This window comes from Apostichopus japonicus, chromosome 9 (assembly GCF_037975245.1).
Source record: "Apostichopus japonicus isolate 1M-3 chromosome 9, ASM3797524v1, whole genome shotgun sequence".
In the NCBI taxonomy this organism is placed as follows: Eukaryota; Metazoa; Echinodermata; class Holothuroidea; order Aspidochirotida; family Stichopodidae; genus Apostichopus; species Apostichopus japonicus.
This window is the reverse complement of record NC_092569.1, coordinates 13,722,501-13,841,171: the sequence shown is the minus strand read 5'-3', so window position 1 is coordinate 13,841,171 and position 118,671 is coordinate 13,722,501. Positions and strand designations below refer to the sequence as shown.

The window sequence follows — 118,671 nt, the reverse complement described above, 5'->3', positions numbered from 1 at the left end:
AACAAATAATTATTTATAATTACGTTGGGAGTTGTAATTTATTACGCTTTGTTTGGTACCTGTTGAATAAATGGTTTAATGAGTCTCACATGGGGTCCCAATGTACATCAATAAAATTGTTTGAGTGCAAGTGTGTTAGTAAGACGAAAAAGTGTACTCACGGTTTTTCTTCCTCATCTGTTCCCTTCCTTGCCCTCGGTCCCCTTACTGTCCCTATGTACTTACCACGGACCGGCGAAGTCAGACAGGCATCAGTCGACGATCACCACGATGGGAGAAATAGAATCCGACGATCACCACGATGGAAAAATAGAATCCGACACAACTTAAGATTGGAAATATAGAAATCCCTTGAAAGTATCCTGGGCAAGGGAATTCAAAATGGCGCCGTTTGATTGTTTGTGTTCCATACGGCGTATAGGCAGAGAGCCGCCTTATCCGGGGCAGAGGCTTGCCAAAAGCAGTTCATTGATATACGCATGTTCCTTTTTTATTCCAATCACTCCGAGAACGCAAGAAAATCCCGTATTAAGTTCCAAAATTCCTGAGGTTAGTTCCGAAAATCCTGGATTTAGTTCCGATGGTCCTGTATTTAGTTTCCTGAATTAAGTTCCAAAAATCCTGAATTTTGTTCCGAAAATCCTGTTTTTAGTTCCGAAATTCCTGAATTTAGTTCCGAAAATGTTGAACTTAGTTCCCAAATCTTTTTAATGTTAATACGAGTTGGAGTTGTTTGACTTGTACCATACTCAACTCTCCAGCAGCTAATTGTTCATGCGGAATAAACGCGAGTTTTTCCGGTTATATTATCTGTCAATGATAAGATAAATTACATTGCAATTCTTGAAACCGCGATAAGGAACATTTGTCCGTAAATATTATTGATACTTACATAAAGATAATTCAGTACCAAAACTGTCGAGAAGATCATCTCTTCCGAAGTGTGCAATTGAAGTTTCTAATTAAGAAAAGTCACCGAAAAATCGCGCCTGTCCCATTGAAGGTATAGCGGTTAAGTAACGTCTGCTTATAAAGGATGTATACTGAAAGCCCGCGTACAGTGTACAAAGACAGGCCTGCACATGTAGGCCAATACAGTGCATCGATAGATCGGATAAACCAGTCTCAATTTAAATAACAATATAGCATGTAAATTCCTGCATACTTGATGAATAGCTGATGAACGCACAAGCTGGTACGACATTCGTGATTATCTGAATCAAGGTATACTTACCCTGCCTGATCGAACCTTGATGCGCTTTACCCGACCACTGAATAACAAAAACAAAAAGAGAAAAGCTTTTCATAACAGTTTGGATGAAAGCATCATGCAACAGACTGATCGAAGACAAAAGTTCCGCCGCCAAGAAAAAGAAGACAAATAAGAAAGAAAGATGATTTAACTTAATATTGGCTATATTTTATTTACACTAATTAATTGTGAACGGTAAACATACTAACATTCTCGTACCATTATAAATATCCCGGCACACTTTATTAATCTCGTATCTAGGGACGTAGCTGAGGCCTGATGATTATAAGAGGGGGGGGGGGGGAGGTGTAGTGGCTGAAATTCCAACTGAATGGGTTTTGAAGCCAGAAAATTCCGACTTCTGCCTTTTACCCACCCCACCTGTCCGCTGGTACTCGTCAACGCGGATACGGAGGGGGAGGGGTGTCCCCCTCCCCTTTGAGAAATATTTGAACAATTGAAGGTTCTTAGATGCGATCTGGTGCAATGTTTTGCCAGTTTCATCATTATCATATGATATATTATCAGCGATTTTGTTCCCGGTTTGAATTATTCTCTTACATGTTCTTTTACATATTATCAGAAAGACAAACATAGTGCTCTTGTACAATGTTTCCAGTAGGATGATTCTTTTTTATTGTCCAATGTCTGGACTTTAATTCATTTGACGAACTTAACTGATGGACAATTTTAACTTTCATATTTAGCAGTGTAATAATTATTTATAGGAAGCGCGTATATCACGTACGATTTCTAGCTTAGCTTCATAACATGCTGTTCGTGCAACAACTAATGACGAATCATAAAGGATGAGAACGCACGTTGTCGTCGTCGTTGTGCATACGGTTCGTGACTCTCCATCGAGTGCAGTTAGGTAGGCTATATGTATTTTATTATGCAGTAGCCAACTGTATTCTGGTAATAGGCTATAGGCTAAATTTAGCTAATTGCATCTGCCAAACCAAGTAGCTGAATCAGTAGGCCTGAATGTTACTACGATTATAATCGAGTTAACGGAGCTGACGAGTATCAAGATCAAAAGAGCACTGACAAAATACCATGCAAAAAAACCAACAGTTTTTAAAAAAATTTCGACACTGAAAGGGAGGAGGAGCAGTTGCTCCCACTGCCCCCCCCCCCCTGACTGCGTCCCTAATATGTACTTACTTGAAGCTAACGAACAGGGTCAACCCACCCAATAGCAAAATTAGTACATATATAAACCGAATTGAAGCTGGCGAACGTTTTACGGTAGTTCTATTAAGCCTTTTTCTGTTAGAGTATTCAAAATCATACGAAGTTTTGTATGGTGGAGTATAAGGATCGCAAGATACAATTTCTCAACGTGGCAAGGTAAACGTGATAAATATGACTGATTAAAGGTCAGTTTTGACCGAAATTTTTCAATTTTTCCAGAAACTCCCCTGGACAATTCCCAACCGGTCGACTCCCCACCGGACAATTACCCCCGGACAAGTACCCTCCAGGACAATACCCCCTGGAACCCCCCACTCCCCAGGATTTTTTACCCCCGGACAATTGGCCCACAGATAATTGTCAATTCGGGAGCACCCAATTGGGACGATTTTATAACACTAGTTACCAATAAGAGTGTGTGTGCGTACTATATTATTTTATTTTAGCGTAATCAACAGCTCCCAACTCACCTGAGAAAAAAAAATCGCGAAGTTAAATATACGGACAACGAGTATCTTTGTGCGCGATTCTCGTGCATTACTGATGTATTTATTTATAACCGTTTTCTGTGTGTAAACCATGTCTGCCCTGTAGAGAGTGACTTTCGCTTAATTTTAAAGTTGTGAGATATTGGTTTACTTTGGTATACTTACAAAGATATCTGAATTACCACTTTCGTCCTTTCACTCTACCAATGTTATCATTTTGCAATGTAGTAAAACATACGAACACCGCTGAAACGAAAAGCAAAAAAGACTGTATTTTAGGAGACAAAGTGCCAAAACACTTTTTTGTTTCGCGTGCATTGTGTATACTATTAGCTACACTGACACAATGATAATATTTTGGGCGTCAATTTAGTAAATTTGTGACAAAATAGATTTGGCGCGCTTCGCGCGTCCTAGCTTAATTGATGCTGTGAGAATTATTTACTCCTTCCACATGCATGTTAGCTAGATTACCTTAACATTTTCTGCGCGCTTCGCACGCACTATAGCTGCATTTGTTTCCGGGTAGACTTTTTTTTTACTTTTTTTTTTATTCCTTGCCAGAGGCAATAGGACTCTATGCAGTCACGCATGTGAGTGTGTGTGTGTGTCTGTGTGTCTGTGACGCCGGCTTGTAATCACGATAACTGAATGATAAAGATCCGATCGGTCTCATACTTGGTGGGTAGGTTACCCATAGTGCGTAGATGGTCCTTACAGTTTTTGGTGCCAATCTCATTAACATTCATAAGTGGACGGACTCCGTATCTCGGTAACCGAATGACCGATTTTGTTCTTACTTGTTACGTGGCATTGCTAGGAGGTGGGTACATGCGTCGGTTAATACCTTATCGTATCTCATTAATATTCATGAGGGGCGGGCCAAATGTAATTTCGTTGAAAAGTCAATGACGCAAGGTTTCATTATTCCCATACTTAGGTGGTGGATTACCCATAGTGAGTATATGTTCCTTATTGTTTGTGGTGCAAATCTCATTAATATTCATGAGTGGGTGGGGCTTCGAACAATTCCTTTAAATGCTTCAGTGAGGACACAACAACAATATGAAAAAAATAAAATCTCCTCTTGCAGTTAGTTTTAGGTTCACCCCCATTCTTACTGGACTAATAGTTTAAACCCGCCTATACATCGGCTGTCAATCAATCGTTTCCGAGGAGGGGGATTGTCCAGGGAAAATTGTCTGGGAGGCAATAGTCCGGAGTGGGAATTCTCCGGGGGGGGGGGCAATTGTCAGGGTTGGCAATTGTCCGGGTGGGAATTGTCTGGGGAGCAATTGTCAGGATTGGGAATTGTTCGGGTGGGAATTGTCCCGAGGGGTAATCGTTCGGGGGGATGGGAAAATCGTCCAGCGAAATTCGCCCGGGGGGGGGGGGGATGTCCGGGTAACCTAAACGGACAGAGGGGAATTTAGACTTGATGAACTTCTTGGACACAACGCGACATCAAATTTGTCATGTAATGTATGTGCATAGCATATATATTTGCAATTAATTCGTACGAATCATCCAATAGCGTGAGGCAACGATTTCAGTTCTTGTATACTACCTCCACAAACCGGTGCCTTTGATCAACAGTTAGAATTAGGAAATGTACACATATAAACTGAAAGAATGCGTGTTCGAACCTATGTATAACACATCCATGATTCAAAGCAATGTGATAATTAGGAGAACCATTATTGTTGAGAGTTAAATCGGTGACTAATTACATTAATGAACAATGTATTGAGCAATGCCGTTTCTTTGCTCTTCCGTGTTGTTTCAGTATGTTAGAGGAATGACGAATTTTCTGATAAGAATGCGGAGAGGGGGAAAGAGACTGAGTAGGCGTTAACGCCCTTAGTTATGCTATCGTTAGGCTAGAAAAATGGGCCCAGTAAAGGAAGATGGTTCTATCCGCCTGGAGACCGGCGTGTCGTGGTTGCGAGGCGCAGAATATGTTATAGGTTTAGGTTGCCGAAAGCGCCAATATCCTCATTTTGAGAAAGGCCATAGTTTTTGTCCAGTGCGCCAAAAGGGCCTCTTGTTTCAAGAGGTGCCCAGTGCTGACGGTTGGCTTACCGGTAGCAATTTATGCCTTATCTCACCCTTATTAAGTGCCATATGCCATAAACCACTGTATTTATATCTATACGTTTACAGTAAACATTTCGTTTTAGCGAGGTTGATATGATGTGGGACCAAGTGGAGTTATGAGGTAGTGATAATCTTTATATACGGGTACATCTAAATGCAATCGCTTCTGTGCTCTGGTTATGCACTCTTGTGGATCAACGTGGATGAAAAGAGTCATGCACAGTATGAGTTTGTAAATTAAAATATATTATATTCATAATAAATTAATCAATTGATAGCTAACATAACAAGCAGATCATTTTTCGCAATTTCATAATTCCATTTAATTCTAACAGAAAATAAGAATAAAAGTTCATATTGAGTATCGTAAACGACCTTTACATCGAGAAGTCTTTAAAACTGGAACCGGGGGTAGCATTTTATCAACCATCAGCTCCGTGAAGGACCGATACAGGAAACTTCAAACGCGAAATGTCGAGTATTTCTCAAACGTACTAGGCTACTCCCTGCATAAGTATTACCCATGCTGCATATTTCTTTTTCTTTTCCAACATTGTTTTCCGTTTTGCTATGAACTCATATTTTTAATTGCATGAAAACGCATAAACATGTTTTTTTTTTGTCAGGTTTATATTTTAACTTATAATGACAAACTGTGGATTATGTATGAACAAGTACATTTTACAAACCATTTGTAAATGACAAAGCACTAAATAAAAGTAACAGCATCAACATTGATTTCTGTTTTATAAGTAAACATTTTCTATCCGAATGATTTTGTGTATTTCATGATTTAAAGTATGAATAAACTATTTTCCTTTTGACTTAAAATAAGATGATGAATTTTGCCACTTTAGAGGGAGATTATAACTTTTGGTGAAATTTGTTGATGTATTCACATGCAAATAGAAAACAATTAAAAGGTATTTATACAGTCAGAATGTGCTGACATTAAAAGACTCAAAAATAATTACATAAGCAAGTTATTGAACCACTTAATGCGATACAGATAATTATAATTGTGTGCCGTAAATTTAATAAAAAATATTTTCTTTGTTTTCGAACTTTCAAATCTCTGCAATACATTGACTCTGTTTGATTGCATTAGTTTTGTTAAACAGCGACATCTATTTTGAGATAATTATAATACGTTATTACTTCTTCGTTATACTGAGGGCTTATTCAAATTGTAGCATTATTTGAAGTCTCACGGGAGCCAATGCAACGAGCATGTTAGTGGTATGGTAGCAGGAGCGACGTATATAACAGTATTTCATCGTATTGTTCTCCAAAACAATGATACAATGACTACATTGTTATCAGAACTTGGAATGATCGAGAATGGCAAACGTATTTGCTTGCTACGTGATAGTTAGCTTTGTACCATAGTAGAAACGATTATAGTCAATGACGTCAATAAAGGAAATATTTCTTTATTTGCGGTTGACTCAAGTAATGTTTTAACCCTAAGAAATAGTTGCTCATCAACGGGAAATGGGTAAATATCTGTACTCGATACCATTTTTTGTGATTTGGAATTATAATAATATAAGCCTATGTATATTATAAATAGAAAATATAATTTGCTCCATTTAAAAGCAAAACAGCTTTAGTTTTTTTTTTTTCTCGCAAAACGCCTCATGTCACAAAACATTAAATCATGGCTAAATAATACGTTCCTAAATATAGAAATATACACCTAAACTACATTTAGGAAACATTAACCAAATAATCTGGATTATGATTAAAATTGCCCTCTGTGTTTAGAAAGTTATTTAGAGAAATCACACTGACAAACCAACTATCATTATCATTCTATGTCAGGGTTGCCCTAACTTGATCCCACCACGAAACCCTGTGGATGTCAGAGTTGTCCACGAACCCCCAACTTTTCGAGACACGATCTGAGTCATTATTATACTATAATTTTCAAGCATTAATTTATTAACTTTTCATTGTGTCGGGCAACATGGAGGTCATCTGGAATTTCCAAAATAATAATAATAATTACTTTGGCAAACCTTTCAGTTACTTTCTCAGCTCTTTATCTTCACGACGTACTGACGTACACCAACTTCACCAAAGTCATGCGGCCTGTGTCTGTTTCATAAATCAGTTATTTATCACATGGACGGCACGGTACTATTATGTCAACATATGCGTATGAAACGCGAAAACAGTTTGTCGATAGGTAAGACTTTTGTACATTACTAAATTATATGAGATATCAGATTTTAGTTCAACAAAACGTACTCTAGTTTTGACTTTCAGAAACGTCTCACGAACCCCCTGGGATGGACTCATGCACCACCTGGGGGTTCATGCACCCCAGTTAAGGAACGCCTGTTTTATGTGATTGAGATAATAAACTTGCATGAACAATTACCACCAGCAGCTAAGAAAACTCATATTCCATCTGGGTGGTATCACAGATTTAATGTTCTTTCACATACAAGGTCGGAGACTTGATCAAGTCTTACATGATTGTTCTTCGATTTATGTTTTCTTTATTTATTAATTTTGAGATGGGTTTTTGCAAACACTGAATATCAAATACTAAAGTTCATAACATGACCTATTGTGATCGCATTGCAATCTACCATGAAAATATGAGGAGCCTCAGAGCAAAGAGAGAGTGGAGGGGGGGGGGGAGTTTAGATCCTATACTTTACTATACAACCTATACTACAAAATATGGGATTTTAACTGACAGTGTGGCATTTTGTTATTATCCACTGACATTGACTGCCAACAGAATATCCCTTTAACAAGAAATATATCCTGCGACACCTTTTGTATGACCTTTGCATTTAAAGGTCAGATCAAACGGGCAATTTAATTGCTACCCGTAAGCATGTCTTCTTAGAGATAACAGAGCTGGAGATGAAAGTGCTCGAATTGTTGAAAATGTCACTGTTTGTGATGAGGGGGCATACCAAAGGGGACACTGTTTGTGATGAGGGGGCATACCAAAGGGGACAAAGGATTGTTGTGTCCCTTTTTGGAAATTATCGTAGGATTAGGATTACTCCTATATATTTGCATATTCCGCAGGTGGTAGTTTTACAAACAAAACGTCTCCCTTCTGTCGAATTTTATTTGAAATGCATTTGTTAGGTCTCTTGCATTAATTAACGTCAGTTGCAAGAGGTTTAAAACTGCGAGTAAGTCGGATATTTTGACAAAATAAATATCGCCGATTACACAACGTTTACCCTTGTATAGGCTTTGTTAGGATTCCTACCTATAGTCTAACCTATTCTTTAATATTGAAATGGTGATAGGATAATTACGGTACTATATGAAACTCTTTAGGTCTTCTGCACGAGAATTATCGAGGTTTTAGGATTACTTATTCCGGGGGCACACGTGACTTTTACAAGAAAGGCAACCATATTCCACAATGTCATATAGGTGAACATGATATCAATACCGTGATATTAATACCGTGATATCAATACCGTGATATCAATACCGTGATATTAATACCGTGATATCAATACCGTGATATCAATACCGTGATATCAATACCGTGATATCAATACCGTGATATCAATACCGTGATATCAATACCGTGATATCAATACCGTGATATCAATACCGTGATATCAATACCGTGATATCAATACCGTGATATCAATACCGTGATATCAATACCGTGATATCAATATCGTGATATCAATACCGTGATATCAATACCGTGATATCAATACCGTGATATCAATACCGTGATATCAATACCGTGATATCAATACCGTGATATCAATACCGTGATATCAATACCGTGATATCAATACCGTGATATCAATACCGTGATATCAATACCGTGATATCAATATCGTGATATCAATACCGTGATATCAATACCGTGATATCAATACCGTGTTCCTAGCTCTTAAACATTCTCTACCATATCCATGTGTACTCTGAAATCAAATCTTCATCAAAATTTATTTTCCAGGAAGTGTGCCTCCTTCTGTGTTATTATTTAGAAGTTCAGTATGGACATTTCCGGAGTAGATGCCCCGTGTTGTCGCAAAAATTATTGAAAAAAACTCAATGTAAAATGTTCTTTTATTTGCTTGAAAATTAATGTAATGATGTAAGACTGAGCGGGAGCGGGAGCGGAACCGTGGAGAGGGGAAGGGGAGGGGGGAGGTGGGAGGGGTCATAATTCAACTTCACATCTTCTGTTCCCTAAATATTCCAGTCTTCTTGAATAACGTTCACAAGATCATATAAGGCCTTGATCAATATTCGGCTCAGTCATTTCAATCGAATCTTAATATTTTTAACCCAAAAGTCAAGCCAGAAAGAGAAAAAGTTAAAATAATAAATTACCAATAAGCAATCTTCCTAGTTTAACCTAAAGAAAGAAAGAAAGTTGTGTAAAGAATAATGGATTTGTTATTAAGTAAAATAATGGGAGGCATAACAGAGATTACATATGACAGTGTGAAGGATTATGAACATTGAACTAAGATAACAAATGGGGGTCGGAATATAGAAAAGGCAATCATAGGAGAAGCAACCCCCCCCCCCTCCGCCACCCCATTGCGTCAAGAGCCTATGGCATCTTTAACAGGACTGAGCTTCAATGGCGTGCACGGAATTTCGAAGGTGTCGGGGTAGAATTAGAAATTCTCTACCATTTATTTATGTGGGAGCCTGGACGTTCATAGAAAGGTGGATCAAGGATTTTACGACGGAGGAGATTAGGCACTGGGATTTTTGAAGACGCCTCTCATATAGGGGAGATCTGATGTGCCCCCCCCCTCCCTCTACTCCCACACACAAAATGAGAGTATAAACGTGTAATGGTTCATTCTATAAGGCACAATAACGGTATAAAGTAGGTAAATTTTAGGGACTAAATGCTAATAAATACTGTTTAAATTTTGTGTGAGGTCGCAAAAGGGTGTGAACCGCCCCGACAGTTCCTGAATTCGCTCCTAGTTGCAGCCTGGGCTCGGAGAAGTGGTCTCATACTTCCCCAAATGAATGGCAAACATCCTCCGACTGGACGTATCCGCGAAAGACAATGGAGATTTTGGTCCTCCCCGCCACCTCCCCCCCCCCCCACATACACAAACACACACTTGCGTACGCCACTGCTACTACACATGCGGTTTCCATTGTTCGCGTCCAAAGGAAGTTTCCTTTGGTTTAGAAGTTTAATACGGCCGTTTGTTAGACAACTTTATAAACAAAGTTCCGGTAATTTATTGGTTTTATGCAAGCGGCGGAGTAGATACCGGAATAAGTCCTGGTTATCATGTAAACTAATTAGATTTGATGTGAAAAGAATAGCGGTCAACATGTATATATGTCTTTATAAGGACACTCTTGAGCAGTGGCGTAGCCAGCATTCTATTGTTATAGGGGGCAAGATTTTCTTAAGGGGGAAACCCCGTGATGGTTGATGGTAGGAATTACCAAGAAATATATGCATTAATGGGCACTTCGTTTCGCAATACGCTATAGGGGCCTATGGTTTAACAAATAACAGTAATGTAGCGTGTGTAAATGAATAAATAATTCCGCACATTATGAAAAGGATACAATGAACAAATTAGCTATATTCACTACATGCCCAGATTTCCACACAACCAAGTTTAACTAGGCCTATAGGACATATACGTGCAGTGAAAATTCTCCACGAGTGTCATCATTGCTCGCTGAAAATGCACATGGGTTGCTAGCGCTATAGTTTGTAATGGTTATACAACCGGCCAAATTATTTGCGATTATTCTGTAGGACGATATTGATGAATGGTCTCCGTATGTGGGTATGACGAAGGCCCAAAATGTGTAATATCTCGATCTGATAACCAAGTTCTGACCTTATATGAAGTATGAACATGAGCCCTGAGGTATGAATAATAGTGATTAGAACTCGAAAAAAAATGTAAAGAGATGTATTTTGAATACATCACTGGATTTCATTTGGGAGGGGTGGGGGCAAGACTGTTCCACAAAGCAAATTTGGGGGAGGGCATTGCCCCACTGGCCCCCTCTGACTACGCCACAACTCTGGAGGCTTAAGCTGAATTCTCATCAAAATTGATTCATATCCTTTATCATTCTTATCACGCAGATAATATTTCTCCTTTTCTTTTACATGTTGTGATATTTTGTAAATACATTTCACAACAACAGAAAATGAACTGACATTAATATTTCTATTATTTATTCACGTAGGAAACTACTCTATTTTTACAAAAGAGCTGTATTTTGATGAAATCATAACCACAGATAACATTCAGAAGATAAGCAGGGATTTCAAACAACATTTCAGGTTTCAAGAACATATCAGCTAGAAGGATTATCATAGTCAATAAGTATATAAGTAATGAAGATTATATATATATTAAATCAACTGTATATAATATTAGGGACAAATTATTGCAGGAGGGATTTCAACTAACAGTGTAATATAGCTTTCTCCTTAATATAAGTTTTACATTATCCAGAATATTCCTTTAAAAAATGAATAAGAACAGTTAATTAAAACACAAAAAAAAAAAATTAAATTCATTTTGATATGTTGTGAACCGTCAGGATTTAAACATTGCTATACCAGTTCAGGGGCGTATTATGTAATGCTTTTAATTTCTTTGCAAAGTGATTTTAATTATCTGAGGCTCCTCAATTAAAATGGCTGAAGTATTTAGTCTAATCACTGGCCGTTAGGTCAGTTCTTCGGGAAATTCAATATGAAAAGATGGGACGTTTCTGAGCCTCAAATGACATATTTACGATTTATTTCAAATTTATTATAATGACAAAAAATGTTGAATATCATCATATAGCGTTTACTTGTTGCTATATGAATTTAAAATACCATCATTCGGTGGATTTATTAGAACATATAATAATATAGATCAACATTAAAATTTAGGCCCGACTTAAAGGAGCCGATATCATCGTCAACTTAGTTTTAAAGGAGCGTTCCTGATACTAAGCAATGTTTGAGGCTGAATATCTTGAAAACCGGAATAGCAATTAAATTTAAATTATCAGCATGCAAATGTCTTTTGTTTTCTTGGATTATGACATACCATGACCATTGTTAGTGACTGAAGCCACCAATTCACCGAGGGACGGTTCCTCATAAAAACAAACTTGTGTAAAAGTTTACACATTCTCCTACACAGGCTCTCTAGTGGATAAGCAGTTTGCTAACAGTTTTATTTAATTTTAAATACAAACTTGTACAAACATTTTACCCAGTATACTAGATACGACTGTGTCCAACCAACTTTTTATACCATTTTGCTCAAATACAAGTGAAATTACAACAATTGAACCAACTTAAATGCCAAAAAAGGGATTAATTGGTCATTGTTTTCTGCTTTTCACTTAAGTTGTTTTGGTCCACAATTTGTAACCGACTTGTTGCATGCTTGGATGCATACCTATACCCAATGTTGGTGGAAAGGATTTTCCCAACGTTTTTATTTTCTGTTCTGTTAGTGATTGGCAAACCACCTATAGATAACTGCTATAATTATGATAATTTCTCATATAACAATAATATCCGCTCATACAGATCTTCATGTAATTTCTACTCAAATATAATGATCGTCCTAGACCTCTAAGAACACTAAACCGGAACCGGAACTCGTCTAACAACGTCCTTCGAGAACAATTTGGGCATTTAAAATACAAACATAAAACCTTTCCTCGGCGATGAGAGAACATCACTTAACTAACTTTACCGGCATTTTCATTTTTCAATAAGATTTTTATCAGTATTTATTTATACTGTCCTAAGTGTTCCTATATCCGTATTGTGGAGGAACGATGATATCTTAACGGTTCTTTGCAGAAGGTAACGTAAACTTTCCAAGGGTCTATGTCGATATAATTGGCTGGTTTCGACAATACAACATCGGCCCTTTAAAGCGATATTTTGCGTTTTGGGTTAGCTACTGTTATCAAACCTAGTACAAGGGAATAAGTCAAAATAAGATTCAACATGAGAGTCGACATTGACATTGTCTCCTGTAGTAAGAAATACATTTCTTTTTAATTGTAAACAATTATCGGTAAGGCACTTCTTTCGTATAGTTATAATATTAACTATACATGCAATAAGGCAGAAACATCTTATAATTCGGAAAAATGATCGGTAAGGAAATTATTTCGTTAAGTATTACTACAAACTATAAATGCGATAAGGCAGAAAGAAATTTTAATTCTAAAAAAAAGATCGGTAAGGCAATTCTTTCGTAGTAATACTATGAACCATACATGCAATAAGGCAGAAGAAATAATAATATTCTAAAAATGATCGGTAAGACACTTCTTTCGAGTAGTAATAATATAAACTATACATGCAATAGGACTAGGAAAAATATAAAATAGGAAAAATAATTCTAAAAAATGATCGTAACGTAATTCTTTCGTATTCTTTCATATTATTAACTATACATGCAATAGGGCACAACAATTTTTTTTATTAAAAAAACCTTTCGTCTTTTGTTATCACTTGACTAAAGTCACACAGGTGTACACTGTTTTTGTTTTTGCCTCTTTTTTTAGTGACAAATAGCATTCGAAAAATGTTTCATAAGTGACCAACGAGAGTAGCTTTAAGGTAATTGGGTGTTGCTAATAAATAACCGTTGTGCACTCTCCACGAGACGCTTCTTCTTGAACGTGTTAACGAGTATGGTAACTTAGTTCATTGTTCCGTATAGGAAAATACGTTAAACAGTGAGAATGAGCATAAACATTGCATGGTCATAACCGTGGACGGGTACCTCAGAACTTTCATTTTCTGAGGTAAAGCCGTTTGTTTGTTATGGAGTTTTCACACGAAGGCTTGTGTCAAATGTTGATACTGTTTGCATTAATGATTTGTATATTTCAGCAACAACTATTTCATTGACGGTGCAAATAAAAATTTCTATTGCATTTCTGCTATCAGCAAAGTTTTCCGTACTTTTGAAGATATGTTAAATTTAAGATGGTATAGATCACAGGAAAATTCTGTTAACGTTCAAAGCATATTTCAGCAAAAATATACATATACAATATATATATATATATATATATACTCATGATATGTACCTTAGGTCGACAGTTTATGGTAAAAAAGTGTACCTTAGGTCAACAGTGTACCTTAGGTCGACAATTCAGTGTCGACCTAATGTTTTCACTACCATTTTAAGACACTTTTTTATTGTCGCAAATAGCTTTATAATGTTCTCCGTCCTCTAAAACGTTCATTTAAAAGTTTTGGTTAGGGTCGGTTCAGGGTTAGGGTTAGAAAAAAGGGTTAGGGTTAGATTAAATTTAGTGTGTAAGTCAATGTAACTGTCGACCTAAGGTATGATCCATAGTTAAATATATATATATATATATATATATATTCTAGATGAATGAACTTCTAATAAAGCAAAGTTTCCGTACATATAACTATAACTTTAATATGTGAAGGTAAAGCTACACAAGTCTTAAAATGTGTTTACATTTAAATGTTCTTTATCTAACTGACTCTGATTAAATTAACGAAACAATTTCAAGATTAATAAATGAATCCCGACATCAGGAAACGTTCCGTATATTTAAAAGTTAAATATTTATGTGAAGGCATAGATAATATGGAGAAAAAACATACATTCAAATCATCTTCTTTTTTTTTCAATTTGAAGCTGCAAATTAACACTACCGTTTCGAGTTTATTGAATTTTCTGTTGTCAGTAATAATTTCCGTAACATTAAAATATCAGTTAATGTATGTGATGAGTCTGTGATAGATAGAGAGGAAGTGTCCGCGACACTGTCGGGTCGTTGAACATTGTAATTTGCACCACAATCCAAGACATAACAAGAATTATCAGTAACAGCTCTGTGTGTATGTATTTGTGCGTATGTGTGCCTGTTCGTTCATTTGTTTGGTTGGATGAGAAACCTGCTTTCAATGCATCCCCTTTCTGCACTGTCAGTCAAATGTCCTAGTTTGTCTACATATAATGACTATACTGTGGGATGTATAGAAACGCTACTTTTGTTTGCTGTTAGTCGTGTAATCAACAGATAATTAGCTTCTTCATATGATGTTAGTAAAAAAGTTATACACTAATCACTGTTTGAGGAAGTGACTTATATAAGCAACCTTCCATGACAGCTTCCTGTACCATATATATTGACACTTCTCTGCAATGTTTATATGCTAGTTGTATTGGGGAATATATCCAAGAACATGGTTAAGAAAATTACGAAAAATTAATAGTAACGTGTCCGGATCTATATTAAATTTGAAAGAGAATAAAACTATCATGTTTGTTGCATACATGACACACTTACAACTGAAACTAATGTTTAGCACTGCTTCCGCTTTCTAGTTTGTTATGAAACTTGCAATTTGTATATGTATATAAACATCATTCGAGTTTTATTTGATAACTCGTCGGACAACCTCGGACTGTTCTCCACTTCTGACAGAGAACCGCAACAGATTCAGATGATGGTTATAGGAGGCAACCCAAGCTTCAGTATATAGTTGTGAAACTTACGGCCTGTTGCGTACAAACCTTGCTAAGAAAATTATAAGGGTGAGTATGGTCCCCGGTGCCTCAGTGTCAGGGTCCTAACTTCACCGCCACCCCCCCCCCCTTATGTAGGTCAACTTCTATTTGCTACTGTTATCCAACATACATAGCTTTAAGAGCAGGGAAGGATCGTTTGTACGATTAACAGTGACCTTTCATCAATTAGAATGTCATAGTCACACAGAAATTACCACAAGCAACGAAAATTTCCACTTTTATGGTTATTTTAAATTATTGCGGTACAAGTGTCATATTTTTCTTATCATAGCAGTCACTGGTTGACTTACGATTAGCGTTATGATTCTGCCAAAATATTAGTTTAATACAAACATTATAAGATCTCAAGAGGGTGGTAAATCTTTGTTGAGTTAGATAATCAGAAGAATAGAGAAATAGAGAAATAAAATAAAGTGGATTAAATAAATCACTCCATTATGGAATTGGTTGGGGAAATGGTAATTGGAACTTGAGTATGATGATTGATGGAGACACGAGATTACCAAAAGAAGGGAGAGCACCTTGAGTGGGAGGGTTTGGAGGTCACATTATATTATATTACAGTAGAATAATAGAAATATTATATTGTATTATAGATTTATAGATTTATATAGATTTATATATATTGAAAGATATATGCTATGACTATGACATTATTAGATCAAATTACCACTTTGTAACTATTACTGCAATACTTGTACAAGGGAAACGAATCAAAGTAAAGAAGTAAAACGAATAAAGGAAAAAAGTATATGAAACTATGAAGAAGAATTGGTCCTCTGATGTCATTTTAGACCTGCTCAAGTCTCCATGTCGTATAAAGGAAAAGCAGTAAACCCCCTTTGGGGTTGATTATTAGCACTGTGACCATTATTCGACTTTATAGCACATGTATTTCATTATATGTTATCACTTATGAAAACAGAAAAATGTAAGCACTAGCAATGTCTCTATATATATTACATATTATATTATTATGTTACGGTTTTCAAGATATTTATACCTTGCAATATATGCCAGTGATATAAGTCTCTGTTATGTTCCTTTAATGACGGCGTTGTTTTGTCAGCGCAACCCTCACTTTAATGATACTCCATAATCTCTCATGCGCTCTTAGATTCATATGCATTACATGATTAACCTGGTATCACTTTCAATATCATGCGTTCTTAGCAAAATCTGTAATGGGTCATAAACATGTTCTATTTTCTTTCCTATTTTTGAGGCAATATAGCCGTATGATATTCTAACTGATGAGTTTTGTGCCGCATCTGCACGAGGAACTGATCTCGTAGTCAAATGTTTTAGACTCATTAGTCCAGCCACTTTAAATGACGAGCCTCGAATATTGATGAGTGGGCGGGGCTTATTGTAAACTTCTGAAATGTCAATATCTCTTCAACCGTACTTCGATTTACTTTAAACTAGGTATGGTGATGTAACTACATAGTACGCATATGTTATTTGTAACATCAATTTTACTTCATTAATGTTCATGAGTGGATGGGGCTTAATGGGGAAGTAATGAAAAACAACTTGTAAACACGATATCGCAACAAAGACAAGTTGAATCACTATCATACTTGGGTATATTAGTTGGTCATTGTCAGTAGATGATCCCTACTGTTTTGGTAGGGCTTCATGCATATTAATGAGTAGGCGGGGCTAAGTGTAAAATTTTGAAATGTTAATATCTCTTCATCAGTATGTCCAATTAAGTTCATACTGGGCATGGTGATTCAACTACATAGTAAGTAAATGTTCTTTGCAACAACAATTTTACCTCATTAATATTCATGAGGTGATGGGGCTTAAAGGGAAATTGTCAAAATAAACTTGTAAAAATGGTATCTCAACAACCACAAGTTGAATCAATATCATACTTAGTAGGTAGATGCCCCGCGGCGAGTAGATTGGTTTTGGTACCCATCCTCGCCTATTAATGAATGGGCAGGGCTAAACGTAAAATTTGGTCCACGCTGGTATGGTGATGTTGGTACAAAATAAACACATTGCCATCTTTATGTCAATAATTTTCATCAAATTGCAAGAACCAAATGTTATATGATTTTCATCCTTGACATAATATGTTTGTCACACTGCACGCATACAATCAACCATGTTGTTTTTTAGTGTGCATTAATGCATGAATATTAATCGGTGAGCATAAAATTCTTAATTAGATATCTCCGAAATAGTATGTCTAATTAGCCTTATATTATGTACTTGGATAACACAATTTAAGTACAGTATATATATATATATATATATATATATATATATATATATATATATATAGGCTGTATATATATAGGCTATATATATATAGGCTATATATATATAGGCTATATACATATAGGCTATATATATATATATATATATATATATATATATGCAGTATACATGCTTATATGAGATCATAAAATTTGACCTCATTAATATTCATGCATATATCTGTTTTTATACGATGTCACTAAATAGACTTTGTCAACACGCTAACTGATTCCTAAGGTACTTCTTTATCATGTTGCTGCATTAGTCAATAATTAACCCCTCTTCATTTTGGTGTGCACTTGTTCATGAATATTAACATGTATGGCTTACCACGCTATCAATATGTTTTGGCATCGGAACCACTAAACGTTTACGTTTTCTTGTTAACTTAGCAACGTTCATTTTGTGTGCTTTGTTGTTGTTATGTTGAACAATAAAAGGACACCAATACCCTGGGACACGATCCTCGATAAGGGGAACTGAGTAAGTTAAGTGAGTTCAATATACTGATGACATTTTAAACCCTATAGTATTATAGCGCTCCGAAGAAATAGTCTCCAAACACATTTAAATTATGATGTGTAGAAGGAACGTAGGAGTTTTTTTTGGTGGCTACAAAAGACAGGAGTTCTCGTCGGTCAATTCATTAGAATGAATTTAAGAACGTACCAGATTCTGATGGCTTTATCAGCTAAAACTGGTAAATGTGAGTACCTGTTAATCAGTTAGAATTGATGTGTGTTAAAGTTTCCTACCCTGTGATTCATTTATGACAAGCTGCTACTGAGAAGGACTTTCAAACAGGAATACTAAACACAAAATCCTATGCATAATGATTGAATGGACTAACCAGACTACTCTAAAGGTTTCGCCAATATTTTTGGTCCACATTTTAACAGAAAGTGGTTGACACTTTGCTGCAAAACGCTTAAAATCTGCAATTTGAACCATCTTTACAAGGTATACTTACTAACCGTAGGGACAGTTGTTTAGACTCCTAATCAGTCATTGAATTAGTTGAAACAGCCTTTGAGTAAGTAACTCGTCTGTTAGTAAGTTTTCCACAGTAGCATCGCTGACAGGTCTAAGATGGGTTACGATGTTGTAACACTCTTCAGTTTATACTCTTATTTACAGTACAAACTGATCAAGCAATGTACATTGGGTAAAGAACATGTAAAGTTTCCTAATAGTGCAACTATTCCTTAACGTGAATCATTAAATTCCCATAGTTGGCATCCTAACATTGCCAAGTGCAAGTTGTGGCTAAGTAGTGTTTCATTGCGATGTCAGCTTCCCATCATCAGAAGTCAATAATAATATGAGAGTGTGCGATATCAGCTTCTCATCATCAGAAGTCAATACCTGTGACACGATCCTCGATAAGGGGAACTGAGTAAGTTCAGTGAGTTCAACATAGCCTACTGATTACATTTTAATCCCTATAGTATTATAGTGCTCCGTAGAAAAAGATTCACGAAGAACTTCTTCTCGTGCGAAAAAAAAGGTGCATCCCGCCCCGATTCTCCAAAGCAAAGTAGGCAAGGCCGATGTACATTGAGTACTATGAAAGTCTCTAAGTGTCACTTCTCTTTTTGCGTTTCTTTCCTCAAAATAGCGGAATTAGTTCTTATCTTTTGAAACACCTGTCATGAAACTGATACATCACAATCTATAAAATACTGTTGTTTACACGGAGACTTTTACGCAGCATAAACGAACAGCTGTTTTTTGGTACAAGGACCGGATTGAATTACGTATTTGTCTTGTTACGCATGCACATCTGCTGTGACGAGATCCATTTCATTTAAAAACTTGCAAAGTGTAAAACATGTTCTTTCATGTTGCAGAACGTGACAGATTGCCCTTAAACATTTCTTAAAGCCATATGGTACACATTGAGTGTTAGGGCCACTTGAGCGATATACACAGCGGTGAGGTGTTCATAATATTGGTATATACGCCAAACATTAATTTCAAACTGGACCACGACATTTTTCTTATATAGTTGCTTTTGTTACATTCTTAACATTCTCGGCCTTTTGGCTAAGATCATGTGTAGTATCTGTTCCCTTTCGAGGGGAATGGTGATGCACACCCGACGATGATCACGCAGTCACAGTCCCGATACAAGGGGACTGGGGTTGAGAGCGGATCAGTAGTTCGGTAGTTTGGTTTTGGGGTACAGGTTCTTTCCTGGGCGACTTTAGCTTAAAATGTATGAACATGATTATGTAAGACAATGTCACTGAAGGTAGCCTAAACTCAAAGGAAACATCTCCTACTTTCTACTAGTTGCTTAGATTTCAGTGTGTAGCTTTAAGGGGATAGATATTTCAAATATTGAGATGGTCTATCTTTCTAGCCGGCTGCCAAATTCTTTACGGATAACTGACCAATAGCATTCGAGTCTGTGTGAATGCACAAACTGTTCACTTCGCGCAGAAGTTCACTTATTTCTACGAGCTGAACTGTTTGTTGTACCTGCAGCCGGTGAGCCACATACCGGTGCGTAATTTCCTCCTGTGTGGACATACCACCTGAACGAGTTCCATTTGAAAATCGATTTAAAAGATTGTTATGTCTGGGCAATAACTTCGTCAGTGTGATAACAAAACCCCAGGAATCTTTGTATTTGTGATTACAAAATGAAATCTGTATTGAGTAGAGTTGGAATACATTGTTTTCTATTTGGTTGTTTGTCATGTTTTGGCTTTGGTAACGAGGACTCACTAGAAAATGATGCCATGGAATTGTTACGTCGGTACACAGCAGAGGGTGAGGTGATATACGCCGACTTCATAGAGAGCCACTGGAACCTCTTTACGAATTTGACGCAGGAAAATCAAAAGAATGTTGTAAGTAAAAAGCCAAACATTTTCAAAAGTGGTAGATAAATACACATTCCGAGGGGGAAACAGGCATTTTTCTGTCGGGTCTTTAACATCATAATTATTCTGACCATGGCTATGCGCTGGGAACCCGAAAGTTAGGAGGAGTGAGGGGGGAGGGGTGGGCAAAGAGTCAAGACTAATGTTCTGTAGTATCGAAATCGCTGAATTTACGTGGAAATCATTATTGTAAAACATTTTTAAGCTGTTCGCTGACCCACTCACCTCCCTCTTCGCCATGTGTCCACTTATAATTGTATAACCCCCACCCATTCCATTACATCTACCTCAGAGGTCCGCTGGTTGTACAAATTTAGCTGGTTCTAATTAGCGAGTTGTATATATCCTCTTAGTCGAATTCAGAAGTGTTTAATGAGGGGTTAATGTTTTCTTTTACAAATCTTAAATAAGAAAGAAGTAGCATTGAGAAGAGGGATCGTGTTACCATGGGGACAATTGTGTAAGCTGTCTCACTCTGTTGCATTATTACAAGAATAGTCTCGTATCTGGAGTTGGTTCTAAAGTTAGCAATTTTTGCTGAAATTTTTCTGAATCTTTTGGCGAAAACCACATCCATAAAATCTGCCAATTAATATATCCACAAACGAAAAGATAATATCTGTCCATTTTTTTTTTTTTTTAAATTGATGAAATTCTAACTACAGACTACTTAAACAACTATGTTAACATTGCAATAATATCAGGTTTCAGAGGTAAATCAACAGAAAAGTCCGCTAAGTATTGCATTTGAAGGTAAATTACCACAGATGACACCACAGACCCCGATACTGTGATCCAACTTCCTGGAGTGTAGTTGAGGTTTAGCCAGTCAAAATAGATTGTATTCAATCAACCATATCTCGAAGTAGGGGTAAGATATTGAAATGGGGTTTTCAAAACTATAGCAGTGTGAAATACTATTGTCATCCATATTAGTTTCACATTGTTTGTAACCGGTAAAACCTTTTAAGTATATTGTAAAGATGAGAGTCCGTGTCTCTTTCATAACTTAAAGGCCACTTTAGGGCCCCCTTTGTATATTAACCCCTAATTGATCCCAGGCTTTATGCCCCTTATGCCCCTAGGGTCCCTTAGGCCCTAGGCCCCTCTCGTTCCAGGAACTATATTGTCTTGTTTTAAGTGAACTTTATACCGCCATGACTTTGTTACAACAATCCAACAAAACAAATGCGCTGCTTTAACGGATGACATTATATATATAGGCAGAACATATATTTTGTTGTAAAGTGATACAACAGCTGCCAGCGGAACAGGTTGTATTTGCTATTAATATGAGCGAAATGACCCTTTTAACCAGCTAAGGCGCATCAATTAAAATGATCATTGGACTATAAAGAATGGATGCAACACAAAACTAAGGGGAAAGAAAGTATTTTAACTGACCTCAAATGACATGCTTACAACATATTACCTATTACCTATGGTGTTGACTGTTATCCAACAATGCTATGTTGTTTATATATATATATATATATATATATATATATATATATATATATATATATATACATATATATATATATATATATATATATATATATATATATATATATATATAAATATATATATAAATAAATATATATATATATATATATATATATATATATATTATATATGTATGTATTTATAGTAAATCAACAAAGAATAACACACCAGAAAAAATCCTACTGGTGTGTTAAAGCGTATACACTTTAATACACCAGTAGAATCACTGTGGTCGAGTGTTACTGACTTCGGTTCGTGACAAGAAGATCCGGGGTTCGATTCCTAACTTTGCCTGACGAGTCCCAAAAGGACGAAACCGGTCGTGAAGTGGATTTTTTTCTGGTGTGTTATTCTTTATTGATTTACTATATATCTGTCATACCACTTGCTACACATTCTCATATATATATATTTATATATATATATATAGTGGTTTCCTTTCTTCTTTATATTCGCAGATGATTGCATCTATGCAATTTAGTGCTTACCTTGGCAAAATACATCAAGAGATTAGTGCTTGGAATATGTCATTACTCAGTGATGAAACTCGGACCCAAGTTGAGATGATTAATTTTTTAACCGGAACCGGTTTAAATAGCAGTGAAGCAAAGGAGGTAAGATTTAGTTCAATTTGTATCTCGGGTTACCACATTTGCCTTTGCTATGCCCCCTGAATACTCAATAAAATCAAATAATGGTCACTATATATTCAAACATCAACAAGCAATGGATTGTCGTTCTGAGAGCATTTGTTATCACTTTAGACATTTAATTGTCTAAATGAATTCCCATTAATTATCTACATGGGGAAAATGGTGTGAGTCAGTACTTTTCGAAACCTTCAGCAATATTGTTTTTAGGGTAATACTTCAATAACACCAATATGTTAGAACTTAGCAAAAAACAGTATGAATTTCTATTCTATGTAGTTCAATTGTATTGTGCATAAATGAGTTATTTTACTGGTCTATATATAGCGTCAGCCGCTACATGCGTAATTCCCAACTGACTATAGACTGACTATAGACTGACCAAAGACTGACTATAGTCTGACTATAGACTGACTATAGACTGACTATAGTCTGAATATAGACTGACTACAGACTGACTACAGACTGACTATGACTGACTATAGACTGACAATAGACTGACTATGGGCTGACTATGGACTGACTTTAGACTGACTATAGACTGACTATAGACTGACTTTAGACTGACTTTAGACTTATTATGGACTTACTATAGACTGACTATAGACTGAGTATAGACTGACTTTAGGCTTACTATGGACTGACTATACACTTACTATAGATTAACTATAGACCATTGATGGTTACCAACCGTCAAGTATGACTACTTCTATATTTACGAAAAAAGCTTAGACAGACCCTGTACAACTGCATCGGAACCTGTCCTGTGTGATATTGTTTATGTTTCGTTAATATTTATACGCTATTCGTTTGCTGCGGATTTGTGTGCGTGTGTGTAAAAAAAAAAAAAAATCATAAATAAACTTTGAGTGTGAATTTTCGTAAGATCGGAAGCAATAAAATTGATCAGTACAAGTCTTCAATGATTTTCTTGCCCCCTCAGTACAATCAACTCCTGAACAGGATGAATGAACGCTATTCGACAGGGTCAGTGTGTCAGGAGAGTAAATGTTACTCATTTGATCCAGGTATATGCAAATGGAGACGTTTGGTCTGCTGTATAGACCACAACTATAGCACGCTATCATGGAAAAAAGTTTCTTGAGATTACGTATAATCGACCTGCCTTGGTCGTGAAATGACCTATTTTGATCACTAATTAGTCTGCAACGCCTGCCACATATCTTTGTCTTGTATGAGGGACTCTGTGTGAACGCTGCATCATTCACTACACTGTAGACATGAACACATATCCACTCAGTGTTTACACAAAGAGCCTAATGGTGCTAAGAAGCTATGCAGGCTGATTGTAGAGCATGAGGTCGATTTACGACCGTGACATGTTGATTACGTAATCACCAAACTTTCCTTGCTATAGCGTGCTATAATTGGAGCCAATAAAGCAGATCTTTAAGGTGCCGTCGAAATGTTAAAATATTTAACAGAAATATTTCACAGAGAGAAAGAAAAAAACTGTTAACAGGTTCGATACCCAGCCGGGTCATAGTAAGGTGGGTTTTTCATCCAAGAGCAATCTACCGTTTTCCCATCTGAAAAGACTTTCTAAATTGAAAAGATCCCAAATTTGAGCTCAAATGTTGAATTGGAAGCCACCCGACGTGTCAGTTGTAATCTATAAGCCCTTGCGGGATTCTCCCACATATGTGGTCGCTTAAGCATCGTAAACATCACTGCTGTTTATTATTATTAAATTTAGTTTACACGTACACAGTTCTAAGTCGTGTATAATTATGACAGACTATCTTAAGCACTATAATCCCGATGTGTTTCCGATAACTCTATCTTCTTTTAGATTATTCTGTTACTCAAACTAAAACAAAAATAGGTTTCTGTTCTTTATATATTTGTTGTTGGTGACAGTTCGGTCACAAACAGTAATTCCCCAAATTTAAGGTGCTAATGTAAAGCCCTAATGGTTTAAGTACTTCACATGCACCTATAACTGAGTTTTCCTCTCAAGATGCGATCGAAACGCCATCCTTCGCTGAACTTTGAAAACATTTTCTTTAAAGATTTGGAGCAATTCATGGCAACCTCCCGAGATTACCAAGACCTACTTTGGGCGTGGCATGGTTGGCGTGAATCCGTTGCAAACAACGATGCGAGGCAGGATTATATAAACTACACTCGTCTCAGCAACGAGGGTGCGCGCAATAATGGTAAATTATAACATTGATACGTTGTCACGGTTATAGGCCATCGTGGTGTCACAGTGTGACAGGGAATACCCGAAATGTGTGGTTGGATATTCGTTCGAGAGGGCGGATGAATTGATCCCCTATTTCACGTGCTCACTAATTGACCCCTAGTCCTGTACTCCAGCTCCCCCTTTGAACCCTTCCGGTCCCTAGCGACCTCCTCTCTCCCTCCCGTATTTTATATATGTATGGCGACAAAAGAACATCCTTTTATTGAGATGCAATGTAACTTTAATTGCATCATTTTGGATTTCCTCTTTGAGTACAGGCTATGAAGATGCCGGACACAAATTGAGGCAAACCCTATACAGAGGGGAAGATGTACTAGAGGAGGCTGCCCGTCTGTGGGCAGATCTGAAACCATTATTTATGAATTTACATGCGTACGTCAGAAGAAAATTATTTAATTTCTATGGCAGTGATGTCATTGATATCACGGGTCCAATTCCTGCTCACTTACTTGGTGAGTACGACGAGTTAAAAACAAATCTCCTTCCATATCACGTTCTATATCAAGTTATATATCAAGTTATATATCGAGTTGTATATCGAGTAATATGTCAAGTTCTGATCAAGTTATAAATCAAGTTATATATATATAGTTATATATCGAGTTATATATCGAGTTGTATATCGAGTTCTACATCAAGTTCTAATCAAGTTCTATATCAAGTTCAAATCACGTTATATATCATGTTCTATATCAAGTTCTACATCAAGTTCTACATCAAGTTGTAGTATATTTGTATCCGGGATTGGCGAGGGAAGTATAGGCTTCAATCTGGAGGACCATAGCCTTCGAGAGGGGTCAATGGCCCATTGGACTTTGATTTGAGAGGGACCATCACAAAGTTGCTACAAATTCTCTGGACATTCCGTACCACAACGTTTAGTGTGTTAGGGGACTTTTCAACAAAACGTTTTGTTTTGTAAATTACTAAAGGTCACTGTTTTCAATACAAAACAAATTAAAAAGGGGTACTTTTTATTCATATGAAAGAAGGAATTCTTATTTGTGAGGAGACACAGGTTTAAGGTATTTCACTAAAGTTTAGATTGTCCAGTCACTTGAATTGATAAACCTCAGTTGTTATAGGAGTGTTATAGTATAGTAATGTATAATGCAATATATGTAATACTAATGACAGCAATGTTTTTTGTTAACGATCGTCGACATATAAAAATTGAATTTGTAGCTAACATCATCCTTTAAGAACCATCCGGAAAGCCGATGTTTCTACACACTTGCCCTGATTTTGTTGTTTTATCGCAGGTAATATGCACCCAAGAGCTTGGACGAATATCATGGATATTGTGATTCCTTACCCGGCTGCCAAAACAGTCGATTTTACGGCCATGATAAAGGAAAAGGTAAAATGTCTTAAAATTCGTCCTTAGTTAGCACACATATGCTAAAGAGTAAAATATTGGTAATCGATGCTACAAGTTTCAACAAACAATATAGGCCAACTAAGACCCATTGGCGAGGGGGATTGCCCCTTTAATTAATTGGAACACTTGTCCTTTTCCGGTTGATCCCCGCCCGCAACTTACCCTCAACCACCCCACCCTAACCCCCTCTGTCCCTCCACGAATAAGATGAGGAATGAGATATGAAACTTAGCCTTATTGGCTAGTAATTTCATTGACAAATAGTTAAAACTAATAGACGTGAAAGAGTATGCATTGGCAACAATTTGAATCACCAACTTGGTCAAACTCTCAATTATTTTAATCGAGCTTTGCTAACTACAGAACGACCTTGAACATCTATGCTTTTCTTGTAACTAGTTCATACAGTCTAACTCTGGGAGGAGCAGAAAACCTATAGGCTCTTAACTTTAGAGTGGCAACTTAGAGTGAAGCACCAAATCTGCCTTGAACGATTTGTTGTTACCAAAATGGAAATTAACGTATCCTAATTTGCATACACATATCGGTGTGACAATGTCACGTCGATACAGTGGTTTCCGGTCGAAACTATCATATACTGATTAGAAGCAGTTTAAGGTCATAGAAATTAAAATGTTACCATTACCCTTATACATGGGAAGTTGGCTTACCATTACCCTGATACATGGGAAGTTGGCTTACCATTACCCTTATACACGGGAAGTTGGCTTACCATTACCCTGATACATGGGAAGTTGGCTTACAAAAGGACTTTACCAGTAGCCTAACTAAAGAGTAATCGAAGGTGGAAGTTTTGTCTCGCCTATGAAACGAAAAACATTGCGCCTATTGTTTGATAGTTAATGATAGGCTAAATGTCGTTATGGTTTGCGTTAAGTGTGTAAATCTCCACTTTTACAAAAAATTGTTTGTTCCCGACCACTTCCGTTATCCCGTTTCCGTCCCTTCCACACACACCACCCCTCCCTCACACAAGCACGCACACACGCACTCGCCCATATGAACGAATAGATTATACTAATGGCTATCGAGGTATTACTAGGTCAATAATGAGTTCACGCTTTCTTAAAGAATACCAAGTATTTGCAAGGCCCTTGACCTAAACGGGATCGATCTTAAATCTTGCAGGTAACATTAATATCTTCCTGTGATTAAGCTATGTTTGAGTTTAAACACATCAACGAACACGACATCTGCAGGAATCTGCCTTTATGAACGAGTCATTATATAAGACATATGTCACAGGGGCAATCAATTATCCATATCTGCGCTAACAGATATCATAATGAAAGGTTCTTATATAATGTTAATTCAACGGTTGATGCAAAAACAAATCCTTCAACATCTTGTGGGTCATGTAATCTGTATCTTTAGCATGGAGGATACCTTTTTAAATGTTTGTATAACTCATGATATTAAGGACACAGAGGTTATTAGTCCCGAAATGCAAACATCACATATATGTTTTTATTTTTCCTACTGATTGAAAATTATTGTTACTCATGCCACTCACCTTGCATATTTCTTATTAATATTATAACAAGTTGACGCTCTGTCCACATTCCATCGCAGTATATTACATTTCATGTATTTTTTTTTGTCACATCAACGTACATTGATTAAGTCAAATAAATTAGAATAACAGATGTGAAAGGCAGTGATCTTTAAAACTCTTGTGGGCTTAACGAGTAAAAAAAAAACTCCCTGAAAACATAAAAGAAAAGAAAGGAAAAGAAAAGAAATGAAAAGAAAAGAAAAAGAAAAGGGAAAGGAAAAAAAATAACACAGAAATGTTTGTTTTCGAACACCGGTGTTTAGACCAGGGAACATTCTTTCCAATATAGCAGTTCGGAAAAACAGCAAACGTCGCAACCAGAGGTTAAAAGGTAATCTAGGCTAAAAAGATTTCTTGACTTTGCTACTGTAGCTTCTTTGTTATTTTTTCTTCTTGGAACATTCCGTAGTAAAAAGGCGTTTTCATATTGAGTAAAGTCCAGTATTGTAGACTATGTGAAAAGATGCCGTACAATTGTGAAGAAGAGCTCTTTGCATTAATATAACCGCCAGGGTTTTAAGATATACTGTGACTATACAATTTTACATGGATAAAATAGCTGGAGTCTCCAATCCGGATGATCTAAAATATGCGGATAAAATAGGACCCGTCAGATTATCCAGGCATTACTGTATACCAAGGGCGTAGGAACCGGGGGCTGGGGGGCGCCAGCCCCCCCAGTGAAAAATATGGGGGGCGGAAGTATCATTCCGCCCCCCCCCGCTCCGCAAGTCAGAAAACCCCTTTTTCATTTCCAAATGAGAAAAAAATCTCATTTGGAACACCAAATTGCATTTAAGGCCAGGTGAAAATGCAAAATTCTTTACAAAATGGAGTGGGAGTTGAAGTGTGCTATATTGCACCAAATTGCATCTGAGGCCACCTGGAAATGCAAAAAAAATTCCAAAGGGGAGGGGGACACCCCCTCCCCTTAGACCCCTCCCCCAGGCCGGCCATCGGTCTTCAGCCCCCCCCCACTCAAATGTACCTTCCTACTCCACTGCTGTATACAACACGGGTTTAAAACTATATAAGAGAATGAATCATCTTATACAATTTAAACTCAGTCACAGTTCGTCCACCCATCGGCTTAAAGCAGCATTTTGCGTTGGGTCGCTTTTTTCCACCTTTTTAACATGTGCATCGATTTTTTTACATGTATCAATAATAAAACAGCAAACTAAGATACCATCCAAGTTTCATCCTGCCAAGAGCGTTAATTAGCGAGTAATTAACGATTTATATCGATAACGAGTAAAAGTGTCCTCGACAAAGTTTTCATATCTCCAAATCCACTAGTTTGAATTCCACCAATCAGTGAATAGTATGTTTATTCATGAGCATTTTGCGTTTGGTCGCCGTTTTCTACTTTTTTGACATGTCCATCGAGTTTTTTACATACATCAAATCACAAAACAGCAAATTAAGATATAAGCCAAGTTTTTCCCTGCCAAAAACGTTAATTAGCGAGTATTCCACATACAAAATTAAATCGCATTCAGTTCCCAAACCAACTAGTTTGAATTCAACCAATCAGAGATGCAGGTTTAGTTATGAGCCGTTGCTAAAAATAGATTCAAGACTTTGCGTTGGTACAACTCCCTGGTACAACTGCCATATAGACTGTACACAAATCAAGCGTGGTGTTATATTACGTATCTGTCAAGGACGTTCGTAGTGTTTAAATATTCATATTATGGGCGAGGTTTATTGGGTTCCCAATGGAAAATATCTTGGAGAACAACACAGTTGAAAGTTGCAATTTTTTCGACTTTTATGCCACCATTTGAAGTAAAATATAAATAGATAAGCTAGTTATGTCGTTATGGCATAGTGGAGTCAGTGAGGTTGAGAAATACCATAGTCGAGGACGCAAAATGCTGCTTTAAAGGATTGCCGCGCTCTGAAAAAGTTAACTTTCCGTTGCTTGCAAATGACGTTTTCTTCTTGTCGCTACAAAATGCAGACAGTAATGAAACATGATACCTTCTTATATTTTATCTAGACCTGAGATGTCCAAGCTGCTATGTACACTGTGTTATGGGTATGGACCGTAGTTGTATGTATTGACTGTACACTAGTGTCTAATTACCGACGGGTAGCAAGCTGTGTGTGTATTTTCTGGGATCGATGGTGGTGTCTAACACTTCTGTTATACACCTCATTCGAAACTAGGTCAGATTACCGGCATGATACGTTTCTTTGTGCTCGAGTCTTCACACCCTTTAAATTATAACGTATAGTGAATAGTCTGACTACTACAGTATTCCGTCTATGCAAAATAATTCAACACAAACTGTATGACGTTCTTCTTCCCCCCCCCCCCCAAGCCATACGCAACCAACAAAAGGAACACTCTGGAATATGAATACTGCTTGTATATAGATTTTGAAAGTTGGATCACTTATAGAAGGATATCAAACTTCAGTGCACCATCCCTTTGTCACCCTTTGTAACCATTCATATGTTGGCTTGCTTCGGAAGAAGGGAATGAGCAGCGCCAAATAAAGTTCAACAACACCATATAAAGGTATAAAGTTCATCAGAGTAAGTTGGATGACGTCACAGAGATTGAGCGTATTCAGTTCTGTATCCGGTTGTGTATGTAATCATCGATCAATGAATTGCGTAGTTTTTTTTTTCTTGATAATTTTCCTTAAAATTAGTCCAGCCCATTCCCCTTCCACTTCACAGCAAAAGCACAAATTTCATTTCCAATGAACTATCATGGTATATTTTTCATTGTTTTAGAATCTCACTGGTATGGACATGGCACATATGGCGGATGAATTCTTCAAGTCTTTAGGCATGATTGCTGTTTCTGAGAGGTTCTTTAAAGATTCAATGTTTGAGAAACCAACCGATGGTCGCCAAGTCGTATGTTATCCAGCTTCATTTGACTTTTTCAACAGGAGAGATTTCAGGTAAGCAAAAAACTTGTGTTTTGGTTACGCTTGAGTTATTCATGCCTGTCAAAGACTTAAAATTCGAATTTGAATTCATGGCCACGGGCATACCGGTACAGTTATCAATATATGAAATGTAGCAAGACCTAGACAAGTAGGCCTATATATATATATATATATATATATATATATATATATATATATATATATATATATATATATATATATATATATATTTATATATATATATATATATATATATATATATATATATATATATATATATATATATATTTATATAAAGAATATTTTAAAGAAGGCTTCGCTAGCATTAATGGCTGTGTAAATAGGTATTTGTTGCAAAACCATTCACAAACTCATTCTTAAACTAGAAAATTACAAAAAGAACTCCAAGAACGAGTTCGAAAGACAGCTTGACTTCATCTCAAAGATAATGCTTAAACCTTTAACATACCCTAACTTCAAGACAAATTCACTTATTGAAGAGGAAATATGTTGCCCAGTGAGTAGGTAGTTAGGCTAAGTCTTCTGATGAAATCAAACACGGATTCGCAAAAACAAAGAACTAGGTCTCGCAGATTCCGTCGCGAAACAGTAAAAACCTCCTGCAACACCAGCAAAAGTGCAGTTGTGACCACTGAGTACCAAGTCTGTGAATCAGAGACAAACATGCTCTCAAAAGGTCGCAATGTCTGCCCTAAACCACGGCAAGTATAACGCTCAGAAACCGTCTCTAGATCAATATGTGTTCTATCAACTCTTACTTCGCCGTGAGTTCTTTGCCGACGAAAATTGCAAAATATACCACGTAACTAATCAACAACTTGCACTCCAAGTTAAATCCAAAGAGCTCATGAAATCCGCCCAAGGGCGATTGTGCGCCTCTTGCATCATTTATTTCTGCTATTAAAGACGATGTAAAACACAGACCTCTGCCTCTAACTTAGGTAAATATCTCAGCAAAACTGAGAGACAGGCCAGCAATGGACTCCGGAAGCGTGATGACATTGCCATCATGCCAGCCAAAGACGACTCCGCAGTTGTCACAATAGCAAGCATATATTGAGAGGAAGCTAACAGACACATCGGCAATCCACAACACTACATACTCCTGGCTTATGTCCGGACCCACTAAAGAGACACGACAGTAGTCATCCATCAGAAACCATTGACCGATAGTCAGGTCAAAACCTCACAACCTGGTCGCTGCTATTTCTGCCCAAAATCCACAATGAAGACAATCCTGGCAGGCCCATCATCACTAGGGAATGGAATGGCTACTGTAAGGCTTATAAATTCGTGGACCTTCTCATCCACCCTCGCGTCCTCTGTTCACGACACTAAGGATCTCATATGGAAAATTGTGGATATAAAATATGTCCCCCTCCCACTCTGTTACTAACCTTGGATGTGTCTTCGCTGTACACAAATACTCCTAACGAAGATGGCATTTCGGCCTGCACTAATCCGAAACGTGGTAAAAACCCCGACGAAGAAGAATTTTGACTGAATTCATGCAGGTCATCTTGACGAGCAATATTCTGGTATTTGGCAACAAACACTACCTCCAGATTCATGGCACCGCCATGGAAACCAAATTGGCTCCTTCTTTTGCCAGCATCTTTACGAGAATCTCGAGGAAAAACTTATATCTCGATGTTCACTTTCTTGACACCTCTGTGACTCTACCAATTGGCTCACTAAGAACAGACTTGTTCAAAAAACCCACGAAGATATATACAACAACAACTTACCAAGCAGTTGCAATCCACGGCATTTTACCAGAAACATTCCATACAGTCAAGCAGTAAGTATTCAACGCATCTGCTTCTCTGAAGAAGATTTCGATTTTCGCACAGAGGAACCGGCGATCGCAACATCTTCAGACAGTATTTTCCGGGCTTAGTTGAAAACACCAAGAAAAAAGGCCAAAAACAAATCCCGCACTGAAACATTGACGTATACAAACACACCAAACCAGTTCAAAAGGGTACCATTGGTAACTGAATTCCACCCTGATCTCCCACCACTGGCTAATATCATTCAGAAGAATTTTCACGTACTTCACAAGCACCAAACGTCTAAAATCAGTTTTCTCAGAACCACCTTTTATTTCATATGCAAGAGACCAAAACATCTAGGAAACACAGTATCATCGCACTATACAGGCAATTGCAACTGCTTATTTGTCGACTCTACAGAGCAAGCAAACTACACGCACATTCCAAAGAAGGCAGAAAATAAACTTCCTCTCTAAACATGGCTTATACCATATCTACTGCAACATTTGTAAGGTACAGTACTTTGGAGAGTAGAAAAACACCATAAGAAAAGGAATAACTCAACATAGATCGGCTATTTACACACACACAAAGAAGATCTACCAACCTGTTGCAAAACACTTCAAACTCCCAAATCATTCGATTGAGAATTTACGTGTTATTGCCATTGACCAAACCGATCCTTGGACAGATAAATCTAGAAAAGGAAAAAAATCTGGGAACTAATTCTAAAAACCACGGTACCAATCGACCTAATCACCAATAAAAGCAATGTACTTTCAAATAAGTCCAAGCAATTCCTTTGAAGTTACGACGGAATCGAATTAAAATAATCCGACACGGATTAAACATAATCCGATTTTCCAAAACTTCTGCTAATCCAGCAAAACTCAGTAAGTAGTATTAACTGCACAACAATGCCTATAAAAAGTTTCAATTTCTCTATTCTTTTTTTTATTACATCCAACACGTGCATAACCATCTCACCATGAAAAAGGCTACATCAATAGAACAGTATTATTGTGGACAGGTTTAATATAAATAATTTCATTCCCGGGTACTCGGTAAAGGTTGTAAACAAGGTCATATGAAAATTACCTTAGCCGAGGGAGGTGATTAGTCTCATCGGTAAAAAAAGAAATAACTGACGAAAAGAACCAAAATTCTTACCAAATTGTCTGCATGTGAAATTGATTGAGCTGTGATCTTTGCGATTAACCTTTGTTGGAATCTCTCTTCTTTGGAATATATAAGTAAAAGATGGAAGTAGTGATCGCTCGGTTACGAAACGGTAACTTTGTAATTGGGGTTGATGTACAAAGATTATTGAACTTTCTTCAACAGTTACATGGTATTACTATAAGTCGTACACACTTTAAGATATGGGAATCGTTAAACTTGAAAAACTGTCAACAAATAGTTTTCACTTCTTCATTTTTCTATCAGAAAACTTTCCGATGATCTTTTATTTAAATGAATATTATTCGACTAGGATCAATTTATTCTTTACTTTCCAGTTCATTTCAGTTCAGTCTGTTTACAATTGATTCAACAAAGATGAAACAAGTATCAAAACAAAGAAACTACAAGGATATTAATAATCTAATAGGAATCGAATATGTACAGAGAAGAGGTGCGGAGTTGTATTCAAGATTAACAATTTATGCGAACGGATGAAGCTAATATATATAATAAAGCTAATTTGACTCGCCCTTTTCCCCTCATTTACATAATTCGCCAAGCATTTAAGCCAATGCAACTTTACTTAATATGACCGCTTTTGGTCATCTCCTTCAGCACTGCCGTTCATCTGACCAATTCACCAACATCTGGTCATCCAGGGGATTAATTTCTAGCTATATTTGCCTGGCAATTCCCTCCCTGTCGGTTTTCTATTTCAGTGGCATGCGAGTAGTTGGGGGGGGGGGGAGGGAGCATAGCTCCATCTTCATCGTCAGTCGTGGAGAAGAGTTCAGTCGGAAGATTATCTTTAAACGATCTCAGAATGAACTATTTGACATTTAACATTTAGTTATCAGAGAGAGTACCCCCTATACGGGAGTTGGTTTCGTCGAGCAAAGGGCTCGAGTCCTTTCTATAAAATTACGGGATTCGCTTATGGACCTTCTATAAAGCTTCCGACCCTTATCTAATTCAGTCGGATTGATTTTAGAATTTGCCGTCATGCCCCCCCCCCCCCCAACACCCCTCCACCTTGAAATCCTGTGATAGACACTAATCTGTATCAAAATAAATTGGCATGCAAAGGCCCAATACGCTTGTTTGATTTTCATCAGGGATGTGTTGGTTAAACACCCCTTAAAAAGTCACCGCATATTGATTGCCTCGTTAGGCGACAGTTATGCAGCACAACCCATCGCAGAAGACGTATAGTTTCCATTAGGTCACACCGATTCGAATCTTACCCTAAACAAATATAAACAAGTTTCGCTCTTTAAAGTTTAACTTTGTCTTTTTTTTAGAATGAAGATGTGCGCAGATGCTAATTTTGAAGATTTTTTAATTCTACACCACGAGATGGGACATATACAATACTTTATGCAGTATAAAGATTTACCATTGCCGTTTCGTAACAGTCCGAATCCAGCTTTTCACGAGGGTATAGGAGATACTATAGTCTTATCAACAGTTACCAGTCAGCATCTATATACTATAGGTTTACTGGACGAGCAACCGATCGAAAGTTTTGGTAATGTCCATAAAAAAACATTTTAAGAAAAGTTCAAACCATCATATATTATATCAAAAGTATGTAATTGTCATTTATGGGGGAAAAAACTTGTCCGTAGGCCTACATATAAAGCAGCCACAATGCTTAAATGCTTTCAAAATTATTGACACTATAGAAAAAAATAGAAAAATATATGAAATGAAAATATTATTGTCCAAAAAGATGGCTGAAAGGTCAAATAATAGTCATTCAAGTTAAAATAATAATTTAAATAAATTGACATTATTTTAAATAATTTTAATTTTATAATAATTTTTTTTTCTTCATATTTTTTAATATTTTTTTTTAATGATCTCAGTTACATATTGGCCAATAGATATGTATAATATCATATATCTGTATTTATTATTATGTGTAACGATCCTTTTGCTTCAGAGACCGAAATCAACTTCTTAATGCAGATGGCGTTAGATAATGTTGCCTTTATGCCATTTGCCTATAACGTGGACCTTTACAGATGGAAGGTTTTCGACGGGAACATTTCTACAGAAACATTAAATCAAGGATGGTGGAAGTTGAGGTAAATTCAGTGTTGGAATGATTAGTGGAAGTGACGTAGATTGTTCTTGAACCATACAAGTATTAAAGGCATTGAAGGCTCGCCCCAAACCGCATGCGGCCATCTGAAAAAGTTAACTTTCTGTTGCTTGCAAGTGACGTTTTAATCGTGTCGCTACAAAATGCAGACAGTAATGAAACGTGATACCTTGTTATCTTTAGCTGGACCTGAGATGTCCATCGCTGTATTGTTTGTACACTGTGCTGTGGGTATTGACCGCAGCTGTATGTACTGACTGTACACCAATGTATAATTACCGACGGTAGCAAGCTGTGTGTGTATTTTTTTGGGATCGATGGTGGTGTCTAAAACTTCTATTACACCTCATTCGAAACTAGGTCAGATTACCGGCATTAGACGTTTCTTTTTGCGCGAGTCTTCACACCCTTTAACATCCTATCGTTGCATGGTTGATATCGGAATCCACCCAAATGCACACTGCTAGAGGACCAGTGGTATATATGATCCTGCTACCTCTTTCAAATTGCATCTCATTGTATGTAGACAAAATAGCATACCGAATATTTTAAGATAGCTTCTGTGTTTCTGTAAATCCAAACATATATAAGTTCTTTGCCAAAAAGACTTCACCCCAGCCCACCCTATACAAGCACTTTTCCACCCCATATCCATGTGCACATATACTCAATTGTACTTTCATATTTCGCATGCTCGGTAGAGTCTGCAACAGACCATACCTCTTTCGTAACTCTAACAGAAATTAGGCATTACAATCAGAATTCAACCGTGACATAATTTTGACATGACATGGTGTTGTGCGGTGTGGTGTGAAATACGATTTGTCTGCAGTATGGATATACGATATTATAGGGGACGTACTTTTAACTTATCACTGAACTACAAAGTCTACATGTTAAGATTACAAGTATAATAAAGGATAAAGTGTAATACTAATGTATAGTAAGATACAGAATCAGTAACTACCAAACATGACGAAACAGGTGTCACAAAGGTTGAGATGTCTGAACATATCGAACATCGACATTCTCTGCTGTTGTCTTTGTTTGTTTGCTCACTGTGTATGTATAAAGATATGTGTGTATGTGTGTGTGTCTGTGTGTGTGGGTATGGGTGAATATATATATATATATATATATATATATATATATATGTATATATATATATATATATATATATATATATATATATATATATATATATATATATTGCCTTATAGGACAAATATCAAATACTATGAAAAATAATCCCAAGTTTCTAATGAAAATGTTCTTCCTTTACTGCATGTCATGATCAAAGTCCACTTATAATCAATGTATGATTAGTTACACACATAATTTTGGTGCTACTTGATAATAAGTAACAAAAACAAATTCTTCACGTTTGTTTGTCAACATGCACAAAAGCGTTTCTTTATTCTTATCATTTATATTGACGTTATAAACAGGTTCGATATGGAAGGATTAACCCCACCGGAAGAACGAGGGGAAGATTATTTAGATGCTTTGTCCTATTTTCATATCGCATACGATGTACCTCATATTAGGTAAGATAATTAAAAATTAAGTAAATTAATATTAAAACTGAAATATACTTTTAATGCTCTGAAATAAATAAAAATGGAATCAAATGTTTACATATAAGTATAGGAAATCATTATTTCATTTTTTGACCAACTTTTATTTTGTGAAAGCAACACGTGTACATTTTATCCAATCGCACGTCTGCGATTACTGCCAAATAACATTTCAATGGATAGTAAGATTGAAATGTATCAATTGGAAATACAATTGACTGGCGTTTTTTTTTTCTTGGTCATTAGACAATTGATGTTTTCTGTCTTTTGAGAATGTTTGGTAATGAGGAAAAACGTTTGTACTGTACCTTGTCCTTGAGAGGCCGTAATATCAACGTGCGAAGGGACATGAAATGTCGCATACCTGTAAATATACATTGTTTTGATAAGTAATACGTTTGCAGCTAATTATTAGAGACCAAAAAAAAAAATAGAAGGCAAGAGAACGGTTTCCCTGTGCCACTCCCACCCCTCCCCCTCCCCCCACTTCATGGATCCAACCCTGATACTAATCATAATTAACCGTCAAGTATTCAACTGCCCATGCGCAATTGAATCTAACGAGAAAACGAGATTCTACTTTACATTCAGTGTCACAATGTTGACTAAATCTTGCTTAATTTATGAAATATAGATATTAAGTTTGTTTCAAAGTTACTTTACTAGCAACGTGTGATATGATACGATGAAAGGCTAAACAAAATGTCAATTTTCGTTATATTATTGAAATTATATTTGTACCCAGGCGCGACTAGTGCAATTCTTGTACCAGTTACAGTGTTTGTAAGGACTGGATAGGAATTAAACACCAGACGTTAAATCACTTAACAGTTGATTGGAACCTAAACGTAAAACAGTCTGCCGATTGATTGATTACCATGGTAACATTTAATCATAAAGACAAGAAAAACACAGATTATAACAGTTTCATTGGACTGAAACACAAACACATTGACGAGTTTAAGAGTACATTTGACCCAGCTAATGCTGGAGGAAAAACATAAGTTGTCCGAATTTGAATATTGGTGTATAGAACAATTTGCAACAAAGTGACAAATTCCTACATCTTATAAGTGAAAAATTCAACATTTCAACGAATTGCATACAACTCGATAAACTATACTCACATCAGATAGTCAGAATTTGATCATTTCAATATTTTGTAGAAAAAAATGATGAATCGCGGAACCATGGAAAAGAAAGATCTGAACATTTCAATGGCACCCTAAAGTTTCCATACTTAATTTTTGCTTGACATATTTTTGAACAATTATTGCAAAAAACTTGTAACAAATACCGAATCAACCAAACATCCTTACAGGATAAAACTGTTTGATACTTTTTTGGTAGCAATTTTATCATGGTAAAATTTGTCATTTGCCAAGTAGCCATTTTACAGGTGATCTTTTACTTTCTGGCAACTTTACCAAACCTATTAATTACCTATTAATTAATCGAATTAAGAATACAAGTGACTAACGTTTGAATATATGACGTAAGAAACTTTCTTCACCAAATGAGCGTCAATTTCAGCGAGTAATTATTATATGTAGTTATTATTTGATTCGATATGCAGGATATCCTGAAAGCCGGCATTTCTTGGTTTATGTTTAAATGTACTTCATAAAGAAAATAGCCATGAACTGTAAAAAACTGACAAGAAAAGCGACGCGAATTTGACGAAAAAATGTCAGAGGGGGGGGGGGATAATATGCAAATTAGGTGTATTCGCTTCTTAGTCACATATCCGTCGTATATTATTGTCCGTACTCTATTCCACCGTCTACTTCTTTACAACAATAAGATTAGCGAACAATATTTTAGTTACTATAATGTGCAAAACGATACTACGAACATTGTGTATGAAAGATGGTACGGGTATGCGATATACTTGTTACAAATGCAACCAGCAGTTTCCATAATCTATGTTGTAATTTGGTATAATGCAGTCACTTTGATTTAAGATGAGCTGTCATATAGTCTAGCCTGGTACTAAACACATGTAGTTTTAATTGGTACGTAACAACCCATTATTTATTCACACCCATCTCCGGTTATAGGTACTTTCTGAGCCGAATCCTGACGTTTCAGTTTCACGAAGCACTCTGCAATGTGTCCGGTCAGACAGGCCCATTGCATCAATGCAATATTTTCGGGTCACATGAAGCTGGTGATCTCTTCAGGTAAAACAGGATTTCACATTGCAATACAGTAGTTTGGCAAGAAGGTATTTTCAGCTGCAAATGTGTTCATGTGGAAATCCTGTAAAATAGTCGAGAGTATACTCGAAATGATCAGGTAAATCTCCGGTAACTTATATTGGCCATGGTTGACGTCATCTATGTATATCCCTCGGTAATGCGACTGAAAAGAAAGTTATTGAAATGGTTGCGTAAGCACTTTTAGACATTGCGGAAGACCCTGCTGATATATATTTAACTTAAAACCAAACATATAGGGCACGAAATTGAGACCTTAGCAGGATCGTCCTCCACGTCAAACTGAAACGAAAACAGAATAAGGACACTTTATAAATGAGACAGATCTTAGCAGACAACCAAAATGGAACATTGAACAAAGAGAAGTGTCAAATTAGGCTAAAAAAACAGGCATTAAGATGATACTGGAGGAGATGAAAGTGCTGAGGAGATAAACTATGCAGGGGGTGTAACAATTAGAGGAGGTAGGCTATAGTAGAAAGAGTAGAATGAGAGGGGCAATTAGTCATCCCACCCTTTGATGTTGAGACAATGAGCTTTATTTCTCCTAAACAAGTTTTGTTTGTGGCAGTAGATAAGCATTGTTTTCTCTCTCTTATGAAAGAAAGTAGGCAACTACATATTGTTATTATTTGATACCTCTTTTGTCTTGTTTTGTTTCTTTATGAATTTAGCGAACTCTTAAGTGGTGGGTCCAAGTTACCGTGGGACGACAGCTTGGAGATTATTACAGGGACGAGAAGAATGACTGTAGAACCGTTCCTGAAGTACTTCAAACCTTTAGAAGATTGGCTAAATAGGGAGAATGAGAGAAACGGGGACGTTATTGGTTGGGGACCGTACAATACAGGTTTAGGTAAAGCCTTTGACATTACGTAATAACTAGCTGGTTATCAGGCTGTAAATGGCGTCCGTCTAGTTGCAGAGAAGTCGATGAGCACTGAGGCTTGTCAAACTTGTCTTCTAAATTAAGACTTTTCAGAGTTATCTACGCACATTTTGCATGTTAAAGTTGTCCTCATTCAAGACATGTTTAAGTCACATTTATATCAACAGTATGATGAATTCCGGAAGACGTCCTCCAATAATTGTTTCAATTTCTTACATTTTAACCGAAAATAAGCCCAGACGGTGAGACTGATATAACCTTAAGAACCGAATGGAAATAATGTCTGCAGCTAGTTCAGTAGAATGTTCGTATTTACTGCGCAATGTTGCTCTTCAGTGATTTTGAAATTGGAAGGCATCTGGAGAAGTGGAACAAGAGGACCAACTTTTTTTTTTGTTCGTTTTTTGCAAATTTAATGAAACATTGACCTGTTATCGGTATACTTGTGCTGTTATATTCGGCTTATCAGTATACGTGTTATATTAGTATCTTACACCAAAGTCTCTTTTGGTGTACATATATATAAGTTTATTTGACGATTCAAAGAATTCTGTAGCTACTAAGAATGCAAAAAGAAAAAAAGTTTAAACAGCCACCGGTCATTAGATTCACTTTTAACGTATGTATAGAAGTGCTCACAAAAAATCAAATATGTCAAAAATGTCTAGATAATGATTAGCCATAACTTATAAAATGCAGACCATCCGATAGGACAAAACCCATGTGAGAAGGATGGGAGCATGTACCAATGAATTACAAAGTACATAAAGTTTCACAAACTATATAGGTCATGATATGTATCTGATAATCTGGTACTTACATAGGGCGCATAGCGTGCCTCAGTGCAAAACTAAATGAGGGTGTTCATATGGGAGGTCCATCTATTCCCCCTCCCGTCCATATAGGTGAGATTGTAATGTCATCACCTTAAGTATCCTTTATCCCCCAAAACGTATCCTAAATCCAACCCCTCTCACCCCTCCATTTACCTTCCAAATTCAATTCCAAATAACTGGATAAGTCACTGTACAACGCCAAAGATTAGAAACAATTTTTCAGAGTTCTCCCCAAAAACATGTATACATTTGTTATCGTTTTCATCATCGTTTTTCGTCATCTCGTTTTCCTATCTCTCTTGTGTTCCTTCAACAATCATATATCGCTTTTCCGCCCTTCTTCTTCATTTACTGTAGGTATATCATCACATTACAACGCCAGTTCTTTGACAAGAGTCTTTTTGGTCAGTTTCTTGGTGTTTATTCTACGACCCTAACCGCTGAGTTTTAAAAGATTTGTTGGCCCTTCTAATATATCTCAAGCTGAGCACGATACTGTCGACTCTGACAGTATCTTGGTGTTTGTAAGTTCAACTGAACGAAAGCTAAGAACTTCTTTTGGATGATATTACCAGCCAAGTGATTCGACATTCAAGTTATCATTTCAGCCGCGTGGTTGTTGACATGGAGATACCGACTGTCCACTTACCGGCGGCGTTGTGTATTAAGGCTTGAACATTCTGGAAAGCCTCTTTAGTATCGCTATAATGAAAGCAGTTTCGGCGGATACAATCTTTACATAAAAATATATTCCAGACTGTTGGGCTCCACTGACGAAACTCTCGCTCAATTCAAACCTGAATTTCGTGAGTCCATGACTACATTCAAGGAAATATCAATGGAGTTGAAAATATATCACAGTTTTACGTATGAGAACTGATTTTAAATACAATGTACAGCAATATTAGGTAATTAACTCTCTTACATGTCAGCAAATAATTAATCTCTTCTGCTCAGTTTATATTCGTTTCTCTTGTCCTTCTCATCTCCATCTTTCTCTACGTTTCTCTGCGCCCTTTTCCAGTTTACTCCAATCTCTCCGTTTTCTATTGCACTTTCTCCCCTGATTGCTACCCTAACCATTGTTCTTTTCGCCTGTATTGTCTTTATTTTTTCCCCTTGTCTGTTGTTCATTTGTGTTCCGGTTTGTTTTTGTTATCTATTGTTTCCTTTTTTTCTATCTACCCCACCGTGCTCCTTTGGTACCTGTTTTTTTTTCTTTCTCTCCTTTTCCACTATCTTTTTGTCTCCCTCTCCCCCTCTTACATATATCCTCTTCTATTCTATCCATTTTCTACCGTTATTCATCTTCATGTGTTCTCCTCCCATGGTAAGTTTCCATCCCATTAACTTTCCTGCATTTTTTATTCTATATATTTCATGTTTTTTGGTTTATAATTATTTATTTTGCTCTCTTAGTTCAAGTTACATTTGTTCTTCTCCTTTACAGGTTTCTGTTTCACTTCTGCTATCTTGTTGTGTTTTTCTATATATATTTTTTTCTATATTTTTGCTATATATATATATATATATATATATATATATGGGTGTGTGTGAGTGTGTGTATGTATATATCCTCTTCTCTCCTGTTATCTGTTTTAAAACATTTTGTGTTTTGTTTTTAGTTCCTTCCTTAGTCATCTGTATTCGGTTCTGTCATGTATAAATGTTATTACTTGTTCATTTTGCTTCCTTTGTCGTTCCCCCGACACAGAAGGGGGGGGGGGTACTAGTTAGATGGAGCTTAAAGTAGTTAAATGTTATTTTTAGAAACAAGACCGAATGAAAGCCAAGCTTTGTAAAATGATTGTAACCAATCGCTGCCGCCATCGTCTCTCGACGGTGTCGAAGAGCCTGTTTGTCTTGTTTCGGTTGAGTAGAGTTTGCAAAGTTGTTATTGTATTTTGATATAGAAATAATAATATATATACCAATAAAATATATAACCATATTGCATCCATTTCCACATCTCGCTTTCCTATCTCTTTTGTGTCCTTCAACAATTTTCGGTATCTGACCACTGAATTTCGCAGAACTGATACTGCCCAGATTGGGCGCCAAATTGCTTCGAGGAGAGTTTAGAAATAGTTTTATTAACTTCGTTGGTTATTATAGAGTTAAAAGGATATACTCTACTCATTATGTATGGAAAACATTAAGATGAATTCAATGTTATATAAATAGGACATCCCAGTTCATAAAAAGGAGAGCGATTCTCGATAATAAATCGCTCACGACGTTAGAACTACTGTCCCGGGAGACGTACGTATGAGAAGTGGGTTAAGGTTTATCAAACACCCTCTTTACACAGTGACCTTTAGCAGTTTTATTACGTACCGGTAATTACCATTAACGGGAGCTTGTGTTATTTCTCAGGCGTGTTCATTAATAACATCTTAGCTTAATGGGCCTGTGCATTTATATCTTTTAAAGAAAACGGAATTCTTTTCCCTGCTTCGATGTATTACCGAATATGATATTGTTGAGAAACGAAATCCAGTGTAATTATTCTGCTTCCTTCGGAGTCATCAATATATAATCTAGCGTACGCTTACTGTACAAATGGAATTTAAAAAAGATAACAATAAACTTTTCTGCTCACTGGTATGTAAATAAAACATTGTAAGCTAACTGCACAAAAAGACAAAATGAACAGTGAAGAAACTACTATGATAGCATACTCTGTTAAGGAGTTATGACACTTTGAAGATATCAAATTTCTTTGCAAACGACTGGTGTAGAAAGACTTAATGTGAGGGTGTGACGTCACATCCTCACTTCCTTAACATTTGTGAATATATTTCTTTAAAAATTATTTACATTTTTTAACACATTTGAAAATAATATAATCAAAAATTCTTCAGATGTTTAATCTCAAATACTTCCTTTGACAAATATGAAATCTCCTGACATATCTTCTGGTTGAAAGTCATGAAATCTCACAAAATATTTAGAGAAAAAAACAAAGACTTTTCAGGAATGTGAGGATGTGACATCACAGCTAGTCAGATTTCAGCAGTTTCTACACAACCTGATAAAACTTTACACTTGAATATCTCTTTAACCGAAAAAGATATTTGAACAGTTTTTTCACCATTGTGTTTCTTTTATTGTCCTCTTTCATATAACATAAACATGTATGACAACTGAACCAATCCTTTAATATGCATTGTGCTAATGTAAGGAAGATTGACAAGAAGGAGGTAACGTTAAAGGCAATGCAGATTTTTGTTATGAATATGTTTTTCTTTTAACCTTTATGTTATAATAAACTCTTGTGAGAAGCAATTGTAGTTAAATGGCTCAGTTGGTAGAGAGTGTCCTGGTAACCTGATATCGCGAAACAGAGTCCACCTGAAGTCAGTACATGCAAGTTTCTTTTCTCTTTCACGTATACCTCTGTGAAGTTTTTATAAACATTTTTTATCTGCTGACGTGTTGGCCAATGCGATAAAGACTCATGCCTTGTTGGTTTCATGTAAACCGTGCTAGGGTTCGAGGTCCGTCGGGGCTACAATACTCGGGGGTGGTATCACACTTTTTTGTGGCCTAGGATCCCTTGTATTTGTCTCCCTGGTTGTCATAAAAGAACATGGGAGGATGTGAAGACCATTTCATAAATACAGAAAGTATACTCAAACTGAAATCAATATATCCTGGTATGAATATATCGAAGGCTACAGCGAAGCTCATATGTGTATATCGAAGGAGAACGTAATAAAAGAAGTATCATATTAGATAAATGAGTCAAAGCAGATATCAACATGTTGAACTTGGTATATATACCATCGGACAACAAACATGTCGAATCAAATCTGCGGTTGAAACTCCAAGCGTGCTTCTTATTTCTGGATATGTCGCGCTTAAATCTGGGATGCCAACAATTCATGTACCAAATCAAAGATGGGTGTATCTAGTATTGAGATGATTATATCATGGTAGCGCGTATCGTGTTGCCATAGCAATAATGCTCAACGGAATGCGACTCCACGTACCATCGACAGCAACTGGTATCACATGTATATATATACGGATTGACAGTTAAACAAAGCCAGTTTATACGCATTCACACACCAGTAAAATCACTGCGGTCGAGTGATACGGACTTCGGTCGGTGACATAACGATCCGGGGTTCGATTCCTACCCTCGCCTGATGAGTCCCAAAAAGACGAAACCGGTCATGAATGGTATTTTTCTGCTGTCTTTATCTTTATTTACTTAATATATTGATAGACATTCATATATATATATATATATATATATATATATATATATATATATATATCAGCGTCCATAGCCTAGTGGTTAGGGTGTCCGCGTACACAGCGGGAGGCCCGTGGTTCGAATCCCGGTGGAGGCTGAAAGTTTTTTCACTGTTCTTGATTTTCCAACTCATTACGATTTTCATTTATATATATTCATTTGCCTTTGTCGTTTACCTCCATTGCATTAACATATATATATATATATATATATATATATATATATATATATATATATATATATATATATATATATATATATATATATATATATATATATATATATATATATATAAATATATATATATATATATATATATATATATATGTATATATATATATATATAGATATATATATATATATATATATATATATATATATATACATACATATATAATAAAAATCCAGAACAGTGACAAAACTTCCTGCCTCCACCGGGATTCGAACCCTAATGGGTTGCAGAGGAGGTCTGAAGATTATGCAACATGCTTAAGATACACAGGATCATCTTTTATATTTTGTCTGTTTTGAGATTTACACAAAATGAATAAGAAGCATTCATGTATAATTTATATAGTTTTTCATCTTCCCTAACTGTTTGATTTGCTGATTACCTTTACAAGCGCTACTCGCAATACACAACGTTTGAATACCTTGCGACCACTATTTCGGAAGTTTAAATGTGTCGTGTCATTGTTTAGCAACAAGAGGAGATATATACCTCTCGGTTGAACTGATTCCACTCCAGTGTCGGCTGTACTACCGGAAGTAAGTTAATTTTGTCCCAATTTTACAACTGAACGGGAGCATCATCAAATCACAAAAAAAAGCTGACATTTTGTTTAAACAAAATGTGTTCTATCTTGGCACAACTTAAAAGGCAGGAATAAACAGTTGATGTTAAAGAGTTTTAATGTTTGAATAAATCATCTCACGCAAATGTTGTTGATAGCTTTCTGTGTAAACGTTTAGTTGCATGGTGCTCAGACATATGAAAATGGGATGTTTCTCTCACATTCAATTCCATTTGTCTGTTGCTCTGTACTAGAAATAACAAACAAATGCCTTTGTGTGACAACATTTGACTTGAGACACACCTCCGTGTTTTTGTGTTTTCAAACTGGTGGAACTATAGCCCTTGTAAAGTAAGCCTGTGATTTTCTCAAAACTGTAACCTTCAGAATTCACATATGGCCTATCTTATAGGTTTATTGTCTTAATGTGACTTGTTAAACGATCTATTCTGCAAGGTTTTGTCCAGAATACGTTGGCGAGGATGTTCACCGTCTCTGGTGTATAGTCCTTTCGCTTTCTCTTTACTCTTTAATATTATATGAGCAGATTTCCTATATTGACAGTATAAACATTTACTGTGTTTTTAGTATCTTGACGATGACGTCAAAAACTTAGACATCGTTCATATCCGTGTTTCAACATTCATGTGGAGACTGTACTTTCTACTAAATGTCTGCCCCCACGGAACATGAACCTTACCTCTAGGTGTGTCTATGACACCGAAGTCTTGGAGAGACTTGTGAAATAGAATAAGTCATACCTCTAAGAGACTGTATACATGTATATACTGACACAAATAATAACGAAAGTGTCGACAAACATCTACGGTACTTTTGGAAGACTTCCCTGCCCAAACCTTTAGCTTGGATGTCTTACTTTCTTCTTGCTGATTTCTGGAGCAATTGGTGGTGGTACTGAAAAACAAGGCCTAACGCAATGGGATACCGTCTGAGTGCTGGGGTAGGCTACAAGCTTTACACCGTGTTGATCGCATGGCATATTTTTGCATTAACAGGGGTGAGTTACTTAGATTCGATTTTCCTTTTTTACTATTTTCAAATGAATTAAATTCATTTTGCTTTAAAAGAATATTTACTTTTGCCTTGGCACTGAATGATATAGATTCTATAACGTGGCTAGATTTTTTTATAATTTTTTTATTTTTTATAAAATGGTAAATTTCGTCATTTCAGAGAAAATATAACTGGCAATTATCCATTCACGTTATCATCGCTGGCTGCCATTATTATTACACAATATGAAAAACATTATTGGTAGTGTTAAAAAATAAAAGTGAATGTGCTGTGAAATCATTAATGAATAATTTGAATAAATCAACGAACCGTATCAATGGAAGCTCAAACCAAAAACAAAATTAGACGACGATACACCCGGGTAATAATTTAAATATTAATTCTATCCAAGGAAACCATAATAAAAGTAATGTTTTCTTAAAGGTTATCCAGGTCTTGAAACTGAAAATATTCCACTAACACTGAAGCGAAATATGAATGTATTCTACCAGCTTTGATATATGACGCATATCAAAATAATTCTCATTGTTGATATTGTTAAAAAATAAAAGCTCTTTATTTGGAAATGGAAAAAAAAAGGTGATTAGTTGGTCAATATTGTCTGCTAGCTTTAGTCTACTGACGCATTAGGGGGCAATAGCCAACTCCTCTTATGCGAGATTTCTTGAGATCTCGAACCTTGTCAGACGCTCGCTTGGATGATCTCTGAACTCTTGCGAATGCACGGTCAGCTATATAAGACGATAATATTGCAAACCATATTTCTGAATAACAATGGCTACAGAGGACTTGCGATATCTCGTGAACGTTCACAGCAATAAGTTCAACAGATGTTATTACTGTTCAGCTCCGTTACATATTAATAACAGTTATTAAGAAACCTTTTTACCGTGATTGAAAATTATATTTACGGACAAATCCGAACACAAGATAGTTGCATTTACGTTCCGTTTTTTGTTGCCTTTTTACCTTACTTGCCTTCATACATTTGCATCTAGTTGAGCCCGAAAAGTAATATATAGGAGGAGCAAAATATATCTGGAACTGCTCTTCCCTACCAGGCATTATCCTAATTATCGGTACCTCCCCCCCCCCCCCCCCCATCGTAACCCGCACCGCCAGAATAAGCCTACAGCTTCATACACCACCGATTATGTTATCAAAGGGCTCTCGGGTTGTCTATCGGGGTAAAGCATTCAATTTAAATAATGACAGTATGAAATGTCTGCAGAATAAACTTATGTTTACATATTTATATACATCCAAATTCTCCAATACGGATGGGGTCATGTAAAGATTGCACATTTATTGTACTGAACTTCTTAAGGTGTGTGACGGTAATTGTGATTGAAACTTGCTAAAGATTTCGTGAATCGAGAGTTTCAGTCACGTCATTCGTAGGCTTGGTGTGTCAGCAAAGTTTGTATTGTCTGTGAAAATTTGATACGTAAAATAATAAAATTGCTTTACACTCGAAAACAAAACTTTTGCTGTTGTATTATTTTAAAAGGTACTTTTCACAACCATTTATGAACGATTTCTATCTGCTCGCGCTATTTCTGAGTCTATCCGACTTCAATTGCCTGATTTATAAGAAATCTACTTGTTTCATGAAATTTCATAAACACTAAGGCCTTTTTACAATGTTTACATGCATGATTCTTTTAATAATACATTTAGTTTTGTCGGCCGAAAGTCACACGGTTCTACATTTGACTTTTAGCGTGATCATGGTAACTTGCTGAAATTCTATCAAAAGTGTCAAGTGTTCATTGTTAATTGTTTACCCATTTACGAATTAAGCGCATTTCACACTACTAGAAAGTATACGAAGTTCATTGACCATGCATTTAAACCTGGGAAACCCCAGTAAAAACAAGAAAACTAAAGCAGCAACGCTCCAGAAGTTCAGCTAAGCTTCTACTTGAGAAATTTGTTTTGACTGGAATATTTCTGAGCAGTTTAATCTATTTGTTTGTACAAAAAGTATAAGACATTGGCGAGATAACGGTGTCAGTTCCTTTCCTTTCATCTCTTTTTTTCTTTGCCTTATGCTCCTTTTTTAGCACACATTGTTTGTTTAAATGCTAGAAAGTTGTATTCCTTAAAAAAATGGAAACGAAGTTATTTTATGCAGTAGATCGTTGTACTTATTATTAGGAATAAACTATGCCCCATTGCAAAACCCAACAGTATATGCACTTCAATTCATTTCATTTCTTGATTCCAGTATAAATTTACAGAGAAATTTATAAATAGGATAAAAATATATAAAATATACAGAACATCAAAACTACAGGTTAAAGACATCTAAAGGTTTATGAGATTAAGATAATAATGAAACATAAAAAGCGTTACAAAAGTTATCAAAATGATCAAAAAGCATCAACAAAGGATCTAAGAAGCTGTCTTTACCAGTTTACAAAAAGGGGCTGCTCTGTAAATAAAACGAGTTCTTAAAGAGTAACAATTCTAAAACATTATCAAAAGCTACAATAAATGATCTAAGGAGCCGTTTTGTACAAAAAGGGCTGCTCTGTAAATTAACGAGTTCTTAAAGACACTAATTCTAAAACATGGAGTGATATTTGGATTTCTCAATTATAATTTGTTTTATTGCACAGAGAGTTGAGCTTGGAATGTAGAGGATGTTCGTTAGTAGTTTTAATATATTTGACAAGTCTTACAAATTCATTCCTAGCAGATTCATTGACTCTATATACAAGGGCGGCGGAAGCACTTTCAATCTGGGGGGGGGGGGCACCAACGTCGAAGGGCACTAGTAGCAGAAATTCGATTGGACTGATGCAGCCTGATATTTAGTACCCTTTATAACTCTTATTGTGTTATCTTATTTGCGTATACACATCACTCCATCAACGCCACCACCCCCCCCCCCCCCTCAAGGAAACAATGCATATTAGCACTGCAATATCTATGCAAATTGGGAAACAAGGAAAAAGACAAAATGAGGTGAAATCATTATAAAGTCCAAGTCCCTGCACACGCGATCGATACATGCATGAAAGCAAATGAAATATGTGAAAATACTGAAAGAAAAATAATTTTCTATGTGTTTTTCAATGGTTAAACTGATATTATTATGATGATTATTATTGTAACGACTTTCCGAATAATTCTAACCAATTTGGAAGGGTTGTAACACGGCAAATGATTGTATGTTATTGGCATGCGATGTAATAACCAACGCATGCCTATATGATATGCACATTAAGATGTTGAACGCGCGCGTAGCGCGCGAAAAATTTTGGTAATGTTTTTCGGGCAAGTCGTTACAGCCTCCCCAATTCAAATTGGGCTCCTACGCCTGTGGTAGTAAACATTTAAAAATTCCCGAAATATTTCATTCGACGTGGGTTTCGCTTTGTTAACTCTTTTTTTATTTAGAAATTTTTTGGTAGAAAAAGGGCACATTTTTAACCTGAGGAAAAGTGGGGGGGGGCACGTGCCCCCTGTGCCCCCCCGGTTCCGCCGCCCTTGTCTATATACAAGATTCTCATAATTAAGTCTGAAAATTTTTGAACAAAATTTAAGGAAACTTCTTATTCTTCTCTTATCTTTAACGTGTACAAAATGATACCAAGCTGGAACCGAATATACTCGGATTGGCAAGACAGACGCCGCGAACACCCTTTCTATTGTATCACTGGAAAAGTATGGGACAGTGAATGCTAATGTCGAAAAAAATGTAATAGACTTTAGCTAACATTTTCGAGATATGATTTTTAAAAGTTAACTTATCGTCAATGCACACCCCTAGATACATAGTGCAAGAGGTACGATCAACGCACGAGCCCTGAATTATATTTCTCTGTTCTTGAACATTCATAAAACCTTTGTGCTTAACATTTATATTTTCAAACAAGATTTCTTTTGATTTATTTGGATTCAAAATGAGATTTTTCTGCTCACACAAGCAACTATCTAAAAATAAAGTACTGATAATCATCTTGATCTTTACTGTGTGTGCTGTTACTGATTCTGCAGGAAACAGCAGTATCATCTGTATACTTAGTAACATTGCAGCTTTAACCTGAGCGTTTCTCATCCGTGTAAATGGTGAAAAGTAGAGCTGATAGAGGACCCCCTTGAGGAACGCCAATTTTAATATCCGATTTAGAAGAAAATCCCTTTTGTAATTTCACTTGCCTAGACCAGCCTTGTACAGAGTTTGCAATGAATAAGCCATGGTTCTTCAATAAAGTTACATAGATCTTGAATTAGGCGATTAGGCAATACTGTATTAAATGCGCTTGAAAAATCTAAGAATAGGACTTTTGACAATGCTGTGTCTTTCTGATTTAGCCCCGAAATGATGTCATGTACAAAAGTAAGTATGGCACCAATGCATGAAACTCCCTATTTGTAGGCAAATTGATTTTTTCGTACTTTTCATGCATGCAATAATAGAACGAAAACGTAAAAACGTATTCTTCTTCTAAATCTGCTAAAATGTCGTGGATATCATGTTTGAATTGCGCTGACCCAAAAAATGGTGCTCGACAATTGCATGCACCTATTTAATTGTAGAACGACCTGCGACCTGCTTATTATCGACGTACCACGGAGAAAGGTTAAAGAGCAGAAATCGGTACCGGCTCCAACAATATAAGTCAATCTCACATTATAACGTATTCGACACAAACTGTGTAATAGTTTAAATTGCAAGTCTGCCAAGAAGTCCATTAATAGAGAATGCTATCGAACTAGATAGGTAGCCTGAATAACAAGTAATTCTTTGACTTTGAAGTCACCCAAAATGGCGGGAAAATTAAGCATACTGGTCATGAATAATGCACATCAAACGCATACTGGTCATGAATAATAAATATTTGAAAGGCAAATTTCATGACCATTTCATATAATCTATGGCCTACATTTCATCAATAACTAATAACTCTACAGAAGGTCCTTTTTGGACACTCACATGACGACAAAAATATTTTTCCTGAGCAACTTTGGTTCACCACCTTTCAAACGTTATATCCACAACATTTCAGCAGACTTGTACAAACGCTCCAGGAGGAGAAGCATTTTGAACGTTCTCAGAAAATGACCTCTCGTGACATCAAATGACCTTCACATTTACAAACTATGACCGCATGTGTGAACTGTTAACTCACGCAAACTGACGAAATGTCAACCAAATCGAATGAAGAATGTCGAAAATGCATTCAATCAAATACGGTAGCAAAAGTAACATAATTTCAGCGGAATCGCACTATAGAAGTATAAAAAATATATTGAAATATCAAATACACACTAGAGCTCTTGCATGTGTGACCAGGCTATAGTAAGTGATTTTCGATGCATATTGCATAGTTTTGACTGGTCATATTTGATTTATTTTTGCCTTTCAGCTGTACGTAATAATTTTCATTGGGCTTAGTAGGCCTGCCGAGCCCGACACACACACACAAAATATAATACTAGCAACTTTGATCCTATTTAGGGTTCGTTTAGTTTATTCGTTCATTTCAATAAGGCTATGCTTCCGTTATTAACAGTTATAACTTTAGAATATCTCGCTAAAACATAACTTTGCAGATTTTTGTCATTTTGACGAGTTAATACTTCTCGACAAAGCGTCAATATTCAAATTGTTGACATTTTGACGACTTAATGCATATCGAAAAAAACTTGAATTTTCAACAACAAAAAATCTGTCACTTTGATGAGTTGGCGTGATGTAATCATAACGTAAAATTTCAGATTGTTGTCATTTTGACGAGATCATACATCACATTGAAACGTCAGTTTTCGTTGTTTTTATTTTGTTTTTTTGTTGACAAATTGTTGCATATCATCAACACGTTGACACGTCAACAATTGTCATGTTCCTTCTACGCTTACGAAGCACGCTTTTGAACGCACGGTGCCATTATTATTGCGTTAGCCTCTCACGTGAATTAACTTGGTTCGCCAGATCTCTTATAAAACGAGTTGGTTTTGCCCCTAAATAATAACAATAGATATTTCGTAAATATTTACCTCCAAGTCAGGTTTTTAATTACAGACTGGTAAACGCGTCTATTTTAATGATGAATTTAAAAGACATGGTTCAAGGTAGTTTGGATGGTGCAACAGAATTTGACATTGGATTGTTAGTTACATTTGAGCGAGATCTTGAAACATGACCAAAGAATGTTGAAATCATGAATAGACGTGTAGCGCTAAAGTTGAGGCCCGTCTTTCCTATAAGCTTTAAGGACGTTCTATTCAATGCTTCGTTATGCCAGGAATCGTAGGTATGCGGCACAGCTTATGATTGGGCTTTTTTGAGACATACTAGACATTCTAGTTTTGTTGAAATTATGTACTTTGCAGACACTCCGTAAAAGTAAACTTATATTTGTCTTTGTAGCATAAATTTGGTGACCTCAACGTAGGTTATATATATAAATATATATATATATATATATATATATATATATTATATACATATATATATATACATATATATATATATATATTATATATATATATATGTGTGTGTGTGTGTGTGTATCATGTTTGATCTCTAGAGTAAGGCAAAATATGTCACCAAAAACAGAAATGGTATTGTTCGATACAGGTGACAACGCCTTAAGTGGAATTACGACCTTCCTTACCGGTTTGGAACCTCTGCACATATAATCAGCGTCCATAGCCTAGTGATTAGGGTATCCGCGAACAGAGCGGGAGGCCCGGGTTCGAATATCGGTGGAGGCTGGAAGTTTTTTCACTGTTCTTGATTTTCCAACTCATTACGATTTTCAATTATATATATATATATATATATATATATATATATATATATATATATATATATATATATAATTATCTGGAATTATATCACAAGAATTCAATATCATTTCACGACCATATGTTCATATTTTTTCATTTACTTTGAGAGTCATTGATGTATAGTACTCCAAATCTTTTCTTGTCCTCAGATGCAGACTTTTGCTGACGTCACAGATCCATCGACGAGTAAGTTAACTGTTTTACAATTCACTTTAACACGACCTTAGCGGAGAAAGTACAAACTTAAACAAAAATGTAGAAGTTCTTTTCACGTTCCTTATTACATTCCATGATTGGGTGGAGAGTTTGCTTGTCTTAAGTCATCGTTGCCGAAAATGGAATTTGCATTTTAAAAATATCATTAATGGGTAACGAATTTTGTCAAGTTTACCATATATATTTGTTTATTTGAACATATAGAACTTACAACAAATACATTTCATATCGATGCATAAAACTACAAGGTCGGCTTACATTTTGCTAGAACTCAGCATTTCCTAGCTTTTCTTTCAAGACGAAATGCAAAGCGTTTCATCATGGATCATAGATAGTCCTTGAAGATAGTCATCCATAGATAATTTGAAAATCCGCCCTTTAGTAAGGCTGCCGTTCATTTTCGCCACTGTCCACACTGTGGCAGGTAAACGTTTATGGCGGTGGTATTGAAGGGCGGATTTTTAAATGTAGTCCTTCATAGATGGTCCTGCATATGAAATCAAAGCCAAAAAACCAAATGTTACTTAGATACAAATAAGTCTACATATTTAATTACTAACAATCAGGCTAAACTGATTTGAATCATACAAACATCTCTGTGCGAAAAGTTTATGTACATATTAATGAATACACAGGTATATTCACAAAGCACAAAAAAACAATTTTTTTTTTGACACCATGCACTGTCTGAAACAGATTCTGTATATTCCCGTATATAGCGATCTCTTATTTTGGGTTTCAAACGGCCGTGTTTCCGAGAGATTGTCATGAAATTCCACGTGTATGCTCAAATACCCACAATACATCTGGTGTGTACAGAATCAAACCAGCTGGTTTCCCGAAGTCGTTCGAAGTATACTGTGATGGTGACCCAGGTACCGGAGGGTGGACGGTACGTTTTATGTCATATCTTAGTTGCACTAAGTATATTATATTAATATAAAACGGAATTATTTCTTCCTTATAAAGCATCTTTGATTGAACTAACTTCAATATGTGGAGTAAGCTATAGACCCAAGGTATTTTATCTATTGAAGACAATAAGTCTGATCATAAAATATCTTGTTTTTGGGGTCCATGCATGAATCACTTATATAATTGTTCTGTAATGTTTTACAAGAAAAATTTCAACCGGTGTTTGATAAGAAAGTATAGGAGAGGAATGACCCACAGACATATCTCTGCAATACGTACTATAGGTAATACAACGACGGACAAGTGGTTCAATCGACTTCAATCGAAATTGGGAGCACTACAAGCAAGGATTCGGGTTTCTGGGAACTGAATTTTGGCTGGGAAATGAGAAGATTGCTTATCTAACACAGCAAAAAAAGTATCAACTACGAATAGATATCACGGATGCTAAAGGACAATCGTATCACGTGACGTTTGATCATTTCCGTATCGGCGATGAAAAGAACAGCTATGTTTTGATGGGGGATCTTGGTACAGAACGTAATACTGCAAGTGAGTTACAGCTCTCAGAATGTTACTGACGCAAACGTTTTAAAAACAAATCGATATTATTCAAGCAATTCCAGTAATTAAAGGCTAAGTTGCCAACTTTCGTTTTCAACGTTATATATGCATGAAGTGGCTATTTCTTTAGCTAATACCGTAATATTAACACGTTCTTTTTTCTATAAAATGGCTTTGATCGATTGTACAGATCATGATGATGGCCTAATGCTGAGGGCATTTTGTAAATTTACGAAATAAGGACTATAGATCCCCAATATAACTGTTTCATTGAATGTCCCTCAGTGTTGAAGATTGTTTGTTTTTTTATGACCTTGTTTCTTAGAGTAAAGCGAATCTATCGCCGCTTTTATTGATACACCACCCCCTCAACTGTTCCAACTAGATGTTAGTTTATACGTCGTCATTATCCGTACATTAAATATTGTTCTATAAACTAGGGACGTAACCTCTGCAATTTGTGCATGGGAATTGTGTTATTAATATACAGAGAACAAACACGGAAGAATAATACGTGTTCCCATTGTGACGTCATTGAGTGGTCTCTCCAAATAGAACTGTTTTTTAACCTTGTTACTTGTACTTTCCAGTCGATGTTCAGCTGCAACGTTTTGTCTCATATAGCGTGCAGCCAAATACATTTTTTGTGTACTTTTCATTTCACAGCCTTTTGTAGTCCGACTGATATTCTATATTAAAAAAAAATGTGTATGGAGAAATGCTGATACATCTATGAAAGCTTGGAAATGACAAGTCATGACATATATTATATTTTTCTTTCTTTTACGGCTAAGCAGTTCTGGCAGGGTGGCATTGCAATGGTTGTGGCAACCTCCCAGTATTGTTAGCTCCCCCCTCCCCCCTCCTCTGGATGACACTATCTTTACTTTGTCTTATGTTTTAAACACTTCCATTCTGAAATTGATTTGACTTCTTTAAATCCACTGACCCTCTATCCTCGTCCATTTACTAGTCTGCTTTATTGTTTATTTACTTTGCTAACATGCTGGAGCTCGATCATACTTAACCCTCCTCCCCTACACCCCCCCCCCCACTTCCCATCACACAATATTCAAAACGACCCTTGATCTCTGCTTGTTTTGTTTTAATCTAGACTCGTATATTGAATGGTGCCCATACGATAGGAGTGATGCAAGAAGTACTTGCCAGAGAAATTGCTCCATCTCACACACATGCGGCAATTCAACTACCATTGAACCAGAGAAATGCATCTGCCCTGACAGTTATAGCCTTACCCAGCCTGGAGAGGACTGTATACCTCTGAACCAATGTCGTTGCTTTCTCGAAGATGTTGGATATGCACTCAGTGTAAGTCACTCAAGCAGGCTAACCTTGTGTATAATAAACTGATGCCCGAAGTGAAAAAAACGGCATCCTCTAAGTTCTTCCGCTGCTTTAAATTTCATTATGTCATCCTCCTCTCCTTTATTCATACACAAATTAACTTAGAGTTTATTGAGAAGACAGTTTAGGTGTATTTTCATCAAGACGACAACGGCTTTACTCAATTTGTGTTACAATCCAGGTACTGAATAACAGCACGTTAATTAATGTATCATTTCCATTTTTGGGTATAAAAGTCTTTACTTTACTACAAACTTTACAACAACAAAAATCATTTTCTTACAGGAGCGGGAATCGTATCTCAACCCTAGCTGTACGTCTCGAGTAACCTGTACCGATAATGGTCTAATTCATAAGGAGTACCGATGTAGTGATCAGGCAACTTGTGAAGTTAGATCGGGTATCGGTAGTTGTGTTTGTAACGAAGGGTTCGCGGGAGATGGACAAAGGTGCATGCGTATCGTTGCCACACATCGGAAAGATTGCTTTGAGTATTATATGGATGGGATGAGGGCTGACGGGTTGTATACGATATATCCCACAGACTGGAAGGAAACTGGCTTTCAGGTGTATTGCGACATGACAACAGACGGTGGAGGATGGACGGTATTTCGTTGTATATTTTCCTTTCAATTGAAGAACATTCATTGTAAGGATCGCTAACATGGTTATCCCCACCTTCATCATTTTCAACATTGTTACTCTAGTCGTAATTATGAAGGACATCCTTATCGTTATCGTTCCTGTTTCCGACCTTCTTCATCAATATTGTCTTCATGAATTAAAAACCTTCTTTTTGATCCTCATCATAATGAGTTTCTATATGACCTAAAGCAATATTGCTGTGGTCGCCATCACCATCATTACCACCAAAACCATCAGCCTCACCATTAGCATCATCATCATCTTCAGCATCTTCATCATCATCATCATCATCATCATCATCATCATCATCATCATCATCATCATCATCATCATCATCATCATCATCATCATCATCATCATCATCATCATCATCATCATCATCATCATCATCATCATCATCATCATCATCATCATCATCATCATCATCATCATCATCATCATCATCATCATCATCATCATCATCATCATCATCATCATCATCATCATCATCACCACCACCACCACCACCACCACCACCATCACCACCACCACCACCACCATCACCATCATCGTCATCATCATCATCATCATCATCATCACCACCATCGTCATCATCAACACCCTCTTCGCGCGGTGTCAGTGTTCTAGCTGTAACATTTCAGTGTGACTAAATGATTTCACACTTTGCATCCTTCTTGGTTTTTGTAGGTTATTCAACGAAGGAGCTCGAACTTAACGGATTTCTATCGCCGTTGGAATGCTTACAAAAAAGGTTTTGGAAATCTAAGTGCCAATCACTGGCTTGGTAACGATAAAATACACATCCTTACAAATCAAAAAGTCTACCAGCTTAAAGTGAACATAGTCTCAGGTTCTCGGACCTTCGCCCGTTATAGCACATTCAGCATCGGTGACGAGAGAGACAACTATACATTATCTCTGGGAACTTACACAGGAAATTCTGGTACGTACCTTCTAGTAATGCAAATATGTCATGATCACCCATCTACCAGACACTTTGATTTAATGATGATGAGATTATCACTCGTATCTAGCGCTATATAGGAAAATGATATTTTAGATGTGGATTTCTCCCAGCAATGCGAACATTTATTTTCCATGTAAGTTACACGCTCTCAATCAATGGAATTTTGCAAACGTCGATATATATATAAGACTTCCCAAAACACATTGGGAATGAAGATATATTTTCAGACCAGGCTTATTTCCTCTTCTCCGAAAACATTCATAACTGTTCTGAGACAGACATTCACGCTACATCTCTGTAAGAACTACTTTATTCTGCAGAAAATCAATCATATATGAAGCATATGTTATAAAGTTTTTGTCGGCTTTTAGGAGTTTTGTCTTTAATTTTATCCCTTTTCAGGTTATGATGCCATGAATTGGAACTCTGGGAAACCTTTCAGTACCCGCGACAGAGACAACGATGGCCGGGCTGGCATACATTGTTCACAGAGACACCAAGGTGGCTGGTGGTACGGCTATGCCGGTGAAAACCCTTCCTGCACGAGTTGGTACATAAATGAAATCTACGGCCACTGCAGTTACTCCAATCTCAACGGACGTTACCATGAAAAGAACCACCAGAGCATCTTTTGGTGGGGTCATCCTGGGAACGATTGTGGTGTGGGCGGTACAAGCATGGAAATTCGACCACTTCAATAGTAACCACATGTACAGTGTTATTGACAAATTATTATCCAATGAATGCCTGGTAGATGAGGTGGAAAATTAGTATTAGAACAGCTATGTGAGGACGCTTATCGCTTCTCTCTTTAAAAAAAGCTCCATGAAAAGTACGTAGATTCATTGTTCTCTTTTTCATTTTACTTTTTTTTCATTCTTTTTTCTCTATTTGGCATAATACAAAGTCTCCATGAACTATGTAGCTTCCGACATTTTCTAGGAATTGTCTGGTGGAAGATTTTGATACATTGTCCCCATTGTTCTGATTGTTCCTCTTTCTAACTATATGTGAAAATTGTCCCCATTTCGAGTTTTTCTTCTTGAAGAAATCTGGTTCTCAAATTCAGCAGTTTCTCACCAAAAGCACCGTTTGCTCGAAAGTATCAATTCGGTGAATGACGTAATGCGGGGAAATATACAAAACGAGCGACTTAATGTTAGCACTCCCATGTCCGCAACAAATACACTCTCACTTGTACACGCACAGGTGGCTGCCTATATAACGTACCCATCGCGAACGTACGTATGTACATCCTACCTTACCCAGTTGGTACGTACATAGCATTGTACTTAATAAACACTCCCACTCAAACCACAGTTCATAAAACGTTCTTCGAAATCTCTGAAGTAAAATTCACGGATCAACTTTACAGTAAAAGGAAGCTTGAAAAGTATTTGTAACAACGAAAGATGAAGCTTGGCGGAATCGATGTCAGAGCAGAATGTAATACCGGAAAGCTTATGTTTCGTAGAACTGTCCGATTGTAAACTTTACAATAGTCTACATGAGCCCATTCCTCACGTTGGAGCTGGACAGCGCAATGCAAACTACGGAGAGTCTGCTGTTCAAACTTACGTTGTGGTACACAGGAAATCACCGATGCACTATCGACCGATGCCTTATATGACGGCTTAACGATTAAAAAAAAAACATATCTAATTTATAAGACATTTCACCGAAAATTAAGAGAGAAATTAATCTTTATGCAGACGCGGTTTTTTGTGTGATTACCTGTGGGAACTGTATGCAGCGTGGGTTATGTCGCAATATACATTTGCCCAGATGACATTACGTTCGATACTGTTCAAAGTAGACTATATTTGAAGTATCCATCATAAACGATTAAAAATTCGTTTCTCTGTCAAACGCAATATTAGCGTTCTCATACTTTGTAAACATGTTTTGAATATTGTTTATCGTTTTTTAAGGTAACTTCTAAGGGATACCAGACAATTCTTTTAAATGCCAATAACGTAGATTTAACAAAAGTAAATTTCAGAATAAGGTTCCCTTTTCACGTTAATTTATGGGGGAAAATGTAAAAGAATTTCTGCCATTTTGTGCCTTTTATATTTTCTTTAACCCACTGACTCCCTTAAAGCTGTACTGTGCTCGTTTAACTCGAGAAAATGTCACAACATAAAATTCGAGGGAAAACCTGAGCAGGTCATCATATATTCATTTTAGTAGTGTTGTTTGTGATGATAAATGTTGGATGAAGAAGCTTTCCCTATATGTGTTAAGAGGTGGAAGTTTTTACATATAGCTGCAGGAAACCATAATATCATTTGCTTTGCATGAGCAGTGAGTACTAAATCTTATTCACGTTTTGAAACGCTTGCTATTCAATTGAAAGCAAAGATTTAACTGACAATAACCGTTGGCCATTGTGAATTCTAATCAGAATAAATTCAAAATAATGCAGGAAGTATGTTCTTTCCTGAATTGATCGGAAGTTACTCACTGATGCTTATCGGTCGGAACTAAAAGTGATTATATGGGTTGATATATGCAAACTTTCTCTCAATATCAGTAACGGATATACAATAACCAAAATAAACTTGCCGCTGGATTTGCGTTAGCTATAATAAAATAAAAACTATTCTGTCGAAGCTGAAAGAGTTCGCCTTCAATTTTCTATATGGTCCTTTTGTTTTAACTAAAGTCACTCAAGATAGAGATTCAGCACCAGACCAGTGGCGGAGTGTCCATACAGTCAGGGGCGGATGCTCCCCCCCCCCCCCTCCTGATGGACTCAAATGGACTGCTGGCGCCCTTTTCAGCTTTTACCCCTTTTTACATATTCGTGATTATTGACCTATTCTATTGCGCTCTCATCTACCTATTGACATTTGTCACATTTTGTTGGTTTCATTTTCTGACAAAATGCTCTAACGGCGGAACACCTATATAAACTTCTGAGTTGTCACATATGGCGATGACACCTATTTATTCTTCGCTTATCTGCAAAATTAGCAAAGCCCGACGATCTAGGGAGTATCCTTGCTCAAAAAATGTGTGTACGCTCCGCGCCAACCTGTGGTGGCGCTCCGCTTAGAGAGTGTCGAAAGCGCCCCTACAGACCATTCTCGCCCCCTGACCAAAGCCCGTAGCTCCGCCACTGCAACAGACCCGAACTACTAAATCCATTCTCAACCCCAGTACCCTAACATCCTTAAAGATTGAAATGGTAGTTTTCAGAATCAGATCCGTTTGAAAGAGTTACAATGGATACTTATGAAATCATAAAATACATTTTCTTCCCACGACTGCAAAGATCTCTTCAAATGATAACAACCTATAGAAGAGTCTTCCGATCATGTTTTCTAACACAATAAATGATGTTGTTTCTGCAGTTCGAAACTATAAAGGACAGGAAGAAGCAGTTATTCTGGTACCATGTATGTTTGTTTTATATCGCTGTTGTTATAGGTGGATCATTATTCTTTGTAAATTCACCACCCACGTTTAAAATGATATTAATTATAACTATTATAATTTTGTTGTAATTCAACGTGGGCATAGTTTCCTGATCATTAATTTAAATTACCCTAAAGCAATGTTATCGATCATTACACTCATTTATGTATTTTTTGGGGGTCATTAATACGGACTTGTGCTATGAATGGGACAGTTCTATGCCCTGCAGTAAGTTGTAACTTGTAAATTCATTTTTATACCACCGTGACAGAGAAACTCTAAACGGATAAATTCCCACTCTTTGGAAGTTTTTTTTTACCACAAGTGTTACAAACTAATTTGCTTTCCTTGATAGAGAAAGGACCATTTTCTCTTTAATCATCATTGCAAAGTATTGCGATTCCTTATAGAGATACGTTTTAAAATATCAATGATGGTAATGAATTCTGTGAAGTTGTCAGTATATACGTACGTTTATATGAATATATAGATGAACATTGATCCCAAATTTGTTTACAATTTAACAACCTCTCATGACATCTGCTTGCAACGAGAAATTCAATACCAGTTCTCATGAAAGATGTTGCCTTATACTCGATGAACACAAAAGGAAGGTTACCCATGACATATGGGTTTCCAGTAAAAACGTCTTAAATAATAATTAATTTGCAGGATTCAAGTATTTCACAAATAATCATCAGGATCACATTTCAGCCCGCGGAAGTGTCTCCTTATTTTCTGTTTGGTTGAATTAGCGTTGCCTTACTTTCTGTTTTAATCAACCGAATACGTGAACGATATCTTCCGTATACACAAAAGAGAAAACAAGTTGTATACAGGCTCAAGCCAACTGGTTTCCCAGAGCAGTTTGAAGAATACTGTGATAAGGCATCAGGTATTGGTGGGTGCATGGAGATGGACGGTAAATTAATTTATTTCCGTTGACCTGAAAGTTTCTTTTAAATTTAGTTAAAACACCATTCCTGGCAGGACATGTTTTGGATATATAGTTGATTCTTTGTTGTCACTTGTTAATCAGAATCTTATATGATATATTTATTTAAATAAAAATGTGATTTCAGCTTAAGCAACATAAACAACAGTCTATAGCACTACCAACTTTAACAGGAACGATTAGTAAATATCAAGTATCCGCTTAAAAATGGAAAGGCATAAATGTTAGGACAAGTATACCATATATGGGTTCTGTAACGACGAACGACATGATTCATCGTATTTTAATCAAAATTGGGACAATTCACAAGAAAAGATTTAGCTTCCTAGGCAGTCAATTTTCTCTAGTTAATGACAAAATTGCTTATTGAACATTATACAAACTAAATATCAACATCGTCTGTAGTTCATGCATACTGCAGGATAATCGTATCACGTCGGTAATGCGTTGGACAGCTATATATTCTGTGGTATGTCTTGGAACGAAGAATGCCAATCTGCAAATTCTTTGGTTTTCAGTTCTCCCTGACATATTTTGTCGGTTTTCAGTTTCCACAATGTAATCTTAAATTGGTTTCATTAAGAGGACCAGAACTCTTGAAGAACGTTTCCAAGATATATGTCAGAAGCAAGGCTCGTCATGCAAAAGACTTTTTGAAACGGTCTTACTTCCATCTCTAAAATACTTATTTTCGACAAATCGTAGCTTTCTGCTTTCTTCTCATTTCCCTTTATTTATTTTTGTTCGCTCAATGCCGCTGTCCGCATTTGATCAACAGTGTCTGTGTTGTACTCTACTTCCACAAATGGAAGACCTGTGTTGATTTGATTAGCAAGCAGTTAGCAATTACATTACGTGCGCAGAACAAATGTCACGCATAATCTATGTTTAATCACTACTGTTTGTTTGTTCTCTTTCATTTGACATTGTTCTTCAGAATTATTTGAATGGTGTTTAGTTAATAGAAATCATGCTACACTGCAGATCATGACACTAGAGAACTTGTTCCAACACAAACGGTTGCTCTACATCGGCTTCCATGGAACCAGAGATGCATATGTCCAGAGACATATACGCAACCCTGCAGGGAGACGATTATGTGTGCTTCGAAATGTGTATGGATGCTTTGAAGATAAACTAGGAGACATATACTTATAATAAATCATTGAATTAGATGGAATAACAAAGATGGCAAGAATCAGAGTAGGAATTATCTCCTAACGTCCGTTGGTTTTTTTTTTGAGTCAGTGTATAATTTAAAATCACATTAATTATGTTATGTTTAGATAATTCACTGTAACAAATGGTGTTAATGTTTTAACGCCTAAATTAACACATTTTTGTAACACTTAATGAACGCGTTTTAGTGTTAATCGGATAAGGTTTTAACACGTTTATGTGTTCATGTAAAATTAACGCCTCAACGCGTCTTCAGCCATGTAACACTTAATTAACGCGTATACACGTCTATAACAAAAATTGTGTTTTAAGAGCAACAGTAGGTGTTGAAACAGGGATTAATGCTTTAGCAAGCATGGTGTTCATTTTGGTTTTAACCATTCGTTCCAAAATGACCTTAGATGTCCCCGAGACAGTCTGGGAACCAGCTGGGTAGAAGATGTGAAGCACACCAGGGCTAAGCAGCCCTTGCTTGAATTAAGGTAAATTCCCAGTTTTTATAAACACAAAGATGACTGGGTTAATTTCTCAATCTGGAAATGTATTACTTGTGCTCACATGAGGGCTGAAACAAACTGTTCTTATTAAGAGTGGTACATCTTCTTCACATTACGAACTCTTGAACAGTGCAATATATATCAGGAAATTTGCAAAGTACTGATACAAAAGGAAACAGATTATTGAATATGCACATTTTATTAACAACTACTACTTCATTGAATCCAAAAAGCAACAACACCTGTCAACTCCAAAAGAATCATGCCAAGAAAAACTTAAAGCTCTTTTATGGAAAATTTAAGCTTGTTAGAAAACTGCTGGTAATTGCTTCCCTTGAAGTATGTATATGGCTCTTCGAGAATATGCTGTTGGAGGAAGCCCAGCAGCTGTCCTTATATGGCCGGATAGTTCAAGTCAAAAATGTAATATCCACCCAGCAGAGCAATAATTGCTTCAAGGGAATTGTTTGTTCCACAGTCAATGAATACACCTTCACCAACAGCATAAATCGTTTTGATGTCATTGTCGATGGTTAGGATGCGGAGCTCAAGAGGGGCTTTATCCTTCACGCCAAGCTTCCGGGCAAAGGACATCCTCCGGAATGTCAATGTTGTCGACCTGCAATTAAATAGGATGAATATTATCAACAGTAACTATATATTCTTGAAAGTCATTTCATAAATAATAATGTTGCCGTTCATATATACCTACTCTGATATCCAGTCCAAGGAAACTATAAGGGACCGAATAATAACCTTTGACCTCAAATATCAAAACAGCTCATTTGTTATAGAAACACATAATTGTGACTTTCTGCACACAAGAATGCTGCGTTACTTTATCATAATAATTTATTACGTTAGGGTTGTTTTGTTCTTCGTGGTATAAACAAAATCTGCAATCCAAGGTTTTCCATTCAGTAGTCCCTTAAGGCTGGTCATACCTCCGGCCTGACTTTTCTGAACCCATGGAGCTGATTGACTATAACAGGCAAATGAATACATTTTTTTGATGGTCTATTCAAGTGCAAACTTACATTTTTGGAGGTGCAGCGGATTGCTTTGTAACCACATAGATGGCAAGAGCATATTACCAAACCCTGCATCTCAAAATTTGAGTTTTGAACTCATTTCATTTCTGTGTTTCCTAAATTAATCATACGGGTTCAATGACGTCCCGAGGGGAACCAAATGTAGGCCCCTTTGAGTTTCCCAGTAATTGCTGATTTTTCATTCCTCCATTTAGTGAAAAGTGCAAGGTAAATATCTTCTCCAGAGTCACTTCATGCTTGCATCTCTATATTCCTCAAAATTCTGTGAAGTTTTATTCAAATCAGATTCGCCATTCTTGTGTGACAGAGTTTCAAAAATGTTAATTTTGCATTGACTTTGCATTGAACAGGTATTTTGCTTTCCCCCTCGACTATCACAAAAACATTATGTAATAGTAGGTTTCTCCATTTTCACGCTGCATCGACTAAACGTCAGCTTGGGGGTTCATTATTCGTATAGTATACTGTTAGCGGATTATACAATGCAGGGACAGACAACCCAACCCCTAGTATGGGTATAGGTATGAAGATTAACTTCAATGACACAGTGTCCTGAGGTAACACACTGCTTCTCAGTTTGCATATTTCCATTGGAACCCATCATAATTGATCACCACACCTAAATTTTGCTTGGGTTTTTGCGGGTTGCCACTATGGTTGAGTGTGACAATTCTACCGATATAACCTTTGAAATGAATGACTAACAAAAAGGAACAAGTCATACCTCCAATATTGTAAATACAGTTTTGGACTTTGTTCCTTTACCCTTTATGACCGCAACCTTCTTCTCAAGGGACTGCAACAGGTTCAGCGATGAATGCACCGTCTGAAACGAGAGAAAAAAATCATTTCAAATCATCAACATTATCTTATCACAAATGAGCATGACTTCTAGTTGTATGTGATGACTGATGCTGAAAGAATGCACCTAATAAATGTTATTTTGAAGAGGTGCATATTGTCTTGAGAAAAGATATGGAGAGTAATGAGATGAGATGACACACTACCCAGTAACCACACACATATACTATAGGTGCTCCACTAAGTTCCATCCGAGTCAGGGGCTTGGTTGCAAGGAAATGGCCCCTAACACAAACTGCGGCTTAATTTACTTATAAGTACCGTTAGCAACATAGTGTCACATTGACATGCTAGCTTCAGCACACTTTGCCGGTGGTATTGCCGGTCTGTGTTAGATAATTACAAGTATTTATTACATTACGAGCTGTTTTAGCAGGTTAGGAAATGACAAGTTTCACAAAATACAACTTAAATATCAGTAACTGTCTAGTTAGTGCCTAGGGAAAATCGGTTTTAATTACGACCAAGTCCAACCTGTTTAGCAGATTACTTAGGCCTAATGCATTTTGACTGTTGTTAGGCTAACGTTACTGTGGGAGTTCTAGTTTTAACTAGTTTTACCGGTTCCATTTTGGCTTATACTCAGGTCTAGATAGTTCTAGGCTAGGCTAGAAATACAATTTCTACAGTTAATATTTATTTAATCAATAGGGTTAAGGTAGTATTGTTAAGTTCTTACAATTTTTTCTACCTTTTTAATTATTCTGCCTTATCTGGGAACTTTTCAGAAATCATGATCACTTAAGTTAAGTTCACGACTGCATGCTGTGCGCTGCGTCAGTGCGCTGTGGTATATGACGTAACACTCATGACATTATAGTGATGTAATGCCCATGTTTATTGTTGATCAGGCTATTAATTTTGGGGAAACAAACAAACACATCAAAATTACAAGTTATCACAAAGAGTTAAGGCCTAGCGATGGCGCTTGTTTGTGGGTTTGCTCCTAGGTATCCTTAAATATGACGGTCCTTCTCCTGGCCAGCAGGTGCGGCACCGTCATAAGACAGTCCAAAGAAAGCGGTACCGCTAAGACAATCCAGCCCAAACGGCCCCAAGAAATGAATTTCGCACACTACCTTTAATCCTCTAGTTAATTGAAGAACATTGACCCATAGCGTAGGGAAATAATTTAGAATCTGTGACAGGAAGTACATCGCACTGTGCACTAAGTCAGTACAGGAGTGCTTTTTGAGAACGACACACCATCATTATAATTACATTCTGGGTATGAAGTAGGGCTAGTTCAGTCACAGATTCTAAATATGAGCCAGGTAGCCTAGGCTAGCCCTATTTCTTCTGATCATATTCATGGTTTCATATGCTTCCTTTGTCAGTTTGTGGATGTTCACTGAATAGGCAGATATGATCCCAAACCTAGGCCCGTAATAAACCATAGACCTAGCCTAGGCCTAAATAGCCTACTGACTGTGTCCAACTTAGCAGCTAAGGGCTAAATAGCCCACCGTACTGACTGCGTCCAACTTAGCATTGTTGACGCAAGTTAGCAGACAGCACGTTAGGCTATCTGCATTCCGTTTTGTGTCAATGTGTAGCGTCAGTTAACGTTAGGCTATTTGCCGCCTTTTAGTTTTACACTTCTGGCCTGACGGTCGCTAGGTCTAGGCCTATGTTTAATGTTCATGTCCAATATTTCACCCTATTAATCTAGGCAATGCAAAATTTAAGCAGACTGCAAAATACCTCTTCTTTTCGTTTCAATCTGACTGGTACAGAACGGCAAATCAGGAGGTGATGATGACAATTAGGTAGGCAATGCAGGCGTACGACGTTCGCGTGTCGCGAGTCATATCAACGCGTCTGAAGAAGGCGTGGCTTAATTCGTGACATCATTTGCTATTAACACTTGGGTGCTAATACTGTTGGGCCGTGCTGCTAATATTAATATACCACAAAGACGCTGGTGTTGATAAAAACATTTGAGGCATACGTCGAGCTCAATATCGTTACGCGATCACAACTTTGGAAACACATGGCAGTGTTTATAGAACTGGATTAACACCATTAGCCAATGCGCACAACCACGGGGGACGATGCTGTTTAACGGAATGTTTAGAAAATAACGCAACAACGCGTTTTCAAAAGACGTTTCTTTTTAGAGTGTTAATTCTATTACAGTGATAGATTTCCTAAGGAATGCGTTTATCTCACTGTAAGATTAACAATTTCTGCCAACGGAAATTCCTTGCGTGTTTTCGTAGGACAACCGTTCCCGAAACATTGAAAATTTAAACCTACAGGTCCTCTCCCTAGTTCTATATTCTTCTCCGAAAACATGTTTACCATTTCGAATTCTCCCTCCGTCACTTTGTATGTATCAATTTATCAAGCACATTAATAGGAATAAGTGTTAATAAACGTTTCCAAATTTAGCTTTGCGCTGTTATCTTTTTTGTATTGTTTCGAAATCATGCTTCCATGATGCTTATGATTCCATGTTTTTGGAACTCTGGGAATCTTCCAGTACCCGTGACAGAGACAATGATGACCGGATTGACATCAGAATATATAATGATTTTAAGTCTCTGTAAAAATAGTGTCATGAGCATGCCATTTGTCAATCCTCCAGAATCTTAGATAATCAGTAGATATTTCGTCCTCTTCAACATCCACTGCATAAAAAAGAAGAGCACGGTGATGAAAAAGCCAAAACACATTCAATACAGTAGGTCACAGTAGGTCAATGTACGACAATGGTTAATCGTTCAGGTGGACGTGTACTTCTCTTATTGTGGTGCGGTATACCAACAAGCTATAGACTGTTTCTGAGGAAAAAAATCTCTCTCTGAATCGTATAATTGTATGGACAGATCCTTGGAAGATGAGGTGATGCAATCTCTCGGGTCAGCATAGCTTTACTCGCATCTATTTTCAGCATAACCATATTAATTGGACACAATTCAATGAATGAGTCTGAGGAAATGTGTATAAGAAAATATTTGAAAGAAAGTGACCGTGAAATTTTATCAACCAATCTGAAATTCAAGTCGTATATAATAAATACTGCTTCAAGAATCATAAATATCAACACAAAGGCTTTAAGAAGCTAGAAATTCACGAATAAGACAAGTTTGTTTAGTCATTTATAGAATTTAAGGTCTACAGTCACCTTTGAGCAACAGTGTCCTAATCACTCTAATAGACATCATAAATCATGAAAATAGCTGCAACTCCCATCAAATTCATCAAAGATTGACTATTTGACAAGTTCAATTCTAGTTTTATATACGAATAAACTTGAGATATGTGCATTAATGATTTGGAGGGAGTGACCGCATAATTTTCTGTAATGTTATCCCTTTGGTTTGCAGTGTACAACCTTTGTTTGTACAACGTAGTAATAGCTCAGTGGTTAACTTCGGTGCCTTTCAATCATAAGGTCCCCAGTTCGAGTCACTCTAAGTCTAAGATAATGCATGTCGTCCAGTTGCAGAGTTATTGACAATTGACAATTCACGATCATGGACGATAAATATGACTCTAAGAGACTGACTTCGGTCAGCTTGCGGCTTTGATAAGCCAATGAGGCTTCTTCGAGTGTTCCTGCTTGCAGGAGGATCTAAAATACATGCATACATACAACTATATGGACACTCGCAAATGGGGCCATCCCTGGAGTGCAAGCAACCCCGCTCCCTGGCACCCCATTTCCCTCTTCTACATATACGGATATGATCTAATTGGCCCATTGGATTCCTCACACATGGATGGTTGGAGGTGTTATGACAACGCGCCTTCAACGACGACATCTTTTCCTTCTCATGATCGAGGCTTTGGGAAGAGATTTGTAACTGTACCTACATGTTGTGTTTATGTATTCATGTAGATAATGACTTATTAGTCGTTGAGATCTACTAGCGCTAGGCTCACTTGCTCACTGGTCACGTCAGCTGTTAATCTTAGGGTTGTGACTAATCAAGGTTTGTTACTAAATGTTACTGGTTGAGTTAGGCAAGTGTAAATTACGAAATCTACATATCTAGTTAACAAGTCACCGGAACGGTGACGATAACGTTTGACCTAACATTTTACAACTCACAAGAGAAGATAAAGGAAGACAGACGAAACAGTGCATCCGTGTTAGTGTTTTGTTACTAAACTAAGAAACAAACTTCGATAGGATATGCCTATTACACTTACAGTTAATAATGTACTGCAGCCTAGGCCTACTCACTGTAATTGTAAATGAACTGTTGTAGCGGAATTGGTACTGGTAATAAGTAAACAAGGCGACCTGTAAAATTGGCCAAGCGCATACAGTAGATTATGATAACGTTGTCTATCGGTAGTGGCAAATAGCCGAACGTTATGTTATATCCTCACGGTAGATAACCAAATTTTACTTGAGCTGTATTATCGTTTTACTCCTCAGAATTGTAATGATGCATGTAGCCTTAACTAGTATGAACAACTATGATGTATATTTTGCTGAGATTTTTCTGATAAAGGATTTAATGTTTCTTGCTACTGTGGTCGAGAAGTAGTAATGTTAAGTTAGTCTAGATAGTCCTTTGCATTATCCATCCACCTCCTGTACAGTAGCATTGAAATATACAAAAATCTAGAAGTACACAGTAAGAAAACGTACCAAGCACGGAGGGCCATGTGACGTGCTACTAACAATACATATTATTTAACCCTTTGTCAATTCGAAGTGATAAGAGTTACATAGATAAAAGACCGCCACTCCAGTTGGCATTGACAGTAAATTTAAGAATAATTGCTTTGATGATAATGATGTTCAGATTTACCTTTCTGTGTCAGAAAAGATTTGATGTGCATGGACTCCAGCTACTAATACTATTGGTACATCTTACAGTCAAATTCTAAATAGATTGCCTTTGGTGGTCTCCCGTAACACATCACACACATTTTGCAGTCATATACATTACAGTAAGGAGACTTGTGTTGCCAAGGAACAGCAAATCCTGTCCTCTGTTGATTATGCCTTTGTACATTTCATATAGTCCTGCTATGCTACATTTATTTCATAGATCTGCAGTTTGATTATTTGGAAGAAAGTAGCAACATTGGAATTTAAAATTGCATTAAGCAATGATGCAGGCATCACAACAAAAGTTCTGTGGTTGCTAAGTTTCAACAGGACTGTAGCAGCTACACGATTGGGACATTCTAGCTATTCATTGAATACACATTCAAGGAATACTAAAAGAGTTAGGTGCTACAGTGGAACATCACATGACCCCCTTATGGTCGGTAGGTTTTGATGGCATCTCTTGACACATTTGGTCCAACTTGCAACTCCTTCAGTGTGCCTTTTACAAAACTTGGAATATATAGAATATCATGTAATACATTGCAGAAGTTGTATAATAGTATGTTTGATTGAATTTCTATGACATTGAACATATATTTCCCGTTTGATGTCTTAAGTTTCCCCATAGCTCACCATACCATGCTAGTATGTATGCATACATGTTTTACCAGCACATTAGAAGTGACACGTCTCGAGCACTACCCAGATACCTGTAGAGTATTGCGTATGTGGTATATATGGATTTGATTTGTTTGAAGTTATACAAGAAGTCTCCATTTATAGTACCTTGTATTGTTCTCTCATATTTAGAGCCAGTCACTGGTTAAGCGAGTGAAGGAATTCAACCATGGGTAAGCCTGCATGCAGGCTGATCGTTTGTGGCGCAGTAGCTGTTGGCAAAACTGCCATGGTGGAACAAATCTTGTATGGCAACCACAACATTGGAAAGGTTAGTGTGACCCCTGCGAAGGTGCCTCTTCTTTAGGGCTGACTCAAGTCACGAAACTATAGATGTACAGTATATTGAAGGTCATTGAAAAATACTGATACCAGTTTGTATTTCTATAACCATTTTAAATATATCTGTTAAATCTAACTGAGGCTCAATAGTTAAAGTTGCTGGACTGCTTAGCCTAAGACACAGGCGATCAGGTCAGTTCCTAAGATGTATTACTTAGGACAAAAATGTGACTTGTTGGAATGTTTACAATGTGATACAAATTTGTCAAGGACACTTGGTTTGAATACCATCCAAGGGTTTTCTGTTGTTTATATATATGACGTTAAGAGAACCGTTTGCTGATTGATTTATTAGAACTATTATTGCACTATGTAGCTGATGTCATGCTCAATTTAGCTTTAAAGGAGCATTCAACAGATTAAGCATAGTTTATAGGTAAATGTCTTAGAAACTGGAATAGTGTAACGTTAGCCATATCACCAGATAATTCGGCTACGACGTGGATCCTGTCGTAGTAGTACGAGACAGGTAAAATATATGTACACAACTAAACACGAAACTGAGACGGCGTGGAACTCTTTCTTATCTATTAACTATCCGACAACGTGCGTCGGCTGAGACCCAATCTAGACTACTTGAGCCTCGGCTCCTTACCATATATATCTAAGACACTTAACAAAGAACACACAATTACACTAACACAATTACCAACATAACTGAGATGCATACAACTACAACAACATGTGCAAATTAACATTACAATGGTATGCCAACATCGCGTGGCTATAACAATAACATTAAAACCCAAAAGAATGGTTTGCAATCTTACTCAAGATTACAATAGCTATAGAAACCAGCACTCAATATTATACAACATTTCAAGTGGGAAATAAACAACTTTCTGCCTAAATCCTTCTGTTAACCAGGTTGCAATGTAGTATAGGGTTTCCCAGCTACCTGATTCATCTACTTAATTAATAATAATAATAATAATCAGCAGTTAGTAATTGATTCTGTAAGATCATAGCATTGGAATAACAGACATTCAACAAACAATTATGTTTATTTTTTGTTTTTAACCTGAAATTAACCGTGACACATTTTATAAATCAATACTTTTTGTTCACTTTTTATTTCATTTTTTTATATGAAATGCTCTGTAAGGTAAACTGATCACTCACTGTCTTATTTTGTAACCTTCCTAGGGCGAGACATTCCCCACAATAGAAGATGTATATGAAGCAACAGTGGAAACTAACAGAGGAACAAAGGAGAGAATAAGATTTTATGATACCAAAGGTTTGGTAAGTAATTTGCACTGTACTCCACAGAACCCCTGCATAGGTGCTTCTGGCCAACAATCCTACCCCCCCCCCCAAGGAGAGAATTTTGGCCAACAATCCTACAACCCCCCCCCCCCCAAAAGGAGGGAATAAGATTTTATGATACCGAAGGTTTGGTAAGTAATTTAAAAATAATAATATACAGTTCATATAACGCCCAAAAACATTAAAAACATCTCGATGCGCTGGAAAAAAATTGCACTGCACAGTCTGCACTCCACATAATGACAACCTCTGCTGAAACAGACTTCTTCCTCTCTTTAGTACAAAGTAGATGATTCTGGCCAACAATCAACCCCCCCCCCCCCCCTCTCTGCTTCTACCCTTTGAATATAAAATTGTGAACTATCAAATTTAAATGTAATTCATGGACTGGGTTCTGCCTCTTGGTATACTGTGTGGTGTAATAGCCCCTTGAGGCAATGAAATCTTTTCTTATTTGCTTTTCTGTTTGTTCATATTTTCAAGAGGAAAGTAAACATTACTATTTCAAGAGGAAAGTAAACCTTACTAAAGTAAATGATAGTATTTGATAATGGTATGGCAATGCTACCATAATTGATATCAGTAACAAGATTTGCTAAATTCCAGATCTGGTCGAACAATGATATGGAGCTCTGCAGTTGCTCTCTGAAAACTTCATTAAGTTGTCAGTCTTTTATATGAAGGAAAAGCAAAACTTTGATGCCTGATAATTACAAGATTTATTCTTAGATGCCCCAGAATTAAAAAATAATTAGAGATAAATCTGTGCTTTCTGTGGCATCACTAGACTATAAAGCAGGTATGTATTGTGTTAAAAAACTCAGTCACCTCCACTCCAGAACTTACATGGTTCAATTCCGATCTGTATAGACAACAGTTAACATCCTTGACCTATACAACCCAAACAAAAATTATGTCTGATGAAATTCAATTTCACTTTCTCTTTGCCCCTCCCAGGATTCTCAGAGTAATCCAGAACTCCCCAGGCACTTTTACAATATTGCCGATGTGAGTATTGTTTTTTTTTTGTTGTCTCTTTCCAACCTTTGAGCCAGTTTCTATATACTGTATAAAAACTTTATTTTAGTGGAGAATTTGACGTAAACCGGAGCCTGATGAAGATCACAGAAAAACCCTCTTGCTACTGCCCATACAGATTTGCATGTTAACAAACTGTTGTGGATGGCTTACCCGTGACTACATTACAGTGAAGATTGCTCTTCAAACTTCGACCAAGATCATGTGTAGTATGATTTTAGTATTCCCTTGCAAGAGGACTGTATACTTGGCATAAAACTGTGGTGATCAAAGGTCAAGTGTAATTAGGGGAGTAGGATTGAGTTGTCAATCAAAATGTTTAGTTTCCAATTCCAGGCTCTATCCTGGGTGACATTTCTTCAATATTGTCCTTTTGCCGTGTATAATCTAAACCCCCCCCCTTCCATCCCCTCATCCCTCTCTGCCTCAACCTCCTAAGATGCAAAATGCAGGTGATGTCACTAAAGGCCATCAAGTGATGCCTGAACACAATCATACAGGTATAATCGTTCCATAGGAATGTTACTTTATACAATTGTATACTTACAAGATCTCCCAAAGATGCTGACAAACATCTTATCAGTTTAATGGGTGAGTTTGGATCAGTTATGGACACCTTTTTTTTTTGCATTTTTCGACAGGGAATGATTCTTGTCTACACCATCACTAGTGTGGATACGTTCAGATTTGTAGAGAAGGTCAAAAGAGAAGTCGACAGGATAAAAGAGCGAGAGAAACGAGAGGTAAATTACTGATTAAATAAAATTGATGGTTTCTTAGACTTGGCTCTACTTGGTATCTGTAAGATGTCGCACGTTATAGTTTTGATTTGACATAGCTTTTCATAATGGACAGCGTTTCGCTTTTAATCAACGTTGGTGTATATTTTGGTTTTAATGATAATCGTAACCTTTGCATTCATGATGGCGTATGTGTGTAGGTATGTATGTGTGTGTTTGTTTTGTATTCTGACCGAGGACTTGAACAAAAGAATTTCAGGTCCTTGGTTGTGGTTTCTAAAGAATCACCACGTCCTCGGAAGAGTTCTATTGTATGGGGTATTGTTAAGGTTAGGGTACGTGGATTTGAACAATCGAAAATACAATGGGGTCCTCGGTCTGAATGTAATACAAACATGTGTGTGTGTGCGTGTGTGAGTGCATTTGGCACGCCCAGCTTGTAAACACGATATCTCAAGAAGGGCATGTCAGACCAAATTCATATTTCGTGTGTAGAAGTACCACATTCAGTACAAAAAGGCTTTTGTTTTTGGCGGAGGGCAAAGGTCATTTGGTGTCATCAGAGGTCAAATCAAGAAACCGTTGTAAACATATACACCATCACTATACATTAAGTCAGATTCATTGTAATGTCCTATTTGTGAGAAAAATAAATCTGTCTTGGTTTTTTCCTCTTTTTTTTTGTGTGTCCTTAAGGTTAAGCTTGAGGCATTAGATATACTTTACAGAGAAAAATACAAAAACAAACGTTGATTCAATTCCCATCTTCATCTTTGCTACACCTTTCAGAACATGCAGTACTCATTTGATTGAAATGCATGTTTTCTTTTCCCAGATTTCCCTCATTATTATCGGTAACAAGGCCGATCTGAATCAAGAGAGAGAGGTAGATTTTGATAAGGCCAGTAAATGGGCCAAAAAGGAGAAAAGTAAGTCTGTGAGAACAAGTTCAAAAGTCAAATCTATTAGTGCAGACTTGTTATTCAAAAAGTTTTAGGGTTATTAAAACTCATTGATTTTTTAACTAGCATTTAAGGATATGTTTACAAAGCACAGCCATGCATGGTTAAATTTTGTGAGGTTTGTACTTAAAACAAATAAAAAACAAAAGCAGAAACAGCAATCAACTGGGAAGTTCCAAGCAGAAAGGTTGTGAAAGAGAAAGTCTTTTACTATATGAATACCATTACTCTAAGCAATAGTTTCTTTTGCTCTTTGAAAATTTATGAGTAAAATATGAACAAAGAGTAAAAAATGAATGTTGCTCAAAGAAGGTTCTGCGGAAGTTTTTTTTTCTTTTCGATTGAAGAGTGCTGTCCACATTTTGTTTCCGATAAATTTGCAAGGGCAAGAAGGATCCACACTACACAAATTTTTCCATTTCATGTTATTTTCACTTAATTGTTTCTTGCAACACTAAAGCCATCCTTTCATTATAATTGTATCCACTTTGGAATTTATTTCATTGTTGCTTTGCTAGATCAGCTCCACAGCTCTGGAACAGTCTCCCCTTACATGTGAAAACAATCCAGCCTGTGTTAACTTTCCAGAAAAGAACTCAAGACGTTCTTATTCATGAATGCATATCCATTAGTTTAATAACTGTTGTGTCCATTTTGGGTACTTTGCTCCTGCAGCGCTTCTGAGCAGTTTTCTTAACTGGATAAAAGCGCTTTACAAATTCTTATTTTATTATTATTATTATTATGATTATTGTCCAAAATATGTAAGTTGAACTCAACTTATAAGTCTGATCTACTTCTTTTAGTTCCTTTATTTGAAGTGACGGTAGCCAACAGGAAGGGGCTGATGGAACCTATTGTCTCCCTTACATCTAAATTGACTACTCCTCCAAGTAAGTTCACACTGTTTCTGCTGTGTGTGTGCGTCCATGGGCGTCTGTATGTATGTGATGCCCAATCTTGTAAACACTAACTCAAAACAGTTCATCTTAGCTGTTCGTACTTGGTATGTTCATCGCCCTTGGTGGTTATAAGATCAAAATTGCTGGAGGTCAAAGATAAATTCAAGTCAGGAGAGGTCAAAGTTGGAAGACCTTGGACACATGATAACTCAAAAATTACATCATGTTTGGTGTTCATACTTGGTATCTAAACTATTATACAGGCAAGAGCTTTTTCCGCGAGATCGCGGAATATCCGTGAATTCTTTTCTACCTCAGGAAAAAAAAACTATTATCCTAACTGACTGTAGCATTCACAAACTGGAGCCTATACCGCAATTTTTGCAAAGTTCCATGATTTTTTTTTATCCCAGGCTCATCCCTGATTATTAACCTTAGGTGGAAAAAAAACATCCCAGCATAAAGAGAGATGAGAGAGTTCCTAGAATAAAGAGGCTGAGTCTCATCAAACTATGTCGATTATTTTCTGACTTGCAATTGTTTCTTAAATTAAAGGTTATTTACAACAGCACAAAGACCATATTGTCTGTTTATTTTACTGCCCTTTTGTTTCATTTCATAGAGGACACTACCCAATCTTGAGAATAATTATCAAGTTGTATTGATAAACCAAACTCACTGAAGAGTTTTGAAAGGTTTTGACAAATTTGTGAACAATTCAAAAGTGCCCCTTTTAGCTTTAGAAATTTGATAAATAGCTTTATATACAACAATTTATTTTAATCCTCAAAATTCTTTGCAAGTGTATTTCTTTGGCCTATGTGTTTCAATTTTCAAATAATCAAAACTTTTTAATTGCTTCTCTCTTTTTTTCTTACAGCAAAGTCACCATTTCAACTTTCAGTGAGGAACTTCAAGCCAAGACAACTGCAGAGTTTTTCCTTAGATGTGTAACTGAATTTAACAAGACAGCGTATTTGTATATATAGATATAATTGTATACTGTAGCCACTGACTAGTTATGATGAAGAGAGGTTTAAAGGGGTAACTCTCCCTTGATGAAGAGAGGTTTAAAGGCATTGAAGACTCGCCCCAAACCACGTGAGGCCATCAGAAAAAGTTAACTTTCCGTTGCTTGCAAGTGACGTTTTGTTTGTGTTGCTGCAAAACGCAGACAGTAATGAAACGTGATACCTTGTTATCTTAAGCTGGACCTGAGATGTCCATCGCTGTATTGTTTGTACACTGTGCTGTGGGTATTGACCGCAGCTGTATGTACTGACTCTACACTAGTGTCTAAATTAAATAGTAGCAAGCTGTGTGTGTGTATTTTATGGGATCGATGGTGGTGTCTAACACTTCTGTTACACCTCATTCGAAACTAGGTCAGATTACCGGCATTAGACGTTTCTTTGTGTGCAAGTCTTCACACCCTTTAAAGGAGTAACTCTTGCTTGATGAAGAGAGGTTTAAAGGAGTAACTCTCGCTTTGTGCAATAGACATGATTAAACCATTGTTATCTGGAGAGCAGGATTAAAAAAAAAAAACTTTGTTTCGGAAAGAAGTGGGTTGAAAGGAAGCCTAACACCGGACAATGGAATACAATATTATTTCTTCATCTGTGTTTAATCATGGATAAGATATAAATGGAATGGACCTTAGAAGCTTCCATACAAATTTAGTCACAATTTTGTAACTTTTTTTCAATATTATATTAGGTCTTTCTTTGAATTTAATTCATTCTTTTTTATAATTATATGAAAATTGTGTCTGATCTGTGTATAAGCTAGCGTGCCCTGCAGATGCATTAGGAAGATTTCAAGAAATTGTTTGTTCACAACATAACAATTCCCACTTGAAAATATGATGATTTGTATATTTCATAAAACTAGTGGCAGAATAGGTACTTAAATCTTCGTTTTTTCCTTTAACTAATAGAATAATTTTTATATTTTTATATTGTTAGAACCTATTTGCCCTTTTATCACAGTAGACATTTGTTATTAAAACTCAAAGAGGGAAGTTTTGAATATCATCAAGTGTTAAGGTTGATTACCAGTGACTAAAATCATGGTAAATGAAATGATTTTCTTTCGTTTTTTTCTCTCTCTTTTTGATAATATTTGGTCTTTTTACCTGTCCTGAAAATCTGCCTTAAACAAACAACGTAACTTCTGTGGGAAAGGTTGAATTGGTCTTGTCATGAAAAGTAATCGAAACGGTATAAAATTTTTTTTTTTTTTAGGGAAGGTTGGGAACCCTGAGTAACCATTGTGTCGAAAATCTTAATCATCCTCTGTAGTGTATGAGAAAGAACCAAGTGATGGCAGTCTCTTTGGGATTTTGATGTAATCATAGCATGAAAGTGATGCAGTGCCTTGCAAGTTTTAATTTCTCACCTACGTTAAATAGACCACGTTTCAGTAAGGACATTACATATGACTGTGAAAACAAAAAAGGAGTACCAAACCAATGAACGATAATTATATGGGGGGGGGGGGGCGGCGTTGTGGTCAAGTGGTTAAGGCAGTGGACTGGTGATCTAAGGATAACAGGTTCAAGCCCTGGCCAGATCATTGCGTTGTGTCCTTGGGCAAGGCACTTTATCTACATTGCCTCTCTTCACCGAGGTGTATAAATGGGGACTTGCGAGGTAACTTGTAAATATAGTTGCGTGTGCCGGTTTGTGGCTGCACCCTATGGGAAGTCCCCCGGGGGACACGTGGTTGTGGTGCCCCAGGAGAGATTGATTGAATTGCACACACTTTGGTGTGTAGGTGTGACAAGTTACCAATGACCAAGACTAAATACAGCACGGCGAGACTTTATTGTAAGTTGCGCTACATAAGAACTGTTTATCATTTTTTTTGTTTTCGTTAAAGTATCATCAGAGTAGAAGTTTACAAGTAGTGCCGGATTTGGACTTTGTGAGGCCTAAGCTAGGTATATATCGAGCTTGGGGGCCTCTTATTAAAATCTGTTGTCTTGGCGGCGAGTTTCAGGTGTGGCAAGGATATCGGCCTCATTCTATGAATTTTCAAAACAAAAATCTAAAATCACAGTATGTCATACTGGTATATATTAGGATTTCTAGGATTGAAATAGATCTACATAATATATATATATAAATATATATATATATATATATATATATATATTATATGTATAGATGGATTGATGGATAGATAGATTCACATAGATTTAGTACACATAAAATTTGCAAAAATTCACATAACTTCTGAAATTGAATTTTTTATGCCCCTGCGGAATGTGAGGCTCTAAACTGTAGCTGGTGTAGCTTATGCCTAAATCCGGCACTTTTTTTACAAGAAGTATAAGAGAACTGGAAGTATAATTACTAATTATACAGTTTATATAATGCAAAGCACTGCACAATGTGTGATGGTATGGGTAAAAAAAACTCGAAACGATAATGTCAGAAGTTGTCCACCTTGTAAAAAACCTATAAGAAAGAAAATAAAATAAATATGATGGAAAGAACCAGTACTTTTGACGCCTTCTGTTTTGTAAAGTTTCTGCACATTGGATGCAATCCAAGAAGCAGTGCTGGATCATCTGTAATTAGCAACAAACAAAAGAAGGACAAAAAAGTAGCAGGTAATCAATATTTCATATATAAGCCTTGGAAGTTTCATATGAAAGCAAAAATGTGGATCAAATGGCTGAAAGTTGATGTGGGATTTAAATTTCAATCTTCAGAAAATTTTGCAATAAAATAGTGGACGTTTTGGATATACTGAAAAGTAGAACGAAGGTTTCATAAAATGTTACAGTGAAAGTATAAACGTTGACACTTTGCGATGAAAGTCCCACTGTGACTTCTACAAAATTATAAATCACTTTATAAAAAAGCCCGAAATCCTGGTTTCAGTCCTCCCTACCCGGGCCCACGCCCACCCAACCCACCTTTGATAGGTTCCAACTCCTCTGTAACCATCTTCCACTTATCCAAGGGCGTAGGAACCGGGGGCGCCAGCCCCCCAGTGAAAAATATGGGGGGGGGGCGGAAGTATTCTGCCTCAAGGGCGGCGGAAGCACTTTTAATCTGGGGGGCACCGACATCAAAGGGCACTTTGCAGAAATTCGATTGGACTTATGCAGCCTTATTTTTAGCACCCTTTATAACTCTTATTTTATTATCTTATTTGCATATTCACATCACTCCATCGACGCCCCCCCCCCCCCTCAAGGAAAATATGTATACTAGCACTACAATATCCAATGTGCAAATTGGGAAACAAGGAACAAGTTTTCTTTTGAGACAAAATGAGGTGAAATCATGCTGGTTGCTAAAGTAGGAATCTTCCGAATTAGAGTTTATTTCTTGTCAATATCTTTTGGTTTTTTTGGTTTTACAAACCCCTCAGATGGCTGGAAACGGCCCTTCTCGAGTGTTCATTCTGGTTCCCTGGCCTCTTGCTAACTTGAGGCACCTCAATTTTTCTGTAGAAGAAGGGCACATTTTTAACCTGAGGAAAAGTGGGGGGCACGTGCCCCCTGTGCCCCCCGGTTTTCCGCCGCCCTTGTTCCGCCCCCCCCCCCCCGCTTCGCAAGTCAGAAACCCCCTCTTTCATTTCCAATTGAGAAAAAAATCTCATTTGGAGCACCAAATTGCATCTAAGGCCAGGTGAAAATGCAAAATTCTTTACAAAATGGAGTGGTTGTTGATGTGTTCTATATTACACCAAATTGCATCTGAGGCCACCTTAGACCCCTCCCCCAGGCCGGCCATCGGTCTTCAGCCCCCCCCCCCCCACTCAAAAGTACCTTCCTACGCCACTGCACTTATCACTAGGCTCAAGTTATATTTGTGATTCCACAAGAGTCGTTTTCAGTCGGTAATTAGTTTGAAAGTATAACTGATTAAGACTTCATCCCCGATTCTTATCTGCAAAAAAGAGTAGGTTTCAAAACTGCTAACTGCAAAACTGCTATAAGTTGGTATTGCAAAGAAAAATGCTTTCATCAATATTAGAGACCTGTCGGTTGTGGCACCGATGATACAAAATAAGGAAATATGGCTGATAACAAACGTGGCTGTTCGATGATTACTGTATGCTGAACTTTGAAGATGAAAAGACCGGGCTTCATTGGTATTTTTTAGCTCATCATTGATTTGATAAATAAATTAAAGGTATTTCGTAAATTGAGTAACATGTTTCTGAACTAAAGCCATGCAACGGGCTTCATTAAATTGAGAAAGGCCTATAGGTAAGGATGAATAATTAAGTCAAGAATATATATATATGTGTATCTAGAGTTCGTTAGCATGAAGATCAAGTATGCCTTTAATTTGATAATAGGCCTACTTACATTTATGAATGAATCTATGTTACCAGAAACCACTATTCACGCAGTGGTAAACAGTGACTTGAATGTAGCTGCAAGTGGCTACTATTGTTTGATGCTGTCTTCAACTCGCTCACATGTACATACGCATCATGCATGGTTTGTACAGTACACAGACGTGACCGGTTAAATTAAACGTCAGGACCTACTGTAGTCCTACTGTATTTTGAAATATTACCAAGTCCAACTGGCTGTCTTTTCATTGTCAGAGCCATACTGCAACAGGCTCAACAACACGTACCTTGAAAGGAGAACGAACGAAAATCCTCAGTTAGGACGTAGTCACGGAGGTAACACCTAACGTAAATCGTGCAATATCTTTGTGTACACAAGCCGAAGCGCTCACAAACTGGGAAATTCCCATTTCCCCTGCGATAGGTTACGAATACCACATTACTGTATTTACTAAATACTCGCCTTGTCAGTGCATGGACCTAGGGGCCTACACTGTAGGCTACAGTATAGTAAGCCTAGCCAAGTATTTTGCGGTTGCAGCACACTGTACTGTCTTCAGACTTAATACCGTACAGTACATGGTGAATTGTATCGCATACATTATCGCCAATACTGTCATAACCACAAACTAGTCTTAGAATAACGGAAGGTACTTGAAGTTGATATGTAAATCAAAGATCTTACCATTGTCACATGGGACAAAGGCCCATACTCAATAGTCAATGCTCCATTACAAATAAAATACAAGGATTCTAAAGTCAGTGACCCTGAATTTACTATTTTATTAACTATGGAAGAAGATTGGGACTTAGAAATTTCTTTAGGTGATCAGTTTCAAAAGCAAGTCAACATCCAACCCACGGTTAATTCCAATCCTGAATACAGAGATGAACCACAGTCATATCGTCCCACGAGAGGTGGATTCAATTCAGACAGGCCAAGGACTTACAATAGATCAACTCAAGACAGATCAAGGCACCAGCCAAATGGTTGGGACAACAATTCATCCTCATCTCTGAGACCTGGTCGAGGCCGCGGCAGAGGCTCGGCGCTTGAACAACCGCACCAAGGGAGCCGACAACAAAGAGATCGTTTTGGAAATGAAACAGAAGAAACCGATGGTTCTGAGAATGTAGTCATAACAGTACCAAGCCAAATGGTTGGTCGAATCATTGGTAAGTAATTGAAAAGTAATCACAATAAAAAGGGTGACTATTCCATGTCTACAACCTGAAATGTGAGCATTGTTGGAGTCTTATATATTTAGACCTCAAATCTCTCCTCCCCCTATCCCCCCCCCAAAAAAAAAAAGCAAACACTTAAACACCTCCATCAAATGGTATAACACCATTGTACTTTCTTTGAAATAAATCTATATTTGAAAGGTCAAAGTTGGGTCATTGAGCTGCATAATTTTTTCTTGTCACCTTCAGTACAATTTCTTCCCTTTGAATTGCTTCATAATTGTGTCATTTTTTCCTCAATGTCTGACTGAAGCCATGGAGGCCACAAGTTGGATTCTCCACCACAGTATATTTGCAAACAAACATGGCACCTTGTACTCAAGCGGTACTAGCAATACAGATGATGTCCTCAACTTGTTTAAAGTATGTCTGTCTTCTTTTTTGCCTTCAGGTCGTCAAGGATCTAAGATAAGAGAGCTTCAAGAGACTAGTGGAGCAACGATTCAGGTAAATGAGAAGGAAATGATGGAATAGAAGGGTAATCAAAATTTTAGTTGCTGGTTATTTATTTTAAGCAGTTTCATCAATTATTGGATGCTAAAACCTGGTAAGTTTGGGAATAGTGGCTGGGCAGGCAAGTGCAAAACTATACTTAAAATTAAAATAAGTTGTCCATAAGGAGAAGCAGATCTTACAATCATCATTGGTCAACTATGTGACAACTTCCCTTACCTGCTTAGAAACAATTCCATAATTTGGATAATATCAAACTTCAAAAGAGTGAAGCCTTGAACAAGTCTCTGAATGACAATATCAAGTCACTTGATTGAATGTTTGATCAGTTCATTATTTATTACAGTACCTATTTTTTTCTCCGGTGATAAATGTCTTTGCTAAATCATAAGTGTTTCAAACAAGTTCTAAGATATTCTCATACTGTCATTGATTTTAGTGTTAACACTGTTGATGGTTCAACCTTGCAAATATGAGAAGATTTTATAACCGGTGCTGTGGCCGAGTGGATTTGAAGCAATTACTGTAGGCTTAGGAATCCGTAGGTTGGGGGTTTGATCCTGGCCAGGTCATAGTTAGGTGGGTTTTTTCATCCAACAGCAGTTTTCTTTCATTTTGAGCTCAATAGCTGCTGTACTAGTCTACTACAGTAGATCATAGATGTTCCTAAAATATATCTGTATTAACTTCCTGTTGAAAGGGCACTGTACTGTTTACTATGTAAGTGATCATGCAGCTAAATAATGTAAAATGACCTCAGATCTGTAGCGGTACCAATGTTAAAGGTCCACGTCTCTTTTCATCCAGGTTGAGAGAAACAGCAGTGGTGAGGACACAGAGGTGACCATCAGTGGTGATCCATCTGCTGTCCAAACGGCCAAGCAACTCATCGACGATTTAACCAAACCAAGGGAATATTCAAGCTCACGTGGTGAATGCAGATTCATTTTCTGAAACATTATTTCACACTTCCAAACAGGTTCTCATATCAAAGTGCAGTGTCATGGACAATTCTGTACCAGTGCTGTGAAATAGTTCATGTCTGTCAAAGAAATACTATTAGCTGATATACTAATTATGTGAACCAGTTTGTCGTAAGAACAAGATACCATCAAAACTTAAAGCCATGCCAAGCAGGTTACAGTACTTAGGTTTAAATCCACCTGCTGTCATTCGAAACTGTTGTAGGTACTTAGGTTAAGTGTCTACAAATTTGTCATAAAATAATAACACCGACGCACTCTCTTTGACTGGTATTTTCACAATTTGTCCTTGAGCTGATGTAACAAAGGAAAGGAATTAATTTCGTACTCGTGCAATGTGACCGTAAATATTGCTTATCAATAATGTACCTTTCATCTGCTATGAGGACTGTGGGCTACATGTATTTCTGTGGAAGTATGTAATGTACGGCAGAACGTTGTGTAGTTGCCCATAGCACTTTATCAATCAAACTGCCTGAAGTTTTTCCCAAATTATGTCCCAAATGGTGATGGATGTACGTAGGCCTACGGTTATTTCTGGGTGTTAATGTACATGTACCAGATCAGCTACACTATTCTCTTCACAGTTTAAACCTGTGAATATACATCTGCACAAGTGTACAGCATTGTAACTTTCACCCCTTCTGCCATCATCTTGTCATGTGAAAAATTTTCACATTTTTGACAAAAAATGTTGAATGTTCAAAAGGTAATGTTCACAAAACTGTTCATGGAGACAAAAATGTTCTTCACTGCTGAAATAACCATGGTTTATCATCAATATCTCAATCTATTCATGGTTTAAGAAGGTCCGGAATTATTAACGTTCCGTATGTGCTTAAAAAAAATCATTGATAATAAATTGACAGTGAAAACGTTGATGAAGGAGTCATATCCTCACCTGGTTTACAAGTTATTGTACTTACCATACACGTAGCTACACTCCCATCACTTTGTGGATTTATCTGTGTATCCATCATTCCTCAATGCTGTCAATTTTTTATAAAGTTGTGTCAATCTTTGCTTGGGTTTATTACAGGTGATAATTCCTATGGCAGCTCTTACAGGAATAGTAGGTGAGTTAAACTGGTTATATATTTTTTGCAAATTTACTAAATTTATACTAATAACCAAGCCACTCTCGATGGACGAAGCCAAGACCATCGCAGATGAAACCAAACTACTCATCCAATTGCAGAAAGGCTCTGTTATGATTGAAAGCGTATTTGCTTCTTTTTAACTTGCTTGCTCCCCCCTCCAATCTTTCAGTCTGAAGAACAGTAAATAAAAACGTAAGCTGTGGCAATAAATGGCCATCGAAGCTTGTTTAAGGCTTCCTGCTGGTTTGCATCCAGCCAGCAAGATTGTCATTATCATACACTAGGTAATTTCAATTATGCATTTTTCAGAATGTTACTTTTAATACTTTCTATTTTTTTTTTCAATTCTGAACTGAAAATAGCGAAGAAAAAGTCAATCCCAGAATAGCAATGATCAAACAAACGTCTAGATTTGAAAAGTGATTGTTTCCATTTGTTTATGAAATTTGTTGCTTTTCCTATTTATTCTGCAGCAGGGATCAGAGACCCAACAGAACAACAGATAACTGGGGAGGTGATACACACAGTAATACAGCAGAGAGCAGCACTGGAGGTAGCACAGAACAGATGTCAATCACGAACGATCACGTCAATAAACTAAGTGGTGAGGACAGTCATTTTGTTTTAGGGTTGAGGCATTATAGGAAAGAAAAATTAATATTTAAAGCAACCGTAATGTTTGCCCACCAGTCACAACTGGAACACAAAGAAATGTTTTTTTTTTTTTTTTCCCCTCTGTGCTGTATTGTGTCACCCAATGGTTGCTAAAGTACATTCAAATGGCTTCCCATATCTTTTATTAAACCTGCAACAGATTCTTCTTTTTTGTTTTGTATTTTTTTGTTTTTCTTTTCTTTTCTTTCTTCTTTTTCAGGGAGCTTTTTTTACTCGTTAAGCCCACAAGGGTTTTTAGATCACTTCCTTTCACATCTGTTATTCTAATTTATTTTGTTTTAATTGTTTTACTGTGTTGTGAAGACACAAATGAATGAAGTGAAACAATAACAATTATTACCCCTCAAAAAGTATTTTGAAGTCTTCCTTTTTTCTCTCTTCATAGGACGTAACGTGTTCAGGATCAAGGAGATTGAAAGTGGTTGTGGTGTGAAATTGAAGGTGGGAAACAAAGATTTTGCTGGACTTGTAACATGATTTCATCTCTGTAATGAAATGACTGGAGCACAATGTCTTCGTTTACAATCTGTTCTATAGTACTGTTGGTGTATTATTTCTGGCAACATTTAGTTTACTTTTCACTGAAAAATCCATCTTTTTCAAAAGATAGGTATGAACATTTTTGCAACCCTTGCATAGTAATCTAAAACAATGTTATATTGCATGTAGGATTTGGGACAAGTTTACAGTTAGTAAATAATTAGGTAAATTTTGCAGGTAACCAGCTTCAGAAACTACTTCCTTTTGTTTGGGGGGGGGGGGTGGAGCAGTGGGGAGTAGGGTAGGGGAGATAAGGAACAGTCATGGAGAAATGAATGTGTCGATGATACTACAATTGATATTATTGATTTATATCTATTAAATAAAGATGAACAACTTGTGAATATTATTTTTACCCTCTCTCCGTTTTTTGGGGATTAGATTTGGCACGAGTACAGTGACGGGTACAACACCACCGTAGATATAACCGGAAGTACAGAGTCCATCGCAAAAGCCAAAGAGATGATTAACAATTTACTGAATCCTTCCTTTGGTCGTAAGTTAATTAAATGATTCAGTAGACCTATTCTCATACTCACTGTCTGTTTAATACTGAGTGACTTTTCCAGCATGTGTCTTTAACTTTTAGTGGAAGTGACATGAAAACTGAGAGGTCATAGTCACCTCCAATTCAAGAGTACTTACCAGTACTTTGAAACTTAAGCTATTAACCAACCTGAATGCCGGTGGATTTCATTGTTTGCCAGTAATAAGCACTGCTATTTTTCTGCCAGTAAAGACACTTTCTGTCTTTTGTATGAATTCAAGGTAACAGCCACTGGGGATTGTGGTTTTAGGGCAGTAGGGTTGTTATGTTAATTTCACAAAAATGCCAGTGGACGTTTGATTTTAACAAGTAGGATTTTGTTTATGCACATGCATAGTGTGGCTAAACTTGTTAAATCCTAGGCTTGCTTTACTTTAACGTAGTCAATACTATAAGAGCATTTAGGAAAACCTGTCAACATCTCTTTGATTTCTTCTCCCTCTTCCAGGTGGTGGCTTCATGGATTCTGAGTAAGTTTGAAATTTGTTCAACAAACTTTAGAAACCAACCTGGTATCAGGAACATTACCTTTCTTTTGTGGTACTTCTGGTTATGTAATGATTGTGGATTGAATCCTATGCAACGTCCAAGTGGCCAGAAGCTCAAAATTCAAAGGCTCCTAGTTTAATGATTAATGTTTAATGATTCTGGTGCGGTCCTTATTAACTTACAGCTAGGAAAGTTGCGAGCCAGATTGGGCAATAGGGGGCTGGGAGACAATAATCTCACCTGTTTACCTATTTGAAGTCTTCCATCATCATAAACGTGTTATGAAAATCAGAACACACTTTTCTTAATTCTATATTTCCGAGTTGTTTAATCGACCATGCTGCTGAAGCCCCTTATGCACCCCCCCCTCCACATTCAGCCAGCACACATAACACTTTATACTTTTGCAATGCACAAGGATCATACGTTTTAACTGAAAAACAGATACTCTGTAACTCTCATATAAATCGTATCTTGCTTGTAACGTTATCTCTTCTGCTTATTTTCAGCCGAACGAACATTGACTGGGATGCGCTGAATAAAGCTGCCAAAGAAAGGGAATTGGCAAGATGGGCAGGTAAGTATCATTTATAATAATTTGAATTGCTTCGTTCAGATGAATATTGTTAGTGTCTGTCACATGTGTCATTCCAGGGAATTAAGTTAGCGTTGCAAATTGCAGTATTAAGGACTCGGAATTTTCTGTCTCACAAAATACCATGGTTTTCTGTGTAAAACAAAAAACGTTTGGACTTGTTTTTACAATTTGACCATTTCACTTAGCACTGTGCAATTGCGATACAAGATAAATTATTTCTCTTCATATACAATAGAATTTTCCTCGATCTTGTAGTGAGGATTAGTCCATTGTTCTTTTAATACTTTATTTATAAACGAGTTAGAGTTAATCCTACCTAGCTATGGAAGAAATTGCAAAAGCTCTGACCAAACTTTATGCATGGAAAGAAGTCGCAAAGGCTGTGAATGCTGTTCTCGTGTATACAATACATCGTGTCCCTGTCAGTGGCCGTTTGGCAAGAATGTGTTTTTACAAAGTCAGGATTTTGACCGAAATTTGGCTTCGTCAACAGTAGCTTACTTAAAATTGAAGCAATCTCTTGAAAGTTATTTCACTGTGATTTCTCAGAAAAACTTCAGGTTTCATTTAATTCATGATCCATTCTCAGATGCTGTACCAATCATTAAAGATTTTTACCATGAAAATCCCCAAATTGCTGCAATGACACCAGAAGAAATTGAGGATGCCAGGTGACTATTTTGTGTGATATATTTTCTGGTAGGATGACCACAAGTTATTTACAGTGCAATGCATACTTTCAGACCAGTACTTCTAATGCTATCTAACAGTATAATTTTTGTTTTACCTGAGTTGGGGCAGGGGAGGCAGGCTGGGGGGGGGGTTGTCAGGGTGATGACAGTTTATTCCGCAAAATAACAGTATTTTACAGCAAATATCATGATCTAGTGAATGAATATACATACTGTACTCACTATAAAGTGTTCTGTGAAAATCCATCTTTTCATCTTGTTTTTTTTTTCATTTTGCAGAGAAAAGCTTGGAGTAATTGTGAAAGACCAGATAGAAGAGGGTACCTCAACCAGGAAGATACCAAATCCCATCCAGACATTTGAGGATGCCTTTCAAGATTATCGTAAGTTTATCGTAAGATTATCGTAAGATTATCGTAAGTCGGCAGTAATGCCAGTCATCTCTTGTGTCAGGCTTCCACATCGACATAAGACATTCGTTCAGTTCTTGATGATCATGGTGTGAATCCACGGAAAATATCCTCAGTAAATTTTAGTCGAATCCGATGTGAATGAATACATCAGAAACGTCATAATAGAGTAGCTTACTGTACCACCGCAAAATTATCCGGTTTTATATCCAGTTTCAGCAGCAGTCATATGACTTATCGGTTTTCTGTTAAACTGGGATGTTAAGATGTAGTTGGCCCCAATATCAATGGAACGATCTTTAAGTGGTAAACACAGATGAAAGCTGGTCTTCCAACGATATTTGACTCGTCAACTTTAATGTTTCTTACATCTCTGCATCTTGTTTGTCATTCTTTATGCAGCTGATATATTGAGAGAAATGAAGAAACAGAAGTTTGAGAAACCTTCACCAATTCAGGTAATTTTTTTCGGTTTAATATTCTTGGAGTAAGGACAATTTTTTTTTGGAATCAAACTTGAATCGTCGCAACAAATAAGCATTTCAATTCCTTTTTTTTTCTACACAATTTACAATGTATTGACAGATGATGTTGAACATCAAGAAGAACAAAAAACTGTTACTTTAAGTAAAGCTAAGAATATGTTCTTGGTTTAGTACTATCAGTTATGTGTAAACCCCTTTGCAAAATTGCATGAATGCTGTTTTTGAATAACTAATATGCATATAAATTATTTCGTTTCTGTCTAATGTCGTGTACACCCTGTGTATACATGATACCTTGATTCTTCCAGTTGAATAGGGCTTCTGCATTTTTACCTGTTAAGATTAACGTTTTATCCGTATTCCATCTTCAGTGTCAAGGCTGGCCGGTTGCTCTCAAGGGGTATGACTTGATAGGTATAGCTCAGACTGGGAGCGGAAAAACTCTGGCTTTCCTCTTACCAGGGTTAATCCACATAGATCTTCAACCTACGTAAGTAATCAGACAAAACTTCCGAAATTTTCATTCATGTTCTCACTCACTCTCTTTGTTTGTTTGATGTTGCATTATTTTTTTTTTCAAAGTCTGTACGTAAAATACTTCAGAGTTTAAATCCTTCAAGAATGTGTAGGTGGGCTAATGGCTCTATTTACTCATGGCATGCATCTCCCCGCTGTGCCATGGTGGGGAGCTCTTCCTGAATGCGGGAATCGTGAAAACAAGCATCTTCTCTAACTCTTTCCTTAAAATATTTTCAAAGTTTGAAATCTTATGGCTCGGTTTGGTCTCACCCCTAGTAGTTACTACTTTTGCAGACAGAAGTGCAATGAGAACTGTAGATATTGGAGTCAAGACTTGTGTTGTTGGTGATGAATGTTACCTAAGCAGATGAGTGGGCTGATCTGTAAAAAAAGCAAACTAATTGGGGGGGGAGTGAATAATATTTGTTTGCTTGCTTGCATCTTTCATTTGTTTGTTTCATCATTTACTTTGTACCCTTTTTTGCAGACCTCGGGCTCAAAGAGGAGGACCGAATGTTCTTGTCTTGTCTCCGACACGAGAGCTGGCCCTCCAGATTGAGAGTGAAGTGAGGAAATACTCCTACAAAGGCATAAAATGGTGAGTCTCACAGGGATGAAATTCAAAATTCAAACTAATACCGTCCATGTGATGCTGGTTGAAGCCTGCTTTAAAATGTGGCTTGGCTTTTATTAGAACAAAAATGGAAAAAAATTGTTTATATTTCTGTTATTGAGTGTGGAATTGAAAGTGGCACTGTACAATTCGGTGGTATGTCAGGAATAGCAGCTATAGCGTGTTACTATACGAGGTCACAGTATCTTCTTTCAATTATTTGTGTCCCCTGTGTTGGTTCATCTGGTATAAACCCTCTCTTATCTGCTCCGTAATATTACCTAGGTGTCTTAACAGGTAATGAACAGTCACCTCTGTTACTTGACATTTCGCAGTTGTTTTAATTTATAAAAATATTAACCACCAAGGATGGTTCTTGTTGTGTAAAATCCGAATCTGCAACCTGTCGTAGAAGTACATTGATTTGCCGGAATCAATCGTGGAATGTTGAATTGGTAGATGAAATTGCACCATTTATAACCTGATTCAAAATGGCCTTGGCTATTATCATTGTCATCGACATCATTGTCAAATTTTACAGAAAAACAGCACAAAACTTAGGTGGAACAAACTCAACTGTCATCCTTATCACTACCCTTAGTGTCAGGGTTCCTTATGATACCAAATGACTTCCCCCACCAACCCCCCACCCCCCCATCCCCAACCCTGCCAACCTCACCCCCACCCCAACAGCATGAAGTACCTCTCTACAGTTCTTGTTTCCATTTTGGATCATAGACAACAATGTATATTTGTACAAGTCTAATACTGACATCGAAAAAGGCACCATTTCAACATTAATGTTTTTTAGCTTTTTTTTAGTTTGTTCTTTCCTATTAAACACTGGTGACATAGGCAGATTGCTGTTTGCAAAATTGTCACAATTTTCTTCAAAAATAATTACTAGTTTAGAAACTGTGTACATTGGTCACGAATATATTTAACCACATATCAGCGGAAAGCTAACATATTTTTAATCTGTTGGAGACATTTCAGCTTTGTTTGGCAAGCAGACATAAGTATTCACTTGTCCTTGTGAGGGATGGGAGTAGAATCTGCACCAAAAACATAAATTTGACTGTCGTTGGGACTGTCATTATATCAGTTATCAGTTTAAGTTATCAGTTACTCAGACTGGTTTCCACTAGATCCCAATAAAATAATTATTCTGACATTTTTGTAAAACATGTTCAGAAACTTCAGCCATAATTATTTGCTATATAATTCATTTCTATTCAAGTGTCTGTGTGTACGGGGAATATTCACTTGTCCTTGTGAGAAATGGGAATAGAATCTGCACCAAGTACATAAATTTGACTGTCATTAGGTATTATACAACACCTAATTATATTTCGGCCATTTGATTGGTCAATTCCTGGTCGATTGCATGCAAAATCCGCTCTATTGCACTCTATGAAATAGAATCATGTGTTATACTTTTTTGATAGCACTTTTTTCAGTGGTAAGAGAGTAGAGAAACCTGTCTGTTCAAAACAATCTGTTGCATGAGTGCATTTTATATCCAATTATATCCAAATTTGAAGGTGTTGTGTAAAACAAATAAAGAATGGTTGCCATTTGTGCAACATTGCAAATATTTCATTCGTTGGAAGATGTGATTTGTTCCATTCAACTCGGCTGCGCCTCGGTGAATGGAACATTTCATCTTTCAACTCATTAAATATTTGCACTATTGCACTTATAACCATTCATTATGTTTATACTATCAGTTATCAGTTACTCAGACTGGTTTCGGCTAGATCCCAATGAAATAATTATTCTGACATTTTGTAAAACATGTTCAGAAAATTCAGCCATAATAATTTGCAATATAATTCATTTCTATTCAAGTGTCTGTGTGTACGGTGGAGGCGACCGGCGAAAGCAGATTGATGTCGTGACGAAGGGAGTAGAGATAATTATCGGTAAGGTAATAAAAGACATGTCCCAGATGTCCAATAAGGTCTCATTCATTGTAAAATAGGTTCTATTTTCAGTGAAAAAATTCTTAATCCATCAAAACAGATGTAATGTTGGTTTTGATATAAATACACACCTCTTGCATAACTTTTGCGACTTCCTTTCATTTCTCTTGGCAACGCTTGGCAGATAAAATGAACCCTTCTTTCCCTTTAAAATAAGTCTGTCAACGTTTGCATGTTGGACAATTACACAAGGGACACGCTCCTAGATATTTTTTCTGTGACAAATGAGTGAGTTGGATATCATCCCTAATAAATTTGACACTAGGACACTTTTTGTTGTACCTAGTGTTAAATGCATTCGAAGCAAATTGTGAAACATGTCATTCAGTTGTATATCGATATGTATATCGGTATGTATATCGATATGTATATCGATATGTATATCGAGTCATGAATGTGTCTGTTAATGATATGTGAGTTCTCTTCAAAAGCCAATTTGTTAACTAAATTTCTATACCACTCCTTTTTAATTTCCCTTTTGCTAACTAATGACGAAAATCATGTAAATCATGTACAGTACTAATAAGCATACATGTTTGCGCTATCCCTGTAAGATCTCGTTTAGTTTCAAAAGTCAGAAGTTTTGTCCGATAAAGTTCCTCAAAATCGTCATCCCGGTCCCAACATTTATTTAATGTTTCTTCTTCTAGCAATCTATACTTTTGTTCTCTCTCATTTCCTTCTCAGCGACACCCGGCAGATTAAACGACCTGATTCAAAATCAGTTCGTCAATGTTGAATCTGTGACCATGCTGGTCTTAGACGAGGCTGACCGTATGCTGGACATGGGATTTGAACCTCAGATATTAAAAATACTGCTGGACGTCAGACCGGACAGACAGACTATCATGACCAGGTAATGACTGAAATGACAAAAGATATTATAAGTGTTTTGACCAAGTCCGAAAATACTTGTTTGATGCTGGTTGAGGGTTGAAGCTTACCAACTGCGATGACCTATCTTTTAAATTAAAGGGGCTTTTAGCCTCTGAAGAAGATCCTACTAGGATCGAAACGTCAGGCCAACTTACTTTTACACACGACCAAACTTTTGTATACAAAAGCAGTTTTACATTAAATGGTCACATAAGTTTCTGGTAAGATTCCATTTTCAACTGCAATTTTGTTTTTTTTTGGGGGGGGGAGGGGAGTGAGGAATTCATGGGGATTGCTCAAGGTTTTCATTTCTTTAAATTTTTCTATGCTTGAAATGTTTCTGTTTGATTTCTGTCCATTACATGATTACATATGCCTTATGCCTTCTTTCAACAACAGTGCAACATGGCCGCCAGGTGTGAGACGACTTTCGCAAAAGTATATGAAGGATCCAATATTTGTCAACGTCGGTTCCCTAGATCTTTCGGTGAGTTTCATTTCCCCTGACACCCAATCGTATAATTTATGCTACATGTCCGAAAAACCTTTGCGTGTCTCTTCTGATGTATGAATAATCAAACAGAAGTGAAAATTATTATTGCTGTTAACTCATAAAATTAGGCTTGTTATCAATTAAGTGCACCCTTTGGTGATCAAGAAAATCTTTGTTTACAAGTAGTAGAGGAAACTGTTTTAAGTTTTAAGTTGGATATGTTTAAGTGGCCATTTAACATTGTAAACATGACCTGCTGCCCGTAAGGGTTTTGATATAAACTGTATCTATTTCTTGAGGTAGCTTTCCAATAATTTCCTCTCTGTTGTTCCATCACTAGGCCTGTCATAGTGTCACACAACTGGTGGATTTTGTTGAAGAAGAGGAGAAGAAAGACAGGGTAAGTATGACAAAGTAATGTTAAAAAGGTCATTCTATTAAGGGAGTGAATATTCGGCACAAAGAACCATCTGATGCCGGTAATCTGACCTAGTTTCGAATGAGGTGTAACAGAATTGTTAGACACCACCATCGATCCCAGAAAATACAAACACAGCTTGCTACTGTCGGTAATTAGACACTAGTGTACTGTCAATAACAGCTACGGTCAATACCCACAACACAGTGTACATAGCAGCGATGGACATCTCAGGTCTAGATAAAAGATAACAAGGTATCACGTTTCATTACTGTCTGCATTTTGTAGCAACAAGAAAAAACTTCACTTGCAAGCAACGGAAATTTTCAGAGGGCGGCACGCCGTTTGGGGCGAGTCTTCAATGCCTTTAAGTGGTTATGTAAAAACAAGGAGAGAAAAACAGATGGTGGTTTCTGTGTTTTGTTTTTGGCAGAATTGAAGTGTCTTTTTCTTCTTCTTCATTTTCCTTGGAATTTACAATGGATTTGTTGGTTTTAAAATAAAATGCCAATTTTTGTATCAAAACTTCTACATTCTGATACTTTCAGGTATTATGTTAAATCAAAGTTTACCAGTCAAGTCAAACTCAAAATCCATCTAGTATTAAGAGAGGTACATTGGCTGTTTGGTACTTGAATGAAGTTAGTCGGTGACTTGATATCGTGTTCAACTCAACGAGTGAAAATACCATGTTTAACTTTAATGTAGTGAAGCGTGCTAGATTAACTCCCTTTCGGCCTATTTTTTGGGGGTCTCCAACCACCCCCACCCCTCCAGCTTTCCCCCTGGGCCTCTTCCCGCTTTACTCTTCTTGAAGTTTTGCTCAAACAAAAACAGAACGTTGGTATGTCTTGTCTAGAAGTTTGTCCAAGAGCCCTCTTCACCTTGGAAGGCACCAGGAGCTAGAAGCTCCTCCTAGGTAGTTGCTTTATTGCCTCATCTGTCTTATTGGATAATCTGGCACCGATAGCCATAGGAATACTGTTGTAACAATGCCCAACACTGGACCCTACCTGTAAGGCCATTGGGCCAAGTAGTAGTAGTCTGCCAGTGCTAGTAGAGCATCTTATATATATTCCCAGCTGGTCGTCTTCAGTGTCAGAATCAGGAGAGAATTGTTTTGGGTTTTAAACAATCTTAAAATCACTTTAGCCGCCCGTCTGTTTCCTCAGAATACACGACTTCAGGTGCTCCCCAGGTAGTGTCACAAGTCTGTATAGTTAAATGCACAAAACAATAACCAGTGCATAAAGAGTGCATTAAGAGTGTATTAAGTGCATAAAGAGTGCATTAAGAGTGTATTAAGTGTATTAAGTGCATAAAGAGTGCATTAAGAGTGTATTAAGTGCTTTAAGAGTGCATTCAGAGTACATGCAGTCACACAATGTCCTTAGCTTGATAGCGACTTTCTGTAAGATTGCATCAATAACTTAAACCCAAAACCTAAATCCATGCAGTGTTTTCTTGAGCAATTATCCATGCTAAACACTGACAGCCTCTATGTATAATAATCAATGTACTTATATGGAAGCTGATGCCAGTCAGGCAAGCCCAGTAAAGGTAGACACTGTATTGTATAAAACTAGATATAGATCCATGTTAGCCTTCCTATTCTTAAGATAATCATGGTATCTTTTTCTTTTTTTTTTGCTTCAGCTGATGGACTTCATCGAAAATATGTCAGAAACAGACAAGGTGTTAGTATTCGTAGGAAGGAAAGTGACGTAAGTAATACCACTTCTCTTTATACGTTGTTTAGACGTTTGCCACCACTGATGGAAATGCTATAAGAAATAAAAACTAAACTAAAACAAAACTGTTAGCAAACTGGTTATCCACTAAAGAGCCTGTTTAAGAGAATGTGTAAAAGTAAGTTGGCCTGACGTTTCGATCCTAGCAGGATCTTCTTCAGAGGTTGAATGACAAGTAACAGTAACAGAAGGGACAAATACATACACAGAATGCAGACAGGTTAATGAGCAGGGTGAACACGAAAGAGATAGATGTAAGGGGATTAGTAGACAAGGGTTGGAGAGAAGAAAGAAAGAAACCAACAGGGGGAAGAGTAGAGGTAGGAGATAAACAGTAGAGGAACAAAGAGAGGAATAAGGGAAGAGGGTAGGGAGTAAACTAGAGAAGAACAAAGACAGGAATGTGTGGAGAAAAAGTAAAAAACCAATAAAAACTAGTAAAATTGATATCAGATGGATAGAATGTTACAACAATATGAGTGTCTTCTATACTCATGACATACACTCTGAGTGGAATTACGTGGCAGACATTTGAATGTATTCGTCCATTTTCTAATGACAAATTCACCCTATTGGTTCAAGGATATTAAAACTTAATAGGTAACTGTTTCAAAAAATGTCTGGAGGATTATTTTGTGTTGTCATGAAAGTGAAAGATTGTGAATATGCATTTCTAAGATTGGGTAAATCATTTGATTTTTCAACAGCCCCCTGCACTGGTATTAAAGTAATATAAAGTTAAATTCAGTTTTGCTTTATATTCTCACGTGTGTACACAAACTTCAATACAGGTTGTTACGATATACTATATTACTGTAAGTACACGATGGATACTTAGACACACCTGCAAAAAAAACGAGGATTGTTTTGTCAAGGTAGTGACCACAAGAACACAACAAAATGTAGACAACAACGATATGTGTGGAAAAAATAACTCTGGACAAAACTTAGCATATAACAATTTACGAGGTATATGCCTACATTATGCCTAGGAAAATTATTAATGAGGATTAAAATTCAAATACTTCAATATAAGGTCATGAAAGGTCTTCTCTCTAGCTATGTCAGTTTTACCCGATATGGTTTTTGTTGGGAGTTAGTGAGGAAAGAATTCTTGGAAAACAAAGAGTATGCACATTCGCTTGGCATTATTGGAGGTTTATGGGTTTTTTCCATAAGGTGTGGAGTATTAGCTCAGTGGTTAACACCGGTGCCTTTCAATCATAAGGTCCCAAGTTCGAGTCACTCCAAGATTAATGTATGTCGTCCAGTTACAGAGTTGTTGACAATTGACAATTTATAATCATGGACGTTAAAATATGAATCTAAGAGACTGACTTCAGTCAGCTTGCGGCTTTGATAAGCCAATGAGGCTTCATCGCGAGTTCCTGCTTGTAGGAGGATCTAAAATACATAAGGTACTGAATTTGTGTATTAAACTGTATATATTTTAGGCATTTTGTTCCATGCTGGTTCCTCTTGATGATGTGTTCACATCTCTTCCCTTCCACAGTGCAGAGAATCTCTCCAGTGATATGTTCATGGCAGACATTAATGTGCAGTGTATCCATGGCAACAGAGAACAATATGACAGGGAGCAAGCATTAGATGATTTTAGAACAGGTAAGGTTCATCACATCATAGATACTAATGACTGAAGCTCTAAGATGGAAATTAATATTTTGTCATTACCTTCCATGCATTTTATTATTGGTGTTTTCATCTCGATCTGACTGGTTGGAATAGTCGTCATTGACCTTAGCATGCCATATGAAGTAATAACAAATTTGACTATTACCGATACGTGCCAATTACTAGGACCAAAGGACGAAAAAATAAACCTTCTCTAGTAATTTCTGATTTCAATTTAATGCAAAAACCTTGCATTGCCAGACGATTTCTCATGTTAGTTTTTATCACATGCAGAAAAGAAAATTATTATTATGATTTTTTTTCCCTATCTCTTGAATACATGACGTCAAAACCTTGTTAGCCAAGACATCAAAACTGCATCGTTTACAGGAACTTCTAATAAAATAGTAGAAAGATGAAACACTGACTCAAATTTTAATCTTGATTCATTTAGTGTTAGTTGGCCTTGGTACCGTACACATATTTAAAACACGTTCTTGTCACGTAAACTATGACTTGTTTTGTTCCAGGTTACGCTAGAATACTGATAGCCACCGATGTAGCATCGAGGGGGCTAGACATCGTCGATATTACCCACGTCCTGAACTACGACTGTCCAAACCACATTGAGGAATACGTACACAGAGTTGGACGTACTGGCAGAGCAGGGTAATCACATATCCTACACTTACAGATGGATTGCTAATAATAACTCTTCCTTTCTATGGTGACAACCCTAGCAGTCCATATTTCGTATCAGATTCAAATTCACTCTTCCAAAACTTTCTTATGAATACGTACACAGAGTTGGACATACTGGCAGAGCAGGGTAATCACATATCCTACACTTATCTATAAACTGCTAATAATAGTCTTTGTTTCTATGTTGACAAAAAAAACCTAGCAGTCCTTATTTCGTATCAGATTTAAATTCACTCTTCCAAAACTTTCTTAGTTCGTACCCACATGCAAGGTTACCAAGTGGTCCTATCCAACCACTAATACAGTTCATATGAATGAAGGCTGCTGTAAAACCTCAAAGCAAAATAGATAGAGGGCGCTGCCATGTCAGTTCCTATCTAGTTTGGCAAAAACATGGCAAACTGTTGCTATGAGTTATAGCACTGTATGAATGGAATCACCAGAAGTAGCATAAGCCATATATATATATATATAGCTCAACCAGCCAGTCATGGTCGTTACCGTCAACTTTGAATTTTACACAGGGGGCACCAGTCAATTTCCAACCAATGTTCATGTCTGCTGATTCTTCTTTTGGTGCATGTCCACAAAAAGAAACATACCCTGTTTGACAAAACTAGAATCATTGAACCTAACACCGCCATGAAGAGTTTGTGGCACTGCTGAATACTCTTACTATCCCTGACATTAATGTATGTATGTATGAATGTATTTTAGATCCTCCTGCAAGCAGGAACTCGCGAAGAAGCCTCATTGGCTTATCAAAGCCGCAAGCTGACCGAAGTCAGTCTCTTAAATTCATATTTAATGTCCATGATTATGAATTGTTAATTGTCAACCACTCTGTAACTGGACGACATACATTAATAAGCTAAGCAGTAATCACAGTTACAGGTATCCTCCCTAATCCCACCCCTCCCCTCTCAACCCCACCCCCTTGTGATAGATCAGCCCATAATAGTGCACTAAACAGTATTAAAAGAAGACCTTCCTTAATGTGTTGGGCTTAAGCATGCTACCATCCAACCCTGCCTCTGCTTAATGTAGGTAGAGTAAGATTTTTATATTCTGTCTGGCCTTTTGCACCAACCGACTTAAATCCATTCTCCCTGTCTCATTGCATTCACACCACGTAATAGTCATCGAAACTTTGCGGTTTGTTTTTTTCGCCGTGTAGGAGGACTGGTGTCTCTGTGACCTTTATGACCAGGAGAGACTGGAGGTGGGCCGGAGACATCATCAACATCATGGAAGAAGCGGGTCAGGTAGGCCATATCCATCTCAATTATCTTCCATCTCTATAAGAAACAAGTCTAGGGCAGAGAGTGGCAAACGTGTAACACTAGACTATGGAGTGTTGCTTGCTTAGTATATTGTATTACTTTGTGAATAAGAAATGGAGAGTGAATAAAGTGGCAGGTGTTGGAGGGGGGGGGGTAGTGGAAGGAGGGGGACATAGTTGTTGACCAGTTTATCGGGGAGGAAGAACATAGTCTTTAATGTTTGAAAGTCCATAAATCTAAAAACGGATCACTTTTAGGTGGATTGGATCAAAACTAGATTTTACTTGATTCAGTTCTAGTGCGTTGACGCCAGTCCACAGAGCTATTGGTTTTAAATTTTGCAACAAGTAAATTTGGCCATTAAAAAAAAATTATGATAATACCAAATAACTGAACCAAAAGATTTTGATTTATGATTTTAAGAGGCATCTTCTCTTACAGCATGACTTTAGGTACACACAATTAAGTTTGAAACACTTGAAATCACTGCTAGCATGCAGTCCAGGTTGTATTTCTAAACCACTTTTATATTTTTGAGAAAGACAGTTTTAAAACATCTGAGACTCATTATTGCAGAAGGTCCCAGATGAACTGGCCGAGATGGCAGAGCGTTACCAGAGGAATTGTGAGAAGAAACAGAGGGAGTTAGAGAGCATAGGAGGAGGAAGGGGCGGAGGAAGAAGAGGTGGACGTGGTGGAGGAGGAGGGGGAGGAAGAGACAGCCGTGGCTGGGGAAACCGAGATTCCGGTGGAGGAGGGAGTAGGGACTGGGGAAATAGAGGTGACAACAACCGACCAAGCAGAGGTGGATATCGAGGAGGAGGTGGCGGTGGTAACAGTTCATCTGGCTTTGACTGGTTTAATAGCTAGAAGCATCTAGGCGGTCACTCCGGAGAAGCATCGCCTCAAGAGGCAGTACTTAGCAAGATACTGCATGTTGGCTGGGATATTGGTCAAAGACTACTGTAGCCCTGACACACTCATGTCTAGACTGTGTGGAATGTATGTGGGAGCCAGAGATGGTATGGAGTCATTCCTGAATATGGTTTTTGATGATGTAGTTGGTATTCAGTCATTCCAGAACAAGGGTTTTGATGATATTGATGGTATTAAGTCATTACCAGAACAAGGGTTTTGATGATATTGATGGTATTAAGTCATTACCAGATCAAGGTTTTGATGATATTGATGGTATTAAGTCATTCCTTAATAAGGTATTTGATGATGTAGATGGTATTAAGTCATTCCTGAATAAGGTTTTGGTGTCATTGATGATGTTCTAGATGGTGCTAGCCCTGATACATTCATATTTACTAATTTACTAGAATTAGAAGATTCTGGAACACAGGTTAAGTGCATACATTAATGGTTCATGAGGAAATCATGATCACAAAGTAACATGAATGTGTAGAGGAGAAGGTACGTTTCACATAATGTGCTTATTTAGCAACTGTTTTAAGTGTCTGGGTTTTGGGGGTGGGGGGTGGGGGAGGGATGTTATGGCTAGGGTTTGTCCCTACTCTGACATAAACTAGTTTGATAATATAATAAGAACATGTGAGCTCATCTATCAGTTAAATGTATGACAGAAGGAACAGTTAACATCCTCTTCAAATACCCCACCTCCCCACCCACCTCCCTTCCACCCACCCATTTCAATATTTTATCTGTTAGCCTATGCATACCAGACCAAAATATTTAGAAGGTTTGAATTGTTACCCAAGAACAAGATGGGGAGGAGACAAGATCAAACTTGACTTTTTACAGTAGCAGATTTCGAGATATGAACCTGTTATTTGTTTTCTCTTCTTTGTGTAGTGAGGGATCAGAAGGGTTGGTGGGGGGGGGGGAGGGGGTGTTAGGAGAGGCAAAGGAATGTTAGGAAGTGTCTGGAATATCGGGAGGGATAGCAGATGTGAGGAAGGGTGTGATAAAAATTTAAGGTCATCAACACTTTGATTTGAAGTTTATCCGTCCAATCGGTGGCATGTATGATGCTAGCGTTTGCAGAGTTGGCAACCTTTTGTGTAAATAGACACCAGTACTGTTGTTTTCTGTTTTTGTTCGCTCTTTTTCACTACTATTTTGTAAGTGTAAATCGTTGCCACTAGTGGCTTTTCACATAATTATATATACCAGTGTGGAAATCTGAGTGGAGATCTTGACATCACAGAAATGTCCCATTCCCTTATGATTACGTCACAGTAGTAATGATATGGTTAATACATTTTAGGGCAGAGGCTCTTAATTAATTTTTCCATCAGGGCCAGAGAGAAATATCGGTCAATGTCAGGGGGCTGGATGTAATCGTAATCTCACTTCAACTGGATTGAGATGATCGTTACGGTTTTCATGCTCAAAGCGGTCTGCATAAACGATCAGAGCAAGATTATGGGCCGTTTAATTTCCTTTTTTTCTTTCCTTCTTTCTTTGGGCTAAATTTTTGAAAAGAATTTAAAGTTATTTCAGCCTTCAGACTATTTTAATTTACTTAATATTTGTTTATACACTTTGTATTCTGCACATAGAAAACTTTCAGAAACCAACAATCTTGTTGTTCAACTGTACATTATTGTGTCTGTGTACTCGGTTGGGAAAATGAGTGCAAGTTTGGAGGGAACATTGGCTGTAGAAGGTTTTGATTGGTACAGTGGCGTAGGAAGGTACTTTGGAGTGGGGGGGCTGAAGACTGATGGCCGGCCTGGGGGAGGGGTCTAAGGGGAGGGGGTTCCCCCTCCCCTTTGGAATTTTTTGCATTTCCAGGTGGCCTCAGATGCAATTTGGTGCAATATAGCACACTTCAACACTCACTCCATTTTGTAAACTTAATTTTGTATTTTCACCTGGCCTTAGATGCAATTTGGTGCTCCAAATGAGATTTTTTTTCTCATTTGGAAATGAAAAAGGGGTTTTCTGACTTGCGAAGCGGGGGGGGGGGGGGCGGAATGATACTTCCGCCCCTCCACATTTTTCACTGGGGGGGCTGGCGCCCCCAGCCCCCCCGGTTCCTACGCCCTCGGATTGGTATGCTTTTATTTCAAGCGAAAGTGGTAATCCGAGAAGTTACCCATTGCAAAAGGGAGTTTGTTGTTTCACCAATCTTTTTCTGTCCCAAACTAGATGGCTTTTTTGGTATTATTCTAAATCCGAAAGACCTAAATCGAAGTGTGAAATAATATCACTTTAGGATGGACACATTGCAACCCTCTTTGAGGATTATAGAGCCCAATTGCCACATGGCATCTATCGAAATTGTCGACGTTATTTAGCAATAAGTAAATGGAAAGCATTTGTTCATAGCCTTATTGAAGCATTGTGTCATTTGTTGATATTAGTGAGTTAGGAAGGTGTGCACAATTTTAGCGTTCTCAGACTATACCCTTTTGAGTTACAGTTGTTTAAAGTTTAGTTGCCACACCCACTTTGCTCGACCGAGTGCACCTCCACTACAAAGTAACAACTTCGAGTCCTCATTTTATTCTTGATAAAAACATGATGGAGTCCTGAATATAGCTGCCAAGGTCACAGATTTCAAAACTGATTTCTACAAGATGATTGGAGTACTAACTGCACTACAAAGATTGCCTTAAATCTTGGAATATATCACACCTCCAAATTTGTTGGGCAATCTCACATCCCAGTAAAAACCATGCCTAAACATATTCATTATGAGGTAAGCCATACATGTAATATTAATGAACTTGTGCACACCAACATGAAGAGGATTATCTATTGACTAATGCGCAAGGACGGCCGAACCGGGGGGCACAGGGGCCACGTGCCCCACTTTTCCTCAGGTTAAAAATGTGCCCTTTTCCTACATAAAAATTGAGGTGTCTCAAGTTAGCAAGAGGCCAGGGAACCAGAATAAACACTCGGGAAGGCCGTTTCCGGGCATCTGAGGGGTTTGTAAAACCAAAAAATGTCTACGCTCCGCGCCAACCGATGGTGGCGCTCCGCTCAGATAGTCGTGCATACAACTTTGCAAATCCTGGATACGCCCCTGACTTTTAATGAATTTCTGTGGGTCAAACTCGAAGCTATTTCGAATGGAAAAAATTTGTTAAGATATTAACAAGAAATAAACTCTAATTCGAAAGATTCCTACATTAGCAACTAGCATAATTTCACCTCATTTTGTCCCAAAAGAAAACTTGTTCCTTGTTTCCCAATTTGCACATTGGATATTGCAGTGCTAGTATGCATATTTTCCTTGCGGGGAGGGGGGGGGGGGCGGCGTTGATGGAGTGATGTGTATACGCAAATAAGATAATACAATAAGAGTTATAAAGGGTACTCGAATTTCTGCAAAGTGCCCTTTGATGTCGGTGACCCCCCCCCCCCCCCAGATTAAAAGTGCTTCGCCGCCCTTACTAATGCGGCAACACACAAAGAAACGAATCAGGAATGAGTTATCATGTTGACAGAGTCTATTTAGTGACATAGTATAACCAGAGAGCCAGTAGGCTTTCTGATTCCTGCCAAACAATTGGTTCAAAATTTTATGTGAATAATGTAGAGCAAGTTACTTAAATTTTTCCCAAGAATTAAGTGAGAACCAGAAAAGATCAGAGATGTCCAGCTCGTATGTGTATATCACTCCCGTGTGAGCATCGGAAGCAGGTCACTTCGCCCAACAACCATTTCGCCCAACTGCCATTTCGCCCAACCTTACCATTTCACCCAACCAGCCTGGTCATTTCGCCCAACCAGCCTGGTCATTTCGCCGAACCAGCCTGGTCATTTCGCCCAACCTCGATTAAATATGATACTTTAGTAAGGAAACGTTCGGGAATTGTTAACGTTACGGAATATGAACCGAATATTAAGGAAACTTGAGGATGGATCAGTGTTTTAGGGGTTAGGTTTGATAGGTTTGATAGTAAACGTTCTGGAATCGTTAACGTTACGGGATACGAACCGAATATTAAGGAAACTTGAAGTGTTCAAGATAAGTTCTCATAGAAAAACATGTAACCGACCATATTCTGCTTCCTGTTGTAACTTTTGCTGTTATGGAGTTCTGTGTAAGTCTTAACGAAAAACCCGTTAGAAACATGAGAATCAGCCATTTTATTTGTAATTTACAATCAAGATTAAGATGTTGACGGTATCAAGTTGCACATTAATGCATTATATAGGTAATCCTACTGTTTGTGGAAAGCAGTTCAAGGGGGAAATCCTATAGGGAACCTTCTGCATGGTTTTATTGAGGTCTTTACCAAACTCCAAAGAGGATGTTCTTCATGTGGATTATGAGAATTTCAAGTACATATTGTTTGAAGAAGAGTGACAGTAGTATCTCATTCTAATTAAGTAATACCTTCCTGCTTGAAGGATGCTCTATAGAAAGCATCAATTATCTTAAGTTGCATCAGAGCTACAAAGGGAGAGTCATCATTCCAGTTAAATTTCCTCATGAATTATCCTATGCAGGGGATAGGAAGTGGGGGGGGGGGGGGGTGGGCACACAACATCAGAGGGAAACTTTCTCATTCCACAACTACCACTCGTTATGCTATAAACCGATACACACCGGCCATATCACTTAAATATATATGATGTGTTAGTATGCTATCAATACTATTTATTGAGATTGTTTATTTTTAACCGTGCTACAAAAAGATATGGGCTGCCATTTTAAAAATAGCATGTACAGACAGTGCCCCCCGGCTCTTACCCCCTGCCATGCCATGCCATTTGTCTATAAAAATGAAAATATGCTTCACGCATGGCCATCACAACGGGTTTAGGGGGCAGGGGTGTCGGAATGGCCCTCCACCTTGTTGAGAGGGAGAAAACCTTGACTCGACGATTGAGTGACAAAAATAAGGAAGTGTAAAAAAGTAAACAATGAAGTGGTAATGAAAGTCAATGAATAGGTGTCAGGCCCGTACGGAGAGGGTTGGGGCAGTGATGATATTTTCAAGGTCAGAGAAGTAGCCTATCTTCCAGCTACCTCAGGGTTGTTATTAGCAAACAAAAATATTTTGGAACTCATCACAGATAGGTCACGGACTTAAGAAGACCCCTCCCCATGACACAAATCGATAACTTACCATCCCAACTCCTCCCCCCCCCCCATCCTTGCACTCAAAATTATGTGTATGGGCCTGAGTTTTGTATACAGCGTTGAAATTACACATATTGGCTAGGCAACTCTCGTAGACCTACGAAGTACAGTTACCATAATTACCAAATCTTACCCACTGTGTGTTGGGGAAATACGGCTACAATGAAAATTTGAACTCCTTTAAGTTCGTAATCTTTTACCTCTGCAATTATCATTGTTGTTGTAGCTGTTGCCTGCCCTATCCCGTACCCGCCCTCCGTTGGGGCGGGGGGGGGGAGTTAGGTTTATACTATCTCTCCTTCTGTAAAGATGACTATGAACGCAATTTAGTAGCCGAATACAACATGCAAAATATACGGAGGATTAAATAGCAGCAATCACAACAAAAACATGATTAACATCTTTTACAGATGGAAGACTTGTTACCTTTTCTTCTTTTTTACCCGTTCTATTTTTTGTTTTGCAGCAATGACAACGTCTCATTTATTTCCTGTAATATCTAACTATATATGCATCGACTATAATTATTGATATATTGAACTTAATTGCCTTTAAATGTCGAAATGTCTCAATTTTATGCGGGACAAAATATGCTATGAAGTATTTGCGGACATTCTGTACCAGGACATTTCGTCCGGCGGGACTATATTTGCTGTGAGGTGGGGACAGCTGTCTCCGCGGACACTTTGTACAGGGGACACTCTGTACTTTCACACCGGCTGTTCATTTTGATTCTGTCCAATTTAGTTCGTGTAGTCATGTCGATTATCGACGGTTTGGTGTAGTTTAATTTGGTTGTTTAGTCTTTTTTGTTTCTTTTTGGTGCATCTTTTTCGTAGTGTTGTCGAGCTTTATATTCGGTCTGTCACTGTGTGGAGATTGTGATAGCAAATGGATGCTTTGTTAAGATTCTTATATATTTGTTTTTCCAACTTTACATTTTTTCTTCTCTTGTAGTATTGTTTAAATACAAACAAATTCAGTCTCGCTGTATGATCATATTAATTTTCTTCATTTTGGTCTGTTTATTTGTTCTCTTCTTGTTAAGATGTATATCCTTTCAGTCTATCTGTAGTGCACTACATTCTTATTATTGTTCCTTTTCATCTGTCTTTCTTGTCAGTTTGTCGCTTGCTTCATCGTTGTATTTGTTGCCCAAATGGCCGCCCATATATACAAAGGTTATATGAATTACCATTAACTCTAGCCTGTAGTGTTTCAAAACGTCATCTTTGACACGATGTTATCACGGTAATATGTTGCCAGAATTTTTGAAAATTGTTAAAATTTCATCCACAATCGATTGACCAGCAAAAGCATGCATTAGTGATATGTACGGTTCATTTGCTGATATCATTAAATCAATTACCAATATCATCAATTGATTTGCTGATATCAACATTTTTTTTGATATGTTGGCATTGTTGATATCAGCAAATAATTGCTGATATTAACAATTAATTGCTGATATCGGCAAATAATTGGTGATATCATTACATGATTTGCTGATATCACCAATTCATTTGCTGAAATCAGCAAATAATTGCTGACATCCCCAAATAATTGGTGATATCAGCAAATATTTATTGATATCAGCAATTAATTGATAGCCATATGTTATCACCAATTAATTGCTGATATCAGTGGTAACCAAACAAGTTGAAGTTAGACCGGCGAGATTGAATGCATAACTTGTCTGTCAAATCTTCAGAATACTCATGTTAAAGAAAACGTTAATCATTCAATAATTTAATGTTCGACGTCAAAGTTAGATCAGGCAACAAACCGAAAGATTTTAATTATCTACCAGTTTGTTTCATAATATCATAACGTTACAGATCAGCCCATTGGTAGCAGAAATTCTCTAGTCTTTCGTCTTGACGATGGGAGCCGTTAAAAAGATGGAGTTCCCAATAATTGGGTATAGGTACCGACTTAATGAACGCAAGACGCCGTCCGTAGCGTCCAATTGGTGCCATTTTCATTCTTCAAGAATGTTTTCAAAGCAGAGTGGAACGGTTGTGTGTGTGCTTTTAAGTCTACATTAAATAAATCAACGGATGTATTCCAACAAACACACAACGAATTGCTTATTAAAGGAACATTGGACTTGATAGCTTATCAAGGGCAATGTAATTGTAATGATATAACTAACGATGGTATACAATTATAAACATGTACATTATTTAACAAGTATGGTAGCAGATTATCTCGTTTGGGTAGCGTGTGTGCAAGAGGGATGGAGGCCTCGTAGCGATACTAGCAAGAAAAATGATAGGGTGATATTTAACATTAGGTGTAATTGTCTGGAACTAATTTGAGAACTCTCGTCAATTAAGAATGAACGTCATCCGCGAACTAGTTTAACAGAGGCTAAAAATGCGTTCGTTATTTTCGTTCAATATTTATTTTTGCCCAACAATTTCATGTTGGGAAAGCCGGGGACATTTAAGTGGGAGAGGCGGGGTTCCTGCCCCTGCCCATCGCTCGTTACTCCACGTATTTTAGAGTTATATGCACAATGAACCTAATAAATACACATATATGAAACTGTTCCATTATATTTATTCACATTCACTGAAATTGAAACATAATCAACTTAGGTAATAATTCCAAAAAAATGAATATTCAAGGTGTGTCTGAAGATTAATGTATATATATTGTAATTACAATCTGCGACTCACATTTGAACATTTAATTTCCTCATTAAAGTTTTCTTGAGAGGTTTCAATCCTTGAAGATGATGCCATAATTTAATGGGTTTTTTTTGTGTCAGATACTTCCATGTGCTTGTTTCGTCCAGTTGATTTGTCTTTCTCATAACGAATAATATCTGTTCGTTTTACAACTCACGTTTTCTACAATGGATTCGAGTGAAACCACATGACAGACTATCCGTCATCAACTCAAGAGGATGGTCGAATATTCATCTCAACATATTGGGGGTTGCAGTTAGAATGAGAGTAGATCATTTCCCCGTTGTCTCCATCGTAGACACCGTTGAGGTTTTCAGGAGTACAATATGACTGACAGCTGCTGCTGTATTGGAAAGAAGAGCATTCGCTATTACTACCACAAGTAGAGCACCCAGTATCCGAGTGCCACCAGCCACTTCTGTGCTTCTCTGCACAGTCGAAGTTACCACATGCGTCATTGTCTCGGTCATGCGTGCTGAATTGTTTTCCTCTGTTATAATAGAGAAAATTACCTGTGAAGGAAAACAGCAAGAACTTTCAGTGGTTGATACTTAGTCATTAAACAATAGCGTTAGTATCCGGTTATATTGCACACTTTTGTTGGGACATAAAATAAGTTTTCAAGTAAACTGGAAAAAGAAGGGTTGTGGGTGGGGTAAGGGTGATTTAATTTAGAGATATCCAGAATTCATTTTTAATGTGATAATTGAGTAATCATTATATATTTCATGTGCTGATTTATTCTTGATAGTTCTTTATTTCAATAAGGCTCCTTACTAATGGATGTGATCTGGATTTAAATTCACTGGTGAATAGTAACATACAAATTAAGCTTGTCTACAAGAAATGATTGTCTGATGATATTAAATATTATGATTAAATTAGTAAATATTGAACTTGGCTTTAAAGGAGAGCTAACAACTGGGCGTTCCATTAACTAGTTTTTAGTTATTATTTTCACATTACAATTTTATCTATGTCTCGGGTCGTCTTTGTCTTCAAAGATGGTGTGTGACTCTTCTTGGTATAATTGTTTCGCAGATCTTGTAAAAACATTATTCTGTTAGTAGTATTTGTTCACTGGAAACTCTCAATATTTATTGTCTATTAATGGTTCTGTGAAAATATATGGTCTCTTCCATAATATTTCCTGTTCTTAGACTGATGCTTGCTCATGCAATATATTTTCTTTTTCATCGGTTAGTCAGACTACTTCAATATTTTGTAAATAGTACCACCGGTATCCAATTGATATGGTGATACGGTAACTATCTAACACATATCTGTTCTTTAAAGTAACGGGTCCAGATGGAACGAGAATTGTTTGCAATTAATCAGATCATTTGCTCAAATCCCGTTCGGGACAAAACCTTCTTTGCTCTTCCAATGTTACAACACCAAAACTGGCGAATGTAAGGATGGTTCTTCACGTCAATTGTAACTTATTAAGATGGTTCAATATGCGTGGTATTATTTATTCGTTTTTGTTTTGTGTCTATTTGTTTTCTGTTCTAATTAATGCGTGAATTTTATCATACATACCCAGAAATGGATCATCGACTTTTTACTAATCTCGTCTATACAACCGTAGAAACGGCGGCGTGACTTGTAAAGGGGGTTGGGTGTTACAACAAACCCTCTTTGTAAGGGTTTCTGATCCAGTGTACTTATAGCACATTTTGGAGTAATTATTTAACATCAAGATGTGTTCAAACCGTGACCAACATTTTCTCATAAAGTTTATTGTGAACACAAACTTGACCTATTATCCAAGGCAAGGCGCAAACATCAAATATGTAACAAACCTGTATTTCCACTGTGATTGCCCAGTTTATTCATTCTGTACTTATTGCTTTCAGACTCGACTTGAAATTCTGTATACTCAGCATATGTATCAGATCCAGTAAGAGTAGTGATGTCAAAGCGAAGCTTGTAGTTTCTCTGGTTCGTCAAGTAATGAAGCTTTTCATTTCCTAGCCATAAGTTCCTGCTGTCACCAAACCCGTCCTTGTACGCAGCCCAGTTCTGATAAAAACTAGTAGAGCCATCGGTACGACGTTGAAACACCTGAAAATATTGCGAATAAATACAATGAAAGAAATATAATGACGAGAGTCGTGAAGCATGGTAACATGCAACTTAAATTAAGAAACACCGCACGAATATATTAATAGAATACTATTTCAGTAAGATAAATGTAGGACGTTTCTTTGTTTTTGTTTTCTTTAGGGGGTGGGAATTTTTCGTGTTGTCACACTTTTCTTCCACTAAAGTATTTTTGATACACTCAATACCTGGTAAGGAATTATAAAAGTGCAACCAAACCGAAAACAGAAACTTGGACTTGCATTACTGTCAACAATAGACTTAGTCAACAAAACTCACAGAAACATACTTGAAATATTCATTATGTTTCAATCAAGACTTACGGTCCATCCTCCACCGTTTCCCATTCTACAAGATACGTTGAATGGTAAACCAGGCCATCCAGTAGGCATGATTGTATAAACGCCATCTTTTGTACGTCCAGCGTCATAAACATCCTGGCAGTCTCTAAGGGATCGACAATCTTCACCGTACCCTACATATCCATTATTACAATAACACTGTCGTACTTCATTCTGGACATCACACACAGCATTAGTACTACAGCTGTAGTCATCTTCACAGATCAGTCGGTTATTGCTACAGGAACACTTCTGGGTGCAGTTATCGTTAACGTATGGTTTTCTTTTCTAAAACAGATCAAATGTAAAATTTTAAGTTGGAAGAAAGACAATTTTGTCAGATAAATTTAATTCTCTGATTAAATATCCATTAGAAATGTCATCTGACATTTAAATAGACGTCACAAAAACTCACCGATATAACCAAGTTGGCCTCTGCAACGAAACAGCTGCATCTACTCGCACTGATACAGTCACTTCCATTCAGCATTAATCCAGCTTTGCAGATACAACCCATGCTACCCAAACAGGTACTGTGACAAGCAGACTCTCCTTTGGGATCTTCACATGTTGCTTCACAAGTGCAGTTTCCATAGATCATGTTCGGAGGACACGTATATATCGAAGAAACTGCATGGAGATAAGAGCAGTTTAGCTTTGAAATATCATGATTATTATGTTTTGTTTCATTTTTCCATGTTGAAACATCCTTATATGAACTTAACGGCGGAAAGCTGATTGCAACTTAATGTGATTTCTTCTATTATCACATGATATCTGTAGTGCGCTTGATATGCTACGGGACTTACCAAGAGTCATGCCTTGTGGCTCAGTAGTGACTGCAGTAGTTGGTTCCTTTGATTCTTGCACTGTCTTACCTAAACAAGGATAGGAAGGATGTTTATAAACAATTTTATAATGCATAATTAATGTGATTTCTTCTATTAACACATGATATCAGTAGTGCGCTTGATATGCTACGGGACTTACCTAGAGTCGTGCCTTGTGGTTCAGTAGTGACTGCAGTAGTTGGTTCCTTTGATTCTTGCACTATCTTACCTAAACAAGGATAGGAAGGATGTTTATGAACAATTGAATAATGCATCATTAATGTGATTTCTTCTATTAACACATAATGTGAGTTTTGCGCTTGATATGCTACGGGACTTACCTAGAGTCGTGCCTTGTGGCTCAGTAGTGACTGCAGTAGTTGGATCCTCAGATTCTTGCACTGTCTTACCTAAAAAGGGATAGGAAGGATGTTTATGAAAAACTTAATAATGCATCATTAATGTGATTACTTTTATTAACACATAATGTGAGTTGTGCGCTTGATATGCTACGGGACTTACCTAGAGTCGTGCCTTGTGGTTCAGTAGTGACTGCAGTAGTTGGTTCCTTTGATTCTTGCATTGTCTTACCTAAACAAGGATAGGAAGGATGTTTATGAACAATTGAATAATGCATCTATTAACACATAATGTAAGTTGTGCGCTTGATATACCCCGGGACTTACCAAGAGTCGTGCCTTGTGGCTCAGTAGTAACTGCAGTAGTTGGTTTCTTTGATTCTTGCACTGTCTTACCTAAACAAGGATAGGAAGGATGTTTATGAAAAACTTAATAATGTATAATTAATGTGATTTCTTCTATTAACACATGGTATCAGTAGTGCGCTTGATATGCTACGGGACTTACCTAGAGTCATGCCTTGTGGTTCAGTAGTGACTGCAGTAATTGGTTCCTTTGATTCTTGCATTGTCTTACCTAAAAAGTATAGGAAGGATGTTTATGAAAAACTTAATAATGCATAATTAATGTGATTTCTTCTATTAACACATGGTATCAGTAGTGCGCTTGATATACCCCGGGACTTACCTAGAGTCGTGCCTTGTGGCTCAGTAGTAACTGCAGTAGTTGGTTTCTTTGATTCTTGCACTGTCTTACCTAAACAAGGATAGGAAGGATGTTTATGAAAAACTTAATAATGTATAATTAATGTGATTTCTTCTATTAACACATGGTATCAGTAGTGCGCTTGATATGCTACGGGACTTACCTAGAGTCATGCCTTGTGGTTCAGTAGTGACTGCAGTAATTGGTTCCTCTGATTCTTGCATTGTCTTACCTAAAAAGTATAGGAAGGATGTTTATGAAAAACTTAATAATGCATAATTAATGTGATTTCTTCTATTAACACATGGTATCAGTAGTGCGCTTGATATACCCCGGGACTTACCTAGAGTCGTGCATTGTGGCTCAGTAGTAACTGCAGTAGTTGGTTTCTTTGATTCTTGCACTGTCTTACCTAAACAAGGATAGGAAGGATGTTTATGAAAAACTTAATAATGTATAATTAATGTGATTTCTTCTATTAACACATGGTATCAGTAGTGCGCTTGATATGCTACGGGACTTACCTAGAGTCATGCCTTGTGGTTCAGTAGTGACTGCAGTAATTGGTTCCTCTGATTCTTGCATTGTCTTACCTAAAAAGTATAGGAAGGATGTTTATGAAAAACTTAATAATGCATAATTAATGTGATTTCTTCTATTAACACATGGTATCAGTAGTGCGCTTGATATACCCCGGGACTTACCTAGAGTCGTGCCTTGTGGCTCAGTAGTAACTGCAGTAGTTGGTTTCTTTGATTCTTGCACTGTCTTACCTAAACAAGGATAGGAAGGATGTTTATGAAAAACTTAATAATGCATAATTAATGTGATTTCTTCTATTAACACATGGTATCAGTAGTGCGCTTGATATGCTACGGGACTTACCTAGAGTCGTGCCTTGTGGTTCATTAGTGACTGCAGTAGTTGGTTTCTTTGATTCTTGCACTGTCTTACCTAAACAAGGATAGGAAGGATGTTTATGAAAAACTTAATAATGCATAATTAATGTGATTTCTTCTTTTATCACATGAGTCTTTATATATAGGCGTGTTTCATTTACAGTTGATCAACTAATGTATTGGTTACCAAAATAGTATTTCATTTTACCTTCAGATAATACATGATGATTGATGATTAACAAATTTAAGCAAAACACAATAATGAGGCATTACTTTAAATATTTGATTGAAACTTTACAGTTGTCGGTTAATCAATGTCGATTTCGTCAGAGTCAATTAATAAGAAATAGTTTTGACTGACATTTATGTTAATGGTCATATAATCTCATTTGTTAAAACGAGTTATTGGTATAAAATGAGTTAAATGTTAAACAAACATATACGTAAAAAAAAACATGAAACCAATTTTGCTTGTTTATGGTATATTCCTGTCATGAAATATAATTCAACCCACACCCCTTCTCCAAATAATCACAGAAGCGGAAAATACTACATTCTAACACATATATAAATCAGAGCATTCAACGACATCCTGTTATAAAGAGCTAACATATAGGCCTATGTAGGAAAACCATGGAGGTGATATTTGACAATTATAATACATGTTTACACCTACCGACTGGTGTCTGGGTACTCATATTTACAACTGGTATCGACAGAAAATCTGTAAATATGGTAGGAGGGATCAACGTAGTTTCAGTAGATTCTCCCGTTCCTACGCCAAATGAGAAATCCAGTTGTTATTGTTCTATACACATTATTTACACCAAGTTGTGGTTGTGTGCAATCCAGAAAACATCTAATTAACCAACATTCGAATGTAAATTACATATTAACAAAATAAAAGATATTGCTTTAAATTTTAAAAATTATGTTAGGTTTGTATAAACATGTTGTCGAAACGAGACAAATTCTTAAAGTAATGCCACTCTTGGGCATCGAAGTTTGTATACATGCATGTGAAAGGTTATAACAGATAACCTCCTAATATGCAAAAGTACGTATACCCACTTGGTAGTGTATTAGTGCTACCAACAGCTTCTGTGGATGGTAAATGTATGCATGCATGGTTACAACAGAAAACCTCCTAATATGCAAAAGTACGTATACCCACTTGTTGGATTATTAGTGCTACCAACAGCTTCTGTGATGATAAATGTATGCATGATTACAACAGATAACCTCCTAATTTGTAAAAGTACGTGTACCCACTTGATGAATTATAAGTGCTACCAACAGCTTCTGTGGATGGTATATGTATGCATGCATGGTTACAACAGAAAACCTCCTAATATGCAAAAGTACGTATACCCACTTGTTGGATTATTAGTGCTACCAACAGCTTCTGTGATGATAAATGTATGCATGATTACAACAGATAACCTCCTAATATGCAAAAGTACGTGTACCCACTTGATGAATTATTAGTGCTACCAACAGCTTCTGTGGATGGTATATGTATGCATGCATGGTTACAACAGGGAACCTCCAAATATGCTAAAGTAGGTATACCCACTTGTTGGATTATTATTGCTACCAACAGCTTCTATGATGATAAATGTATGCATGATTACAACAGATAACCTCCTAATTTGTAAAAGTACGTGTACCCACTTGATGAATTATAAGTGCTACCAACAGCTTCTGTGGATGGTATATGTATGCATGCATGGTTACAACAGAAAACCTCCTAATATGCAAAAGTACGTATACCCACTTGTTGGATTATTAGTGCTACCAACAGCTTCTGTGATGATAAATGTATGCATGATTACAACAGATAACCTCCTAATATGCAAAAGTACGTGTACCCACTTGATGAATTATTAGTGCTACCAACAGCTTCTGTGGATGGTATATGTATGCATGCATGGTTACAACAGATAACCTCCTAATATGCTAAAGTACGTATACCCACTTGTTGGATTATTATTGCTACCAACAGCTTCTATGATGATAAATGTATGCATGATTACAACAGATAACCTCCTAATATGCAAAAGTACGTGTACCCACTTGATGAATTATTAGTGCTACCAACAGCTTCTGTGGATGGTTTATCCTCTGATTTCTGTGCAGTAGAAGAGGTCAGTATATCCTGAGTAGTTCTTGGAATTCCTTTGCCAGGAGAATATGTTGAAGAAAATATATGATCAAAGGTTGTTTTCATTTGGTGTGTAACTTATTTGATCGTATTGTCAAGTAGAGTGTTACAGCACTATATCTTTCTAAATGGAGGTTTTTATAAAGAGCTTTTTAAGATTTATTTGGGTCGACCAGAAATAAGCGTTCTTTGGATAAACCTGCAAACTTGTACTTTGTTCCCTTATTATTTGACATTTTTTGCTTAAATTTTGTTTATTAGAGTACACCACACTGCCATCCTCAATACCCTTGTTATAATTAACTTAAAAATATAATTAAGAAAAGTAGTTTATGACGCGCAACCCGATGATAGAAATTTAGTAAAATATTTTCGGTAAGAATCGTTTTGAAAATGTGTTTTGTATGAGTTTCAAATTGATACTTTTCTTGTTTAATCTTTCTATACATCTAGGCGTGTTTGATTTACAGTAGATTAACTATCGCATTGGTTACCAAAATAGTATTTAACTTTACCTTCAGATAATACATGCTGACTGATGATTTACAAATTTAAGCAAAACACAATAATGAGGCATTAATTTAAATATTTGATTGAAACTATAAAGTAGCTTACTATATTACATTTGTATATAATATTAATTATTTTGGGAAAAGTTTAAAAACTTATACGTCAGAATGCAAACAATATTTGTGTATAAACATAAAAATTGTTCAAAGTTAAAGAGGGAAAAACATCATGGGAATTTGGAATTCTCTATACCACCTTTAAACAAAATCCAGATAAACTTATGTGA

At 37.0% G+C, this 118,671-nt stretch overlaps 5 protein-coding genes and 1 long non-coding RNA gene across 11 annotated transcripts in view; 4 read left to right on the top strand and 2 right to left on the bottom strand.

Annotated features, from left to right (window-relative positions):
• Positions 1 to 19,717: 19,717 nt before the first annotated feature.
• LOC139974167 (angiotensin-converting enzyme-like) lies at positions 19,718 to 43,583 on the top strand. 2 transcript variants are annotated; one of them, XM_071981129.1, is made up of 13 exons: positions 19,718 to 20,725; positions 22,723 to 22,878; positions 23,858 to 23,942; positions 24,948 to 25,094; positions 25,402 to 25,596; positions 26,407 to 26,504; positions 30,853 to 31,025; positions 35,293 to 35,519; positions 35,937 to 36,081; positions 37,547 to 37,645; positions 39,736 to 39,858; positions 40,569 to 40,744; positions 41,977 to 43,583. In XM_071981129.1, exons 1-13 carry the CDS (start codon positions 20,516 to 20,518, stop codon positions 42,054 to 42,056), a joined length of 1,914 nt encoding a protein of 637 aa, XP_071837230.1. In that variant the 5' UTR covers positions 19,718 to 20,515; the 3' UTR covers positions 42,057 to 43,583. The 2 variants fall into 2 exon arrangements, with proteins under 2 accessions (XP_071837230.1, XP_071837229.1); XM_071981128.1 differs by having other exon boundaries at positions 19,723 to 20,725; positions 40,569 to 40,750.
• Positions 43,584 to 47,381: 3,798 nt separating this feature from the next.
• LOC139974168 (uncharacterized) lies at positions 47,382 to 60,026 on the top strand. 2 transcript variants are annotated; one of them, XM_071981131.1, is made up of 8 exons: positions 47,382 to 47,695; positions 54,675 to 54,705; positions 55,455 to 55,627; positions 55,935 to 56,202; positions 57,329 to 57,543; positions 57,865 to 58,185; positions 58,912 to 59,167; positions 59,594 to 60,026. In XM_071981131.1, exons 1-8 carry the CDS (start codon positions 47,615 to 47,617, stop codon positions 59,890 to 59,892), a joined length of 1,644 nt encoding a protein of 547 aa, XP_071837232.1. In that variant the 5' UTR covers positions 47,382 to 47,614; the 3' UTR covers positions 59,893 to 60,026. The 2 variants fall into 2 exon arrangements, with proteins under 2 accessions (XP_071837232.1, XP_071837231.1); XM_071981130.1 differs by having other exon boundaries at positions 47,390 to 47,695; positions 54,669 to 54,705.
• A 4,841-nt stretch (positions 60,027 to 64,867) lies between these two features.
• LOC139974186 (uncharacterized) lies at positions 64,868 to 68,978 on the bottom strand. Its single transcript, XR_011795417.1, has 3 exons — positions 68,863 to 68,978; positions 67,022 to 67,123; positions 64,868 to 65,864 (listed from the first exon to the last, which is right to left on the bottom strand). It is a non-coding gene; the product is annotated as an uncharacterized lncRNA (long non-coding RNA).
• A 2,012-nt stretch (positions 68,979 to 70,990) lies between these two features.
• LOC139974178 (NF-kappa-B inhibitor-interacting Ras-like protein 1) lies at positions 70,991 to 80,752 on the top strand. Of its 2 annotated transcripts, none has more exons than XM_071981152.1 (8): positions 70,991 to 71,099; positions 72,767 to 72,905; positions 74,123 to 74,221; positions 75,203 to 75,253; positions 75,925 to 76,026; positions 76,859 to 76,952; positions 77,792 to 77,878; positions 78,768 to 80,752. In XM_071981152.1, the coding sequence occupies exons 2-8, from the start codon at positions 72,804 to 72,806 to the stop codon at positions 78,839 to 78,841; spliced, it is 609 nt and encodes a 202-aa protein (XP_071837253.1). In that variant the 5' UTR covers positions 70,991 to 71,099; positions 72,767 to 72,803; the 3' UTR covers positions 78,842 to 80,752. The 2 variants fall into 2 exon arrangements, with proteins under 2 accessions (XP_071837253.1, XP_071837252.1); XM_071981151.1 differs by having other exon boundaries at positions 71,039 to 71,258.
• A 2,587-nt stretch (positions 80,753 to 83,339) lies between these two features.
• LOC139974163 (probable ATP-dependent RNA helicase DDX43) lies at positions 83,340 to 103,341 on the top strand. Of its 3 annotated transcripts, XR_011795412.1 has the most exons (24): positions 83,341 to 84,388; positions 84,849 to 84,904; positions 85,718 to 85,841; positions 86,933 to 86,969; positions 87,467 to 87,597; positions 88,054 to 88,109; positions 88,590 to 88,704; positions 89,204 to 89,225; positions 89,754 to 89,821; positions 90,432 to 90,513; positions 90,814 to 90,917; positions 91,347 to 91,402; positions 91,801 to 91,919; positions 92,436 to 92,546; positions 94,413 to 94,486; positions 95,234 to 95,402; positions 95,822 to 95,909; positions 96,256 to 96,315; positions 97,990 to 98,057; positions 99,598 to 99,707; positions 100,247 to 100,385; positions 101,596 to 101,683; positions 102,278 to 102,874; positions 102,958 to 103,341. XR_011795412.1 is itself a non-coding variant. In XM_071981109.1 (23 exons), exons 1-23 carry the CDS (start codon positions 84,004 to 84,006, stop codon positions 102,569 to 102,571), a joined length of 2,553 nt encoding a protein of 850 aa, XP_071837210.1. In that variant the 5' UTR covers positions 83,340 to 84,003; the 3' UTR covers positions 102,572 to 103,341. The 3 variants fall into 3 exon arrangements, 2 of the variants coding, with proteins under 2 accessions (XP_071837210.1, XP_071837209.1); XM_071981109.1 differs by having other exon boundaries at positions 83,340 to 84,388; positions 87,470 to 87,597; positions 102,278 to 103,341; XM_071981108.1 differs by having other exon boundaries at positions 102,278 to 103,341.
• Positions 103,342 to 110,342: 7,001 nt separating this feature from the next.
• LOC139974171 (uncharacterized) overlaps positions 110,343 to 118,671 on the bottom strand; it is a 10,445-nt gene continuing 2,116 nt past the window's right edge. Inside the window, exons 3-8 of the mRNA XM_071981136.1 lie at positions 114,089 to 114,157; positions 113,908 to 113,976; positions 113,333 to 113,547; positions 112,900 to 113,205; positions 112,276 to 112,537; positions 110,343 to 110,982 (exon numbers count right to left, since the gene is read on the bottom strand). Of these exons, the coding sequence (XP_071837237.1) occupies positions 110,681 to 110,982; positions 112,276 to 112,537; positions 112,900 to 113,205; positions 113,333 to 113,547; positions 113,908 to 113,976; positions 114,089 to 114,157 (1,223 nt within the window). The 3' untranslated portion in view covers positions 110,343 to 110,680. The remainder of the gene's footprint in view (positions 110,983 to 112,275; positions 112,538 to 112,899; positions 113,206 to 113,332; positions 113,548 to 113,907; positions 113,977 to 114,088; positions 114,158 to 118,671) is intronic.

Bases quoted from the DNA above. Each gene is read 5' to 3' on its own strand.
- LOC139974167 (XM_071981128.1), top strand. From the start codon at position 20,516: ATGAAATCTGTATTGAGTAGAGTTGGAATACATTGTTTTCTATTTGGT. The intron at 23,943-24,947 runs GTATATGCAAAT...TTTTCTTTAAAG, and splicing joins ATGTTACTCATTTGATCCAG to ATTTGGAGCAATTCATGGCA. The intron at 25,597-26,406 runs GTGAGTACGACG...GTTTTATCGCAG, and splicing joins AATTCCTGCTCACTTACTTG to GTAATATGCACCCAAGAGCT.
- LOC139974168 (XM_071981130.1), top strand. From the start codon at position 47,615: ATGGGATACCGTCTGAGTGCTGGGGTAGGCTACAAGCTTTACACCGTG. The intron at 55,628-55,934 runs GTACGTTTTATG...TACGTACTATAG, and splicing joins CAGGTACCGGAGGGTGGACG to GTAATACAACGACGGACAAG. The intron at 58,186-58,911 runs GTATTTCGTTGT...TGGTTTTTGTAG, and splicing joins CAGACGGTGGAGGATGGACG to GTTATTCAACGAAGGAGCTC.
- LOC139974178 (XM_071981152.1), top strand. From the start codon at position 72,804: ATGGGTAAGCCTGCATGCAGGCTGATCGTTTGTGGCGCAGTAGCTGTT. The intron at 76,027-76,858 runs GTAAATTACTGA...TTCTTTTCCCAG, and splicing joins AAGAGCGAGAGAAACGAGAG to ATTTCCCTCATTATTATCGG. The intron at 76,953-77,791 runs GTAAGTCTGTGA...TACTTCTTTTAG, and splicing joins ATGGGCCAAAAAGGAGAAAA to TTCCTTTATTTGAAGTGACG.
- LOC139974163 (XM_071981108.1), top strand. From the start codon at position 84,004: ATGGAAGAAGATTGGGACTTAGAAATTTCTTTAGGTGATCAGTTTCAA. The intron at 90,514-90,813 runs GTGACTATTTTG...TTCATTTTGCAG, and splicing joins GAAGAAATTGAGGATGCCAG to AGAAAAGCTTGGAGTAATTG. The intron at 94,487-95,233 runs GTAAGGTAATAA...TTTCCTTCTCAG, and splicing joins GGGAGTAGAGATAATTATCG to CGACACCCGGCAGATTAAAC.